This window comes from Lipophrys pholis, assembly GCF_963383615.2.
Source record: "Lipophrys pholis genome assembly, chromosome: 9".
NCBI lineage: Eukaryota > Metazoa > Chordata > Actinopteri > Blenniiformes > Blenniidae > Lipophrys > Lipophrys pholis.
Genome location: NC_137639.1, coordinates 21,782,766 through 21,922,902, shown reverse-complemented (window position 1 = coordinate 21,922,902; position 140,137 = coordinate 21,782,766). Strand labels below are relative to the sequence as shown.

Below are 140,137 nucleotides of genomic sequence, written 5' to 3'. Positions count from 1 at the left end.
ATGCTCAAGCACTTTTGATTTGCGTGTGTTCTGCAGGTGCACAACAAAAATATTACCATGAGCGACATCACATGCAAACAGGTGTATTCAAATAAAGCTTTTGTATGTGTTTGACCATGTTTGCACTGTAGTTGTCTGATGGAAACTGTATCGTTTCCATGTTTGTTTTCTTGAATTTGCTGTGGAGTGACTGGATTACGCACTTACAAGTAATCAATCTCCATACATGCATGTGCGCAATGTCTAGCTTTTCCCCTTTCACGTGGGCAAACCTGTAATAGGTCAGGTCCAAAGTGTTCAACTGACACAGGAAAGTTTTCCCATCCATTGGTTAATCCTCTATATATGCTGGGTCACGTGGTCGGGTTACACACTGGACTGGTCACCAGTTCATCACAGGGCAAACACACACTTACAGTCACAATCAATACAATCTAAAGCCACACCAACTCATGTCAGATCTGTTTTGGACTGTGGGAGAATACCAGAGTAGCTCCACACCAACCCCCGTTGCATTTTCTCAAGACGGGGCAGGAGAGTTAAGCACTACACCACTCGAAAGTATTTTCTCTCACATAAAACTACTGTGGTTTTGGTCCTTGTTTTCTACATTATCATTACCCACCATATGTCAAATACGCCTATTATCAGGGTTGACACTTTATTGCTTTTCCAGTCTAATAATAAAGGTCAAGCTTTGAACAAAAAACAGCTCAATGAAATGATTGACGACACGCAGTATTGACTGTGAACAGGACCTTGCTGAGGGGTGTCGCCAGGCTGGGATGATAAAGCAGCTCAAACACACACAACCACATCAAAATCAATTGTTTGTGAAAGAAATTTATTGAGCGCGTTGGGTCATCAGAGCTCGCTGTGCAATGACAACTCTTTTTATCACAAGGCTAAATTACAAATTTCATTAGCATGTGCGGTGATATGAATGATGTTTCAAAAGAGAAACACTCTTAGTTACAACAAAGTAAAAAAAAGATGTGAAAGGCAGTGTGGAAGTTGCAGGTTTTGTGCAGCCTTGCAGCAAGCAGATCATTGCGCAGCTCCCCAGCTTGAAACTTTAATTTTTGTGCTTCTCTGTCGTCACTCTCAATGTGTCAATTTTGGCAGTGAAAAAATTTCAATTTCTCTGAAACCAAACAGCCAAGAGACACAATTAGAAGGCCTGGATAATGAAAACAGAGCCACATTTAGAAGCTACAAATCCCAATATTTCCCTGAAGGATTGAGGGGAGACGATCCAAACACGATTCCAAATGGATAACAAAGCGGCTCCGCGACGGCCGAATGAGCAACTGTTATCAGGACAAGGTCAGGAAGCCATTCGAAAGGTTCATGAGGATTTAGGGCCGTTGCCACTGGACTCACCTGAATTTGTGATGCCCGAGGTCACAGAAACAAAAAATCATGTTAGCAGAGTTTGAATCCATTGATCTTCCTCCTTCAGTAGAAAAGGTAAACTGTGTCCAACAAACCCCCAGTTGGTCAAAGACAAGACAAATCTGGCTTACAAAATAAGATGACAGTCTCCAAATTGATTCGGCTGTATAAATCCCCCTGATCATGCAACAATACAGCTACTCTCCAGAATATTACAATATTCAAGAAAAAATTTTTTTCCTCATGATATAATTCAGATTAAAGACACATACACTAAAATATTTCCAGTAGTTATTTTATTGTTTTAAAAATAATTTTCACCCACAAGTCATGGAAATAAAAAATGTTTTCAAAATAATATAGTGAAGTGGTAAATGCTCTCACAGGCTGGGCCTCCTAAACATGCATGCGAGGTTCATTGGTGGCCCTAAATGTGAATGTGTGTGGTTATCTGTGTTTCCTCTGTGATGGACTGGCGCCGTGTCCAGGGTTCATCTTGCCCATAGAGCTGAGATTGGCTCCAGACCTTTCATAAAATGAAATTATCAGGAAAAACCTACAAAACACCTCACTTCAATGAATTTTTTCAAATATGTTTTAATGAAATCTGTCATGAAAGGCTACTTTGGAAATGGGAGCTATCAGAGGAGATATGATGACCAAACTCAAAGGCAGGATGTAGAGAAAGTGAAGACGAGAGAGACAAATTGAAAAGGGATTTACAGTCTGACCCGTGTGTGCTCATCTCTCCTGTTGTGGGGTCGCATCTGTGACCGAGCTTATGTTGTGTTTGTGTGTGTTTTTCAAAGAGAGAAAGAGAGAGGGAGGGAGAGAGGGAGAGAGAGAGAGAGAGAGAGAGAGAGCGAGAGAGAGAGAGAGAGAGAGAGAGAGAGAGAGAGAGAGAGAGAGAGAGAGAGAGAGAGAGAGAGAGAGAGATTACGCTGGGAGCCAATAGTGGGAATGGGTGCATGAAAGAGCAAGTGCAAGAGAAAAGAGAGAAATTAGGTCAGCGATCTACAATCTACATAGAAAAGTATTACGTTAACATGAGATTTTTCATTTCATTTTATTGCCATTGTTTTTCTTTAACTGTCTTTTTGTTTCTAAATTGAATGCACTTTGTCATCATCCCTATCTATCTATCTATCTATCTATCTATCTATCTATCTATCTATCTATCTATCTATCTATCTATCTATCTATCTATCTATCTATCTATCTATCTATCTATCTATCTATCTATCTATCTATCTATCTATCTATCTATCTCGGCTAACTTTCAACCTCACAGCAGAGAATTGTGTTTTGTTTTGCTCAATAAGCAGTTTTCTTTCAACGTTCCATCGATCCACTTTAATATGTTTGATTAAATGTGGGTTTTATTCGCTGCATGCTCACTGTGACTCTTGGCATCTGTTTCTCTGCTCAGAGTGGCGGTGGCCTGTCTGTGATATAGCTCAAAGGGAGAACGATGATGGAACGGGAGGGGGTGGGGGTGGTATGGGAGATGGGGGATGTGGATCAAGCAAGAGGGCAGAGGGCTTGCACTTTCATTGGCTGCTGTAATCAGGTGGATGATGTGGATGCGGAGCCGCAGGGGCAGGAGGGGGAGGAGGAGGAGGAGGAGGAGGAGGAGGAAGAGTTGTAGCTGGAGCTTATAGCACTGGTGATGAGAGGCTTTGTAGCAAAGTCATGTTTTGTGTCAGATTCGTACGAGAACACGTCTGGTAATGTGCAACTGGGACATAAAAGATGGAGCAGGCTTTACTCCCCCTCTCTTCATCTGTTAGTGCTCTCCTGCTGTTTTTCTCCCTCCGTTTCCTCCTTTTTTCATCCATCAGCCTCCTCATATAGACATAATCCTACAGTGTTCATCGTACAACCGTCCGCTGCCATTTGTCTTCATGTTCACTTCTTTCCTTTGGCTAGTTGAGTCTCCCTTTGTGGGTTTTTTTTCAACGTCTCCTCACTACTGGGTGCCTCCATTCTCCCTCTTCACACCTGTTTTAAAGTGAAGCCAGCTCTCCGAGACAAGTGAGAACACCAAAAACCTTTTATCTGTTTATTCTTACACTCTTCCTCGTCTTGTATTTCTATATTCTCCTCCCGGGCTCTTCTGCCATCGCCATCCTCTACGCACACGCGTCACACACACCAATACAGTATGGCTAGTTTCAGACATGCAACATGTTTTTGACAAGGTTATATAAATAAGGTCAAAGGGATTTGCCTCCTCTGACCATAAAGAAACACACAGTGCTCCTACAAAGCACTTTAACACATATCAGAGGACTAACCTCCTGGGTCAGGTGTTATCGGCTCAAATACAAGAAGTCCACTCTGTTCCAGAAAATACACACTCTGTATTTGGCTCGCAGGCAAAGAAACACCACTTTGAACGATGTGGTAGCCTGAGTTAACACAGACTCAGGTACGCACACACTACACACTGCACACACTAGTTTTGAAGCCTTCCTGCGACATCGGTTTGATTTTTATCTATAGATTGATTTATATCCTGCACACACAGCTCCTTTTATACTTGGTCCCAACAACCACATCTTAATCCTCATATCCAAGTAAAACATTGTAAGGGTTCTGCATTTTGGTCGCATTTTTGGTGCTGAAAAGAAAACACAAGCATTCAACAAACAACATTGTGTTTCTCAGTAACTGTAGTTTGTGACTCAGACTAAAATCCATGACTTTCCTGAGGTGAAAGCAGCAAACCACAACTGTCTTCGACCCCTCCAAAAAAATGGATTGATTTCCCTGATAGGAACCACGATTCCTGTCCTCACATTGATCAGCATGCAAACAGGTCCAGGGCCCCACCAGTAGAAAATCATGCACACGCACACGCACATGGACACGCACACGCGCACGCACACGCACACAGTGTGAAAATGGCAGCAGATCATCCTGGAGGCAGTTGACTCAATATTCTCGTAATCCTGCTCAGGACGAGCTCTCGCTGAGGTTGCTGGCAGGCAGCAGCATGAAGCGATGTGTCAGTCACCTTGAACCTCGGCGCTCAGCTGTCCTGTTGACATTAACAACTGGCACATTTCATAGACTTTCCACCGTAAAATAAAATGCGTCGGTTCGGGATAACAGCCTACAGGTTCAGATGGTATTTCTGTGGGTTTATGTGTGTTTAGAAGAGTGAAACAAATATGATCCTGCTTTAAACTTAATTAATTTTACATTACTGGCGGATTGCATTACTTGTTTTCCGGATACTCCTGATGAATAATGTATTGCTAAAGTAGCCCCTGTTTTGTCTTCGGCGAATGTTTTAGTTGAGAGTGAATCAAACGAGCAGTGTGCACAGCCAGTTAATTTATTTTCACTTTTAAACTTTTTCAATAAACTATATGACATTAACATAACTGATTATTCTTCACGTTTACATAAAGAGAAGGTGATGTTATCAAAGTAGCTTTTTATGGGTTTAGAAAGTCCTGGAGCATTATTTTGTACTGTTACTTTTGGAAAGTTTCTGATTCTGGCTCGTTTCCATGTTCATTTTATCCAGTTTCCTTTCACAATCTAAAGGGATCCTGGTTGGGTTCATTAGTGAATAGAAATTAACTGTATGATTGGGTGTCTGTTCCTCTGCTATGGTCATTTGAGAACATTTTAACACGTTCCCAGTCCTTCCATAACCAATGAACTAGTTGTTCTACTGTAACTTAGAGTCCGGGACTTTATTGAGATAAAAAAAACACTTGACCTGTCTCAACCTGCTTTTACATCATCAGTCACATTCACTGATTCACACACACACACACACGTGCATACACACATTCAAGCACCAACGGCGACGAATGCCATGCAAGGGGCTCTGGGGTTCGCTGTCCTGGGTGATGACATGAAACTGCAAACATTTCTGTTTGTGTTTTCAAAAGCTCATAAAGTCACTCTGAAAATCATTTTCTTTATTTGCACAGTGAAAAGAAATGCCATAAAGTGTATGAACTGTTTTTAATCTGTGCTGGAATACTGACGCAACCTGAAAGTGGAATTGATGAAGCTAATATGCTCCTCCAATCACTGATGCAGGGTCAGTTTGACCTTTCCTGTGTGGCTGAATGGTGGTTTTGCTGCTTTCTGCTCACGCGGGGCCACTTCCCCTGTAGACACAAGGAAATGATAGAGCGGGGAAAAGCCGACAACAAACAACGGACTGCTGTGTTTCGGATGAACTTTCGAACCAAAGGCCACCACAAGCAGAGCTGCAATTGACACACAAACCTCAGAAACAGCCTCTGCTGAGTGACTTTGTTCTGGGCCAACGCGATAAAAGGACAAAGTATAGTAACAAAAAAAATGCTTTTTTATATTGTTTGTCAGAGTTGAGCCATTCACAAAGACTCTCTCCATATAACAAAGTCTGATGTGGGTTGAACTGCTATAACAAATACCAGATGCTCGTTTGTGCACCGACATTTTACTGTTTCTTTTCAGTCTTTTCATTTGCATTCAGAGCCCGTTATTGATGAATATGTCGCCTGAAACCAAAGTTTATAGTCAATGTTCACACAACAAACTTATCTGACAGTTTCCCGGCTCTTCATCTCTTCTTGGACCTTCAACTGAAATGAATAATGTTGGTTAAACTTGCCGTTATCTTCATCTGTAGTTCAGTGACGAATGAGAAATGATGACAACTCTATGATTCAGTAAGAGGACATATGGCAAATATTGTTTATCAGCTGCTGATCTGTAGACGCACTAATCTAATATTGATACTTCAATATATTGTACTGCTTGTAATAATGGTATTATTAGTATTTCTTTTAGAATCTCTGCATTGAGCCCATTCTATTCATCACCTGGATTAACTAGACTGGTGATCCCTATCAACTGTAGGATTCTAATCTGCAAATCTCCCAACACCAGCTCAGTTCTTTAACCTCCAGGCCAGCACTGTCCCACGTAATCTGCCTGCTGTTTAAAAGTCTCAATTCACAGCTGGGAACTCACACCATTTCTATCATTATTGAAACCTTTAAAAAGGGAAGCAACAACAGTTCAGCTCTGACCCATTGATACTCCAGCACCTGGCCATCACAGTTTCATCCTCCACTACACACAATATAAACACGTACAAAATAAACTTTCATTCAACTCAGGGAGACGGGGTGATGCGACCAGCAGAATGTGTTTGAAGGCAAAGGCAGGCTGTGCACAAGGAGAACATGCAACCTCATGTTGCAAAAAAGGACTGTGACATAGAAAGAATAGTATGAGGCGAGAGTGCTATCCACTGCACATCTGTGCAGCTATGAAATCAATCCATACATAAAACTACAAAAAATTACTATCGCGTACTTTACAGATACTTTCCTTCAGTCTTATAAATGTGCTTAAAATGTAGATATGTTGTGAAAAGAATCAAATGCCTGGTAATGACAATGCAATTAAAAGCAGATAGAAAGCAACATCTTCTTTGTGTAGTTTTTGAGAAGAGTTCAGTTGTGGCTCACGTGTTTGCTGACATCATCGAAATATGTGTAAGAACGTTTCTTTGGCTTTGGTGTAAGCAATCACATTATGATTATGTGTATTCTCCCTTCTTTATTCACTCGCCACATTCAGTAGTCCTTGTTGTCAGACGAGCTCTCAACCCCGCTGCCTCAACTGGAGTAATGATCACTTCATTTTCATGATTGTGCACTGTGAATAAACTCCACCACCCTTGTGTCTCCTCTGCTCTGCAGCTTGTCCGGTGGGCTACTTCAAGTCAGTATCAGGCTCCACTCCCTGCTCAGTGTGTCCACCCAACAGCCGAACCAGCCAGGAGGGGTCGAGTGTGTGTGAATGTCGCAGCGGCTTTTACCGGTCGTCCAACGATGCCAACTCCTCTGCCTGCACAAGTGAGCTTTGTCTGTTTGTTTGTTTACGCCGCGCTCTCTGGGAGGTGTTCAAGGGGCCTCAATGGAGTCATTTGTCATCGAGTCGGACTGTGAGAACCAAGACACGCAGTTGAGGAAAATCCAGTTTCCTTTTATGGAAATTTTATACTTTAAATTGCCACGACAAAGAAAATGTGTTAAGCATTAAGTTTCTGAGCACACTTAGCTTAAATTGCCTCACCCCCTCACTGTGTAATGAAGTTCTTTCCATTACTTATACTTGGACAAATGTCTTTGCCAGCATGCAGCTTCTATCATATCTTAAACTTTTTAGCAGATGCTCCCATCTGAGTGTCGACCACTTACATTATGTATGTCAAACCCCTCCCGCCGTCTCTGTCTGTTTCCTCCTCAGCTCCTCCATCTGCTCCAGTGTCTCTAACCTGGGAGTACGAGAGTGGAGACGGCGGCGTTTCATTAAGGTGGCGTCCTCCGGTGGACATGGGCGGCCGCACTGAAGTGTGGTACGGGGTGGTGTGTCGCATCTGCCCCTCGGCCACCTTCACCAACCCGGCGGCGTGCTCCTGGTGTGGTGAGGGCGTCACCTTCAGCCCCTCGAAGACCAATCTGAAACAAACCAAGGTCACCCTCAACAACCTGCTGACCAGAGTCACTTATCTCATACAGGTGCTGTGAAAACTGCCTAAAAAGACTCTGTTTCATCACCACTACTGTTCTGTCTGCACTCCTTGCTCATCTCACTTCTCAATGGATGTTTCCACTGAACTATTGGAGCCCATTAGGGGTTAAGGTTAGGAAAGGGGTTTCGGTGTCTTTACGAGGAGGCGGCTTCTCTGTGCTGAATATTTTCATGAGTTTCACATCAGCAAATACTCACAAACATTTATTATTTAACTTGATGCAGCTCCACTAAATCATGGCTTATTTCTTATTGATAATGGCAGATTTTTTCCATTTACTGGTGTTTGTTGTTCTGACGTAGCCAATGCTGCCAGTGCCCGTCTTTGTTTCTCAAACATTGAGGCAGGTCACAAACGTAAATGGAAAAAAAGCCTTTGAATGTCACATCTGTGTGCTCTTCACATTGACAGGTGCAGGCCATGAATGAGGTGTTGGCTTTGAGTCCCTTTCCTGCCCGATACACCAGCATCAATTTCACCACGAGCCAGTCAGGTGAGTACGGGACAGAGAGGATGAAAACGATGAGATGAAAGAGAGAAAGACGCTCTGATGATGACGACGACGATGTTTGTGTAGATACTGTGTGTGTCTTTTTTCCCTTCCCCTAACCCCCCTCTCTAACCCCCATTCCCTCTCTTTCAGCCTTTCTGCTCCATCTTTTCTTCTCCTCCTCTCTGGACAGGAGGTTGCTCAAGGTTACAATATCCTGTCAGAGCTCATTGTAGTCACTGTGCAGGAAGAAAGGAACAAATGAGAGATGGGAGGACAAAGAGACAGACAGAAAAGAGAGATGAAACAGTGAGTGGGGGGAGGAGAGGAGAATGGAGCATTGTGCAGACCAATTATGCCATTATACAGTTTTTCTAAGGCTCAAAATCAACATTAAGAAACTTTCAATGAACCTAAATTGTTTTAAGTTCTCTCATGCGTGCTTGCAGCGTCCGCTGATTAAAGTTTCCTTTAACTGTTGTAGTGACTGTAACCAGATCCTGCTCAGTGCTCCATAAAAACTCCCACTCCACTCTCAAGCTCCACAGAGAGGGGCCTCTCTAGGTTTTGTGACACTGCCCCCATGTGGTCGCTGTCACTTTGAGACAGCTGTGTGATTTAATAGCAGCATTCAAGAACGGGGAGGTGAATAGTGTCTTCTTCTTCAATGTATTTTCCCACTGGAAAAGTTTCTTTGAAAGCTTCTAAATGTCTTCTGATGTCTCACATCTCTCAGGATAGCAGCAATTTTGGTGGAAGTTAAATGATCTCCAGATGCACACAAATAAATCCCTTTCATGCTCACACTCACATAAATTGCAGTCTCATGACTGATATGGTAACAGAAACAAAAGTAATGGATTTACAGCAAATGTACATTAAAAAAAAATTGCTCTCTTAGGCTTCATTTCATAAGTGATGACAAGCTTGTTTTTATCTTTTATCTTTTTATCACAGCAATAGTTATAAGCTGATGAATCCTTTCTGGTCCCCCACAGTTCCCAGTACAGTTCCTATGATGCACCAGCTGAGCCGTGCTCCAGACTCTATCACTCTCTCCTGGCCTCAGCCGGACCGGCCCAACGGAGACATCCTGGAGTACCAACTCAGATACTATGACAAAGTGAGAAGTCACGTTTCACATATTTGAGCATGTTGGTCTTGTTTGACCACAACAGGTGTAGAATGAAGTTGACTTTTATTATGTCCTCTGTGTCCCCCAGGGTTCAGACGTTGATAGTGCGCTGAGTGTTTTCAGTGAGACAAACACGGTGACCGTCACCGCCCTGATTCCCGGCTCCATCTACGCCTTCCAGATCAGAGCTCGGAACGAACGAGGCTTCGGCCCCTATAGCAACACCATCTACTTCACAACGCTGCCCCTGGGTAGGACATTGACACCAGAGAAATCTGTTTTCTCTCAGTAATCTGGCCTGTATAAAAACAAAGTATGTAAAAGTGAAGTATTTTTTTGTTGATTACAGTCACTACAAAAGTGGTTGTCAGACTTAAGGAAGAGTCACAGCAATGATCTCAGTGTGACCTACAGCGTTTTATTGAAATATAGCACACGAATTAGAGCAATCAGTAATTCTTAGGCTTGGTGGTCTGTGCTGTGGTCTGATACAGAGAGAGGGCTGCTGCACAAACTGCTAAATATCATGGACGACACCCCACATCTTCTGCCTGACCCGCTGGTCAGTTTTTTACGGCTACTTCAGAGGCTGTAATAAGAGCCACTGCAGGAAGTCATCGCTGCCCACCACTTTAACAATACAATAAAATAAATTCTGTGAGCGGGAGACGGGGAGACTTATTGTCTTAATGGCAATGCATATTCAGTTTTATTGATTCTCTTGTTATAGCTATTTCTTGATTGCAAAGTATTGGTCCAGCAATTTCTAAAACTGTCATTTATTCCATTTAGTCCATCTATCTATGATAAATTGACTCCACATATCAAATCGGTTCAAAGTGTTTTACATACATAGTCTATAGTCAACTAGGAACAGCTCTATTCTTCTAAGTTGGAAAAGGAGAGTAGAAGATGGTTGGAATCAACAGCACATATAATTTGTTTAAGAACACTTTTCAGACATTAAAATGCAGCACAAAGTGCTTGACATTTGAAAATCAGAGGCCCTCACTTCATCCACAGACATATTTATTCGATATAACATATTGTCATATGTTGTCAGAATATTTGCATTTGTTGTGAAACACTTGTATGCTTAGTGATTCTGCAGCTGATGACAGATGACGATTTGCATCTTCTCCCGCTCAGAAGAGCATTCACAGCAAATGCAGAATCGACTTCCTCTGCTGGTGGGCTCGGTGATGGGCGGGGCAGCATTTCTCCTTGTGGTCGCGGCGATTGTAGTTGTGGTGGTCTTTCGCAGGTAAGTGGTCAAAACCTACATGCATTTTTCACTGGATATGAATAATATTTGTTGATGTTGTTTAAGTTCATTAAATGATTTGCTTTCACTTGGCAGTAAGAGGAGGGAGAGTCCGTACAGTGACAGACTCCAGAGGTACATCAGTAACAGAGGTGAGTCTGGATGTGTTTCAGTTTCTACAATTATTGTTTTACATTTATTGCCTATTAAATTAAATTTAAAAACAAACAATACAAATTTGCTTAGGAATCACAAGCACTTATTAAAACATCCAATATTATAAAGGCTAAAAAGAACAAGTTGTTTAATTAAATTGACATTGACACCAAATGTCACAAAGTGGCCTTTCATTGATGACATGATGACTTGATTTTTAATGGAAACTATTAAATCTATTTGATGTTGTTGAAATAAATGCAGCTATGGTTTTATTTCATACAAAGTTTCACATATATACAATCCCCTTTCTCCACTCTGCATGATAACAAATAAACCTTAAAGGTTTCCATAAATCATTTTTATTCCAGGAGGTGTCAAGTATTATGTGGATCCGTCCACGTATGAGGACCCAAGCGAGGCGGTCAAAGAATTTGCCCGTGAAATAGATCCCACTCACCTGAAGATTGAGGAGGTTATTGGTGCAGGTAGGCCTGATCCTCCCTTGTATTTCCATCCTGTCTGGGTTCCTGTGGCGACTCTGATCTCCTCCGTCCTCTCTCTCTGCACTCCAGCCCAGTTCGGGGAGGTTTCCCGGGGTCGTTACCGTCCTCTCGGTCGCAGGGAAGTACTGGTGGCAGTGAAAACTCTGCGCTGGGGCGCATCTGATAGAGAGAAGGGGATGTTCCTCAGTGAAGCCGGAGTCCTGGGGCAGTTTGACCACCCCAACGTGCTGAAGTTGGAGGGTGTTGTCACCCGCACCCCCCCAGAGAGGATCATCACTGAGTTTATGGAGAACGGACCCCTGGACAGCTTCCTCAGGGTGAGAACACTTTTATGTCGGTGACTGCCACTGAAATAAAGATAATAATTGGTAACTACTTTATATTTTCAAACATATATGTCTACTTCTTCATCTACTCAACTCCCACACATGAGCAAAGACTTCTGCGGTTTCCAATAATGTCTTTTAACTTGAAACAATCTGATTATATTAGGAAGTCTATCTTACATCCTCTTTAAACTGGTGACATACATACCGACCTCTCCTATTGGATAATCAGTCACTTCATTTCATTTATTTCCTGACCATATATTTTCTTATTATGTTTTTGCATCAGCAGTTTTCCCTTTGGCATGTCATGAAGCTCGTAAAGAACATCTCACAAGGTGCCTAAAGATCTGTTCTGCTGATTGATTTTAGGAGAATGAAGGCCAGTTCAGCGTCCTCCAGCTCGTCGGGATGCTGAGGGGAGTCGGTGCAGGGATGCGTTACCTTTCCGAGAGAAACTTTGTCCACAGAGATCTGGCAGCCAGAAATGTGTTGGTCAACTCTAACCTGGTTTGTAAGGTGTCTGACTTTGGCCTCTCGCGGCTCATGAGGGGTCTGGACCACAATATACCAACATACACCGCCTCACTGGTACGTTCTGGTTCACTGGGATCTCTTCTCTGCGGTCCACTCGCTGCTTCACCCTCTGTAACTTTATTGATGGCATCCATTGGTCTCAGGGCAGTAAAATTCCTGTGAGGTGGACGGCACCAGAAGCTTTTCAACACCGCAAGTTCAGTTCAGCGAGTGACGTCTGGAGCTTCGGCATCCTGATGTGGGAAGTGATGTCGTATGGAGAGCGTCCGTACTGGGACATGAGCAATCAAGAAGTGAGTGTTTATGAGTTTGTGACATGAGAAGGAGAAGTTACTAAGTGTAAGATGTAGTTTGAAGAAGAAAAAAAAAGGCAAACAATGCTGTTTCTCACACAGCGTTTGCCATCATTCATTGAAAATAAAAATCCTGTAGAGCCTCAGTAGTCATGGACTAAAGGATCTCTATCTCCTCTAATTTCCTTCGTCTCTCTGCCTCCAGCGGCTGAGCAGTGGCTTAAAAAAGCACATATGTTTGACCTGTTAAGCCCTGGAGTAATTCCATCACCATGCTTCCCATAGACTCATATATGATGGGATCATTTCACAAGATTCACTTGAAGCTGTTTGTTCACCAATGAAGCCCTGCGGTAACATTGTCATTGTCTTTGTCAGAACTGGATGAGCAATGATTTCACCTATTCCCCTGAGTATTTCTGCAAATCAGGATGCTTGATTTATCTAAAGTGAAAGCATCATATCAGTGCTTTCATGTTGAATTTACCGCTGAAGGGGGAGATGTTTAGCTGCAGGTCTTAATTTAGTTAATGCAAACAGTTCAAACATTAATTCAGGGTTAAAATGTGGTCATATTGTACTGCAGGAAAGCCTATAATGAAATAATGCAATAGATATATTAACTCACTGTCACTGTACGTCTGCGAGGCTGAATATATTTTATGTTTTCTGATGCATTGCTTGTTTCTTAAAACAGCGGGAAAATCAATAAATTTTCAAAAGTAAATGTGAAATGTTTCTATTTGATCATATCAAGTCTCGACACAGGAGAGCAATCTGTCTTCAACAACTTGAACCAATAAAATGCACTCCATCCCTTCTCCCCCTCTCTCGGTTACATAGCAGACACATTTAGACAGTGACAAAACGCCAGACGGCTTAAATTTGAATAATTTTCACCCTTAGTCACCCTTAAGCCCTCAGTGGTTAGTGACCTTTCATGAAGGCCACTTGCACAAGAGTCTGAGTACCATTCGCCCTACTTATGTCTAAAGCCTGGCTGTCTTTATTTGCAGGTGATGAAGGCAGTAGCAGATCAGTATCGCCTCCCGGCCCCCCACAACTGCCCCCCTGCCCTCCACTCTCTGATGCTTCAGTGCTGGCAGGCTGATCGAGGAGACCGTCCAGGCTTCGACTCGGTGCTGTCCTCTCTGGATCGTCTCATCAGGCATCCGGCCTCCCTCAAGGCCGAGCCCACTCGGTGAGACGGCGCCTTCTGCAAACACTGCAGCGAGGCATGTCGGAGGCGGCAGGTGATGTCCAACCTGCTGCAGTTAGGGGGTCTGATGGTCTCATTTTTGACATTTACAGAAGCTGCTCGCAGCCACTGCTCAGCCCCACCCCCACAGACTTATCATCAGTGGCCACAGTCAGCGACTGGCTGATGGCGCTCAGGATGGATAGATATCAGGACGAGTTTGACCGAGCGAACCTGGACACGTTAGACAGAGTCAGCAGGCTAACCATGGAGTGAGTACAGATGCTTATTGCAGTGATTTCAGGGTTGTGTTTTGTGAAGTTGCCACCTTATTTAAAAAAAAAAAAAAAAAGAAGCCAATCAAGAGTCATGAGACTGACTTTCTTCTTTGAGATTTGACTAGAAATGACCGATGGAACATTTTATCAACAGTACCAATGGGGCAAAATGAGATTAAGCATTTCTACCATAAGTATATATGACAATTGTAACTATTGATCTTATACAAATAACTCATGGGGCAACTTTAAATGTGGTTTCAATAAAAAACATTAATTCATTTATATTTTGTTACCTTAAGAAATAGTTACAGTATATAGAAAGTACAGAATATTTACAAATGATGTCTAGTTCAATGTATTTAGAATAATCACACTAGAATCACCTCCTAATATTTAAACCAATAATTTATACATTTTTGGGGAAATTAACTCAGGGGCCTCAAAGGATGAGGATAGAGGTTGATTTTGCCATTCAAACCAATGCAAAGACCATGCTACCACATTGTATTTCACATTGTATCTAAACATTTTAATGTATGAGTGGAGCTCACCAAAACTGTCAAGTAATGTTTAAGTAAAATGATTTGAGTAGAACATCTCAGAACTCCCAATACTGTGAACCTTTCACTTGCTATATGTTGCTCCACAAGGTCATCTGCTACAGGCCCAGCAGCAACCAGCCAGGTGACGAGGCTGGTGTTAAATTACAAACACACCCTGCTGCATGCAAGTTTATCATCAAGAAGATAGCTGTATAGCCGTGCTGTAAAGGCGGCTGGCCTTAAAGAGACAGGAGCTAAAGCATCTTGCAATTATAGTGTAATAATGAACTGAAATGCTGACATAAGAAATCCAGAAAAAAGTGCGCTATCAGCTTTACTGGTGTTCCAATGATTTAAAAAAAAAAAAAAAAAGAAAAAAATGTAAATAATCCTTTAGGAAGTGCATTACAAAGTCATCTAATCTTTCCTCCAGGGACGTCCAGAATCTCGGTGTGAATCTTCTCGGACATCAGAGGAAGATCGTCAGCGCAGCCCAGCAGCTCAGGGCCTATTTGATCCAGGGGCAGGTGGAGGTCTGACCCCCCCCGCGCTGCACAGCCGGTGTCACAGACTGCTTTTCACAACCTTCACAACCTTCTGCTTTATGCATCCAGTCCCCCACCCTCCCCCTTCTTCTTTTTTCTTTTGTGGATGAAGCACATTTTAAGCCAAACTGTAAAAGAGAGTCAGCTGATCGTGCCACTTTTCTGATAAACCCGACACCACAACCGGAGGGGGGGGGAATAAAAAATTTCCATGCCGTCACAGATAACTGGGTAGATGCACTATGGGAACTACAGTCCAGGTCAAAGTGAGGTTAGGAAAGTTACTGAGGGGAAAGATTTTGAAGACTCCTCTACGTTTTTCACTAGATTTCACTTTACTGTTGTCTGACTTCTCCTCTTCTCACCCATTTGTAGTCCGTCTCTCTCATCCTCTCTTCAACTTGAAATTTCCGCGTTCTACCCTTATTGAGAATATCATTGTAAAAAAAAAAAAAAAAAAAAAGGTATGATATTAAGGGAGGTGTCTCCTCTTAAAGAATTGCGTGGGGACAATCAAAGCCTTTTGTCTAATATGTTTTTGCTTATTTCAAAAGTTCAACTCACTTCCGCTGCACCGAATATACCAAATGCTGAAACAACCGTGTAAAACCGAGCAGCCAACGGCGGCCTTATGAGGTCTCACTGTCAATGTTTCTTTGTCTTTTTTTGTTCAGTGTTACATCTACTTGCAATACACAATCAGCCATAACATTATGACCAGTTAAGTGAAGCACACTGACCCTATCATGGCGCCTGTCAGTAGGTGGGATAATATTATCACATATTAGGAAGCAGGTGGAAGCAGAGAAATGAAAAACTGCAAGGATTTGAGGGACTTTAAAAAAGGACCAGCTTGTGGTGGCTGACTAAATCATGGGATTTCCAAATCTGCAGCCCTTGTGGGGGTGTTCCCAGTCTGTGGTGCTCAGTATCTATCAAAAGTCTCCATGAAAAGGAAAGTTGATTACGTTGTCAAGCTCATTGATGAACAAAGAAAGTGAAGTTTTGGCCCATTGTGGTCCAATCGAACAAACAAGCAACTATTGCTCAAAAGGTGCAGACAATAAGGCTGGTTTGATTGGAACGTGGCACGATATCAGAATTAAGTGCAGAATTGAGTTACAAAAAGGGAACCGACCCAATAATAATCATAATGTTATGGCTGATCCATGTTACTTACCAACAGAGTCAGTGCTGCAAACCCTGAAGTTAGATGGTAAGTCATGCCGGAAAGTATGAATTTTGTTGTTAAAAGTAGTGGGATGTGATTTCCCCCACTTTTAAAGGCATATCCAGGGTCTGAGAGCAGATCCTTTTCGTACGAGTCATTCTCACCGTAGAGCTTCTCGATGACAGCGGAGATCACGTACAGTGAAAATGTAATCCAAGCCGGAAACACCAGCGTCCATCTGTGATGAAAACGGGACGCCATAGCACCCACTTTTATGTGTATATTAAACACTTCACCTTTTTTTTTTTATGTTCGATTGCTTGAGTAAAGACACTGAGTTATTGAAGCGTTGTGAATGTGCAAAACAGGAAGGATGGACAAAATCTGATCTGATTTACACTTGAAGGAAGGAAGCAAAATGCTTTGTAAGTGTGTGTACATTTGTGTGTTTGTGCGTGCATGTGTGGATGCGCGTGTGTGCGTGCGTATGAGTGCGTGGGTTCGAGACAAGTGTGTCAGGCTACACACATAACTAGCTGTTTACTTGTGTGAGTGTTCACCACTATTCCATAATTGTGCAAATTTGTAAAATAAATATGATTTTATTTAAACTTTCCTCTTTTTTGTGTCTTTAAACATCTTTAATCTTTTTTCTTTTACCTGCTTGATATTAAAATGTGAGCTTGGAGAAAGAATATCATGAAAACGTGTAGTTGAGTCAAGCAGAGAAAACGATTGTTGGGATGGTCTTTAATTGGAGTAATTGGAGTATTTTCTGAGGCAGATCTTCATTCTCATCTCACGGTGAGAATATCTTCAGTTCCACTCTGTGTTCAGGAGCCTTTTTGAGTCAAGTTCACATGTTCTCACTGTGCATGCAAGAGTTTCGTCAACAACACAAATTTAAGGTCAGTTGGTGACTGAGTGAGTGTGTGGCTGTCTGTTTCCGTGTGTTTGCCATGTGATGAGACTAGTGACCAGTACTGGGTGTATTCTGCCTTGGGCCCATTATTAGCTGCCACCGGTTCCAGTGTCGGTGATTCTCAATTGGATGAAGTGGTACAGACAACGGATGAATCGATTCACTGCAAAACATGTTTAAACCAGCAGTTTTGTTACAAGAGCACAACCAGCAGTCTATTCACCTTGATACCCTATTATCACCTTCACAGCATTAAGGAGCGAACTACTTGTACAACACGTTGCGCTGATCAGCACGTTTGAGGAGAATCACAGTTTGAGATCTGCTGGGATCAGCGGCTATCTCAGAACAGACACTGGTTTCCCACATGTCCCTCTGCTGCTCGTATCAAAGCAGATCTGGACTGATAGCAAAGCTGCCTACACAACCCCGACCGGGCTCTGTGGTGCGTGTCACTGCACATCAGATTGTGTGGCTACGGGTCGTCACACTGTACCACCGTCACACTGTACCACCGTCACACTGGGCCCAAATGTGTCACATCCTTAAGACCTTGTTTCAACTTATAATTGATACCATGCAGTTTTTGTTCCTTTAGATTCAATTTGTTTCAGTTTTATTTATAGTATGCCCATTATAACGTACCTAAAAGCAGTTTCACAGAGGAACACACAACTATTCCAGATGACCAAATGTGAGGGTGGAAAGGAAACACTTCCTTTAAACAGTAACAAACCTCTGCAGAAACAGGCTCAGAGACGGTGGTTTTCTGATGTTCCAGTTGGGTTCAGGGGATAAAGAGTGAGAAAAGGTTAGGACAGAAAGAGAAAGCAACAAGCAACAAACTAATAGTGCAATAGTGAAATATGACTGTATGGAGATTGATAGCTGACTATATGAAAAGCTCAGTCCAGTAAAGATCTCAGAGTCTAAACCTATAGCATCTTCACTAGAAAAATGGTTCGGAGGAACCTCCACTAAGCAGCAGTATGAGAATGAAATGTTCTGCTGGGCTTCAAATACATGGATTTGAGGTTAATTGGTGTTTTTAAATTGCTCAGAGGTGCAAATATGCCTGTTGATTTGCTTTGTGTTACACTGGTGGCCTGTCCAATGTGCATCCAGACTAACGCTCATTATACTATTTAAATTTATTAAATTACATCAGCTGAACAAAGTGGTATCAAAACTGGATGGTTGTTATATTGGACTAAATTGAGATGAATGTTTATGAAATCAAAAATTGTCAACAAAAGATTTAAAATGCAAATCGTATTTGTGTGCCCACCTTTGGGTATTGATACTTTAATTTGAGTTAAGGATTCAAACAAAGGAAATTAATACATTAAAGCAAATCTTAGAGGGAGAAAAATTCTCAGTCCAAGAGGGTTTTTTTTTATTTTAAATATTGTAGAGCTTTGGGGGTAATACAAGAAGATACCGCTAAATATTTAATGTGATTTTAAAAACATGTAAATATGATTTAGAATCAAACATGTTCAAAAATGAATTAGTGGACATTCAGATATTGTCTTTATCTTCTCCTGCACACTGCAGTGTTAAGTCACTGTGAATAGGATCATTTGTTATCTGCACCAGAAACATCTGTAATAATTGTTTTTGTGGTGTCAAAACTCAAATTGCCAGTGTTATTGCGTATGTCCAGAAACACTGCACACCCAGACCACAAAATCATGTTTTTATGCTGTTATTGTTTCCTTATAAAGACAGTAACAGCGTGAAAACCATTGGTCTTTATGACACTGCTTAAAGATAGTGCTACCATCTGGTAAACATCTATTATCTCCACAATACGAAATGACGGCCACATCTGCTACCATCATTACGGCCTCCTTTAGAGTCTCCCTAAACCCTGTTTATCCAGCGGCTAACCAGTCTGTTAGTCATGACCTATAAATGGTGGCACAAAGTACCTGTGCACTACGGCTGAGCTGAGCTGAAATATTGTGTTAAGGTGGGCAATTCAGCCATTTGCAAAAAAACATTTTTTTTTTATCAGTTTCTATCTTTAAATACATTTTAAAGAATTATGAAAAATATAGCTTTGTTTTCTGCTTTCAGAGGATTGTGGCATGCCCTCATCGGACATGATGCTGCAAGACTCCAAATGCTCATTATGTTCTTTGTAACACGGCAATTACAGTATGATCGTTCCTGTTGACACACAGACGGTGCTCAACATGTTAAATCACCGTGAATGAAAGTCATTGTGTCGTGTTTTTGTGTATGATAGGAAGCATTCTGAAAACCTGATATCATCTCCACACTTACGCTCCCAATTAATCAGAGTTTCACTTGGAGGAATTCATCCGTCTTTAAAGCAAAACTTGATCTGAACCATTGGGCCTCATTGTGTGGTTTGAAATACAAACCTGGGTTTGGATGTGCCACCTTGCGATTTCCAAACAGGTTTTGTTAACACTTCACTTGAAACAATGACCGCTATGTGTTGACTTTCATGATGTGGCAGAATCTTCATGGTGGCCCTGCAGGTTTTGGTGGTACAGTGGAATGTAGACCAACCTGGTGACGACACACACGTCCACTTCAATTAGGGATCGAACCATTGTCAGTCTTAAGGTGACTGAATCGAGTGGAAGATTTTGAATCAGCGTGATAAAGGAGTTCTGGCTCTGCTGTGAGTTGAAGCTTAAAGCTGAACTTTCTCTGTGGGATTTCTGACCAGCAGGTGAAAGTGTACCTGCTCATTACGGCCTCGTGTTCCGGCATTCAACCTCTTTCTCCACCCATTCATTCTCAAGTCGTCCACATGCCTCCTCCCTCAGGCTGGGTCATATATAATAGAGATCACACAAGGATTTCACCTCTCCCAAAAGACATTTTATAAGTGCTGTTTTCAATTTGGTGTGTTATGACTGAGGATCACCAGAAGCTGGGGAGCGACACTTTTGTTTAAGGGTAAGACTCAGAAATGTCCTTTATATCTGCTGTACATTCTATACAATACAATTTTTATGGCGTAAATGTCAAAGTATAACTTGACAGATGGTCTAAACCCAACATTTCTTTCTTTTAAATGTAACTAACCTGCTGTTTGGTTCTTGCAGTCAAGCGTTAGGTGTCAATGTCTCCGTCTCTGGCCAGATCTGCTCCGAGCGAGCTCAACCACTGGTGGAGCCAGCTGAGGTTTCGCCTTCAAAACAAAAAAGGATGGAACGAGATGTTGGATGAGACATTTCTTCTCCACACGAAACAGTAATAAAAACCTATTTGATACTTCTATCCACTGCTTTCAAAAAATCTGTGAGTTTGTGTTTGAATCAAAATTAACAAGCCGTTTGATTGCAGCTCAGTTTTGTATCTTTCTTGGTGACATTTGTTTTCTTCTGGCCTTCCCAGACCAGTTTATGTTATTAATAACATAATATAGTAAAACTATCATCAGTTAGTTACTTAGTTTGGTAGTTATATTAGATTAGTTATTTATTTTGTCTTTCAATTATCTTTTTATTTGTTGGTATTCCAAATTATATATATGTAAGATTTCTATATAAATAAATAAATATACATTATTTGTCACTTGTTCGAATAAAAAAGTTTTAGAAATGTGATGTGTATAGATTTACTTCACTATTGGTTCTTTAAATAATGTATTTTAGATTTTTGTTCAGTGATTTCTACTTCATCACTTTCTTTATGTGTGTGACTTTTTTTTTGCGTGTTTCCTGCACGTCGGTCTATTTTTTCATGTGCAATATAAATAAACGTCTTTCTTTCCCCCAGCATAAATGACATTCCTCTCTTCTATGCGGCTAAAAAGAACAGCACTGGGTGCATTAAGAAACTGCTCAGCTGTGCCTCCACCAACATCTTTGAGAGAGGTAAGATAAAAGAATCGTGTGTGTGTGTGTGTGTGTGTGTGTGTGTGTGTGTGTGTGTGTGTGTGTGTGTGTGTGTGTGTGTGTGTGTGTGTGTGTGTGTGTGTGTGTTAACCGGTCACCCTCTCATGCAGGCGCCCTCGGAGAGACGGCTCTGCACGTTGCAGTGATGAACGATAACCAGGATGCAGCCGTGGCCCTGATGGACGGAGCTCCCGAGCTCATCAACGAACCCATGACCTCTGAGCTTTTCCAAGGTCTGCATGTGAAACTCGCGCACACTCAGGGACACAAACACGCGTCAGTCACGTTAAGTGAGTCTGACCGTGAGCATGAAGGGGGCTGTTGTTTTAAAAACAAATAAGCGAGATGCATTTAAAGACCATTTATAGAGTGGAGGCATCCACAAATGAGAAAAACTGTTTCACAAATTCTTTTAAAACTCCAAAAGTCTTGCACCTTTAATTTTAATTATATATATATATATAAAAAAAAAAAAGAAGCATCTATCAGTTGTATAATTAATTCCTCACTGCTAATCTTGGTGTATACTTGTTTCCAGGGAAATTATGAATTACTGTCAAGTATTTCATTTTGGGTACTTTTTTAATATGTTATTTCATTCAGTCATAAGTAATCTACTTCACTACTTTGAAAACCAGGAGTTTCACAATTTTACTTAATATCCTGACTACTTGATAATTATTTTTGTAGCATGTGAGTTTATTCTTTTGAGGGAAAAAGTATCTTGTTTTACAAACACTTTGTTTAAAAACAAATGACTATGGTGGAATTTACCATGTTTATCTGAAATACATGCTATAAACATAGAGATTGAATCAGGAGTACTCTGAGTTACTTTTGAGACAAGTGCTTTGTATTTTCCTTGAGTATTTTTTTAACAGCAGTACTTTATCTTCTAAATGAGTACAACTTCATCACTGTAACAGTAGTTCAATTTCAATGGTCTTTCCACTTCTGCTCCTTTCAGCTCTGGTTGTTCAGCATGAAAATGAAACCACTGAACAGACAAACTGTCAGTGAGATCAAATATCGATCAAAAAAATCACCAAAGGTCAGAGGGAAGAAGTGAGAAACAGCTCATTTGCTGACTCTCTGTTTCTTCCCCAGGTGTCACTCCTCTCCACATCGCTGTGGTGAATCAGAACATCAACCTGGTCAGTCATCTGATTAGTCGTGGCGGCGATGTGGCCACACCTCGAGTCACCGGTCTGTATTTTCGGAAGAGGATAGGAGGCCTTCTGTACTGCGGTAAGTCAACATGAGTGATCTTTCCCTAAAAATAAGCGTGAAGCCATCAGCCATGAATTGGACGGTTGGTGGCGAGACGATCCAAAACACAAAACACACCTGACGTGCGCGTAAACAAAGACAATGTGAATGTCGTCTGGAGAAAAGCATTTACTAAATGAAACTGTGCTATGACACTGTAAACACAAATCAGTGATTTAAAAACATATTTTTTTTGGAACAGGTGAGCACATCCTGTCCTTTGCTGCCTGCGCTGGAAACGAGGACATTATTTCTATGGTCATTGATGCCGGGGCGAGCACTCGGGTCCAGGATTATCGAGGTATGAGTTGCTGATTTACAAAAGATACGCTTTTATTCCTGCAAGCAGAAACAGCTCAGCAGAGGGCAGCAGCATGAAGCCTCTGACCTCCAAGACCTCCCCGAATAAAAACCTGCTTGCTTCACTTTACTTGGGCCTTCGTCTGTCAGATTCAGAAAAGACATTGTGTCATAGCGGTCAAAAAGCAGAGGGAGCTGCACCATCCAGAAAGGATATTTAGTATCTATTTTCTGTAGTTTGCATTCGCTTAATTATGTCCATCTTTATATATGTGGGCGGCAGTGGCTGAGTTGGTGGAGCAGGTCATTGATCGCCCATCTCTCCCTGTCTGAGTGCCAACGGAGCCTCTGGCAGAACGGAGTCCCATATTACTCCCAAAGGAGGTGGAGCACCTTGCATGGCAGCTGTGTGCATTGATGTGCGTGAGTGTGTGAATGTGACCAACAGGGTCAAGCACTTCTAGGCTGATGAAGTGGGGAAAATGTGTTTTATAAGAGGAAGTCAGTTGATTGTTCAGCGTATAAAATGTCACATATCCACATCATCAAGATGTCTTAATTGTAGAAAACAAATGATGTTCAGTTTCTTATGAAATCCAAATACATAAAAATGGAATCACCAAAACATCTCATTTAAGAAGCTGGTTTTAATGAATCTATTTTGTGCTCAAAAGAACAAAGTGCGTGTAATTTAATATCCCGTCAATCACATAACCAATTTTATCAACTAATTGTTTTATTCATGGGATGTTGACTCATTTTAAGGAGCCCGGAGATAAAAAAAATGTAACTGACACACACTACTGAGCCCCTCAGGGATCTAATTCAGCCATGCATATGTGTTCATCTCCATCAGTTATTAATGATTCATGGCCTTGTTTTCTCCTCCGTCTCATGTCTGCACTTTTTTTTTTCTCTTCTCTTCAGGCAACACATTGCTTCACATTTTGGTTCTGCAGCCCAATAAGACGATTGCGTGCCAGGTCATTGACCTGATTATGACCCGCGATGCAGAGCTGGACCAGTCAGTGCCACTCGACATGGTGCCCAACTACCGAGGACTCACTCCCTTTAAACTGGCTGCCAAGGAGGGGAACATCGTGGTGGGTTTGGAGCTCAGGAGGGCTCATATGGTCACAGCCCAACATGAACAGTCGAGCAGATTATTTCACTAATCTTGTCCTCACTGCTGGGATTCCCTCTGTGTTTTGTTTTCTTCTCAGGCTTTTCAGCACCTGGTTAACAAGCGGCGAGTGGTACAGTGGCGTCTGGGCCCTCTGAGCTCCCACCTGTACGACCTGACAGAGATCGACTCGTGGGCCGACAGCATGTCGGTGCTTGAGCTCATCGTGTCCAGCCACCAGAGAGAGGTACAGGACAAGGACAATAGACTTGTCAATGTTATTTCACTCCAGCGGCTCATTTGATTTGATCTGGAGTAAAAGGAAACTTGATTATCTAATAGTTACAATTTCAAAGCTGTCTCTTCATTCCAGTGCAAAGAAGTATGAATGCACTCAGAAATGCACTCCTCCTTGTCTTTTGCTTCAAAGATGAAATATAAGCAACCCAGTCAGGGTAAACACATTAGGAATAGGGAGTCAGGTTTATTGGAAACTTGCAGCTTTCATTTACAACTTTTACATTTGGCAAGGTCGTCCCTTTGGGCCGGATTGGACTTTCTGGCAGGCTACTTTTGACCGGCATGCTCTATGTTTGTATTGAGCAGCTCCCTATTGCTCTGGTCAAAGCAAATCATTACAACTTGCAGGGCTTGCCCTAGATGCTCTTCCTGACAAAACAAGGTACTTGACCTGATGTGCTGCGGTATTGTGAGAAGAATAACAAAATACTATAAAAGCTCTTGCTTTAAGAAAAGAGGAGTGGATTGTTTTCTATTGTTTTATAAGTGAACATAACCAGACGAAAGATCGACTGGTGACCCCACAAAAGGCATTTTTTCCTCTGTATATTTGTACACAATGTTTGTATGAAGAGGTTTAATTAAATACCCTCTCTACCTCATCATGTTACCCCTGTTAAGATAGACCCTCCTGTAACTCGGTGATGCAGAGTGATAATACAAACTCGCTTTTTCTTCCAGGCAAGAAGGATACTGGAAGTCACTCCTGTGAGACAGCTGGTCAGTTTAAAGTGGAACCTGTACGGGAAACATTACTTCAGGTAAAGGTTCACTCATTTTATTTGTTATTTTTCTGTTCTGAGGTAAGACATCTAAACCTGTCCTGTGTGGTTTCCTCCCTGTCCTGGGTCAGGCTGCTGCTGCTGCTGTATCTCCTCTACATTGGGACCTTCACTCTGTGCTGTGTGTTTCGCCCTCTAAAGGACGCTCCGGAGAACTACACTAAATCAGACATGGACAAAACCATCAGGGTCCAGAAGACTCTCAAAGTGGGTTACAGCCTTGAATACATGTCAAATATTGTTGTGAACATGTAACATTTCTACAGGACTAAAGAAACGGCCAAACAGACTCAGACTGTGACATTTAATGAAATACTAATCTGTGTTGAGCATTTTCACTTGATACTACTTTCCTTTCAAAGGAGAGGAGTGTCCATTTATTTGAATAACATAAGCAACAGGCTGCTTGGTTTAAAAAAGTCTTTAACAATAACAGTCCATAAAAGAAAAAAAAACATTTTATGATCATATTACTACAGCGAAATGTAACACACAAACAGTGATAATAATCACAAGCCTTTTGTATTCATCGTACTCTCAACTTGTAATGGAAAATAAATAGAAACAAGTTAATATAAGAACATCTCAGATGTTATTCATATTATTAAAAATGATTTTTTGTTTCTATAAGAATATTATATATTAAATATTATATTTTTATGTTATGCTTCTAATATTTTAGACTTGTTTGATATAGCTTGCATGTGGATGGAATAAGCATAATGACAAAATCTATAAAATAATCCTGAATAACAGACAAAATTGGATGTTTTTCCTTTATGATAATCTTTTTCTAATCTAGCAGTAAAAATTATGTTTTTGCACCATCTCTTTTTTATATGAAATATCTTAGTGCTTCATCCACATGTAATCTGCCTCTCCTTTTAATCTATGAATAAGGAAAATTTCTTCTTCATTCTCCCCTGCTTGTTCATGCTACAATGCAAAGTTGTGTAAATGTCAACTTCTACACTTTCACAACAGATAGGGTCTGGTACAATAAGCCGGTAATATTTAAAGAAACATGATTTCCTTTTCCCTGCCTCAGGAGAGTTATGTGACATATGAGGACAGCCTGCGGCTGGCGGGAGAGGTCATCAGCATCCTGGGAGCTTTACTCATCCTCTTACTGGAGGTCAGTTTATAAAACATGCTTGTTTTTTTGTTTAGTGTTTTTACACATTTTGAAAGCCACTATATATATTACACTGATAAATCCTCCGCTCTGCTTTTTTCCCCAACAGATCCCTGATATACTGAGAGTAGGGGCAAGGCGTTACTTTGGCCAGACAGCACTGGGAGGTCCCTTCCACATCATCCTGTAAGTAAAACTACTAATGAGCAGCAAATGAAGGTACAACATTCATTTCTCATGCTGAACCTCACTGCTGCTGTTGTTTTGTCCAGGATCGGCTATGCATGCCTGGTGGTGCTGCTGTGTGTGTTCAGAGCCTGCGGGGTGCACGGGGAGGCGGAGGTCATGGCAGTGTGTCTAGTCCTCGGCTGGTGCAACGTCATGTTCTTCGCCCGAGGTTTTGAAATGCTCGGCCCTTATGTCATCATGATACAGAAGGTAAGAGCCAGCCCTGCCCAGACATCATGCTGCATGAGTAACCGAGAAATGTCCCGTTCATCACACCTGTGTGTTTCCAAGCGGATGGATTCATCTGTTCTTCTGGTTTTTGAGGTTTACGTATGTGTGTCTCATTTCCTCCTAGATTATATTTGGAGACTTGACAAAGTTCATGTGGCTGAGTTTCATTGTGCTCATTGGTTTTTCCACCTGTGAGTATATTTTTGGCGACGTACACATCCTTCACAGTGTTTGCAAAATAAAGAAAAGAAGGCCTTCAAAAAAAAACAACTCATGCACATACACACATGTCCCTCATATAAATGTGTAGAAATCTGCACATACCACATATACATGCACACATCTACACAAACAGTCATATAATCACGTTTAGATAATACAAGTCAGTAACAAATTATTACTAAAATGCATACATTTCATGGAAAATTATGAAAGATAACACACAAGTGTTTACATTCAGATAATTCAGTTGTATCACTCCACCTCACAGACTCTTCAAATGTGAGTAAACACAACAATAACAGCAAATTCTGGCTTGTTAGCATAGAAATAATGTCATGGGTGTGCAATAAATGTTCACAATACTTTATAAATACAGTAATGAAAAAAACTTGTGTTGTTAAGTAAAAATCACCAATTGTGTTCATTGTAGTTCAAAAACAAATGATTAAAGAAATAATCCTTGTAGTTTTTACTATTTCTTTTTTTGTTTTGTTTCATTGCAGTAACAATACAAAAGTGTAACTGTTGTATGAAAATCAATATCACTCTCAGGGCTGTGATGGCGCACTCAAGATATGCATGGCTGGAATTATCTTCATACAACAATTACAACTGTGTTCATATTCAGTGCAAAACATGACCTATTGTGTGATATCACCTAAAATATAACTACTACTACTACTACATAAACCGATATTGTGAGATAATGAGTAAATAAAGATAGAAATAGATCAGCAGAGGCTTTAAAATGATTAAATAAAGATAAGACGTTATGTATATTCATAGTCAAACAGCTGCTTTATTCCAGCAGCTTACAAAGAAACCAGAAGATGGTTACAACTAAAAGTGATTCTGTTTAAGTGTTTTTATGCAGCCAGTACTTCGACTTTGAAACAGATGTAAGATTCTTTAGATGTTTCTCCCTGTTCCTTTATGATCGATAAAAACATTTCAATGATTTTAGCTTACCTTCGTGAAAACAATGTGTTGCTGTCTGCATGATGAAAGTTAGCTATTGATTTCATTTCAGCTCAGCTGTTGTATATTCATATAGTTTCTTCAATTAACAGATCTTGCATCCTCTGCGTGAGATTGCTTGAATATAAAAAATTAACTACATGAGCACATAAAAATAATGTCCGCGCCCCACACGTTGTCCCACAAATAACTCATGTTACATTTGCTGAACTTAATGAGGGTTCAGTCATCAGGCCCACACAGCTCAATGTGCATGTTCACTATTTACCGCACTCCTACATACATCCTGAATGAAAGAGTCAATTACAAGTAATTTAAAAGTTAATTTCCACAAGTCACTCATTATATTTTGCAACTGCTGAAGTAGCATTCATTAAAAAAAATTTAAATTAACAAGTAACTGTGTCCAAGTACAACCAGAAAGAAGACTGCAACGAAAGTCTCAGGTGCTGGTGACAAAAGTGTGTATTTATCTCTCTCAGTGGTAGAGAAGTGTACAAAAAATTTACTTTTTTTCCCTAACACTTCACACATAGGCTTATTAGTAGACAATTTCAGCTTTGTTGGCCTCGTACATAATTGAACATTATGTTTCTGTCTTTGCAGCACTGTGGATGGTGTACATGACGCAGGAGCCAGATGCCCTCCCTTCCTACCGCTCCTTCCCCATCACTCTCTTCTCCCAGTTTGAGCTCAGTGTGGGCCTCATCGACCTCCCCGTGGAGCACACCATCATCACCCCGCCCATCGTTCACGTCCTGCACTGCACCTTCTCGGTGGTCTCCTACATCCTCCTCCTCAATCTGCTCATCGCCATGATGAGCGACACACACTGGAGGGTGGCCCAGGAGAGAGACGAGCTCTGGAGGACTCAGGTAACACACACACACACACACACACACACACACACACACACACACACACACACACACACACACACACACACACACACACACACACACACACACACACACACACACACACACACACACACACACACACACACACACACACACCATCAGTTATTGAGGAAGTGTTGAACAGTGCTGTGTCATGGTTACAGCTGTGCTGTGGTTTCACAGGTGGTGGCCACCACTCTGATGCTGGAGAGGAGGCTTCCCCGCTGCCTGTGGCCTCGCCTCGGGGTGTGTGGGCTGAATTACGGGCTGAAGGAGCGCTGGTATCTCAGGTACAAAATTACAGCAAAGCCAAGAAAAAGAAGCTTCGAAAAGGATGAAAAAAAGAAAAGCTGTCAAACAAAATCCCAAAATAATATCCAAACCAGGCTCACTATTTTTACTGCAGTAGTCACACAGGAAGCATCTCGCTGACTGACCACAGCCTGAGTGGTCTTAATGCACTGCAGCCACAGATGATACTGTGCCGTGAGTCAGAGGCACATCTTGTTTTTTGAATGACACAGTGCTAATATTAAAACACTTGTGTCACACGCAGTACACATTAGATGAATACTTTGATATTTTGGGAAAAACCAGCATAGCTTTTCACTGAAAATGTCAGATCCAATTATAAAAAGTACGTTTTGACCAGTTGAAGTATGGATTTCACCAGACCTCTGAAGGTGTGCTGTGGGATGTGGCACCCAAATGCCAGTGGCAGATTCTTTAAATTCATGAATTGGGGCTTTGATTGGACCACATACATGATTGAGTCATGGCCATCCATGAGCCTGTCACCCACTAGTCACTATTCCTTTCTTGGATGACATTTGCTAAATATTGACCACTGCAGACTGGGACTACCTCTCTGGTTGATGCTTTGACTCAGATGTTTGGCTATGTCAGGCTCCCCCAAATCCCTGAGTTTCGGCTCCTAAAATATCAACTTCAAGAGCGAAAGGTTGACCCATATATCACGACACATCCTGTCCACGAACAAGAGACTATCAGTGTTATTCACTTTACCTGGTCATAATGTTCTGGCTGATCAGCGACCACCTGCTTGAAGAGGGAGACACACTGCGCCGAACCATGCATAATGGAAGAAATGTCGTCGCAAGAATTTCTTTGTTGCACAAAGCAAAGACCTACTTCAAGGAGGCAACACTTCAAAAGCCTGTCACATCCTATATTTTGTTCACTCCGCTCTTTTCTTATGTCTCCAGCACTTTTTTCTTTCACACTTCATGCAGACAGCACCAGACAGATATTTGAAAGCTCATACAGACCGACCTGATCTTGGTCGACTTATTTGGTGTGAAACGCTGAACTCTTCATCCAGCAGCTGAAATATTTGTTTGCACTGTGCTCACTAGTACCAAATGCATACCTCTCAAAATGTCGACAAACTCCTTTTAATTTGATGCTTTTCATGTGCGTGGATTTAGAATTATCTATTCAGTATGTCAGTGAATATACTTCTGTTTCCCTCATCCTCTTTGCAGGGTTGAAGACAGACATGACCCCATGATACAAAAGATGCGGCGCTATATAAAAGCTTTCTCTAAGGAGGAGGAAAACGAAAGAGAGGAGCTGGAGAAGTCTGACACAATAAAGGAAACTGTGAAGCTGAGACATAAAAACCGAGGCGGATTCAACCGGAAAACACTGACGGGGTGGGAGATGATTCGTCACAGCACTTTAGGTTCGGAGATGGAGCAGGAGGAGCCAGTAGACGACCAGGACATTAAATATGTCTAGGAGGAGATCCTGTCATATTCGAATCCTGAACATATGAAGCAGATATTAAGAGTTGTTGGATTTCAGTGAACTCGCAAAGAAACCACTCAACTCATCAAGTTCCTCCATGTAACCAAGGGTGCAATTTGTTCCTGCAGTATTATGCCATAGAAAAGAGTGTGTTATTTTTCTAGGAGTATATAAACATATGTAGCATTTAAATGAGGTGAAATGTAGACGTTTAACATAGTTGATTTATTACTTTTATATGAGAATAAAATATTATTGAAACATACATAATGGCCTACGTTTGTGAAGCTGCCGGGCAACAGGAAATGTTATCACACATTGCATAAAAGTGAAATGACCTGATTAACACATAACAGCAAAATATCAAACTACACTAAAACTCTTTAGAAAGGAATATAAGTTACAAAACCCTGAATGCACATCTCTTCCAGTGTTAAGACTGCTGCCTCAAAAGCTCGCAAGACGCTACTGATTGAAAAGCACAGAATCAATTTGAGTTGTTATAGAAGAAATTGATGTTTGTGGACGGAACATTTGTTCATTATTCCGTGAGAAAGCATTCAGAAATTCAGCTGACAGATGTAGTATGTGTAAGACTGGCAGGAAGCTCTGATCCAGTTCTTCTCAGGCGGGTTCCTCCCGCTGAGGACGACACAATCCCCGTCCTTTGGCGACTCGGACCAGTGACTGCAAGCGCAAAGGAAACAACACTGACGCTTACACTGTAAACAGAAGGTACTCAATGACAGTTTTTCAAAATATTATTATTATTTGAGTTATTATTTAGAACCATGTTTGAGTTCTATTTTGATATATGAAAATAATGAAAAGTTTTAGAGCAAAAAAGTATTTATACGAGAGGATGATCGTTGGATTGTTTAGTAAACTCATCAAACATCCCTTTTTGTAACCACACCATCTGTTATTTCTTCGGCTGCATTTCTGCAATTTTTAATGCATGCAAAGTCATGTTGCAGGCCAGATAAAACCACATGCTGAGCTATAATTGGTCAGTGGGCCAAATGTTTCAACACCTTATGCGAAGCTATTCCAATAACTTATTAATTACTAGGCTAGTAGGAAGTAACTACTTCTTCTTCGGCCTGGGATACTAATCTTAACTCCAAGCCACAATAAGTATGTTATACCCTTTCGCTGCTGAGCGTCTTTAAAGCCTGTTTATCTATTCCATTTTATTAAATATACTTTGCTCACTTTGCTATTTAGCATTGTTATTTAATAATTATATTCTGGTCTGTTTTTCAACTTCTCATTCACCTTTATGAAGGTGAAGAATAATAGAAGACTTTTTCAATATACTAGAGTCAAGTGCAGCACAAACACTGGACTACTTGATAAGTACATAACGTGTTATACTGATTGCAAAATCATGAACACACAATAACTGTAGTGCTACAATAAATCATCAGTGGATCAGTGGTTACAGTCATTACTCTACGACTAAGAATATTCTGGTTAATCCTGGTAGAGTCACCTCTCTTTCAGCACAGTCCTGTTGACCCATGTCCACTCAGCACCCGTTTGTCTCAGTCCGATCCAATAATTGAGGATCGATTCTTTAGCCAGAAAACTCTAGAAGAGAAAGCGTGCCATCTACATCAAAACAAACACGCACACCGCTGATATGATCATTCTAATAATGTGCACTATTACACAACCCAGCAAGAAAGCAAGTGGCTTTAAAGTTCCAGGGACATCAAATCCACCTGAAGTTCTGGGCTGGTAACAACAGCCAGAGATCCCCCTCTACTGATGCAGTTCTGCTGGCTCTTGTCCCAACTCAGGCGGGTGGTCGAAAAGTAGAAACAGGACTTGTCGAAAGCCGTCCAGCCAGTCGCACACTTCTGGTACCGGCAATCTGGAAACGGGGGGGGGGGGGAAACATTGAAAACAAGTCATTTTTAAAAATGAATGAAAAAAAATCACTCCGTAAATGTGGAATATATGAGTAAAACAAAAGTTGAAAAAAATAAAAGCCAGTCAGATGATCAATTCGGTGTAATTCAACAAATCAAAAGAGCGTCTTTGTGAATTTTCCCTCTACACCCAAAATGGTCAGATTCTGGGTTCTGCGGCCAGCAGCGCTGGAGCCACATGAAGCTCTTAAGCCTCTCTGTAGGTTCCATGTAGCTTATGCAATATAAATAAACATGAATCCATTTCCGAAAACGCTTTATCCGATTCAGGCTCGAGCCAGACTCGAAGCCAAACTCAGATCGGGGAAGTTCTCACCATGAGGTTTTGTTTACGCCGCTGTTAAACCACTGTTTTCTTTTCATTTTATTTCCAAGGACAGACTATCTTTCTAAGAACTCATATCTTTGAGTTTGAAGAGATAAATGTGACAATTAGAAAGAAAACACATTCCATTATGTCTATGTTGTCAACCAAGATGCTAATTTTCTCTCAAAATCTAATACAGGTAAAACTTTCCCCATTCTTTCTCAGAGAGAGAAACTCTAAACCGTAAACTCACTCTCAGATCAAATACATTCGTCTTTCACCTCGTAGATCTGTAGATTTTGGTTAGACGTCGGACTTTCCCACTGTAATTTCCTTTGTGAAGGCTGTCGCAAACTCATCAATCAGCAAACCACAAACATTTTCATGCTATAGAATCTAATGAGATCAAGAAAATGATTACAGAACTTATTAAAATATTTCTCTGAAATATTAAGTTCTGAAGTATTGTGTTTCGGTAAAATAAATAATGTTGATTTCATCCTCAACCTATTGCCTTTTTCCCTCCGATCTCTTTGGCGTTTCCTGACACTCTGCAACCTTCAATGTCACCTTTCTCTGCAGAGGATCAGCGCTTATTCTTATATTTGTAAAAGGATTTAACAAAAAAGACACTCATTTACTGAGTTATTTAAATTTTTTGAAATACTTTACAGCTCCAGGTACATTCTATTTGGTGCCTAAATTGGTCATATACTTTGCAGAGTGAGAAATGAATCTGAATCTTTCTTTAATTAAAGCAAATTTTCACTGTTTTCAATGTGAAAACTAGAGCAACAAAGTAACTTCCTCCAAGTCTTGTTTAAAAAAGAAACGATTCGGGTCATAGTGAAAGCAGAACTATCACTGAACTATCACATGCTGGCTAAAATTTATTCATCCTCTACAACGCCCATTTTTATCAACTTTGAGTTATGGATATCTGGAGGCAAGCCTATTCGAGGTCACATTAATAGAGTCCTAATTTAGGCTGACAAGAAACCCTCTGGACTGTGGAAGGAAAACAGAAAATACATCCATGGACAGAGACGACACGCAAAGTCCGCACAGAAAAGCACTGAGACAACCAGAGTATTCTCACTGTGAGACAAACGTGATTACCACTAACTTCTCGTGCCTCCCCGTGACTGAAATGATTCATTGGAATTTTTGGTTGTTGTTTTGTTTAGTTTTATTTTTTTAAATCTGAGGTGTGTTTTTGGTTTCCCTCCCGGCCGCACACTCACGTTCAGGTTGAAATTCGTTGAAGAATGCCTGGCACTGGTCAACGCTGCATGCTGGAGCAAAAGAAGCCCCGCTCTTGTCAGCTCCTGTAGCTTTCTCGTGTCCTTGGCAGAATGCGGATTCAGTTTGGACTAGAAATCAGAGCACAGTGAAAAGAATTTTGATTGTAATATCAATACCCCGAGGCTTCATTGTATTCCTGTAAATATTCCTACATAGGAAATGTCAATTATTTCTTTGTTGTAGGAAGTCAGATTGGTTGTAACTTGTATCATTTTCCTGACTTCTTTGGCATTCCAACACTTGTGTGTCGTTGAAGACAATTTCAAGACTTTTTAAAGAATCTTTTTTAGATTTAGATTTATGGTTTCATAACATGTCATTTGCATAAAAATAGAGCACTTTCAATATGACAGGAAGTAGAATCATTAGTGAATGTAAAAAAATTAAAAAATGATGCATGTGAATGAGCCTCTTGCATTAGTTGTAGGTGTTAGTCATCATAATCACAAAGATTCTTAAAATGTTCACAAATAAAACAAAAGTATGACAGATTTAAAATAATATTTACATGAATGTGGTTTTCGATCTGGACCTGGTCCAAAGTAGTGTATGTATATATAAAAAACAATCTAAAAATCTTCGACGTCTCCCCTTAAGCATTTTCACAAATAGAATTAAAGTTATGCAAATACCAGATTGGTTTTTGTGCAAAGTGTATATGCTGCTTAACGTGTCTTAAATGTCTTTGTATCAATACATAGTACAGAAAACGGATAGTCAATAGACCAGTGAATTATTTTTCCATTCACTTTCCTGTTTCCTGCCGAATCGGAAGTTATGATCAGAGAAACCTCCGCCTCGTTTTTGTCATAACGTGTTGTTGTTGTTGTTGTTGTTGTTGTTGTTGTTGTTGTTGTTGTTGGTTTAAGAAGCGTGACAGCAAACACTCACGTTTCACACCGAGGCTGATGACGACCACCAGAAGGATTAGGCAGATTAACCCCAGGAACACACACACTGTGGGATACAGACTTGTCTTTCCTCCACTCTTTTTCCCTGAGAAGAAGAAGAAGAAGAAGAAGCCCGCAGCCGGATGTCAGCCACAACAACATGGATCAGCAAAAACACTGCGTCATCTCACCTTCCAGCTCGACCGATAACTTCGGCAAGTTCTCATTGTCCTCATCTTTTTTGCCCACAAATAAACTGCGACAGAATTTGATGTACATGGAGACAACTGTCCTGATATTTTCAGACACGACTGGATGACTGCGTCCTGCTTCTCTGCCTTCCCGTTGAACGTCTGCGTCAGCGCGCGACACCCCGGTCACCGTGGCAACATGAACTCCATTCCTGCTTAGATTATTATTCAGGGGGCACAGAGGATAGTTTGTCCTCGCCTGTGCAAAACTTTTATCTCTTTTAAGAGCGAGTGTCTGCGAGGGAGATGTCAAACGGGTAAACAGCAGATAGGATTTGTTCCCTGAGGTCATGTCACTCCCGTACCAGACAGCTGCACGTGAAAAACATTCACAGATGGTGGAAAACCAGACTAAAACAAGAACGAAATAGAACTATATTACTGATATTGAGGTAAAACATTACACGCTCTGAAGGCAACAAGGGAAAAAGTGTTTCCTTGACATTTCTACCAGCTGCTTCTCTTACTAAAGAAGACAATCATTTTATAGATATTCATAACGAGGGGCGACAGACCCTGCAGCTTATGTTGCAACACGCAGTGATGGATAAATAAGATAATATAAAATACTACACTTATACTTTCATAAACACACCGTGGTGAACATACAACAGCCTGCACTTTCAGAATAATAAGGCTCACAGAATCACTGAGTTGAAAAACAAATTATTTACTTCCATCCAATGATATTGATGTGGTAAAATGTATTTTATTTATTTATTCATTCCACGCTAAACCTTCTTCCATCCTCTGTTCTCAATTTTTTTTTTAACTGTTTATTCCTGTAATATATATTTTTTTCTATTTGGAGTCACATGTTTGTTAGATTATTGCCTTTTCAAGGTTGTTGTTTTTTTTTAATAATGCAATTAATGCCATTTTAAAGATGCTATGCATTGCTTTGAGGTAGTTCTATTAGTTCTGTGTGTGTGTGTGTGTGTGTGTGTGTGTGTGTGTGTGTGTGTGTGTGTGTGTGTGTGTGTGTGTGTGTGTGTGTGTGTGTGTGTGTGTGTGTGTGTGTGTGTGTGTGTGTTTCAAACAGAACTAATTCAAATCTTAGTGTGCAGAACAATTCAGTAAAAGAATTTCTTCACTACAGATATAAAACTACTACCTTATCGGAAAGCTATAATTATCGAGAAAAGCAAGTCTGACTCATTGCAAAGCTCAGAATAGCTTTAAATATCTGTGTAATAAATGTATCTTAACAGAAGAAGCAAGGATGGAATATAAGTTTAAATGCAACTTGAGGTTTTTTGCAGTAAAATTACATTAGTTAGTTATTGTCCTGCAGATTAAGAATGTCTTCGCGCTGTTTCTTATATGCCGAAAAGGTTAAAAGGTCCAAAACTGTGCATGTGAGGCTAAATGGTGATCCTGAACTGTCCCGAGGTGTGAATGTGAGACGGACGGCTCTGTTTGCCCTGATGGAGTGATGACCTTCCCACGCAAATAGTTAGGAGGCTTTGGCTCCAGTGGTTGAAGGATGTTAAACTTTTACCAAAACATTAATTAGGATAATATTTTCATGAGTTGTCGTCTACAAATTAAATCAGCTTGAATCAGTAGTTCTTTCATTTTGAAGGTCTTTATAAGTGGGTGAAGAGCAATGATAACTCAGGCCAATCATATCAAGAGCTTTCACTGAGGCAGGCAACATGACTGTAAAAAAGCTGAAACTTGATGTGTTTGTGTGATTTTGCATTGAAGTTTACCTGCTTTTTTTTTTTCTGAAGATCTGCCAGTACTTTCTGAGTACACATCCTCTGATGGACTTTGCAGCTGGGCGTAGTGGTCCGTTTCCTCTACAGACAGAAATACACAAGGACACATTTTAACAAAGAAACTATCTAGAAAGTTTCCTTCATTCACTCTGAGAACAAGTACGTTTTTTGTTCATTACATTGTTACATAGCAAATATTTCTTTTGCTGACTTTTCACTTGTTGCTCACCTTCAGTTTGGACCTGCAGCATAGCTTCACCTGCTCCTTCACTCCTCTCCTTCTCCTTAGAGACGTCCTGCATCTCCATGGCTCCTCTCTTCTGTGCCTGTAAGTTTCGATTTCCCTGGTAGACTTTTCAGACTGGGCTTGTCCACTATTGGTTGTATTATGTAACCTTCTTTTGTCAAGCAGACACAAAATGTGAGAAATGTCCAAATGTCACTCATCAGATGGGTAGACAGAACACTTCCCTAAAGATTTCCTCTTTTTGTCTGTCCCCTAAAACCACATACAGCCTACAGATTTTGTTTGCAGAAGGTATCATCACTAATCACTATTGAATGTGATGCCGCGAAAAAGGCATCATTTCAAATTAGATCCTTTATTTTTTGAAACTTTAAAAAGCTTGATAGGTTGATTTCTTTGTCTTTGTAAGGAGGACACTGTGGGGTGTCATCCCAGTTAGACGATTCCCAGTTAGACGACAGTGTGTTTTTTCCCAGATGGACGATTCATGCCCCCCTCCCATACCTCTCATTTACACTGAATTTGCACAACCATCTGTACTGTATATGCACCTTGGATGGGCACGTGTACAGTTCACATCTTATCCATCTACTGCTGACTACCTTGCACATTTATGTACAGACTGTATAATTTTTTATGTCTATCTTAACTTGTATATATATCACTTGAATTTTGCAGTTTTATTGTATAGGTTTAGATTTCAACTGCTCAGTGTTTGCATGCCACTGTTAATTATAGATTTTTTATTTTACAGGCAAACACATTTATTTACTGTGCATATGACAATAAACACTTCTTTCACATTCATCTGCCTTCAATATCTTATCTGCCTGTTCCAGTCTTCTCTGACCTCAGCAACTGCTACATTCTCCTAGGAACTCGGCAACTTCTACTCAGAAAACTTTAAAAACATTTAAGCTGACTTATGCTTTAAGTATTTTTTGAAGAGAAATTAAAGGTCTCGATTTATATCAAGTCAGTTAAAACAAGACGTTAGCAGATGGAAACACAGAAAAAGATGAGAGTTCTGGCATTTTCTTTATTTTCCACAAAAGTTTACAATAATTTACAAAACAAACTATTTGCATTAAATACAGATGACAGAGGTAATGAGAGCGTTCAACAAAATTTCAAAGTCCTTTACCAATACATTATTTTTTTTATTACTCTTCCTCTTTTTTCTTTCACGCAGCAAGAAATTAACTTGAAGTGCTTACAATACTGTCAAAGGTCAAAACCCAAAGAGAAACCCTTTCTGCCGTGTAGAAAAACCTTTCCTTAAACCAAGTACTGGAGTTACTTATCAAAACTAATATAGATAATACAAATGCTGTGAAGCATTGCAAACAGCCTCGACTGTTTCATTCTCAGTCATTCAGTCTCACTTTGTCCACTCTCATGTGCTCTCTGTCTCTTTTTTTCAGTCTTTTCTTCTTCCTCAGGCACCGTACACGCTCTCGTTACTGTAGGTCATGTAGAGAAACAGGTCCTCTTCGTGATGCTCCTGGAACACAGCAAGCACAGAATAATGGGGGGTTTAGCACCGAGCGCCTACACACGTTGAATGAAACATGAAAGTCAAATGTATCTCAATGTTGTATTTCATTAACCCTCCTGTCACAACACTGACTGGCTAATATCCAGGAAATTAAACTATGAAACGTGTTCATATGCCCTTGTGCCCGAGTGCAGCATGTGTACTTGCATGTGCTCGTGTCCTGTTACAAAAGCCTATTTAAAACTGTTCACGACAAGCTTTTAAACTCCAGCAATTTGAATTATATTTGTTCTAACAACATGAAGTTCAGACAAAGCCAAGACTTGGTCTGCAAAACTATTTTTAGAATATGAACCCAAAAATATCTTATATTGAAACTGAAATTGTCATTTGATTTTATGGCATTCTAATGTTCAATGAGCGAGAGCTTCTGGCTGTTTTTCCACAATAACCTCAACTTTCAATATCTCACAGTTATTCAACACGACTGACCATTTTTGTGGAAGAAGTGAAAAGCTCATGTTGCAAATGTTTGACACGGTGGTGAATGCAAAGTAAAAATCCCAGGGGCCACCATAATGACTACTACATGAGTATAAAGCTTTTATTTCTGTGCTTGTCTGCACTTTTTGAAAATTTTTCTAGCAATCTGAAATATCCAGGAGTTATGGTTATGAGACGTTATGCATGACAAATCCTGTGAGCGTCAGCAAGACACCTGACTCTCAACATCAGATTAAGGGTTTTTCATTCACTTTCAGAATAAAAGTTGAGTCCATTTGCCTTCATTTCCAGAAACAGGGCAGGGTGTTAGCGGGCTGACGAAAAGTGATGCAACACCACTGACTTTAGCAACCCCTGCATCAAATAATCTCCATGAAGAAGTTTCCAGTATGCAGTGTTAAAAGAAACCTCTTTCCAGTAGACATGTTGTTTTTATGTTGCTGTAAATGGACAAATGCAGAAGCAGTTCAGCTGCGCTTGTAATAATGATGCTTGTTTGAGAACTTACTGGAAGTGGTGGGTGGTGCAGCATGTGACAACAGCAGCATACTCAAACAGTCCAGTGATGGAGAGTGATACGATAGGTAGAAGCAAACGATTACAGACGGGATACAAAATTATAAATGTTCGTGAAAGCCCAATACTTAAACTAGTACTTAAAGATGTATCATCTTTAATCTCAATTTTTAAATTAGAAATGGCAAAATTAAAATGACTGTCCACACACGTTCCCCAGAGGTGCATGGTGATATTGTGTGAGTGGCGGGGCAGAGTCTTGTGTGAACACGTGCAGGTACAGATGCAGTTACCTCATATACTGCGGAGAGCGGGGAGCTGGACGGGGGGAGGGAGTTGTGGACGAAGAAGAAGAGCGCCTCCTCTGGTCTCAAAGACACACGCTGACGGATCAGGAAGCACAACTGACCCACTAAGAATAGACATGGAGGACAAGAACAGACAGAGGTGGTGAGAAAGGATCGTGAACAGTTGTTTGATTTCATATGAGACAAAGAGGAGTGAAACACACGGCTGAGAAGAAATGGTTCTTTTACCATCAGAGAAAATGCCCTGAGGTAAACATTGGAGGGTTTAATCAGCATAACTAAATAAACTGTAAACTGAATTCACCAATATCTGCAAAGCGACTTCATGTGTGTTTACATTTAGAGAATAAGAAATAAGATTCTTGTCAAAAAAAAACAAAAAACAGACTGATTACTGCAGCAAATTCAAGTTCTGACATGAACTCATCTCATGTGAGCCAAAGCTTCTGTACGCATCCGCTTGAGCCAATAATAAAGAAGAACATTCACATTCACATTCACATTCACATTCACACTAGCACCATGTGTTTGTGTATTTCACCTGTTAAATCTGAGGGCACAAGATATTTCTTCTTGTCCAGTTCGGGGGCTCGTGTCCTCGGGGCCCTCTCCACAATAATCTGCAAGACAAAACATCAGTCGTTTACCGAGAGACCGATTGAGTTCACTGTCCGAGATAAAGAACTTAAAGATAGCATTTCTGTAAGGAATCAAATAAGTCTTTTTTCATCAAGAAAGTAACATAAGCATCAGAATTGATAAATAGGCTCCTATACATTCAAATCATTACTTTGTCATTGCTTACTGTGTCAATAAAATACAAGAAGCATGAAATGATCCTGAAAACGAGCCATTTGTCATACTGACCGGTATTTTGTCCGGGTGTTTGGCCCGAACTCTCTCTCCCTCCGCTCTCCTCACCTCCAGTGGGACTGTGCGCTGGTACTGACTGCTCATCTAAAAACAACACATGGAAACATAAAGTCTCACACAAAAGCTTTATTTACTAGGCTGACAAAGGAGAGAGAGCGGAGGCTGACTTCACCGACCACTACATTCAGTCAACAAGCGATAGTGACAGTGGAGAGAGTCGTTACTGACTGCATGTGACTTTATGGTGATATAAGTATTGGAGTCACATCAAAATATCAGCATTAGTTATAACATTTTTAATGAAATTGCTATAATATGGGATAAAATGTTTGAATTCTTCGACTTCAGGTTCTCAATTGAGAGAATATTTTACTTTGTCTTGAGCTTTATTCTTGGTTTAAAAAAAACTGAACAAGTGTCCATATTGCAAACCTGTGTGAGTGTGAACCAAAATCTCATACCATCTAAATACACTACCCCATTAACATATGGTTTTCAGTTATATTTTTGAAAAAAAGTGCTTTGCAATGCCCAGTTCTATTTATATTATGTCATAAATTGTTAAAATTCTCACAGTGCATATTTTGGGGGGGGTGAGACAAGAAACAAAGCAGCAACAATTCTACAAATGATGGGAATCCTAATAAATCTTTGATTTCCACTCACAAGTCAATTTATTGGCTGCACTGGCACAATACCATCTAGGACAAAAGCAACATAGAATATTAGTAAGGCCTTACAGTATCCTGCATCTATGCTCAACACCACGCCAAACTGGATACCTAATGGATTAACTTTAACCTGCTGAGACTCTTTTAAACTGAAAAGCTCTCTGATGGTGTCAAGCAAAGCTGAAAGCTTATGTAAAGGAAGAATTCAGGGCAAAGCAGTTGTGGGTCAACTCAGACTGTACGAAATCAGAGTTCACCCATAAATTACTTCTCAACTAACTGTTATTACAACTAATTAGCTGAATGTCCATTTCGAAGATTGAAAAACCTGTTTTTTTTGTTTTTTTTTTAATGACAGGAAATTGTGCATCTTGAAGAAGTTTGACAAACAATGAGTACAAAACAATAGGACGTTGAGTTTATCACAGAAAAGTAGGGAACCCCCCCCCCCCCCCCAAAAAAAAATACATTTGACCTGCTGAAAGTGATCAGTAATTAAAGTGTAATAAGTTATCAGCACGTCACACCTGTGTCACGTGAAGCTCCACACGCAAGGCAGTTGTTTACAACTAGCTGTGAGTCGAGTAAACACAGTTATCAATGCAAGAAGAGAGAGGCCCAGGAGTATCGTTTCACTCTCTGTCGCCACTGTAAGCCAAACAAAACTGACATCTCCGTTTCTAGCCGAGAGGCAGCAGATTATTGTGGTCAAAGTGTCGCTGGTTTCTGGACTGGAGTCATCGTCCAAGAAAGGCCACGTCATTCCTCTCAGCAGCCGCAATACGTGCGGCTCTGTTGCAGTCCTTACTAATACAGGCGTTCAAAAAACATCAAACAGCAATGCAACACATCTACAATCTGTATGCTTTCATGATATAAAATGAAAATACTACGTTTTATTCTAAACGGAGGGCGAGGTTAACCCAGTTAGTTGACAGTGTTGGTGAACAACAACAGTGCTAACTGCTGCAGCTGAAGAGGCTCATTAACTAAGACGCGCCCGTGTACGTACCTCGAAAAGGCAATAATTAAAAAAAAAATAAATAAATGCTTGACAGAAAACAGCTCAAATCCAGAAACACGTCAGCGGTCCCTTGCTTTGTTCCCCTTTTTTTTCAGGATCAAAATACATACAGTACGGGAATGCGACCACTTTCAAAGATGTCGACTGCTCTACTTTATTCTGCCCAACGAAAACAACAACAAAAACGACAGCGCCCGCCCACCGCCGCTTCTAACCAATAGCAGAGGAGAACATTGATTGACAACGGCGTGTGTCTAATAGAATACAAACACGGAGGCTTTGAGGGACATTCATTGGCTCATAGGAACTGTCCATCCACTAGTGTCCCCACCCTGTTCTACTTGAGTGACAGCAACAATAACCAATGAGAGCGGTTGAAAACTGAAGCCGGCTGCCGCAGAGTCGCGCCCACGGTCACGCCTTGGCCGTGCTACGTGCGCAGCGTGGAATGTGTACTTTTATTCCTGTTCTGTTCTGTTCACTCTGTCCCGTAACAAGCCCTACAGGCACGTCAGTAACCTGACTAAATTCGCAGTAAGATAGCGCTGGGGAAATGCAAAATACCGCCATTTGCCAGAAGTTTGTTCCTCCGTGGAGTCAAAAATGTTATAATGTTGAAAAAAGGCAACCACAGCTTGTATTCAAGGTATGTTGTTCAAATGTCCTTTTATTTCACCCGTGATTGTATTGAAATGTCTTCTCTTACCTATGAAACTCTGTATATTTTGGAGGATTTTGCATGATTTCCGTCAACTCTGCTGCATACAGAGGCCCAATCATCAAATACTCAACCATTCAACTTTGTTCAATATACACAGACAATACAATTTCCCAAAATAACATTTCTTGGATGGGGAAAAAAGAAAATTTCCCTGGCACAAATCTCTTAAAAGATAATACCGACCACACAATATCTGTGCTCTACTGTACATAGCATTGTAAAAGTCCTCATTGCAGTTCAGGGAGATTCCAGCATTTTTTGCAGCAGTATATTGCCCCATTGAGTAAAACAAGCAAGACCCAATGGTTCATTGAGATGCATTCGCACAGCAATTTCATCTACACTCAGGTACACAATTTGATTGGGAAACATCACTGAATGTACAGTTTCTGAATTTCCAGCAAATCAAAGCAGAAAACCAAGTGTCTTCTTTGCCATGAATCAGGATATCAATCCGTTCAGTCCAGTTCTGAGCGACCAGCTCAAACAGCAGCTGTGGCCGTTGTCAGTTTCAAAGCGTCTGACAGGTTGCGTTGTCTGACTCGAGAGTTGCTTATCGTTTCCAAATGAGACTTGGGCACCCATCCGCGCTGTCGATCAGACAGTCTGGTCCCTTCTACCCAATCTGGAAAGAAAATGAGTCACACACTAATTAAGGAAGTCCCTTTTTCTGAGTAACACAAAAGTGTGATTGCATGATAAAACACTCCAAAGCGAAATGATATTTTCTGCAAGAAAACCACAGTAAATCTTACGGTCACTGCTTTGCTGGTGCACGAGAATAACGTCGGCTTTTTCTAAAGACAGCTCATCCGGCTGCTGAGCGACGACAGCTCGGATACACTGCATCTGTTCAAAATCTGTTTGGAAAAGAAACAAAGTGAAACTTAGAAGATGGAGGTCCAGAGACAAGAGAGCTTTAAACGTAATTCAATGTTTTCAATATCCTCTAGCCATAAACTGGGATTTGTCTATTCCCTGCACCACCCAGGCTTGGGAAATTCAGTCCTTTATAATTGCATATTAGTAACTTGAGCACAGTGATGCGTTATTCAACGCACCAGCCGGCTTCCATATGACTAATAGTTAATTAGCCATGCTAACTGAAAACACTCCATTTTAGCATTAGTCATTCATAATAATAAAAAAAAGTTTTCCACAAGGCAACTTAACCTTCCATTTAATTTGTTGGTCATGTTGAATTGTTGTGGAAAGTTTTGTAAAATGTTTTGAGGCATACAATCAGATATACTTTGAGTAGTGCCTGTTTTATTAATTAGATTTTTTTTTTAATTGAATCAAAAATTTACTTTTATTGCACTGTGTAGATGTGCATATTTCCCCCCAAAATATTATACTTAACTATTACCAACTTATAGAAATTACTAGTGACCAATTATAACTAGTGGATATCGTCACCTTTTCTAGCTACCCTCTGAAATGATTATCTTTTAAACCTCTACTACTAAAACAGTATCTGCTACCAGCCAGAGGTGCTGCACATTTTCATTTTTCTCAATTATTAGAAATCCAATTAATTAAATTTTTGCCACTCCTATCAATTTATTATGGCACTGATGGAGGTTTTTACATGAAAAGAAGCAGAGTTTCAGACGTTTGTTTCCACTGACAGTCCTGCAATAACAATTAGAAACGGCACCAACAACAAAACGGGAAGTCACTTTAAGTTGATGATTACACCTGTTATTTTTCATTTTATTACATGACAGCAACAGGAACCATCAAGTTCACAAACCTCTGAACCTGGCCATCAGTGAAAAGTGCAGATACAACAGTGAACTTGATCGACAGGAGTGAGCGAGACTTTAGATTCTTTCTTCTTTTTTTTTTTAACTTATCAAAGTGCATGAGTGCAGCTATTATTCTTAGTTATTCTAGTGTTATTCATCTAACACACGTTTTGATGGTACTGGATGCAGAATCCTTACAAAGGGGATTTCAAACACTCCAGATTGTGGCATTGCAGCTAAAGTGTGTTTGTTAGAAAGTTCCATCACATGATTACAAATGTTGCTGCCCTGCTTGGGAACCTATATTTATGAAATATAACCTATAACAGAAACATCCTGCACTCTGTGGGTCACTCAATGCGTGTACAAAATGTAGGCGAAGGACAGCACTCAGATTCAGCCGAATGTGCAGCATTTGCAGCATCTAGTGGTGGGATTGCAAATGTGTCAAGTCATCTATTGACCAACGACAAGCAACAAGCACATCATAACATTTAAACTACGTTTACCTTGAGCAGCAGAAAAATCGATTTCGGGATGCGGCCTGGAGATGGCTGATATCCATCGTAGCTTATCACTCCTAGGAAAAGGACAAATACTGTTGCAGTGACAGTTTCATGATGTGGAAACTAAAACAACAAGCAAAGTCTCTTACTGTGTGTCAGTCCTCAGCAGCAGGGCTTTCTGCGTCATGTGCAACCGGAACAGGTTCTTCTGCAGGGAGTGAAGTTTGACTCTGCAGTTCTCTGCACGCAGGTCTGACACCGGAGCGTGGTCAATTACTGTGAATCTCGAACCTCTGGAAACAGCAGAACGTGCAAATGAGAAATGAGGCAGAGGAAGGAAAGACTGTGATAAGACTCTTCAGTCGGGGATGAAGACAAAAGGCGGGCGCTATGAGGAAAACAGGATGTAGAGACGGGTAATGAAAGAGATAGTAGCTAAATGCTGATGGATTATTGTGACATTGCAACACAACAGATGGTTAACTCACTCTTTTTGTAGTGAAATTAGCAGGTAGTCATTAAATAGGTGCATGTAAACTTTTCTCTCGGTGTCCTTTAGGGAGAAATCCATCAGTTCGGTGACGGGACCTTCACGCACTAACCTCCGAGACTGACTGATTAAAGGAAGAGTCTGAAAAAGAAACAACCAAAACAGTTTCTTTTTAAAAATATTAGCATATTTATATCTAGAGAGGGGAGTTCATTTATCACCATAGAAATCTAGATCTTAAAATTCAACAGCTGAAGTGTTGAATCTGAGCTCTGGCGGTCCAAAGTCCAACATGTTTGCTGTTCAACACACACCTAAATTTCAACAATATTTAATCATGACGCTCTGCAGGAAGACTGCTAATGATTCATCCAATACAATCTCGTGTGGCGGAGCAGGAAGATGTTGAAAAATTTATGAAATGTGACCCTCCAGAAGCAGGCGCCTCTCCTCTCTACATTTCAATAATTTCTTGTGTTCTTCACTCATTGGATGGACCAGAATGACTTCTCATGTGCATGGCTCAAATGCCAATGGGGTGTGATTTGATGGTGCTACAGCTGCTAGAATTCATACGCAATAGAAAAAGTGTTATGTAGCGGGGATAAGGGCTGCAATTATACTAATCCTTTACCTTACTGTCATCACATTTAGAAAACAGTTTCAAAACAAATTCTGAAATTTTTAACTGAAGTTACTAATTTTCTTAAACATGTTTCATTATTTAAAAAATCATTGGAAGTAAAAAGACATGTTGGGAAAATAAAAATGTCCCCTCTGTGATTCATTTAGAAACCAGCCTGTTTATTTGGATTTCTATGTAACTAGAAGTTTGATATTTAGGTGGCATTAAGCCAAAGGGCCCAGTACAGGGAGAGCCACGTTAACTGCTTTTTAAAAAGCTGGAGGAAATTTACTAACTGGTGCTGCAAAACACTGTCAAAATTTAGAATACATTTCCTCTAAACATTTAATAAAATCTTCATTTATATGAGAAATAATTATTTACGAATATCAACAAATGACAGGCCTCCTGTCCCATACTTCATTTCCAAAAAATGAATGAATTATTGGTTTCAGAGATGATGTTTTTGAGAGCCTCACTGTGATCTTGGCTGCACATCCCTGAATTATGCATTATGTTACGCTAGTTCATTATTACCTCAGACACAAAAACATTATGATGGTCTCGACTTACCCTGCATGCAAAGTCCACTTTAGCACTGAGAGAAACGAGGGACTCAATACTTTTCATTTGAGTGATGCTGTCATTGCTTTCTTGAATCAGCTTAAAGAGAAACAAAAGACACGAGACATTTGTCACTGACCCATTCAATATATCCAGGGTTATTCTATGTTAATATACAGTGAATAGGGTGTTATTGTACCTTCTCCAAAAGTTTTAAAGCTTTGATAGCGTGCATCGCCTCTGGAGTACCAGGAGTTGTCCTTTTCACAATATTCTGGACAGAAAAAGCATGTTTATGTTGCAAACAGGTGAAAAGGATTCAAGATAGGAGTTGTTAGGGTCATTCAGAGAGTCTTCACGCACACACACACACACACACACACCTGGACCAGCAACTTGATTCTTGTGATCCTCTGAAAGGGAAGCACAAGGAAGGAACGCAGAGGAAGTCTCTGACAAACAGTGCTCCTCTCCAATTTCTCTACAATTCGCTTGAATCCTGGATTCTCGTTCCTGAAAGAAAAAGTAAAAGAGGAATATTAAACACAAAATGCAGACAAAAGTGTTCGTTAATGTGAACTGTGAATTTCCAAAAATGATATTGAAAAGCTGTTAGTCAAGCAGCCTCTGGTTAACAAAAAAAAACAACATAAAGTCTTGTAATATTTTAAGATGCTCAGTTTGTTTAGTTTTTTGGGATTCACGTGCTAAGGAATCTATGGTAATGAATCTAGATTGTATAAATCTTCACGAAACAAAAGGAAAAGAAAGGAAACAAGAATGGGAAAAAAAACATTTAACATTTAAAACAGTTAATAGGTAGTCTTATTAAAAATTTGAAAGATAGAAAACAAATCATAATATTAAAAGCAGTTAAGATGGATTAGATAATAAAATAGCTAAAAAATTATCAAAATTGATAGAATATGTATGTTTCACAATTTAAATGAAACTATGAAAAGGCTTTTCCTTTGTATTCATTTTTTTTTTTAGATGCATGTCTAAATTAGTTTCACTCATTAGAAACCGAAGAAACAATGTCTGTTCTCACTGTGACCAAAATAAAAGATATTGCCGTAGAGAAAGGACTTACATGAGTCTCTGATAGGTGTCATCCTGATAGGACTGGTTGGTGAGGTACGGCACATAAACCATTTTGAAGCGCTGACAGTGTCGAGCAATAATGTCACACACTGCAAAGTGCATCATGTCTGATTCCACTCGCTCCTCCAGCTTTGATAGGAAACTGAAAAAGAAAATATTTCATGCAGAGCCATTTTAAATGAGTCACCCCCACAGGTTTGTGATTTGTACTTTCCAATCATATCGTGGCTTGACAAACATGAATTTTAATGGAAAATATGTGGATGTGAAAGCAGACTCATCTCAGATTTCAGAATTGTTGTAAAAGAAATTGCCTAACCTGTGGCTTATGGCTCGAACATCAGCCAACCGGGAGAACAACCAGTTTCTGTCCTGGGTGGTCAACAGTTTCCCCAACTGTTTGGACTTCACAAAGTGTTCAACAACGATGTCCAAACTGCGGCAGTAGGAAGCTTCTGAGGTTACAACTTCAAACCGGATCTTGAAAGTGAAACCATAAGAATTAATATTGAGCAAGTGACAATTGCACAATAAATATCTTAGAATCCTGGAGCTGTTAGAAGCTGGGAATTTTCCAAGAATCACTGTTTCTCAATACGTCAAGGTGCCTCCCATTCAGCCCTCTTTAGGTCATGGGCAAAAAGCAACATTTCCAGAGACACATGTGTTTATGTGAGTGGAGTCTTCTGGCAAGCAACACGTCTGCCAATAAAAAGTGGATTGATGGGTGGGTTATTCTGGGATGTGGCAAGTCCAAATATTCTGGTTAAGTTCAGTGTTAAGAAGAGTGAGGTAATAACAGTGACAAGACGACTCATAAGAGTCACGCAATTTCTCATAAATCACTATTCGATTGTGAAAGCAATCGGTGTAAAGTAAATATATAACAAAACAACTTGTAATGGAATAAAATAGATAAGTCGTGATTCAAAAAAACTATCTTCTATCAAAACGGTACGCACACATTATATTTTACATAGAAATCTTTGGTTGTCTTTGGTATATTTCCAGAATATGACGCATGCACACGACTGGAGTTTTGATTCTGTTGAAGTCAAACAGGATCAGACAAGCTTGACTTGGTGAGAAACGCTGCTAGGAAAGTCAAGAAATGCATCCTGTGTTGACCCCTGTAGGAAAATTGCTTCTTTGAATTTTAAATCGTTAATCGCAACTACGCATATCAACACGAGGATGTCAGGTACGCATGGCGGTAATCTGTGGGCAGTGGGATTCAGACCAGAGAACTTCGGGTTACAAACTCACTTTTGTAATCTCTAGAGCCCCCACTGCCTTCCTACGCAGAATATAGGAATTATGGCAACTTGAAATGTCCATTTGACAAGAAGCTTTAAAAACTACTTATCAGAAGTGTGGATGCCTGAAGCAGGTTGGTTTAAAGCCCCAACATCCCCAGCAAACCACAACAGGATTACAAGTTACTGGATGGACAAACACTGCCACGAGATTTACTTCTCAGTCAACTTCAGTAATATCCAAGATTGAAATTCTGTTTTGGGAATCAAACGGTGAAAAGACATTATGAATATACCTCCTGCAGCCGCCTCTGGTCCTCTGTGAAATCGTCCAGCTCAGTGCTGGTCCTGACAGCCGGCAGGTCTCGCCACAGGGAGGGCGACTGTGTCAGCGAGATGGACAGACGAGGAGACGCCGGCCTGCCTCCACTCCTGGGGGGCTCTGGGAGAGGCAAGCTTTGGACACTGGTGACGGAGCCTGTGTGGGACAAGGAGTGGGGAGGCAGGGGAGGCAGCGGTCTGCAGGCAGGAGCCGTCGAGGGAGCAGGAGACGCTGTGGTGTCCTCGCACACAGAGAGGACATTGGAGCGAGACTGACGCAGGATCTCGGAGTTCTGCGCCTCCTCGCTGTACTGCTGGTAGAGCTGTGCAACATCTGGGTTGAAGAGAGGCAACGGAGACAGGGGAAGATGGAAAACAAAAATGGAGGTTGAAACATACGGGAAGGAAGGGAAAAGGAACAGATACCGACAGGAACCCTGTTAGTTAAGAGAAATGTTTGCCTTTGACATTCCTTTCACACATACTTGTCAGAACGCTACTTCTCAGAAGCAGCAGCTGTTTTTCCCCTCAAGGTTTTGAGATATGAATGCTTGCAGGAACCTGTCTGCGGCGTGCACAAAGGCGCTTATATTTCCCCTTCATGTGCGAACACACACTCCTGTCCCACTTTTCGCAATATCCATGTGAAGGATTCTTCCAGAGAACTGCTCCCATTTTCGATTGTGTACATTAAGTTTCAGAAGGTGTGAGCCAAACGGAAGCCATGCACAGACCTCCTTTCATTTGCTTATGTTGTTTGACTTCTCAGCCAGCTCAAGTTGAGTAACAGATAAACAGTCAGTGAGCTCGTGTTCACACTGAAATGAATCACAGTCTGGATGGGAAGTGCTCCTCCAAGTCATGATTTTCCCGACTGCAATCAGAGTCGATCTGACCCTTAAAAACACATCACTACATTGCTTATGTCTGGTTTTCTGATAATCATGTTACTGAAAGGACGTTCTTCATAAAAATAAGAATAATAAATTTGTGGAAATGAAAGTCCATTTTCAATAACAGTTTATCACAACAGGCTTGACTTACTCTTCAGATGTTTGAACAGGATTTTAATATCTTTTAAGTGACATGAATGAAAGAAAAATCAAATTTAAGCAGATACTCACTGAAAAACCTGGAGTTTCTCTTCTGTCTGTTGATCGTTTCCAAAACATTTCTACAGTGCCAAGAATTAAAAACAATAGTTATTAGTGAGAAATGCATTCAGAATCTAACTATAGTCTAAAAAATACCATTCAGAGTGAATCATGTGCATTCAAGGTCAAATATCTTCAAACAGGGTAATATAAAAATATATAAATAATAATAATAACAAAGAATTCTTTATTGTCATTGAAATTGTGAATCAAAATATATTTCAGTTTACCATAGTTTTGTTCTTTATACTTTTAGCTTACATGTCATGGTAATAAATAAAAAACTAAGGTTAGACATTTGAAGCTGTTTTAACATTCAACTGGTCTTCTTGACACCATATATCTTCAGAAGGTTGACATCTTTGTTGATTATGTCCAATGTCTCATTACAGTCAATATGAGATAGAATCAAATCAGAAAGCATGATTTCATTGTGAGATGGGGGATAGTTATCAGCCTCCAAATGCCTGTAATGACACTTTCCAAGTGACGATGTACAGATTGTTTTACATTCATCAGCAAATAATGAAATGTGACTCTCTCTATTTTAAGATTATGTCTGCTCCCAAACTTGAATCTTTCTAAAAATGAAAAACTAGGAAGAGAAAAAAAAAGCCAGACACCTTCTCGTATCAAATAAAGAATTAGGAGTAGTTATTGAGGAGACTCACCTTATCTCCACTTCGCCCCAGCTTTTGCTCCCTTCATCTTCATCATCTGGAATATAATAAAATCCATTCGTGGAAACGTTATACAACAACATGTCACCTGTACGGTGTACTCTAATGTACTAGAAACTACAGAAAACACTCTAAATGAATAAATAAATAAATAAAAATAAATAAATAAATATTAAGAAGCTATTAAAATAGTGAAATAATTGAATCAGTAACTGCAAATTACAGTAAGATTAGTGTCTTTTAAATCTCCTGCCTCTGTTGTTGCGTCTCAAAACAAAACCAAGTTGAGCCTTTGAGCTCATGTTTCTGGGTTTTCTTTGCTTTCTCCACCCCCTCATTTCCCCACCCACAGGCAAGTCTGACGCGTTTTCCAGCTTAGGGTAATGAAGTACGTTAATCAGTGTGTTGATAGTGTCGCAGAGGTGATGTTTGGCCTAGATTTATCGCTCTGTGACTGAAGTTCAAATGTAAACACAAAAAAAAAAAAAATTTTAAATCCCCTGAGACGAAGCAAATGACTAGATTGTGATCAAAATGAAACCTAAACCCATTTCCTAGGTTAGCAGGGTAGTCTGAGAAATGTCTGTCATTCTGATTAAATGGTTAAAAATAATTAGTTACTTTGAATGATTTGAGATTAGATTTGGAGAGAAAATGTAAAAGAAGAGAGGTGAGCAGCTTTTTGAGATCATTGGAGTAGATTTGATTGGAGTAGACACCGTTTCCACCCTTTACCCTCTTTTTTCTTTTTACCTGTTACAGAGAATATTCTGGTTCTGCGATCCCTTCCAACACCTTCCTCTTCTTCCCCCTGTACAAGCTCTCCATTTCTTCTTTCAGTGGTTTTACGAAATCCCCTTCTTCGCAGTCGAACTTCAGGACCCAGATCCCGAAAACTGCAGGAGCTTGTCACAGTCCCCGTTTTCAATTCTGCGGCCACCTCCTCCTCCTCCTCCTCCTCCTCCTCCTCCTCCTCACCTCTATCCACCTTCGTTTCTCCTGCCTCCTGTTCAGCATCCCTATTTTCGAATGCTTCTCCCTGCGGTTCTTCCTCACTGTCATCTAGTCCGCCTTCCACCTCCTCTCTGGAGGGGCTGAGGAGGTCAGACTCACTTTGGTAATTAAGAATGGGGCAGCTGTTCGGCTTGTACAGCGTTTTGCTCACACTCAAAAACATCTTCACTTCCTCCTCCCTGCTCTCTTCAGTTGCGGTTAACTTGAGCTCATTGGAGCCATCTTCTCCCATTCTCACCTCAACTTCTTCCTCCTCTAACTGAACTGGACCCGGACGCGCAGTCTGTTCGTCCGTGCCGTGCTCTTCCTTCCTCTCCGCGTCTAACGGTGTGTCAGCATGAGTGTGTGCAGATGTTACAACATGCATGGCTGTGTGCTGGTCAGCATGCATGACATCCTGGCTCTGCCCCATACCTCTCAGTCCCTCCACCTCCAACAGCTCGTCCTCCTCCAGCTCGTTCTCCGAGTGCCCTTCATCCGCGGTCACCTTGAAAACAGGCGGCTCCTCTGTCCCTTGTGCAGCCTCGTGTTGTTGTTGTTTGTTGTTGTTCTCGATCTCAGACTGGTTGATCCCTTGATCCTCTCGTGCCTCCGTGTTTGTTTCGTCCTCTATGTGTTCACCCGAGGGCCCCAGAATCTCACGCACCACATTTTTTGCCCATTTAAGATGGGGGGCTTGCGAATGCCGCTTGGGTTCCTCAGACATGCTCCATGCACCGCTTAATCTGATCCGAATGGCTTCCATCTCATCTGGACTCATTGCTCCATTGTTTATCTGATCCAAGAGAGGTTGGATTTGTTCAAAATTCACCTGGGGAAAAACATCTGGATAGGGATTACTTGGGACTGGTGATGTTCCCACTTCTCCCACTTCTTTAGTTTTCTCCCGCCATTCTTTAAGGAGTCTTTCAGTCTGTGAGTCCCTATTGAAGGACTCAAGTGGGGAATCTACTTTGCTCTTCACATCATCTGTGAGCAATTCTTCTTTTGGTGCATGATGCTTACTTTCCATGTCCTCACTGTTTCTGACTGGATGTTTATCTCTACTCAACGTCCGACACACGTCGTCATCAGACTGCTGTTTGACATCATCAATGTGCTGATGATCGTCTTCTGGTGTTGGGTTATTCTTTTCCACTCCTGAGCGAGGAAGAGTTTGACCGATCACACAGAAGATGTACTTTTGCTGCTTTTCTCGCTCCTCATCACCTTCATCAACATTTTGCTCCTTCCCAGTTGTCCATTCTGTCCTCTGCTCATCTCCCTCACACGCCTTGGAGCCAACAGGTGAGTGATCGTCATCAGGATGTCCATCGTCCCAGGATTCGTGACAGTCCTTAAACTCATCTTCGCTTTCTTTCTCGCAGTCTTCATCTCCACCACTGGACACGGTCACGAAGCCGTCCTCTCCCGACAGCATTCTCCCTCTGTCTTGCTTCCACCCTGTGTCACTTCCTCCTTCACTCTCGGAGCGAGCCCAGTAGTCGCTCCCCCCCTCTTCCTCTCTGTCACTCTCCTCTGTGTTATCTGTCACGTTCTCCCCCTCTGCATCCTTCTGCCAGCTTCCCTTCATCCTTCCATCACTGTCAGACAGATGTTCCTTCGCTCGCTTATCTCTCTCTCTCTGGATTTCACCCTCCTCCTCCTGGTCGACACTTACTTCTTGTGTTTCCCTCACTATGTCACCTCTGTATTTGTCTAGCCCCGTCTGCCTTTCTTTGCAATGACTTTGCTCCAAGTGTACGTCATCTGGTTCCTCTTTTACTCTTTCCATCTCTGTCTGTGACACACTCCTCTCTTTTTCTCTCCCCCTATCTTTTCTTTCTCTGTTCCTTTCTTTGTCTACATCCTCTTCCTTACTATTCTTGCTCCTCTGTGGGTCTAACCACATCCTTCTCTGTTCTTGGTCATTGGATGCCATCTCTACTCTGTCTCTGTGTTGTTTTTCTCTTTTCATTTGCTCTCTCTCACCTCTTTCAGCACCTTTCTCCAGATCCCTCCGTCTTTCACCTTTCATCTTCCTCAAGTCCATCTCATAACGGTCCCTGTCTCTGTGGTACCTCATGTCATTGTCCACATCGCTGCTCCACTCGCCGCTACTTTGGGCTCGTGGTGACACCCTGGAGGAGGACGACTCCTTTGGGGGCCGGCTGCTTTTGCCCATATCAGCCTGTCTGTGGTTGACATCCCTTTCTTTTCTTTCTCTATATATATCATCCTCTCTTCTGTCATTCCGCAATACTCTGTCATCCCTGAAGTCTCTCTCCCTCCACCCATCACCCTGCCTGTCTGCCGGTCTTGCTGCTTTCCTATTGTCCCCTCTGTGTCCGTCTTTCTCTCCCTTCCTCCTGGAAAGATCCTCTTCTCTGTCCCTGTTTCTCTGTCTGTCCTGCTCTCTGCGTATCTGCCTATCCTGATCTACCTCCCTCGCAGCGTTTCCCTTGATGTCCCCCTCACTTTTACTTTGTTCATACATCGACTCCTCCCTCTCCCTGTCCCTCACTCTTTCCCTCCTCAGCTCTCTCTCATCACTGTCTCCCTCACTCCTGGTGTCCCTCTTTCCCTCGCTCCTGTGAGTCTTCTCTCTCTCTCTTCTGTCTTTGTGTATCTCTCCGTCTCTTCTCCTGCGTGGTGAAGGTATTCTGGCCTCCCTATCACTCATGTCAGGCCTGAGTTTTTCTCTTTTTCTATCTGTTTCTCTTTTTTCTGCATTCCATGAATCTACCATTTCTCGTCTCCTTTCATGAAATACATCATACTCCCGATATCTTCCTGTCTGATGTAATTGTTCGTCTCCTACTTGTCTCCTTCCTATGCTTTTTTCTCCTTCTTTAGGCCTACTTCTGATCTCACCTCTTTTCCTCTCTCTCTGCCATGTCCTCTCACGTTCCCATTTATCTGTCTCAGCTCTTTGGGGCCTTTCTCGCTCCCTCCTGTCTCTTCTGTCTGTAGTTGATATGATTCTTCCGTCATGATCTGCATCACTTTTTCTCATTCTTGGAAAAGTGTCACCTTTCCTTTTCCCCCTTTCTGCATGTCGTTCACTCTCTTCTAAACTTGACAGTGCCCCCCCCTTTCTGCTCTGATCATCTTGCCTCCTCTCCCTCTCTCTCCACTCTCTTTCCTCCTCTCTGAGCCTGGGTGCAGGAGCTCTGTCTCTTTCGTAGTATCGTTCCATGAATTCCATTTCTCTGTGTCTTGGTTTGTCTCTCATTTTCACAGGGTTACTCTCCCTCCTCCAGTTTTCTTCTTGTTCTCCATCTCTCTGTCGCTCCAAATGGGTTGTCAGCACTGGCCTGGGACTTGGATCCCGGTAGAGCTTTCCTCCTGGCTGAAGCTTGTGGTCAGGCATGTTTGTGTGATAAACAGTGTCAAAGAGGTTGCAGCTGGGTCATTTGGTCCCCATAGTACCATAGTTTGGAAACCTGGAAGATAGCAACATGTTGTAAGTTAGATAATGATTCCAGCAATTATCGTGAACAAATTATCAGCATGCAGGTTATATAAGCAGGACACTCTAGGAACCTTAAATACTTGATTAGAACTGAAACAAGAAGGCATAATTTGCTTCTCTTACTGTTTTTTTTTCTCTCAAACGTGATGCATTATGCAACAATTTAAGTGTGTTTATATCAAATTTCTTCTTTCAAATGCTCTTAATTTAAGAGCTAAACATTGCAAAACACTAATTTTTACAGGAAAAAGGGAAGAAGCAGGCCAGAGAAAAGGTGGCACCCTCTCAGAATTCTCAAAGAATGCAACACAGACCTGCAAAGCTCAGCATACCAAAAAGGTGCCTTTCAGAAAGCAAGGGCCTGTGACACATAGGCACGGCATGTAGCATGTAAACTCTAAAGTGGACAAGACCTAATCTGTGTTCAAAGCAAAAGTGGCCATCTTAAAATCATGAAGAAGAAAAAAACACCAAACTGACTCACCTGATTGTAGTGTCTCTGGCAGATCTGTTGTCTCCCCTCTCAGATCAAAAACATGGGCTTGCACAACAGAGAAAATCTAATTCCTTGAGTTCACATTGTCTAAGTGACATAACCGTCCTTCCTTTTTTCCCCCAAAAAACCCTCAACTGCTTTTTTTCCAGTGTCTCAAGACTTGTGAAAAGTTAATGTTTATGCACAAGCTCTTGCTTTTCTCTCTTGCTGCCTCTCCCTCCTCAAATTCCCAAACAAGTCTCAACAGATTGACACTTATCTTTCCCCTCCTCTTTCACTCACTGTTGTCCTCTCGGTCGCTGGAGCTGCTGCTGGATAACAGGGAAATCTCTCATAAATCAAGCAAAAGTCTGGCCGTGTATGTCCACTGCTTCAGTCCCTCACACTGCGGACATGAACAACTCCCTGGCTATGAAAAAAAGAAGAAAAAAAAAAAAAGGACACAACACACTCCTCTCTCCTGCCTCATTCCTGTGTCACGAAATCCAGGAAGTGCACCTCCTTGGTGAGCCTTTCTTTGAACAGTGATTGGCTGATATGGAGCAACCGGGTGTGTCTGCACAACACACACACAGCCAGGTAAGAAGTGTGATAATGCAAGGAGAGCCCGGGGGGGAGGGGAGAAACACTCAGAACAGGCACTCTGGAGGAAAGCGCTCACAGGCCTATAAAAACTTCCTTGCATTCCCCTGTGAGAAGCAGGGAGAGAAAGGAAATACTTATGATTACAAAAACACAATGAAGTAATCACAGAAGAGGAAACCAGCGGAGGAGTATTACAAGTGTTATCTGTAAATGATTTGTTTTACAGGAACTTTGATGACTGAGCAATGAGGACAGCTGTGTCATGACTCAATCTCCTTATCGCTCAGTTGAGTACGTCGGGAACTTAAATGCTCACTGTTTACCTGATGAAGACCACTCAGGATTTATTTACTAACCTTTGACACGTCTGATACTTAGATCGCATCGAATTTCTCCGCAACCCACTACAGTTGTTATGTTGGGTTTCTAAATATACTTGGTGGAAGAGAGCCTCCGACTTCACAGGAGGCTGCAAGAGTTTGTCTGCTCTGAGGTTGTCAAAATTTCATTGGCACGTATATAAGAAAATCATATTCAGACAATCTGTAAAATCTAAAGCAGACCTGAGAAACTGCCCCTAGCATTTATTTCGATAGCTCTGGGTCTTTATTTAAATGTTGATCGGAGTACAGCCGCATGGTTTTGTATTGGTTCGTTTTCACACCTCACAGCAACAACGTCCTCTGTATGAGAAGCGGACTTTGGCTCGAGAGTTCACAGGTTCGAATCCCACAGCTAACGTAGTTCCTGAGCAAGACCCTTGACCCCCATCAGCTTCCTGGTGTGCCGTAAAGTGGCCACACCTTCGCATTTAGAAACAGGATTGTTCAATGTGGAGAAAAAAAGGCATTTCCCCAAATAGATCAATAAAATTGGACTTCAGTTTTATTGATATCCTGCCTTCAACCACTGGCAGCTAGAATTTCCTCGAGCCCTTGTGAACCTAAGCTGGATAAAGCTGAATAAATGATGCTTTTGAATAAAAAAATTGTTCTGCCATCTATAGAGACACTCCAAATACAGTAGGTAACCACGGGTAATGTGGTACTTCACTGGGGTGGTTTTCTTCCTTTCTGCATATACTATATGTATCAGTGTGGAAATTACTGAGTTCAATACCTTTTGCTTGTTAAAGAGATTACTTCTTCATATTCGGAAACATTTCAGCTTCACTTTATTCCTAGGTTACATGAAGATATGGATACTTGTTCCCAGGTCTGCATGGTAAGAGTGCAGCTATACAACTGGAGACATGCTTTATTTGTATTTTTGTATTTTCAAGTTTCAGAAACAACTACTTGAACTCTCAATTATTCATCTTTCTCATCTTGAGTGGAGATTCCAATTAAGGCTGTTTAAGACATGAAATAAAATATTTAAATAGAAGTTTAGGACTCAGTGTGAATATAAGTATAACAATGGAACAAATACAACTATTTTCTTCCGGTGGTATTCATCATGAATCCCTGACTGTTTAACATTGAGCAAACAAGATTAAATTAACATCAATAATTGTATTGTTTTGAGTGTAGCAAGTAAACAGATGAGGCCTTGTTTCATTGTTCAGACAAATCACTCTGATCAAAAGCTCTGCAGGTTTGAGTATCTTGCATTCAGGGTCATGCTGATAAGATAGACAAATGATACAGGGAACAGTTTACTAAAGAAGATTTGTGCCTACCTTAAGGTGACTAACTTGAAATACTAATTCAATCAAAGCAGTGCACTGGATACAAAGGTCCTCTATTTATTTAGGGCCTAGTATTATTTCTATCAAAACAGTTAATTATTTTAACAAATAATGTGATAAAAGATTGAATGGCATTTAGATGAAGTTGGAAATTCTTTAAACGTTTCTTTTTTGTCGGTTTTTGCTCGTTTATTAGTGTTGTATCTGTCTTCTATTCTGTTTTCTTGACTTTAGAGGCACAGACACGGGAGTCAATCGCAGCTGACTTTAGGTAAAGGCGAGGTGAACCCTGAATGGCTCCCTAGCCCATCAAAGGGGACACACAGAAGTTCAGAGAATTTATAATTATAATCCCCATCTGTCCACAGCGAGTGGATTTATGTCTGTTTGCTTGTTGCTCTATCATTTTCTCTCATTCCATCCCTAAACTCCAACCCGAACAGCAGAGACCTCTGACCACGGTTCTGCAGGTTTCTTCCTGTTGAAATGCAGTTTTTGCTTTCCGCCATTATTTATACTTGCGCATGTGGAATTACATCTTGAGATGGCCGTGTTGTATTTGTTGCTGAAGAAATAAAATTGATTTGCATTGAAGAGTGGCAACTACTACACCTGCCCATTAATTAGCAATGCTCTATTTATTAATTATAAATGAAGGCTGGGTTGTTTTGTTTTTTTTACTTTATGGAGGATAACTTTTTAGGAGCTTGAAGGCGCAAAAGGATTAAATTCTTCCCGCATTTCATAATGACGTTGTTTGGATGAAAAATGTTGAAGACGTGTATCGATGGACCCGGAGGCTCAGCCTCTCCAGCGCGCGGCTCCGGCGATGCTGTTTAATCTGCGCGTGCGCGCGGCTGCAGTCAGCTGACGCGAGTGCGAAGCAACTCAGCTGCCGCTCATTGGTCGCGCCTCGTTTGGACGGTCACATGCGCACACGTGTCTCTGTGTTTAGTTTCACTTCCGCACTCCGCTCCTGTCCCGGAGCCTGTTAGCTGGAGGACACTCCTCTCCTTTTGAAGGGACTGAAGTGTTTGTCCCGGGCTGAAGCAGCAGAGTGACTCGTGTCAACGTCTCCGGCTCCGTACTGATCCACTCCATCACACCTGTGCGCGCGCACACCCGCCCCGTGGCCCTCCGAGTGAACCAGGAAGAGACTTCCGCTCCAGGAAGACCACTTCAACTGGCTGCATTTTAAACTCACTTTGTCTGCTACTGTTTCAAATATTAGCAAACCTTTGCCGACCAATCACTATATAAGTCACCATGAAGGTAGGTGCACGACTCATTTAGTGTTTGTTTTTTTAAGTGTTTCCACATGAAAACTTTGTGCCTCACGCGCACACCACAGGACGTTTTTACCTGCACGTTTGACAAACAGGGAAGTCTTCTTTTGCATTTTCTATTTGATTTTCACCCCCCTTTCACCATTGTTCGTGTCTTTAACTATTCACTATTGCAGTGTGTGCGGAATATAATCTGTAAATATTAGGCTGATCATTTCCGTTAAGTTGTGTATTAATTGAAGAACTAAGTGAGCCAGCTTGACAAAAATCTATCCTTAAAAATACAATTATTTTCCAAGGTAATACAATAACTACAAGCTTTCGGAATAAGTTGATATATATATTATTTAAAAATACATTGTATGAGATATTCCACATATTTTACTTTTATGACCAATAAACAAACTTTTATAAAGCATAAAAGTAAAACGTTTGTGTTTACTAAATGTAAAATTGGCTAAAGTTTTACTGTTTGGGTTAAATTGTGTGACAAATGCACGATTCCACTGTATAATGATTTTTATTTTGTGATGGACTTTAATAAATACTTGTAGTCACAAGTGTACCTGATGACCTTTCCAAGTGACTATTGTTCATTTTAATCAATTGTAAAAGTAAAAGAAAATTCACATCTGGAGATGATTTTGTCTTTCAAAATATAATTAGGCGTGCTATTAAAAAATATGTATAAAATGCTGATAGTAAATAAAGCAATGAAACTTTTATATATTTGTCCAAACTTCAACACACAACTTGCAGATGTTATCTTTTGAGACGCTGCAACACATGGTAAATGTGGCTTGATTTTCCTTGTCTGGCAAAAGGGTCAGCTACCAAAATGTTGCCTTCATATAAATAGTCTGGATAATAAACGGACTGACACTGCATTTTTTTTCACATTATATGATTTCATATTGCCAAACTACCGCAACTACTATTAAGTATTTATATGGGAACATTGCTTTCTTTGCCTGTAGTTTTTAAAGATAAACATTTTACCTTGATCTGTTCCAGGTCTCGAGCAATCGCGAAGGAGCGTCTTACCTTGTATGGACTTTGGCGGTCCAGCTGGTCCTGTATGGAAGTGGAGCTTACGCCACTGACGGCACTAAAAACTGCAAACTCTTCTCTATGTCCGAGTTAGAACAGAAAGCCCTCAGTCGACTGGAGCCGCTGGCCAACAAAAGGTAATGAATTACCAAGCTGCATACCAACATATTCAGGTTCACCAGTCCCATTTATTATTAGCTAATAAGCATGACTTATTGAGAGTTCATCCAACTTTGGTAGAAGAAATGTCACCTTATTATTACTGTATATACATGTTGCCCTTCCCATGAATCCAAACATCACAATTATTTCATTTAACTCTAAGGTGCAATTTCCCAACTAATAAAGCCAAAGCAGCTACTCATCATCTTCTTACAGTTTTACCAAAGTCTACAAATAATAAAAATCTGAGTTTCTAATGAATAAAGTGTTACATCCTGCCTCTAATCTCTATGAAAATTGATACGTTCCACTAGATTGATCATAAAAGGATGAAGGACCTCCCTCTTCCTGCTGGCCAGTCAGACCTGGAACCTGCAGATGAGCTAGAGTAAACACAAAGAGAGCATTAAATATTACAGTAGCAAATGAATAAACAATGAGAACAAGATTATGTAAGTATCTTCTGACCTTTGGGCCTAGTATGCCAGCATTTCAATTAGTGTAAAAATGATGCCGTTATGTTTTTTGCAACCAAAAGCAAGTAGGCATGCCAGGCTAGCTGGCCGAAAGGCTATGCTCGATCGCTCCAGCTTGTTTGTGCAAAATCATTTTCCACAATGAGGGCAGAACTGGACCTTCAGACACATTCGTTAATATGTTAATGTATGTCGTGGTTTATAGCGGCTGCTCACTTCAAACCAGTGTGCAACGATAAACCGTCATTTATAACAGCGTACAACGCACTCCGAAGTTTGACAGCAATCCTCTTACAACACATTTTTGTCAAAAATGAGTCAAACTAACAGAAATAACAAGGAAACGTAACCAGTGTAACAACACCGTTTTAAATAGAGAAGTGAAAGGTTTGACTCTGTTACAAAAAAGAAAGGGGGGAAAAAAAACACACATGCAGATTTCATGCAGAATTTGTTTTTTTAAATTGCAACTATTTCATAATTTTTTGATGTGCGCTCATCTGCTTCCCTTCTACATGATGTTTAAATTTACTTTTGTGCGTGCTGTGAATATATGTATGTCTACTTTTCACAGGTATAAAAGCTGTTTGACGGGTGACCCGACCTGGTGCAGCAGTATGGGCCTTCTCATCATTGTTTTAACAGACTTGGTTGTCGTCTCTTCCAGCTTTACAGGACAGAGCAAAAATGGAGATGATAGTTATACGTACGTCTTCCAGCTGTGTGGGGATGCAGACGGTGTTCCAGGCGCCGGGGTTATTCAAAAGGGCGGGAAAGAGGCAAAGACTAAAATCATTGGCAAATATAATGCAACGCAGGCAATTGGAGGAAGTAAGACACTGCAGAATATTTGAGTTTTTCTCTTTATTTTATCTAAAATGTGTTTTTAGTGTGACCTTAGGTATAGAGTTTTTTCTTTCTTTTTTTTTTAAGATTAATTCTGAACATTTTAAGTATCTTTCCTAAAAAGAAAAAACAATAAACTGACCTGTGTAATGACTTTGTGTTGGTTGTTGACATTCTCTTGCCTGTGCAGGTGACTGGGTGATGCTGATCTACAGAAATGGCGAAGCATATGACCAACACTGTTCTGGTGAAATGAGGAAAGCCATCATTATGATCTCCTGCGACAGGACTAAAACAGCGGTAAACAAAATGCGGACTAATCTATTGATCATCTGATTTAGGTTTAAAAAAAAATATATATATATATATATATATGCATTCACCATTTCAATTGTAAAACCAAAATTAATGAACTATTCCAAAGATTTTAGACCATATTTTGAAAGATGATTTGTAAGCTCATGTTTTCTTTTGTTTGAGATGTAGTACTGAATATTGTCAAATGTGTTTTCTTTTTGATAAGTGCTCTTACACACCTTCATTTATTCATCATTGTGTGTTATTTCTGTTTCCTCCCAGGATGATCTGCAAGTTGTTCTGGAAGACAGGGACAAGGAGCACGACTGTTTTTACCTGTTCGAGCTGGACTCTAGTTTGGTGTGTCCAGCTATAGAATCTCAGCTCAGTGCCGGCTCCATTATACTCATCATGTATGTAATTCGCGTCTGATAACACAGAAGCCCACATTTCAAAGCATGTGACATAAATGAGTAATAATTCTGACCTCTGTTTTGTTCTTCCAGTGGTATCTGTCTTCTGGCCGTTTACCTCATCGGCGGTTTCCTCTACCAGCGGCTGATTGTTGGAGCCAAAGGGATGGAGCAGTTCCCCAACTATGCCTTCTGGGTGGAGTTTGGCAACCTAACTGCGGTAAGCCCCCCCCCCCCCCCCTTTTTTTTTTTTTTTTTGGTTTGCTTGTTTTTTCAATGTCCAAGTGCTTTAAGGCCCATTTATGCTTCTACGTGTGTTTTTTAAATGTTGACAATCATCCCAGTCTTCTTACTCCCATGCATCACTTGCATCGGTGTGGTTGATCAGCAAAATGTCCAATAGGAGTGGTGCAATTGAATGCAGTTTAAACTAAAAGATTACTCCTCCCATGAGTTTTTATATATATATATATATATATATGACATTAATGGCATTATTCTGATGCGACGCATCTGCAAGCTCCCAGGATACCAAATTACACAGGAGACACATTCAGCATAAATTGGCATTTACTCCCTAGGGTGGACAGCTGCCATACAACGTGCTTCCACAGCATTGCATGGGAGAAACGTATCATTCATTGTCCTGCAGCAGAACCCGGGAACAGGTGTAGCTGGGATTCAAACCACAAATGACGAGATTGGAGGACAATCGGCACTAAAGTCTAAGCCACTGATGCCTTAAATATCAGTACTTGGATTTTTGACCAGCTTTGTCTTTCCCCCTTTCTTACAGGATGGATGTGACTTTGTGTGCCGATCTAGAAATCGAGATGAAGCACCAGCGTACAGGGGAGTGACCGCAGAACCTTTAGAGGAGGAGCAAGACGAGAGAGACGACCACTTACTACCTATGTGACCTCAGTGTCTGGGAAATGGGACAGAAATCTTCACTGTGTGATGAGGTTTACTCTTTCACGGCTTAGATGAAGTTACCGGTAGACACAAGTCTGCTCTGCTTGGCCTGTTTGAGTCTGAACCTTCGACACTTGGCGTGGATTCCAGACTTGTGCCTACAGCGACTTCTGTCTGATTTGCTTGTCATGTAGAAGGATGTTACTCACTGGGCTGACAGACCCCTCTCTTCTTCCTAGCCTATACATTTCATTCAGCTGTTTGATGACAAACAAATGAGGGACTTACATGTGAGAACATAAAGTAACTTGTCCGCTGAAGTCTGTCGGCAAAGGGAGAGATTACGGAGTTGGGTTTTCTACATGATGTTTCTGCTTTGCTCATTATGGATTCCTGTCTGAGGATTGTGTATGCTGCAGCAAGCTGGTCATGGTGTCTTACTTGTTGCAGATTACACGACGTATGTGTGCTTTTGCTTGTGTAATTTGGCTTTAATAATATGTTTTGTGTTGAGAGTTAGAACTGTGGTCTGTGAATACAAAAGGTTTGATCTTAAGTACAGTGGGTGTACTTACAACAGCTTTGCCACGCATGTGGATGTCAATACAAAAACCAAACATTAACCAGATTGGATTTTTCTTTGGGCTTCGTCATCTCTCCCACTTTATTGGGAATAGTGTTCAAAATGATGCTCATGTCCCTTTGAAATACTTTCTGTGTAGCTTTCTGAGTGGAAACTGGCCTTGGCAACAACTGTCCATTTAATTTTCATCGTCCGGGTCGGAACACCTCAAATTAATTCAGAAAACTTTCAGATTAGGAATGAATTGCTAGACATGTTACTTAAACTTCAACATTGCATAGAAATTGTTTCCCTTCCCACATAAATGCAATCATACAGTAAATGAAAATTATATTGAATTTCTATGAAGTTTACAATTCATATTTTATATCAAAACGTAACCTAAAGGTATAATTATATGTATTTTCAAAGAAAAGAAATACCATTTACTGTTAAACTAAATTGTTCAAAATGCCCCCAAAATTGAGAACTTAACATTTTGGTATTAAAACACAGAAATGCTTGCCTACAAGGTCAAAATGACCCAAACATGGAATGCAGTGCTGCAAAACCAACTATGTTGTCTGTTGGATTGAGTTTGATCAGACTTTCAGCCTATTTTTGCAGTAAAATTCATAGAGTGGCAAGATGAATAGTGTCTTCTGTATTGTAATTGTGAAAAGTTACTGTTTTAGGGACATTATTATTGAGATGTGTAATATTTTTACATAAATCTAGATATTAATGCTGCTATTGCTAAACCAGGCTTTTTGATCTTCATGGAAAAGTTATTTGGGAGGACAATTTCACAGAATTAAGTTACATTATAACAGTCAATGTGAGCACTTCTATTTGTTTTGGTTTGTTGTTAATTATTACATTTCTTTGCTTTATTTGAATTATTTCCAAGATTCTGATATGGTGGAAATGGCGACAACTGTGGTTGTAGTGTTTTGAGCAGCATCTCGGATCACATGCTGTATGTCTGGCTTGAAATCTGTTTTAAGTCAGAGACCTTTGTTTTCTGATTGGATTGAAATAAATTCTTAAATATGTGTATGATGTATTTTTGGGGCTGAACTAGCAAACTGACTTTAAAAGAGGGCATCTTTTATTTACTCAATACTTATGTGACACATTCACACTCATCAGTGATGACATCTCCCATGATTGTAAACCACTGTGGGAAGCTTGTGGTTCAATCCCTTACCCAGGGACACTTTGACAAGATGACATGAATGATTGAACTACCAAGCTTACGTGCTGAGCTACAGCCTTTACAATACATGATCAGATTTTGGAATGTGTACTCAGGCATCTATACACATGAGTCACCTTGACCACTACATTGAAAAGCCACCCTAAGGAAAACTGAATATTGCTACCTAAATAAGTTATTTATTTGTTTAAAGTAGCCAAGCTGTACCTGGGCAAAAAGATTGGAGGCTGAATGATAAAGGGCAACAGTCTATGTAAGTGTATTGGGGTCCTACTTTTTTAGTTTTCAAGTACATCATGACTCGAAAAGCAGCATCTTCAACAATGGTAAATGGATTTCACTTGTATTCACACACACACACACACACACACACACACACACACACACACACACACACACACACACACACACACACACACACACACACACACACACTCCAATGGAGGCGGCTGCCATGCAAGGCTCTCGATCCATCCACTGGGAGCAATTTGGGGTTCAGTGTCTTGCTCACTAACCTTCGACAGGGTCAGGTGGGTAATCAAACCTGCAACCTTACATTTAGAAACATGCATTACACCAACCAAGCCATGGCTGCCCAATGGGGATCAAACTGATTCTATGATCTTTCTCCAGTACCAAAATTAGTGCTCTTAAACACTGCACTGCACCTATACATAGGTGCAAAATGCAATTAAAAATGTTACGAATATGATATTTTATTCATTCAATATTTGGATACATGAATATTCACTGTGGGCAGTACTTGGAAAAGGGTTGGTTTTCATGTAAGAATACAAAATTAGCTGGGTTATTTGTGGTCCTTATGTCCTTAAAAAGGCTAAAAATATCCTGCAGGTGGCGCTTTTCTCCTTTAACACCAGTTTGCAGTCTGTTTGTACACACACACACACACACACACACACACACACACACACACACACACACACACACACACACACACACACACACACACACACACACACACACACACACACACACACACACACACACACACACACACAGACGAAGAAGAAAAGGGGGCGGAGCTTGATTGGAGGCAAAAATCCTTCCAAGTCTGTTTTTTTTTTTTCTCCTTTTGGCACACAAAACTTAAGTTGGACTTGGAACTTGTTCGCATTAAACTGTGATCAGGACCGAAAACCCGTGAAGAGGTAAACCAAGCAGTGCATTTAAACGCCGACGAGCTCAGCTGGTTACGAGCTCTCTGCCTGCAGAAAACAGCTAGCATTGCTAATTGGTTAGCCTAACAGTTAACGCTGCATATTTTCTGCTCAGAACTTCACTGTCTGCACCCAAGAAAAAACCCACATTTGTGGTCGTTTTGTCGGCATCGCTGCACGTTGTTTTGTCCCACTGGGTGAAAAGCGTGTATTATATACCTGTGTTGTTGTTGTTTTTTGCTTAACTGTTGCAAAGAGGCTGCTCAGCTGCAAAATCCATTGTAGTTAACCTCCGTCGAAGAACTACCATCTATGTCTCTTCTGAACTTTTCATCCGTGTTGTCGTCTCTCTCGTGCATCACGTTGACAGCTGATCCGTTGGTTCAGGATAACACACCGTTAATGCTTGCCACGATGTGCTCGAGGCTTTGGCAGTAAAAACGGTCTGTTGTTTCCACCTCGTCTGTAGAAAAGTCTTTGTGCAGCTGTGATGAACAAAACCCGCCGCACATCTGTGCCTGTGACCGACATCAGAACTCCACAAGTTATTATTTTGCCAATGCAATGTTGTCTCACGTGTGATCCAGGAATATACCTTACATTGATGACACATTAACAGCAAAAAAAAAAAGTTGTGCACAATGAAATAAAAATATTGTCAGAGACCTCCTGCATCAATTAAAACGGCCAAATATGGAAAGTTACATGTGTATAGTATATATATATATACTGCACAAGATGCCTACCCACTTAATAGATGTGTCGGGGGTAAATGTTTGGGGAAAATATGCATCTGTAGCCAATCCCAACTAACTCTGAGCAAAGGCAGGATACACCCTGGACAGGTCATTAGTCCATCACAGGGCAAACACAGAGACGGCCACACTCACGTTCACAATTAGAGGCAATTTAGTGTCACCAAATTATGATACATGCATGTTTATGGACAGTGCTAGGCAACCAGAGTGCCTGAAGGAAACTCATTAAAAACTTCACACAGAAAGGCCCGGCCAGTATTTGAACCCGTGAACTTTTCACTGTGAGGCGAGAGTGCTAACCACTGTATGGCCAGCAGTGGGAAAATGGGCAAATTAAGAAGAAAGAAATGATATGGCCCAGTCCAGCTATTATGAATTAGTTGGTAAAAGAAAGCAGGTAGTTTGGGTGATAATCTCAAAGCAAGCATGACTTAATCATCATATGCATAGGTGTTTGTATCGCAAATCACATGGTTATTGCGATAAGATTATTGTATGTTCACCTGATATAGTGCCGCCTTTCTGAAAAGCTTTTTTATTTAGATTTTTTTTAAAGGAACAAAAAGTTTAATAATACAGGGAACTCTTTCTATAGTCTTAGTGGTCATTGTAAATAGTCCTGTGAAAGGATATTTGGTAATTTAGCGGGACCCAGATAGGACCCATTACAGCTGTTTTAAAACTCCTTAAAACACCTCTGAAGTTAACTGCCAGACTGATTAAAATGTATGTAACTTACGTTTGATTAATTCAAATACACATGGCAAGTCACTATATGGGTTAAAACGACCGTGTCAAGTTTTCCATAGAAAAACTTTGGCCTCATTCATAAACTCATATCTTTACAACAGTATAGACACATTTGTTAAAGCAAAGATGCTTGTATGAAATCACACTGGGACCAACAATTTTCACATCAACTTTAATCATGTTCAGTTGCAACAAATTCCTTATTATCCAGTTTTTCATTAAATTTGCTCAAATGAGCACAACTTTTGAAAGGATGAATGCAGCTGAGTGCTTACACCACATGTGTTTAAAAGGCTTCGTCACTGTTTGTTTGACCTTTTTTTTTTTTTTTTTCAGGCTGACATCCAGTTCTCTTGTTGTACGTTGTCATGTCAGCATTACTGATAACGGTTTAAAATAAAAAAATTTTACAATGTGCAAATGTTTTAGGCCTGTTGGTGCAAGAGTCCTTTCAGAAGTGGCATGTTATTACTTTATTTTAAAGTTATTCAGAACGAGAGAAGCGATTATTTGTGTAAGTTCCTTAAAACCATAGACATCCTGTCTCTACATGTGAACCCACACACACTCTTCGTTTTGCTTCAGGTTGATGGTAATTCTTGATAAGCACGAGCTGTAATATTTTGGGCTTGTTTTCCACTGCTGCGCAATAAATTTGGAGCCCATTTGATAAATTCCTGCCGGTATTATATGATAGACGACTAACATATTAAGTCTCGTTTCTATTCCTATATAAAATGTTGTTGTGCATCGATTTTTAATGGCTACGTCCAGTCCGAATTTTGAATTTCAGTGTTTATTGATGTTTTGTTTTTGAGCAGCAAACATGGACTCTGGTGAAGATCAAACCACAGGCACCACCAATGGAAACCCTCAGACAAGTGGGAACTCCCGTGCGCCTCAAATAGCTCACATGTCTTTATATGAGAGGCAAGCTGTACAAGTGAGTGTTTGTGTTTGCACACGATGAACGATATGTGAATAAATCCATTTTGAATAAGTTTGAAAGCTTTATATGTGCTTTCTTGTTTAGGCTCTCCAGGCCCTGCAGAGACAGCCGAACGCCGCTCAATACTTCCAGCAGCTTATGCTGCAGCAGCAGATCAACAGTGCCCAACTCCACAACTTGGCTGCTGTGCAACAGGTAATCTTGAGTTATGAAAAGAAAATACAGTCAGCTTGACAATATTATAAAAAAAAAGAAACGTTACACCTTGTCCCGTTTCTCTTTTTGTTCAAGGCCACACTCGCAGCCAGTCGCCAATCTAATACTACAAGCAACAGCATGTCCCAAGTTCCCACCACTGTGAGTTTTTATAGTAAAATACTGCTTTCTGAAAGTTGCAAATGTCCTTTATTTGATTTACTATTTGTTGTTTTTCTTTGCTCTTTCAGGTCAACCTAAGCACTACGTCTGCAGGAGGGACGATGACTAGTTCCCGTCCACATGGGACGGTCACGTCTGCAACAACAACAGCTCTCAACCAGTCGGTGCTGCTGGGGGGAAACTCCACTGGACAGGGACAGATGTTTCTCAGAGTCAGTTATAGCTCATCTTGTATAGACTTGGGCATTAAATGGTTCGGCGGCCGGAGATTTACCCGTTTTTACTAGGTTGTTGGCTGGTAATTGAGTTCAACATTATCAGGGAAAACATACAGTGAAATACTATCAATTAAAACCAAGCAACGTTCTACTTTTTAGAGTTTGTTTTTGAGTGCCGAGTACAACGTCTGGTTTTGGAAAATGAAAAGTTGACTAATGCAGTGTGTAGCGTTTTCACATTGTACGATAGATACAGTCAACATTTTGATAGAATATGTTTCAACTCCAGCTGCTGTCCTAACAATAGTTTTAAATATTAGTACTTTGGAAAATCTTAAAGTCTCATACTGAAATGTTGTTGTCTTGCAACTTTTGTAGGTGAACCGCACTCTCAGCACTCCACTTGCGTCTCAGCTCATCTTTATGCCCGGTGGTACAGCAACAGCAACCGTGGCAACGGTAGCACAGACGCAGCCGCAACAGCAACAACAGCAGCATGATGTTTCTTCTGCCACAGCGAATGCTGCATCTGACAATGATCAGGTTTGAATACCAATACCCAACAACACTGTGAAGTCTGAGCCTTGTAAAGACCTTGATTCAGTTCAGTGTGTCTGAACACATCATGAATTCTTCATCCCTCAGGTACAGAACCTCGCCCTGCACTGTGCTTCCAATCCTAAAGCAGTTGCTATTAAGTCCGAGCTTCCAGACAGGAAAGATCCAGTCAGCTTTCCTCTCGGCCAGCAGCAACAGAGTTTCCCACAGACGGTCCAGAAACAGCAAGTACAACCGCAGCAACACCAGCAGATAGCCAAGCCCAACTTCACGCAGCAGTCTGCCCCCAACACAATGACTGTAAAGACTGGAAACCAGGCTGCCATGACTGTCACTCCTGCAGCATCTGTCGCACCCTCTTCGTCTGCCTCTACAGCCCTCCCCCTCTCCCAACTCCTCCTCTCCTCCACCTCTGCCCCAGTCATCCTAATGCCCACTTCTAGTGTCGCCACCTCCACCCAGGGCTACCCCATCGGCTCGGTGGCGTCAAAAGCCGTGAACACACAGACTCTCGTGGTGCAGCCGCTGCAACAAACCACTTCCAACGTAGATAAAGGTCCAGTTCCGATTCAGCCCAAAACTGTTCAGGGACATCGTCTACCTGTGCAGCTTCCCCCTCGCCACCCACCGCCCATTCTCCCTGCTCCTCCGAGCAACAGCCACGCCCCTCCGCACATCCCGGTCCAGCTTGTTGGCGCCAGGCAGGGCATCCCTGGAAACGCACAAGCCGTGGCCCTGGCTCAAGCTCGGAGCAGCACAGCCCAGGACAGCTCGTCTGGTGGGAGTATGGGCACAGCCTCTAATACTGTGGTAAGATCAACTGCTCCCAGCATGAACTGATTTAATAAGGGACAGATGTAATGTTTGAATTGAAATGTCACACAGATTGTTTGTGTTTTTCACGTGCTGTTAGACAAAGCCTGCCATTGGTTCTCTAAAAAGGAAATCTGACTGTGATGCATCAAATGAGATGACCGAATCCTCAGACTCTGCACCAATGAAAGATTCTGCTCCTCCTCTATCTCCTGCACCTACAAAAGACTCCGGTATGTGAATCCGTCTTCTGAAGATCAGCCATAAATCAGCAGTGTGATAATTCTAACTGGAATGCGACACAGCTGGGGTGGGATGAGTCAATGAATCAATGCAAAAAATACTCATGGGTGAATATTTGCAACAAAAAGTGAGAAGTCATTAATTTCTGTTTGTTTCTCTTCATTAGTGCCCCCTGTTGAAAGTGCATTCTTGTCCCCTCCCACCCTCTCTCTGCCTCTGCCCTTGTCGAGAGTCTTGGATAAAGACAAAGCTCCTGTTCCTCACGCAGTGGTCAAACCTCAAGTCCTCACTCACCTTATTGAAGGTTTTGTCATTCAGGAGGGAGCTGAGCCCTTTCCTGTGAGTGCACCACCGTGCATTTCAGCACCCAAAAACAAAAAAAATCACATCTTTAGTTTGAATGACACAGACTGTGAATGTTTTCTGTGGAAAGCTTTTTACCGTCAGGCTTCTGTTTGATGCAACAGGTTGCTGGACTTCTCAAAGACAGAAACTTTGCCCTGGTTGCCCGCACAGAAAATGGTCCCCAGTGTGAGTGGCGTTTTAATTTGCATCCCAGCATAATATCTCAAGAACCTTTTGCAGAGCTGATATTTTCTAAACATTTTCTCTCCAGTGTTGAAGTGTGAGTACTGCTGCAACCTGGCTCCAGCAAGCCAGTTCAAAGGATCGAAAAGGTTCTGCTCCAACACCTGTGCTAAGAGGTATAGTTCTAACATTACAACAGTCACATTATGTGATGCTTTTTTTATTTATTTATGTTTTTAAAGCATTGGGTGACTCTGCTTTAAAGATCTGTGAAAATACCTTTATTAGTCCCAGAATGTGTAGCGGGGGGGGTTGTAGTGATCCAGAGTTTTTTTAATTTAAGGGTGTCAAGTTCAAGGTCTGGACAAGAGATGACAACTAACCGGTTTTGTACTTTTGCACCATTCAGGTATAACGTAAGCTGCAGCCAACACTTCAAGACCAGCAGAGGGAGGAGTGGCGCAGGGCTGGCGCCGCCTCCAACACCCACAGAGAGCGCAGCACGACGGAGGGGCCCGTCACGCAGGGGCAGCTCTAATAGCAACTGCAATAAATTATCCGGCAAGCACCTACCTGTGAAGGTGAGACCTGGAGTTTTCCTGGAAGTGGATTCTAACAATATTCTCCCCAAAAATAATAGTTCTCACTGCACAGGATGGTTTAATTATTTATTATCGGAGCTGGAGACACTGCAGCACGGAATGTTTCAGGTTTCACTGATGAAAAGAATCCCTGACAAACGCCGTGTCGATAAAAGCTTCAGGTTCCAGCTATTTGTTTGAATCTGTGCCGTTTTGGCTGCAGTGTCACTCCGAGTCCAGCCGCTCGGAGGACGCTTCCAGCGACGGTGAAGAAGACGACGATTCTCCCTCGCTCTCGCCGAGCTCGTCACGCTCGTGCTCGAGAGCCGACCACAGCGCCCCTCAGTCCGACAGCTCGGCACCAGGAAGCCTCCCGCTGGAGGGGAACAACTTTCTCTCGGCGACTCCCGCCCAGTGGAGTGTGGAGGAAGTCTGCAGGTTTATCTCCTCTCTTCAAGGTCGGTTTACAGCGATCAAAAGACAGCGTTTATTTAGATTTTAACTTTGTTGGTTTTGAAACGTTCTCACTATCACCTTTTGTGACTTCATGCCGCGTTCAGGGTGCGAGGAGCTGGCCACCCAGTTTCTGTCCCAGGAGATCGACGGACAGGCTCTGCTGCTTCTGCGAGAGGACCATCTGATCTCCACCATGAACATCAAGCTGGGTCCCGCTCTCAAGATCTGTGCCTCTATCAACAGCCTGCGTGAGTGAAGTCTTTCCGCTGCACGAAGACGCCAGGATGGCTTTCTCACCGCAGACGTCTTGCTGGAACCAACACTTGCAGTCTTAAAGAATAAGACTGAGATCCTTGAGGACGATGAAGATGTTTTTGTTTTGTTTACTTCTATACAAAACAACGGTGCCCCATCATTCATGAGGAACGACGGAGAAGGACAGTTTATGTTCACGACAGTGAATGTGCAAGTCGATGCCATGATTTGAATCATCAGTATGCTGGTAGTGTTTATAAGATTCTGTCGTCTTCCATGTTGTGTGTCGAGACATTTTGTTTGTATCCTCTGGAGGAACTGTGCAAATCAGCCTGCAGTTAGTGTCTGTTAGGTCTTCTTGCGTAGGACACTGAACCTGTTGAACGTAAGGAAAAAACTGTTGCCTTCTTTCTGTATTTGAAATGGTGCTTTAACTTTAGTGATTTAAATTCACTTGGCGTGGACAACAGTCCATTTCATTGATTTTCTTTCTCTCTTTCACTAGTGCGCTCATTTCATTTCTACCATAGAAGTTCAAAACCAGGCTCCAATCACATGAAGAGGAGACACTCAAAAAGCCTGGTTTTGTTTTGAGTCCTTTATAAGTCCATTATACCAGTTCTTAAAAGTTTAGTTTTGTATTTTTTTTTTTTCCATTTTATACTACAATCAGAATTATTTTTTCATGAATACAGTCTAGTTTTAGAAGCTTTATTCAACCTAACTACCTGAAAATAGGTATTTTTCTCGGTGTGCTCCGAAGGGCTCAGCGCTCTCCGTAACATGTATGCAGTACTACCAATAAACAATACCTGTTACAGGAAATCTGTGTCAGCGTTTAATCTCTGACATCCACACTAATGGAAGAATATTTAATGAAAAGAGTGAAAGTGGAGAAAGACTGTGAAGCAAATGAAGTTTATATATAACTGGTTCTCTTGACTCGGTGTCATGTTTCAGGAGGATATAAAAGTGGCCCATTATGTCCTCCGGCCTGAAAGCCGGGTTTTCTTAGGAGATGGCAACAAATCCTAAATCTACGCCTGAACTGTTTCCTCTTTTTAGTTGTACAAATACAGAATGTTATTCGCTGAAGGAAGGATCCCTTGATCACATGATGGCTGTAGGACCGCAGGCACTTTATTTTCCCTTTAAACCTGGAAACTCGTTCTTTTCGCTGGAGTGAACACTCTGCTGCAGCCTCAGAGGAGCGAGTCTGACTGGAGGTGGAAGTGGAGACGAGATGCCATCTTTCTCTGAACATAAATAAGAATCAAAGTAGTTTATTAATAAACAAATTACTAAAAGTCCACCTGATCACCTTGAACTCAAAAAAACCAACTCACGAATGTTTATGGTCTTTTTTAATTTTTTATTATTCTTTATTCACATTAGAATTTATGTAAACATATTTGTAACTGAGAGGACAGTAAACATGGAAGCAATAGAAGTGTTCATGACACCGATACGTCCTTCTTTTCCACAACTTGTCACAATGTGGAATCATATATTAAAATATAAATCTTACATCTTCATAAAATACATTGGCTTATACACAGTTTTGTAAACCATCCTTTCTCCTGACAGAATCACCCACAACCTCCGATTGCAGCTGCTGTACATCGATCCGGTTCACATCTTTTAAAAGTCTGCAAAATCAAAAGTGTCACGTCCCCAAATGAAGGAATAGATGTCCATGAATGAGCTTTTACAGCATGAAAATGAGTTTTCCATGTCTGAAGAAGACAAGCATTTCCCATTGCCCAGATTGCTCATGCACACACAGTTAAGAAACGTTATTGCACCTAAAAAGTTATTGTTTTTAAGATTATCAATTGGTTATTTGATAGTATTGCACTCTGTTGCTTTGCTGGCACTGGTATTGATCAGAACACAGTGTAGCTGTTGTTTTCCCCGTATCCCGCCTCCTGAAGATACTGCTCGATCTTCACGGCCCCGGCTGCCTTCAGCACTTTGTCAGAGGCGCTTTTCTCTGCTGCCGTGAGCTTCCGGCTCACTTCGGCCAGGGATGGTCGATCTTGTTCCTTCCAGTGGCAGCAGCCTTTAATGATGGTGTATCTGAGGGGAGAAGTGGAGGACGAAAACACTTTGGACTTTGAACTACTTTTTGTTAAAGAGCGGACAGGTCTGCTCTCATCGGAGCGATTCAGGTCTGGTGCTTGATTAACTGAAGGTCGAGGTGGACACTCACAGTGAGTTGGAGGAATTTGAAGGTTTTTTCAAACTCTTTCCCCGTTGATGAAACTGCAATAGCTCATTAATTGGAACCTCTGCAAACGGAGCTTCACCTGGACGAGAGCGTTTATAAAAGCAATTTGTTTTTTTAACAAATGCCATTAGGAAGCAGGAGTTGTCTTAAAACTGGAACTGGAACTCTTGACACTTTAGTGTGTAAAGATTAACACTGAACTTACCCAAAGTTGCCATTTCATACAGCAGGATGCCAAATGACCAACTAGAAGGAGATACGGAAGAGAAGTGTTAGATTCTGTGTGGAATGTTTGTGAATACATTTAATCAACATTGTTTTTTTTATGCTGTTTGAATGACAGAACAGCAGCTCCTCTTTGACACTCCTGCAGGTCTGAAGTGAGCTTACACGTCGCTGCTCTGGCCGGCCGGCCTGCGGGCCAACAGCTCCGGTGCTTGCCATTTCTTCATGCTGGGATCGTCTTTCTGAGTGCCGCCCTGGTTCTTCCTCGTGTAAACTCCGTGCAGGCCCCAGAGCTTCGCCGTGTACTCCTTACTGACCAGCACGCTGCGAGCGCGGATATTTCCATGGAGGAGCTCTTTGCTGTGAAGGAATTCCTAAACAAGCAAAGACACAAGACAGGGATTCAAGGATTAACTACAGACAAGCCTGTGCGATTAATACAGAATAAATGAAACAGAGTTTGGATGATGGTTGGGAGGAGGAGGTCAACAGGAGGTGAAGAGGATCAGAAAGTAAACTCTGACCACATGTTAGTGCTTACTGAGTCACTCCACTGATTTGAAAGTCAAACGGTGAAGTTTTACTGTAGTTATTAGCATACTGACCAGCGCAGAGGCCACCTGGTTGGCCATGGTGAATATTCGTCTCTCAGTCATTTCACACGGTGGATCCACGTTTTCCTGGAACAACAAAACACAAATTTAAGGCTATCCATAGATCTTCATAGAGCTTGATTATATGGATCTTCTTTTTTTTTTTATTTTATTGAATTTGGTTGAGTTGGTACGAGACACATTTTAACATCAAATTAATTTCAAGACTGGAAAACAAAAGCAGAATTACACATATATAGGTGGTGGTGGGGGGGTTAAACACAAAAACGCCCCAGAAACATATTGTCATTTAATCCACTGGTCATTTTGAGGCAGTTTTGCGATTTGATTTCTGTACTACAAAATTAAAGATTTGCACAAAGTATCATACACATCCTCCAACCTGTCTGCATCGCCACAAGAGGCTGAGCAGGTCTCTGTTCTCCAGCTCCTCCACAACTGTAACCAGAGGGGCTCGAAGCGACACCACACCAAGAAGCTCAGGGAGGAACGGATGTGGTCCGAGCTGAGACAGGAAGGATGCGAAGCCCAGGAAGTTGTGTCTCTCCGAGGCATCAGCAGAGTCTGTGATCGGTTAGAGGAAGACCGAAATTAGTGAACAAGCATCGAACAAAAATTTAAATGGGAAAAAACCCAAAAAGTAACAAGCTTTCATTGAATTCTCACCATTTAGCACCCTCAGCACCACGTTCCTGTTTTCCATGCGGGCCCTGCACAGTGACACTGCAGAGTCGGTCCGCAGGGAGAAGGAGGTGGGCAGGGGAGACACCAGGTTGAAGGACTCGGGCAGCCTCTGGCGGGGCAACTCTCTGGGCTGAACGATGGGAGTGAAACTGGGCTTGTGGGGATCCGGCGGGGGGCTGTCAGGGCGAGCAAGGGTGCTCACAGATGTGGGGAGGGTCTTGGAGTAGTAGGGGCTTGGGGGGTGGAAGGTGGAGTAGGAGCTGGGCGTGTCCAGGGCGATGCTCTCATGCTCCAGAACATTGATTCCCGGTGGAGCTGCAGAGAAATTAGAATGATTTTTATAATGTCTACTAGTTCTGAATATGCCTGTCAAATCATCATAATTCTCTTTCTTCTCTACAAGTGGATTTGTCTGGTTGATGTTAAGATATCTCCCCTAAATGTAAAATACGAACACCTGAGAACCAAGATTTTAGTGACATATGAAGACTTGTTTGCAATTTCCTGTCAGGATCATTTTTACTTGTGAGTTATTTATTGTTATGATTAAACCGGGTTTGTGAGAAGTGAGAAAGTTCTGCAGTTGAAGAAGTGAAAACTGTCTTGATATCTAAACTTTAACATCTCAAACATCATTCAATATCACTGACATTGTGCTTCTTAGGTGATTGTGTCTGCGTTAAATGTAACAAGATATCTTGGCCAGAAACTTGAAAAACATGCTTTCGCACTAAACAAATACTACATGTCATCAGGCTCTGAGTTTCTACACTTGGTTTTAGGTTTTTGCTTCTGACAAGCACAACTCTGGTAATACAAATCCTTTTTTTTTTTTTGGCACAATTTTGAATTCACTTGTGTTTTTGTTGTCTGGTGACTTTGTCTTATTTGTCATAGATCATGTTACTGTTTGAAATGTGTTGCATACATCATATCCACCAGTCAAATAAGTCTATAAATAACAGGTCTGGAGCCTGAATACACGTCTGATTTATTAGTTTGTGAAGCACTCTGACGCATCAGATCAGATTTCTTCAGTGATTATATCAAAACCAAGCTCGTTAAAGCATCCTTTGCTTTCTAGCTTTTCTCTGTTGTGGATAAAAAGTCTGAAACTTATTCAAATAAGCAGATAAAACACCAACGTTTACTGTAGTTCAGCAAAAGAGATACGCAACTTCCAGTTTGCTTCATCTGCACCTTCTATTACAAAAAAAGTCAGCTGTGTTTTGGCTTTATGACTGCTTTTTTAAGATGCAGTATCTGCAATGTTTTTGTTTTTTTTAAATATTGTTTTGACAGTTCTATATTAGTAGTAGTTGTTGTTGTTTTGACTTTAATACAGTTTTAGGATCGCCTGTAATCATTGTTGTTATTTATTTTTCATCTATTACATTTGCTTTTAAAATTCAGTTTCTGTGATAGAGCTTTATTGTCTGTCGACTATATCCTGTTATTTAATATTTATTTCAATTATTTTGATGTCTGATGAACCTTTGATGCATAATACCACTACTACTACTACTACTACTACTGACAAGAACAACAACAACTTTTCTAAACTAAATTTACATTGTACACTGACAGGAACAATTTAATTATTGTGACACATTACTTCAAATCCCTTATATTGTTTGTATTCAGAAGACGTCAAAAGGTTTCAGTGACACAATATGGTTTCTAATGATTAAGGACATTTTAAGTGTTTATCTGTTTCAAGTATTAATAAACTGGAGTGGTTCAATACTATATAATGACATTGTTCTGAGGGCACCTACAAGAGAAGTTATGTCTATTTATTAAAACATCACATTATCACTATGAACCAATTATTGAATAGTTGAACGTGCTTATGAATGAATATACAGATACTTAAAATGAAGAGTTTCTGAAAACACTTTAAAGTAGGAGGTTAGTTAGAAGCACAGTGGGAAACTAAACCAGTTTTGATGATGAAGACAGGAGTTTAATTGTGGCTTCTTAGTAAAACAAATATACTTTCATGTGACTGCAGCGCGTCTGTTCTGGGCTCTTACCATCAATGCCGTGCAAAACTCTCCTGGAGGTCGACTTGGAGCCAACTGGCCGAATTTTGTCCACCTTCTCTGGACAGTAATGCAGCAGGAGGATGAAGACCAGAGTGATGAGGAAGAAGGACAGAAGGACGACGGGCACGATGATCACCTCCTGTTCATAAATACGGATATCTGCAAACAGACACAAAGAAACAACAAACATGTACCCGGCATTACTAAAATACAATCATCTGGGATGTTTGTACAGTCCACGCTGAGTAAACCCTCCCCGATGAGCCAACGGGTAATATGACTTAACACACTAATCTCAGCTCCGTACTTTTAAAGAGGCTGAACTGATCAACAGGAAAGTTCAAACTAATGAAAGAATCTCAGTTTAAGTACATTTAAAAAAGAAGACGTAAAAATAGTTTGAAATATCAGGTTTAGCAGATTTTAACTTTTGAATGTAAAAAAATAAATAAAGGTGTAACAAGTCAGACTATGTAAATAAGGACAGACCAGACAGCAACTTTTATTGTGAGACAAAGAATCCCATTGTCTGACATTCAGAAGTTGCTCTACTGGCTTGAAATGCTCAGAAGTGAATTGTCCGAAGCTAAAACTCACCGCAGAGAGTATCTCCTGGCGGGCACAGGTCATCTGGTCTCACTTCAGCCATCCTGTATGTCGAGTTATAAAAACAGGGAAGAGATTTGATATGTTGGTTCTGTCCATTCTTCTTGAACCACTCCCACGGACAGTCTCCCAACAAGCTGTAGTACTCCAACCAATAAATATACTGTTAATGTTTAAGTGCTCCAGGACATGTAGATGGTGGCCAACCAGCTGATAGTCATGATTAGAAAGAGTGCATTTCCCCCAAAACCTTTCAGAGTTTCAGGGTCAGAGGTTGTTTCAATTTTATTTTACTTTTTTAGTCTATATACAACAAAATACTGATATGTTTGCAGAATCTATAATCTATAATCTCCAATCAAGGAGGAAGGATTGATAGACGATGGGACGGAGGACATGTGTGTGGAGTTTGACACGTAGGTGAATCTCTTTATTGGGTGTGGGTGTGAGGGAAAGGGTGAGAGGGAACAGTGTGTTGTGAGGCAGAATGGCATGTTATGATAGCATGAGGAAATAGAATCAAGTGTAAAGTTGTATATTATCTATGTATGTCTAAATAAAAAAACACAAAGAAACAAACTGTGGTTGTCCTAAAACTCTGAGTTTCAGGGGCAGAGGTTGTTACAGGTAACAGGACTCTTACAGGTAACCGGTATGAGAAGGTTGTCTGGACAAACAGGTAACTGAGACCAGGAACTAAAGAAGTGTCAGTGACTTTGAGATACGCCAAATGTTGCCAGCCCTTCAGAGCTCACTGTATTGAGTTAAGGAGGTACTATGCCGTATTTTCAGGCTGTTTTTGTTGTTTCGTAGCTATAACGCACGTGTAAATTTCCGGTAAATGACGCTGGAGCCCCACAGGTTAAAGCGTAAACCACATCACCATCCTTTCACATCTCTGAACCTGTTCAACTGCATTTTCTTAACACATTAATGCCACAGTGGCACTACACACCCACAGGGCAAACATGAATGGTAACAGAAAAGCACCAGCTCATACGCCCACAATTAAAAATAAAATCAAAAAAACAAAAAAGCTTAAAATCTGTATCTCACTGCTGCAACAGGCAGATTTTAAGCTTTTTTGTTTAAAAAAAGAAAAATGAGCACAGGAAGCATTAATTTGCAGTGAATTTCCCAGCCTGTCCTGGAGAACCCTCAACGTCTCTAAGACTGAGTCTATGTGTTAGTATAGATGTGTATGTACCTTATCTCACCTCTCCCAGCAGACTTTTATATCCCAAAGATGAGTTCTAGATAAAATCCTGTTATTGTAGACTCATGTTTCTCTCCGTCACACAGCCGGGCACCGTCCACATCTCATCCCCGCCGAAGGTGAACTCCTGGTTCAGCCGCTCTTCAGATCCTCATCGCTGTGTTTTTCTGGAGCGACTTGTCAGGCTCAGGGGATCAGTGTGTTGCTCTGTGTTTGTCTACCTTCCACCTTGTTTCTTAACTCCACCCTCCTCTCCTACATCATCACCGCTTCCTCCTCCTCTTGGTTCAGACTGGTGATGCTGCACTGATATCAGGCATGCGTCTTCTAATAACATTGCTGAACCACATTCTGTAAAGGGCCTTTCCTTTCAAGCTCAGGCATCACGTCTACTTTTAGCCCCACCTCTTTACTCCTCTTTGTTCAAGAAAAACTGGTCCTGCCACTCCTCCTCATTTTTGAAGCCTTTGTTAGGTTTGTTTGGCCCCTTTAAGCCAAAGGAACTCGTATGACAAAGCCTACCGTCTCCAGAGTATTTGTTATTAACCTGCACTTCTTCACCGGTGTCTGTATGAAACCCAGATTAACACGAAGCTTTCTACGTATAGTTTTAAACACGTGCGTCCAGATTCAGTTCGAAAATATTCAAATTCTGAAAACTCATTATGATTAAGTGTTTTTATTTCATATGAAAAAGGACAAAATGGTTGGAAATAAGTGATTGTGAACAGCGTCCTTCTGAGTCTTAATATTTAGCTGAAAGTAGAAGATGGATTCATCTCCAGGGTGGGGGGGGGGTTAAAGTACAGCTGCTTTTCCTTTGTGGTCTGTCAGGAACAACGAGTTGCACCAGTTTTACCATCAGAACGGTCTTTAATCCTGGTGGTATAGATTCAACAAGAGTGAAAACGTTCCTCTGAGGCTGTGGTCCATGTTGATGTGACGGCATCAGACATCTGCTGCTGCAGACATTTTGGATGTGAATCTCCACTAAATCCCAAAAGATGCTCAGTTGGACAGAAACCTTGTGACTGGAGTCCGAGTGAAAACTTGTTTCCAGGTTAAAAAAATAAAATCTAATATATAATCCCCACCAACAGCAGAAACCATTGATGCAAAACCGGATGGATCATAATCTATAAACAGAGCGGCCATTCTCTTCTGACATCAACCGACATCAGCTTGCTGGATATTTCTCCTCTTTTGTGGACGATTCCCAGTAAACTCCAGGGATGGTTGTGTACGAGAATCACAGTAGGCCGGCAGTTCCTCAAATTCTCCAACCAGCCCATCTTTTAAATCCCCCTTCTTCTCCATCCCCCATGCTCAGTTTGAACTTCAGCGGCTCCTCTCCACCATGTTTTCATGCCTCAATTCAATGAGTTCTTACCAAAGGCCTGATTAGATATTTACGTTAAATAGAGATGAAGCGGCTGGGGAGTATAAATGCCTTTTAGGAGGTCTGGTGGTAAAAGTGATATATATATATATACATATACACACACACACACACACACACTACTAGAGTGAACAGCAAGCTAAAGAAGCCCTGAGTTCACCTCAAACCTAAAACATTTCGGTTGAACGTGCCAGTTTGCTCGTCTGCAAAAGGAATCGTGAACACAGACCAGCAAGGCGACATCAGTGATCCAATCTGATGCTTAACAGGGACGTGTTTGGTTGAAGAATGACAGCTTGACTTTGAGCCTCTATAGTGCATCTAAAAAAAAAAAAAAAAAAAAGAATACCACGGAGAGGTTCACTGTTTTTCCAGATATTTCTACACATATATCCCCCAACTGAAAAGTTTTAAATATTTAAAAAAAAATAGGAATTGTTATAGCTAAGGCCACGAGTTAAAAAGAAAAAAAAAAAAAAGAAGAAAGAAATGTGTGTTATGGCAGTATTCATGTATTTTTGATGCAAAACACGTCTAAAAACTTACATTTTGTATAAGTTTAACCCACAAAACACGTACTGCTGCATGATGTTAATGCACCGAACCCGCAAGTAAATCACTTTGACATTAATTTATTTCATTTAGAAAGTGAATTCATTGCTGTGAATTCGTCAATGTTTGCATTAATAGGCCTCACCCATCATTCACAGTCAAATATTGACATTATTTACTACTAATCATTATTGTCTGTCTCTAGAAAACCACATAATAAGTGGAATACAAGAAAGCACAGCGCGGACATTTCAAAATGTTACATGAAACCACTGTCAATGATTAAAAATCCGAGCGTAGATTAACCAAAAAGGCATTTTTCATCTCACAGTTTGGCAGCTGTTTTGTCCGGTTTCGGTCCGAGCCATTTCTCTCCTAAAACACAAGAAAACACGAGCGGATATGAAAATCTGCAAAACCACAGAAAGTTTGTAATGCTTCTGATGAACGCAGTTGTGGCTGATGTTTATAAAATTACGAGTAATTCAAACGCAAAGTTTAAATTCCAACGTCAGGACGTCATTAAGATAACAGTTGATCTGAAGACTTTCAGCTCGTTGGAAACGTTCCCTCACCGATGCAGTGAGCCAGGAGCTCAAATCTGTCCGACCCAAAGAACATCTCTGGCTTCCCGTCGACGCGACACACCAGCATCGGAAAGCCAAATGCCTGCGGCAGTCAAAAAGAGGAGAATCTTACACGTTATATTGAAATATCTTTTTTTTTTTAAATCATTTGTAAGTTTGCAAAAGGAGCTGAAAGACAACGAACCCCGTGATCAAGTGCTTCCTGCGTCGAGAGTTTAAGTTTGTCCTTGATCTCCTTGGACGTGGACAGCTCCAACAATTCTTTAATCCCACTTTCAGGTATTCCTGCTTTTACTGCCGCCTGCAACAACATAAAAAAAGAAATAGAAAAGTAAGGAAGACGGGTTTCACCGAACCTAAATAATATCTTTGAATCTCTTTGGTTGTAAAAAAACAAACAAAAAACAACTAAAGTCAGCACCTCAGCCAGCGAAGCAGGTTCAGTGATGTCTTTGTCTTCGCTCCAGATCCTCCTCCACAGCTCGCGGGACACCTGCTCCACCTGCTCGTCACCGCTTTTCTCCGTCGCTTGCACCGCCGTCACAAAACGCATTGCAGACAAAGAGCCTCAAGGAAAAAGAAAAAGGGATGAGAATCTCAACAGCTTTGCTCAGTCATGCTACAGCGACTCGCTGTGTCTTATGCAAGGCTCAGAGGACGGTCGAACCGTCAGTTGTGCTTTTGTTTGAGGAGAAGAGCAGATAAAACACTGAACATGTCTTTTTTTTTTTATTCTATTTTTTTCTTTATAGGATATGCAAACTAAGGAACCAACCAAATTTTAAAAATATTGGAAGAATCAGTAAAATGTAAAAAAAAAATAAATAAATAAAAATAGGTTAAGTGTCCTGCAAATCCTAAAAATCGATACATTTCTGAGAGAAGCTCCTCATGACCGTCAGTGGTTTCTAGAAAAATCATCATCACTGAGCTGAAACTTAAATCAAATTGTAAGTTTATATATTTTTCAACGAGAGTACGCGATAGATGGTTTCACTGTTGTCAGATTTATTTACCTTCTTTAGCGGACCTCTGGTAGCCTTTCCTCCTTTTTAACGCACACAGATTTAATTAGATCGCCTGTGCAATAACGGAGTAGGTAAATAACCGGCACGGAGACACCATTTATCTAAAGGTTGAGGGTTTGTTTAACTTGATCATAAAAATAAAGCGCAGTTATTTTGCACTTGTTCTTTATGGCAATATCTGGAAAAAGGTGTAGCAGCAACACGTCCATGGTTAATGAATTATATCCGGTTTGTTCAATACCGTCGATTATGATTTGTTTAACTAGAATTAAAGATATTTAAGGAGAGATCTAAAGAGTATATATATATATATATATATATATATATATAAAAAGTGCCACTCAGCACACATTAAAGGCCTTTACTTGTAGGAATATCAACTATTTCGGTGAAGTTATTTTGTTGGCACTGTTGTCTGTACCTTTATTGAACATGGCCTCGAAGGGGTCAGATGGGGGCTGCAGGGGGACCCCAAAGTACTCTGACAAGCGATTCAGGTCCCTGGTCATGTACATAAACTTGTTGGGGATGACGCCGGGAGGCTTGTTGCCTGTCATGAGAAATAAAATATGAAATATGATGGTAAACAAAGTGCACACGAATAGGCAGCGTGGTGTTTGGAACAGTGACCTGATCCATGCATGACGCCCCCCAGAAAAGCAGGTCGCAGTTTGAGGTCGATGTTCCACACGTTTCTGTAGCGACACATAACCTGCAAACACATAAACACACATAACCTGCAAATATACATAACCTGCAAACACATAAACACACATAACCTGCAAACACATAAACACACATAACCTGCAAACATACATAACCTGCAAACACATAAACACACATAACCTGCAAACACACATAACCTGCAAACACATAAACACACATAACCTGCAAAGACAAACACACACACACACACACACACACACACACACACACACACACACACACACACACACACACACACACACACACACACACACACACACACACGACCTGCAAACACAAACACACACACATAACCTGCAAACACAATCACACACATAACCTGCAAACACAAACACACACACATAACCTGCAAACACAAACACAAACACACACACATAACCTGCAAACACAATCACACATGGACATAACCTACAAACACAATCACGCACATAACCTGCAAACCCAAATAACACATAGTACATGTGGATCAGAGTCAAATGCACACACCTCAAATCCCAGCCAAGAGTAGGGAGAGACCACATCGTAGAACAACTCGATCACTTTCTTGGAGGTCATCTTCGGGTCTACAGGCACTGATTCTGCTTCTACAATGAGTGAATAACTTTCCTTGAGAGTAGCCTCGGTGCACTGAAGAGTAGCCTCGGTCCACTGGTTACTGTGTCAAAGTTCACTTGACGTTTTTTAGATCGTTCAATCCGTGCAGAGGAATGAATCGGTTCTTTTAGTTTCAACTTGACAGACGTGTCAACAAACTTTTCGTAAGCGGTGTGTTTTGAGTCAAACACAGAGCGACAGGCAACGAGGATAAATACTGTACGTGTAGTAAATAAACTACAAAACCATCCCCGCCCCCCTCCGGATGACCTGCGCAGGCGAAACAAGCGGGCCTCCGTCCAGTGCAGTCTGCTGAGAAGAAACGCACTTACCGCCCCCTAGCGGACCAGTGGACAAAAAGCAACGTTCAAACAAGATAAAAGAAGATGTTTATTCTCATCTTGAATATAAAGTGAAATTGTCAGGCATATATGTTAGATGTGTTCGGTCTAACATTCTGCGTTATCTACTGAATGTGCCCATAAATAAGAACAATAAATTAAATTATCATCAGTATTAGTGCCGGATTCAACAAACAATAGTTTGGAGGTGTACAAATTTTTCTTATATATTATGTGCCTGTTTTGTCTGGAACCTTAATGTACTGCTGCTTGTCTTGGCCAGGACACACTTGAAAACGAGATTTTCAATCTCAGTGAGGTTCTTCTTGTAAAATAAAGGTAAAATAAAAAATGTAATAAAGTATGATTCATTTATATCAATGTTACATTTGACCATTTGCACAACGTAAAGGAAGAAAGAAAGAGATAGGGTAGAGCAGATTAAAGTATCGTGAATTGTACTTTTTCAAGACTAAATCCTCCCAAATTAGTACTGTTAATTAATTAGGCTCTGATATTCCATCATAGTTTACCAATTAATAATGCTTGGCACACAACCATAATCTTACTTACCCTGTACATCGTCACTATGTTATAGAACTGTCATGTATTTCATGATGGCAGATAATACTTCCATCCATGTATTTTCTATACAGCTTTTTCCTGTTCAGGGCTGCAGGGTGATGGAGTCAATCCTTGCTAACTTTGTGCAAAGTCAGGGTTCACCCAGTCCATCGCAGGGCAAACACAGAGAGACGGACAACCATACACACTTATAAATCACCTTCCTATCCTTGTAGAGTGATATCTGTATCATCCTCACACTCCGCCAGAGGCCTGGGAGTTTGAAGGTCCTGCACAGCATCCTAGCTGGGCTCTTCTGGACTGGGGCTTTGGTTGTTCCCTGGACCTGCTGCAGCCACTCCCCTAGTTTTGGGGTCACCGGCCAGAGTCCAATTTGAAATCCTTACGGAAATGTTGAGTTATAATGTAAATTAAACAGGCCCTCCACATCCAACACAATTCACAAACTCTGATCATGTTTTGATCAATGATCAATGATCAATCCCCATGTATAATATAATTTTATTTACTGTTTCCATAAAGTGTAACCTCTGTCAAAACACATTAAAATATCTGTATACATCAAACTTTTATACTTACAGATTTTTTTTTAACTAAATATCACTTCTATAACAGCAAACTAAATATATTTCCAGAAAAAAATTGTCTATTTATTTTTCTCTTATATTTATATACAACTTATTTTCCTGTATGATTAAGCTGTAATCACAAACAATGTCGCTCCTTATTATAAAGCCTAAAACAAATGAGGTCATTTTTCTATGTCTCCTCTTGAGGACTTGTTTGATCTTTGAGTTCAGCTGTTCCTGACGTGTCGGTGAGAGCAGAAGATTTGTCACTGGAATGAAATGAAAACAATTCCGTTACCTGCTCAGCTCATTGAAAACACATTTTTAAACGCCTTTATATTTCTCACCTCTCTCCATCTCTCTCTGGCTGCAAAATATGAAGTTAGATAAGAACATTAGCTTCTCTAAACGGACATTTATGAAGTCCAAAGATTTCCACTGCACAGTAAGTTTCACCTTAAACTTGTGCGACGTGTTGCTGACAATCTTCCTGGGAACCCCGAGAGTGTCAAAGGAGTGGCTCCGCACCCTGATTGCTCTCTAAGGCCAGAAATCCAGGAAAGAAACTGTGACGTACAAACAATAAACTAAAACATGACATACATTTTCAAAGGATGCCTCACATTCACCTTAAAATTTTCAATAAATCCCCCACTTCCTTCAGACGCTCCCCGCGCACCCTCAGAAGAGGAGTGCAGTGGGGCATCTCCCATCATGCACTGGGAGCGGGTGAAGAGTTCGGTCTGCAGGCTCTCCAAGAGTGACGAACGGGTGCGGAGCTTTGTAAGACAGAACCAAGACAGAATTAGACAACAAGCTCGATTATTGACTAATAAAGCGCATTGATGAGAATCATTCCTGTGTCTACCTCCAGCCTGCTGAACTGCTCTGCTTTATAGCAGGAGATCTCTGCATTGATGAGTTTGGTCAGGAGGAATTCTCTCAGCTGGGAAAGCTGAAAAGCAATGTTGGATAATGGCTAAAGAAAATGGTTTTCTGTCAAGATATATAAATTAATAGTCAGTGAGACTTTCCCTCTACATTTGTATTCTATTCAGTTTGAAAAGCATCATTAGTGTTTGGAAGAAAAAAAAAACAAAAAACTCCACACATGATTAAGTTTGCAATCTGCTTTCATCAACATGCAGTTCGGCCTCTTTACTGTGACACGTAGAAGCAGAAGTGGCCCTGTGTGTGTGTGTGTGTGTGTGTGTGTGTGTGTGTGTGTGTGTGTGTGTGTGTGTGTACTACGGGATTGTGGCGTGTCCATTTTTAATGTAAATACAATCTTCTTCACAAATTGACAACAAAGATTGTGCATAACATTTTATATAAATCTACATTAAAATTGAAATCGCAGGAAATTTAGATTTAGTAGTAAAGCTCCTACATCGGTGAAGACTGGAGGATCTGGCAGGACTGGACCAAAAAGAGGAACATCCTCTCTGGCTGTGACAGACATCTGTAAAGACACGCAATAAAACAACAGTCTGAGATTTTTTTTTTTTAATTGTTAGATGACATACAGATATGTACTGCTTCATATTACAGTTTAGTTCATGTGAAATAAATGTAAAAAAATTCAATTTAAAAAAACTTTTGAATTAAATAATAAGGAAAAATAATATTCTATATTGTATTCTAATTGGTGATAAACTCATGAACTTGCTTGCTAACTTACTACATAGTCTTTGAGATGATGTTTTTTTATTTTGAAAAATGGTCAATTTTGAGGCTGTTTTTCAGTTACCTGGTATGCCGCCCCACCTGCCTCGTCCCTCTGAATCTTCCGGACCACCAGGAAACAGTGCAGGAAGTGAGACTTGATCAGGTCGGAGAGGAAAGGGGTTTGTCCCTCCTGGTAGACTACTGCAACAATATCATTACCAATGTGTCTTTTTCGTTGTAACTGGAGATGAGGAGAAATGAAACCATCGGTCAGTGTGTCATCGTGAAAATTTCGTTTTCCAAATTAGTGACCTCAGTACCGGTGGAAACCCCACCACTGACCTGCTGCGGGTCGCCCTCAGTGAACGGCAGTTTGGTTGCGACATGAAACATGATTTCTCTCCCGTGAAAGGAAGTGAAGACGGTTTCGGTTCCTGTCTGGCCGTGACACACGTCCAGTCCTCCTCTGAAGCTGAAAACAAAGAAGAGAGAAGGAGAAGAAATGACGTGACTGTCCACATTAAGATCATTTCTCAAAGTGGTGGACCAACGCTTCACCCTGTGAATCCTTGCAGCTGGACTGTTTCTCCCAAAACAGACAGGAACGCTTTAAACTCCTCGCTTTCCTCATTGTTGCTCAGTATGTCCTCCTCTGTGAACTGCAGATTGGCGGGCGTTATCCGAGGGGGAGAACTTACGACAGAAGTTGAAGAGTTCGAAAATGCCACAGTTCAGTCGTTTGTTTTAAAATAAAAAATAAAAAAACAGCTTCTCGTACCTGCCCGTCCTTCTGGTACAAAACACCAAACTTGAAACTCTGAGACACTCTGTGCTCGTCGAATGTGGTTATGAGTTCTGGAGCCTGAGTGTTGAAACAGAAAGGGTTAAAAAAAACAGTGGCGATGTTTTTCACTACGAGCAGAAAAAGTGCAGAATCTGATTAAAAACAAAGACTTTCAGTCCGATGAGTATTACTGTGAGATGGACAGTTTTCAATATTGACACCTGCACATGTCCAACTGTTCAGTGTGTCAGCAGCTTTTGAACAACTTGCACTTCTCTTACTAGGAGCCTAACGGCAACATTCACAACGGGATGTGTGCGAGTGTTTATTTCAGAGCATGACCTTGAGGTAGCTGACCACATCAAACTTTGAGACAGTCACTCGGTCGCAGAGCATCTGGAAATAAAACGAGGAACACGTCGTCAATCAGTCGCCAATACTGACTGAAGCAGTAAGATTCAAGTACATGGAACCTGGATACCTTCAGTATTTTCTTTTATCATGCCTGTCAGAGGAGAACATTTTCCTTTTTACTCAAATACACATCCAACGTAACTTATTACTGTATGGTTACGCGTTACTAGGTGTTATCACATGAATAAATTAAAAATATATTCGGGACTTCAACTTTGGATATTTGAGCCGCTTATGTTGCTGTACTTTTTTTTATGTTGAGTACGGCTAACTGTGTTTGATCGTTAATGAATACTTTATGTACTTGCCCAAGTGGTTCAATACCTTTGCTAAATCAACAGCAGATGGGATGTTTGGGAAAAGGGACACAGAGAAAACTCCATGCAGGGAGCACTCCTTCATCCTGCGAGGCGAGAAACATAATCCTGTAATTCAAATTTAAAGGGGTCATATTGTGCTAAATTCACTTTCTAATGGTTCTCCAACTGTAATACCGAATGAATGACGCCTCAGAAGTGAAGAAAATCTGTCCTCTCTCTCCTTGGCTTGTTTCATTTTTTTTTTTAAACTGTGTGCTCCGGTGAGCGAATCATAAATCAAACCCTCTGAAGTGTCATCGGGGGTTTAGCCAATCCCAGTCAAGGCAGGGCCTCCCTTTGACCCTCCCACAATTTGGCAGCTCTGCTCTGGCACATGGCACCGCGAGACAAAGAACTTCATCCGCTTCCCAAGACTAGCATGTGTGGGCGGAGCCAGTCCAGTCACACAGACGCAGCAGATTATGTATGTCATAAGATTAAATTTTCAAATGGCTGAAAATCAAGGAAAAGCTCGATTTGTGGGAAATTAACTTTGAATACATTTTTGGACCAGCGAGACCCATGTGAAGTGTTGAACAGCTGTATGATATGACCCCTTTAAAAGGCTTTGCTAAGGGACTGACTGTGGATTCAAACCAGTGAACATAAGTTAACTTCACTTTCCTCTACTCCACCATGCATCATCCAATCATATGATCGTACAAAGACGTTCATTCCAAAGTAATTATTCATAATTACTACACAGAAAAACTTAACTTTCTTAAATGGCTCAGTCTCGATATGTCTTATGTGACCCAGTGGTTTCAGGTTTTCTCACTGCCAAACTTATAAAGTACAGAGTAAATCCTTTAGTTAGGTTGATAAAAGTGTCCCTCATACTTGAAGTACTTCCATCACAAAGGCTCCTGGTAGCTTTCAAATGTATTGTACAACAGAGGACACCAAATTCAAACATACAACCAGCATCATTAAGAAATGTTTTTAGTGTAAATAAGTCCTTGAAGTGACGGTGGATGTTTGGACCAGCCTCCCTGCAAACACTTTGTTAAAGCATAAAGAGAAGGAAGAAATGCTGCATAGAACATGATTATTGTCCGTATATTTACTTTGCTTTGTATTCTTTGCTATCACAAATGCTGCGTTTGGAGGAAGTATTTCTTTGTAGCATTTTATATTCTCACAACTGCCTGTATACATTTCTGCACCGTGCCTCGGGGGACTTCAAGAAAACATCCTGCTCGTCAGCCCTACACGTAACTTGAGCTCAGAGAAACTTTCCCCCATATCCTGCACTTACAGGTACTACATGCAGGCACAGTCACCAAAACACATTTAACAGCTCAATGCAGAGACAAGGTTGGCTGTAATGACAAGACATCTCTACCTCAGTATCACCCGAAGTTTGTCTTCTTCTTCCTCCAAACACACCGAGAGCACCAGGGGCCCCAATGATGGATCCATCGCTGTGAAAGAGTGATGGTACTGAGGGGAAAGAAGTGAAAAGCACATAAGCCTAGAAGGGAAACAGCCAGTCCGCCAAACCCTATAACATTCACTGACTCGTGAGCGGAAGAAGTCATGGTAGATTTTGGCCTCGCCGTCTCTCGCCATGATGTCGTAGTTCTCCTGATCGAGGCCATGGTGGGAAGAGGTGGGACTCACGTCTACCAGCCTCTCCAGAGGGGGGTCTATCCAGTAACCTCCCAGTTTTGAAGGGAGGATGAGTGGCAGTTTTCCACCTGTGGTCAAAAGCTGCGACTGAAATAGACACAAAGGAACGTTTGATAAGGCTGATGTTTGTTGGGGGAAACACATATTATGGTGATGAAAAGGTCAGTATCAACACACACACACACACACACACACACACACACACACACACACACACACACACACACACACACACACACACACACACACACACACACACACACACACACACACACACACACACACACACACACACACACACACAGGGCCTGTGCATAGAGGCATATCAGTGTTTCCTTATTGTGCAAGAGTCTCACCTTCAGAGGCAGAGGGAATTCACACCGCTGCTCATCGATCCTGCTGCCCTGATGGACAAGAGCATTGATGATAACAAACCTGGGCTGCTCAGGCGTCGCTGGATACACACGCTGCACACGATCAATGGCATAGTAACTCACCTGCAGCTTCTCAATGATTTCAAACAGCTCGGTGTCCTGGCATAAAAAAAGAAACCGGCGGCAGATGCAGGACAACAGCGCAGTCGGAGAAAAAGGGAAGGAGACACACAGGAAGGAAGAGGAACATGAAAAAGGCTTCAGTCTCAATTGGTAACTTCTCAGAAATGAAATCCCACTCACTATAATTAATCAAATGAAATTATGTGCACGCTGAATAATGATATCACCCTCTGGCTGCCGCTGGTAGAAAGGAAAGGCTTGCTCTCACTGGCAGGAGAGTCCAGGATGTCCAGTAGCTTTTTCTCTGCAGATTCGGGTCTGCTGCAACAGGTTGATTTGCACAAAAAGACACCATACATCCCCTTCTTTTCCACCTCGTATTCAGCTTAAATGTTAGATCAGAGCTGCAGCAATAACAATGTAAAAAGAGCCTCACCTCGTCTCATCCCCACATGTGAATCTGTCCACACTGTAAACAAGGAAGTGAGAAAAAGCTTTTCCCCTCAAACAGACAGGAGGAGGTGAATCAGAAAACTAGTGTCATCCATTCAAAATGTTTAATTCGAGACCGGTGCTGCATTCACTTACCCGCCATATGCCCCAAAAGTGAAACTTCTCTTCCTGGAGAAGGACATGTCATTCCTCTTTTCTCTCTCCATGGCTTTGGTGTCACTGTGAATGTTTCTACATGCCAGTTTGGGTAGCGAGTCAATCAGGGCTGGCTCAGGTTGAATTAATTCACTCTATCATTCTGTCACTCCTCCTCCTCCTCTTCTCTGCCCCCTGCCTCTCACTCATTTAAGCTTCCCTTTCCTCCCTCTGTCCTGCTGTCAGCCAAACAGGCAGCGTTAACCCGCTCATGGTCACAGGTGCAGCAGACAACGCAGACCGTGAAGCGGACACGGTCGGGCTGCTCCATGCCGCCTCGTGCCATTGATCTGGGGTAAACGCTTGTGATTGTTTGGGAGACTGACTGAGCGTAACGATAGACCTGTAAATAAATAAAGAAACCAGTGAGACATTTTCTCCTGGACCTGTTACCCTTTGAGTCAGTAAGAATCATCAATTATTGACAGCTCACACAGTGAGGGTGAGGAGATAGACAGCAGGAGAGGGTGAAGTAGAGGGAGAGGGAGGGAGAGAACGACTGAGGGGGGAGTAAGAAAGAAAGAAAGTGAGGGAGAGGGAGAGAGAGAGAGAGAGAGAGAGAGAGAATGGTGGACACAGAAAAGAGGTGTGCGTAGTTCAAATGTATCACATGACCCAAATTAATTTAGTTTATGTTACTTCTTTATCTAAAGTCAAGGCGGTTTGAACTGGAAAAAAAAGTGTAATCCATCATATGTTTACATGTATCATAAGAGCAAATTACTAACACTATAACACAAAGATATTGACTATGGCCTAAGTACTTTATGTTATTCAATGCAAATATCTGTAAGTTTACATGTTGTTTGACAGACTGAAACAGCCGTGCTTTCCACTGTGTCTGGATGCATTCAACCAAACGAGCAACCTGGTGTGAGACAAACTATGTGTGTGTGCAGAAATTACGACAAAAATATTACTACAGTAGAAAAGAGTGGGGAAAAGATCTGATCAAACAGATATACATTATAAAAAAACTTGTAAGACTGGAACAATTGCTTAATAGTTAATTAAAAAAATTGTTAGATTAAAAAATGCATTCCTTTTGATTGTGTGTGTTATTTAGTATTTCTTAATATTGTGCATCAAGGCTGCATGTTATATATCAAATATAGCTATACTATTACAAAAATCTGATGTATATAACAAATAAAAATGACAAGTGTTTTCACCAGAGATCACAGGCTGAAGCACAACATGCCAAGTGACCATATATATATATATAGCTTCAAGTCAGCCAATGAGCAAACAGTACAGAACAGATAAGCGTAAGTGTGTATAAAAATACTCTCACATAGATACTGTGGGAATTGTATAAACTCACACTTTTCTGCTGTCAGATTTTCAACAAAATAGTTAGTCCGCAATGCTGGGATTAATGTAGAATGCGTATCTGTAGAAATATTAGATTTCAAATATCACTGTGGGGGAACTTTAGTCATGACAAACATAAATACACATTAAAATCAAAATACTCATAGTGACATCTTCTGGTCCGTGGTGAAAAGGTGGCACTGTACCCATATGGAGGTGAGGTTTTGATGTCTTCAATCCAGCCTGAGTTAGAGAAGCTGATGAGCTTTTGCCTTCAGTTGCCAGGACATTTTCATCATAAGTAAATTCTCTCTCAGGGGCTGTGTAGAGATGATCTTTACAACCAAACATTTGTTCAGATTTTTTTTTTTTTCTGGCCTGCAGGTGGAAATATTTGGGAGGGATCTGTGTGAGATGCAGCGTCTGATCATTACATAGAAGTAGGACTGATTTCTAAACAAAGTAAGAAAAAAAGAAAAACCAGGACTTATAGGAGCCAGTTCCAAAATACTGGTGGAGTTTCCACACCAGGATGCAAGCTAAATATCTTCCAATCCTTCAAGTTTAACTTCACTTTAGATGATGATATGAAAGCAAGAGCAAAGTTGTTTTATTAAAGAATTGGTCTTGATGAACAATATCTATAGTGTTTTATATATGCTATAGATGTGGTTGGCAGAAGAGTTGATATCCTTCTCACATATGTTAACACCACGTTTGGAATATTAGAAACAAATTTCAATGTGATGAAGTTCAGTTGAACGCTCCGCCCAACTACAATCTTAAAAATTATGTTTGGAGCTCCTCTGTAACTTGCATAAACTCAATTAACCCCTTAGTGTGATTCAGAGCTAAGCTCATGCCTGGCTGTATGAATGAATTGTTTACTTCTCAATTGGCCCATCCTCCTTCCAATGCATAGCTCCCTTTTTGAAAGACGTGTCTTCAAAGCTCTCTCTGCTTATCAATTGGCTACTTATTTACAGTGGACAGATTCAAATCCACAATACTGGGTATTCATTACTGTCCAGCGGCCGACGGATGACTTACACATAGCTCGATGATTGGCTTTTCAACACGTCACTCATATTATGCTGCTCTCTCATTGGCTAGAATCCAAACCCGCGCTCTGGCTCCGCCCTCCCTTATCGCTGTGCGTGGTGCCCCGCGGAAGTTGGTTTGCAGACTGCAGGACGGGATGTTGTCGGTTTGCCTCGAAGTGTGAAGCACGAAAACGTTTTGCAGGATTTTTCTCGCACCACTTTTGATTCTGTTGCAGAAACAGAAGAACGGTAAGCAGTAGACTGGAGGGAATCACATTACATCCACTCGCGTGGAATAAAAAGTCGAAGTTAGCCCGCGGGCTAGCTAGCATCGGAATTAGCCACGGACATCTCAGTTAGCGCTAAATGTCAACATCTATTTGTGTTTGTTAGAGTGTATTTAACAGTTTGCAGCGGGTTTAATTTGATAAGTACCCTTTGTATGTTTAACGAGCGGTGTTTGCTGGTGTAACTTACACGTGTGTTCTGCTAGCATTGTTGTTGGTTTCATTTTCTTGTGCCTCAGACTGGCGGTTTATCATAAACTTTCCCATGTTATCTAAAATTGTCGTAAACTTTGATCCGGCGCGTCTTCCGAAGACATCCGTGTAGAGAGCACCGCCATCCCAGCAGGTCCAGCCTCTTCTCTAGCAGCAGTCTGTAGTAGGAGCCTGGGGTTGGTGACTGTCACTCCTCCTTTACACACTTCAGTGTTTTCCTGCTCTCCCCCTGTAGTGTGTCCGGCCGGGGCAAGGATGCTGAAGTGCGGCATGCTGGAGCGGGACCGCCAGGCTATCCGGAGGTGCTCTGCTGTCTTCTGCAAGCAGCTGGTGGTGGACGCACTGCTCATCCAGTCACTGCAGGCAGACGACATCCTGACAGAGAGCATGGCAGAGAGCATCATGGTGTGTAAACAACATAGAATTCATCTAATAAACAAGAGCGGCATTCTGTTGACTGCCAGCAATGAAGCTGCAACTGTTTTTTCAGCGATTTCAATGGCAACGCCTACTACTTTTATACTATGTACATTTAAATGCTGGCCAGTCATTAATTAACCTCACATGCATGTTTGTGGGTTCTGGGAGGAAACCAGAATACCCTGAGGAAACCCATGCATACGCGGGGTGAACATGCAAACTCAACAAAAAAATCCCCAGCCAGTATCTGAACCTCGGCCTGCTTGCTATGAGGCGAGAGCACGTGGCTACATTTTATATATGACATGTATTTTCATGTAGTGATCTTTGTGTATTGTCATTTTGGTGTTGTCCTCGTGTGTTAGTTAACAAATTCAAACACTTTGTGGCGTATGACCGTCACCTTCTCTGTTGATTTAAATCACTTAAAACCCTGTCAACAAAAGTCAGTAAGCAGTATCATTTTTAAATGCTTTGGTTAAGTTTAAAGCATTGGGTATTTGTTCATCAAGCCTCGGTGTCAAAACTCAAAAGTGATCTGATGTTAAGTAATGGACTGAATGATAAGTAGAATGTCTTTTGTTGATTATTGTTGTTATTTAATACAGCAATAGCCAAACAAATCTGTAAATATGAAATGAAAACCTAGCATAACACTTTATTACAGTGTGGCTCTAATGCAGCAACAAAATTGAAAGTTAAGATTACTGTGCCGGTTTTAAAAACATTAGTTTGCAGAAATAAAGCCAAGTTATGTTTAAATCAAGTCACTGTAAAGTAAACATGAGACGCCTAGGTAAGAAGAATAGAAGATTGGGCTCATAGATGCAGTTCATGAGGAACATTTGTCATTCCTGGAAGCCTGTGAAGACAAAGACACTGAGGAGAACTGAGAAGTTCTCACTTATCAACTGCAAGACAATTGCTATTATTTTGTTTAATATTTATTTTAAAAAAAGAACGACTATAATAGCTCTCTTCGAAAGAGAAAGTGAGGTCTTGCTTGAGGATTCACTCTGAAGAATATCATGATTACAGTGGGGTTCAAACCTGTAACCTACTGGCCACCCCACTACTAAGCCCACCCATACAATTGTAATAGCAGATCTTTACGTTGGTCTCTTAAGTCAAATGCATATTATTCTATCCTGTAAACCTTTTGATGTGGCACTCGACTCTCAATTAAAAATCACAATATTGATTTTCAGTCTTCCCGCCTGATTTCTTTTCCTCCAGGCAGAGCAAACCTCTCAAAAGCGGAGCTGGCGTTTGCTTCTCCTCCTGCCAAAGCGTGGACCAAAAGCTTTTAGTAGCTTCTGCTCAGCCCTCCAAGAAACGGAGCAGCAGCACCTGTGCAACCTGCTCATGCAGCCACCGGAGACAGACGGCAGAGAGACACATGTAGATGTGAGTGAGCACTATGCTAAACATCAGCACTCGTGGCCACACACTCACAAAGCTACAGGATGTTACAGCAGATTGTTCCCACATCCGCGACAGTCCTTAAAGTGTGTTCTGCACACAGATTATGCAGCCTGAGGAAGAGCCGGAGGGAAAGTCAGAGCAACAGGTCATGAAGAGAAAAAAAACAAAGACAGAGGTGAGCACAGTGCACTATTGTCATTATCACTGCTGACATTTTTCACCATATCAAACGCGTGTAAGTGCTGATGTCAGGCAAAGTAGATGTCTTTGAAGGTACTTTTATATTTGTCAGCAATATAACGCATTCCCACTGTGAAAGACTGATAGTTTTAATAACAGTAACCTTCAGTTACCCAGTCTTCTGCTGACATCATCAGTAGTCAGAGAGAAACGAGCGAGGTGAGCAGCACCTCATCAGGCCAGGATAGCGGCTGGGTCTATGAGTCACTGCCCTCCGTCAGACAGCAGCCCACAGTCAGGAACAAAGAGAGTCAGGGGACGAGTGGACAAGATGAGCAGGCAGATCTGAGAAAAGACCAACATGTCTATCTCATCATGTTTAGCTCTAATAACATAATTCCTTATCGTTTAATTGGTGTGGATCACTATTTTCTTTCTTCTAATTCCAGAGATTTGTGGACTCTTTGCTCCCACTGTCAAGTCAGGAGGAAATTGCAGCGAAGAGAGCGCGGACCTACGGTGAGTCGTGTGTGTGTGTGTGTGTGTCTATCCAGGTTAACATGTTCTGCCCGGTGTGCCATGTTGTCGTCAGTGTTTGTTTCCCTGGAAACATTTTGGACAAAGGAGTTTGTCATCTGCTTGTAAGACTAGTAATTGAATATTTGCTTTTAACAACAAAAATATTTAGTAGGCAACATATACTTCATTGGTTTAGTCTCTTTAGCATTTTAACACTTTTATAACCACATGAGAGTTTTGCCTGGTTTGTTATTGCTTCAGACCAGCTACTGTCTGCACATGCAGGCACCACACCTCAAGTATGAGTCATTCAAAGCATTGTGGTGCAAAGTTTGTATACACACCGTTGCTACTAAGAGTATTTTCTGTCATATGAAACTTTGAATGAGCGGTTCAGTTTGTACTAAGCAGATGTTATCAGCGCGACCGTGTGTTTGTCTTTGTGCTTCAGAGTCCATGGAGTTTAGTCTTGACGCTGACAGTCCCATCACCACTCCTGTTCTCCCGTGCACTTCTGACTTCTACCTCTCTCATTGCCAGCAGGTAAATCACCTCCTTTCAACAGGACAGCTCAGTAAATTTGCAGCAGCAGAACTGGCTTCTGGAGAAATGCACGTCTTCAGAGTTAAAAAAAAACCACATGAGTTATAGCTGTCGAGAGAACGACCGAGTTTGCGACTTGTAACAATTTAAACAAGAATTAAATATTTCAACTCATTAGTAGTTGTTTAATATTTACTTCCTGGTTTCTTAGTTCTGCTCTCTTCTCTTCTCTCAAGTCATACAGAATGAAATCAACCCCTCGTGGCTTTGCCTTGGTGATCAGCAATGTGACCTTTGACCCTTGTGCTGCCCCTGAGCTTGACACAAGAAAGGGAGGTGAGGTGGATGACGAGGTCCTCAGGAAGGTCTTCACAGAGATGGACTACTGTGTGACTGTTCACAGAGACCTCACTGCTCAGGTAAGACGTGTGAAAACACAGCGGGAGGTTGAAGCACGCTGTTCTCTCTGACCTTTTGACTTGTAATTGTTTTGAGGAAATCGCTTAGTGTTGTTTTGTTAGGTATGACAACTTCAAAAAGATTGGTTGCTGAATGTTGAAAAGGTGTATGTTGTAGCGTAAGATGTGTTTGTTTAGCCCAGTTTCACTGCTGTCGAACAAGGGAAGTTTGTATTGTACTGATTGTATTTCCTCCCTCAAATAGAAAGAACCTCTGAAACGTGGTCGTGTGTTCTGATGACTCTTGTCTGTATGTTTTGCATAGGGCATGAGGACATGCATTGAGAATTTCTGCAGGCGGTCAGACCACCGGACAGTGGACAGCTGTGCAGTGTGTCTCCTCTCTCACGGCACCGAGGGAGCAGTGTATGGCACAGATGGCCAACTCCTGCAGGTGAGGCGGTTTTCTGTGTTTATGTGAAATGGCAAGCTGTTCCTTTTTACACTAAAAATGTCTGTTCCTTGGTCTATTTCAGCTGGACTGGGTGTTCGAAGCCTTTGACAATGTGCACTGTCCGCTTTTACAAAACAAACCGAAGATGTTCTTCATCCAGGCCTGCAGAGGAGGTACGTCTGTGACCTGCAGGGATTTGTTTAGAAGACCAATTCGACGGTGTTTGGCTTGAGGAATGGGGTGGTCTCTGCTCTTTGGTCTGGTTTTAAAGAGTGAAAAGAGTTTTCTTTTCTAGTGAACTTGATTGATCCAATGCACTAATGCAGCAGTAATGGCAGGTTTATTTTAACCGGCCCAAATGTGACGAGTGTCACCGACTAATGGGTCCAATTCGCTGAACGTTTGAGCAAATAGGAAATGCCAACATGACATTGTGCCAAACAAATGTTTAAAGCTGATTTACCAACTTGGTGTTCTGAGTATTGTGTCTACCGCAGGGAAAGTAATACAGTCCTCCTGGATACACATCGATCATGCTGTTCTTTGTTGATTGTACTCAAACCGAAAGCGCAATCTGTCTGTGTGAGCACCCAATTTAACGCTCTCTATTTGTGATCTTACTAAATTAAGCCCACAGTAAGCATGCATTAGACACCACACAAATCCTAGTTTGAAACTCACATCCATGAAATGATCTCATGTGTGTGCTACTTTAAGAAACCACTGCAGTGACAGAACAGACAGGTGTCAGCCTGTCCTTTCACATGACCAGACGTTGTCTGCTGTCCATCTTCTGACCACTGGGAGCGTCTCCACAGGTGACGGGTCCGCAGTCATCCATCTGCCGCACACGTCCAGATGTCGTGAACATCAAATGCACACTTAGATAACGTGGTGCAAATGTATCACAGATGCAGTATGCCAGATAAATCTGTGACTTAACAAGCTCCCAGGAAATGATTCTGTTGCTGTGATGGAGGTTGTGACCTTAACGCTGCACCTCATGATGCTGCTGACAAATCATCAGACCCCTCAGGAGCAAACTTAATTACTTCACACAGTCACTAGCTCCACCAGAGCCCACCACAGGTGTGCTGTTCAAAGACTATTAGATGTGCTCATCTACTGCCTCAGCAAATAGCTTCGGTGGAAACCAATCATTATTTATTACCAGTGTGGAGAGTTACATTGGTGGTAAAAGAGAAACCAAAAAAAAAGGAATTAAACTGGGGGACTGAAGTAATAAAGATGTGGTTTAAAACGGTGCCAGATAAAATGATGAGGATTTTTAGATTTTTTTCTTTAAATAGATCGATTGTTTTTAATTAAGGGTTATGTAATATAATATATAATTCAATTTGAAGAAATAAGTTTATTTTCTCCTCAAAATTGTTGAGTCAAATGTCATACAGAGAGCAGCAGCAGCCTCCGCATGGAGACGTAGGCGATTGCATAAACTCTGTACTACTGGATGTATCAAAAAGAAATGACTGAAATATATTTCAGTGAGTCAAACTTGAGCCATTTTACCTACCCCCCATCTTTAAACACTTGTTAAAGTAGGGCCTGTTCTGTGATTAAATTCTGCATCATACAAGACTCACACAAGCTGAAGACGAGTCTGTAACGTCAGAAGCATCGCAAACAAGACCGAGCCAGTTAAAGTGCATCAACATCAAACAACTTTGCCATCTTTCAGATGAGATGGACTGTGGCGTGGAGCAGATCGACGGTCCAGCCAGGACCTGCTCGCCGGGCTGTGAACAGCGGGATGCTGGGAGAGAGGGACAGGGCGACGCAGACTTACGAAACAGAGAAGACTTAGGAAAGCCCAGGATTAAACTGCCCCAGCGCTCCGACATGATCTGCGGCTTCGCGTCTCTCAAAGGTCAGAAACTTTGTAAGTTTGTCCAATTTGTTTCACTTGGATGTTTTCATTCATGGAGTCTGCAGCTGAATCTGTTCACACATTGTACAGTAACGCCTCATTGAGTTTAATTTAGTTTTTTTGGTGCAGTGCACTGACAATGCCTCACTTTGAAGGTACACTTTGTGCAACACGAGCTGTCAGATTAAAGACCGGTCCAGCCCTGGCAGACGCCTCAGCTCTGTCCTGCGTCTCATCTTGATGTATTAAGCCTTTATTGTTTGATCTTTTTCCTCCTTAAGGCACAGCAGCCATGCGAAACACCAAGAGAGGATCCTGGTTCATCCAGGAACTCAACGCAGCACTCCGCCTCAATGCCAGAAGCACACATCTAGCAGACATCCTGGTGCAGGTGAGCACACGTGTCCAACACGTCCAGAGACTTTATTGAGATCTTAATGCATCTTTTTAGGCTCCTGGGATATAAAAGCAATTCTGTCAGGGTTAGATACGTCTATCAGGTACGTTTCTATATATAATCTGTAACTGTTGTAGCTGCTACAATCTGTCTCAAACAAATGATAAGCAAATGTGAGGAGGACTTTGATATTTGAAAGAAGAAGAAGATGACATGAGGATTTAAAGTGACTTCAGTACGAAATGCCAAAATGATAGTTGGTAGATTCCTAAAGAAGTGAAATGCAGGACAAAGTCCATATTCCCTTTATACTTTCATACTGAGCTATTTGACCGTGATAGTAAAACACTTGCTCTATTCTCTGTGAGCTTTGTTTATTTCTCACCTGCAGGCTCCTGCAGCATGTTACTCCTGCCTACTGGAGTCGCCGTAGTGGTCGTCACCTGCGATTCACTAGAGAGCGACATCGTTCAAAGTTTATAAAAAAAAAAGTACTTGTCGGACTTTATGAGCAGCTCATTGCACGTTTGAACAAAGTCAACGTTTCAGACATTGAAAGACTTCTCTCATGTGTGTACTGTAACGCTTGCTCTTGTATGATGGAGCCAAACGGCATTATAACTGACAAAGCAAAACAATAATAAATATAGGTGGCATTTAAACTAAACCATATTGATGGTAGCTACGGATTTGTATTTCTTGGGAGTTTGCATATTTGTTTTTGAACCTTTCAGAAACAATTTGTTTAAAAAGTTAATTATTTGTTGAGTACATGGACATACAAAAGATCAGATCAAATTTGCCTCCAATCCAAGATGGTCACTCCTGTTTCTGCTAATTTGACCTTAAACAACCTTTATAACCCCATAAAGAAGAATCTCTGATCGTTCCACCCTCTTTTCTTCTGTCTGTAGGTCAACGGTCGTATCAAAGAGAGGGAGGGTTACGCTCCGGGCACCGCTCACCACCGCTGCAAAGAGATGTCAGAGTTCACCAGCTCATTGTGCAAAGATCTCTACCTTTTTCCCAAATACCAGCCTCAGTATTGACAAACATGCACATTTAGTCGTTCCTCGTATTGAAGCCTCTAGATAATGGCAAACGCAGATGCCTTTCCCAAGACAATTACTGCCACACACACTCGCATTCCTCGGTTACGGTTGGATCTGTTTGTTCCAATTTGCAGACATAGACGCATGTAAACTCACACACAGGAAGAAAGAGCACGCTTCCATGGAGTTTTATGTATTTGAACACGGGCGATGTATTAACATACACCACACCCGCCATACTGCATCTCTGTATTTGTGCCAGTTAGAGGGTGTAAATTTTAATTCTTTGTAGTCAAACTGCGACTCCAAGGTTTCACAAGTCTCTCTTTTTAATATGTATTTTGTATACAAATCTATTTTTGTGGCTTTCTTTTGTAAGAAACTGTTTTTATAAGGATTTTTAAGCCCCTTTGTTTATGTGAAATGCGATGTTTGTTGTATATAATGATCATTCCTTGTTTTTATCGCAGTAACAGGCAGGGGGCAGCGCAGCAGAGACCAATGCATTTAACCAACTCTTTCACCAAACACCTGCACTTCCAAATCATTCTTATTGTCCTGATTACACACAGCTATGGCATTAGTCGCAGAAAGCTTTATATTTATGATGAAACGGAGTTTGACTTTGTAACAGTTCGGCTTACGTGAGGAAATTATGTACCAGGCAGCTTCAAGATGAAATTTGAAGATGTTACTGCATCACTTTATCCCTGAACGTTTGTACAGTGGTGCTATCCTTGTGGGGTAACTCGCCCACAATATAAACTCTGACCTTCACTCTAACTCCGGGTGTTTGCTTCCTGCGTAGTTATAGTAAGGATGAAAGTTGTCTTCCATTAACGGTATGCAGCCTGTGCCATGTGAAGAGGATCTCTTAGATAAACTAATGACCGTGGTGACGCTTTGCCTCTATTGTATTGCTTCAGCCCATGAATGAGATTGTTTGTCCCTGAAAAGCTCAAACTGAGAGAAGTTACAGTGTTGTAGTGAAGAAAAGGGAATATATTGTGGAAACAGTGTTTGTCAGCAGAGTTTAAAGACGGAGGGCCTGAGATGGAAGGTACTCATTCACATGGTGGGGTTGAGACATGAAACACAAACAGTGTAGTAGCTTCCCTGCAGTGCGAGAACATATTATTGGTATTTGCTGCCAGGCTCTGCTAAGGTGCTGCGTCGAGAGATAGATGCTGGGAGAAACTTCATTTCTGTCTTTGACTGCCAAATGTGCTGTACAATAAACAGGCTTTGGGTTGAAAAACACTTTCTAGGTTTGTTTGTTTTTTTTGATTGTGTGGGTGTGCATTTCTTTGTGAAGGTGTCTTTTTTAGTGTCTGTAAACATTGAAACTACTTCCAAATGCTGTTAGTGAATACTGCCTCACGTCTGTGAAAGGCAAAGCGAGTAACTATCAATAGTAACTATTGACATTTAAATTACAATCACTGATAATGAATCAGTAGCAATATGTTTCGTGTGTGTGTGTGTGTGTGTGTGTGTGTGTGTGTGTGTGTGTGTGTGTGTGTGTGTGTGTGTGTGTGTGTGTGTGTGTGTGTGTGTGTGTGTGTGTGTGTGTGTGTGTGTGTGTGTGTGTGTGTGTGTTTAAGGTTTTCGGTTGTTGGCGCCAAGAGCAAAACCAGCAATCGTTACTTCAGAGTTTTATATACTTTCCATACATGTCAGAGCTCGTCCGCTTTACATTCCAAATTAAGAATTTTTTTTTTTAACTTGAATAAAAGCAGGATGCAATGATTTGATGATTACAGTCCATAAACAACATATCAGATGCTGACAGGGAGACATTTTACTATTTCAGTATTACTATTTCAAGAATTTACCGGCAGTATCAATTCTCACAAAAGCTGAGACACGGACAACAAACAGTAAACAAATTCAAGTCAACTATTAACTGACAACAGGTCATGAAATTTCGGTTGATAATCACACTGTCTATTGTCTTGAGACAATCTGGAGAAATCTCTACACACAGAAGACAAGGTCAAAGGTTAATAGTAAACGTTTGTGATCTCTGGGCCCTGTTTCAGTACTGTATTAAGAGTAGATGACTTTAAACCACCGCATGGGCTCAGGAACACTTCCAGAAGTGTTTTTTTTTTTCTTTTTCCGACCACTGCTTTCTGCAATGGCAGGATCCATCCTGGACAGAGTGACAGATATTCATACCTACTGTACAGGCAGGGCTAAACACACTGACGTGTTGGGAGAACATGCAAACTTAATACAACAAGATCTTTTCTTTTTTAAATGTCCCAACAATTTTAGGATCTGTTCTGCACTTCTCAGCCATTTGCTGGCGGTTTCACTACTTTTTCCACCCGTGTTCAGTCGGAGTTGAAGGCCTCTGCCTGAATGTACACTGCGGCCGCCCCTGAGCAGACCGCACTCTACTTGATCCTTCTTGTTGCTGTGTTTGTGTGTGTTGTTGTCGGCATACAGCCTGTCCTCTCCGTTCTCAGGTATAGTGTAACTGGCTCGCCCTTATTCCGCTGCGCTCAGGTCCCTCCGTGCTGCGAGCAGGACGTATGTATCTCTCACTCTGCCCGCCACCCACTGATAATGTTCTCTGTGTATCAGATAGAGGCCCAGCCAGCTGTCCACAGCCATTCCCCCTGTGACACACACACGCACACACACACACACACACACACACACATAACGTACAGAGTAACACATTTTGCGCTGGCCTCCGGTGTAGCGGCGAGATTAGGCTGTTATGCGCTAGCGTGTGGACCACAAAGCGGGGCGGAGTTAAGGGGGATCTGTGTGTCTTATAATGGCTGCCTGTCTCATCAGGCCGAGAGGAGGAACTTGAGGAGAAACCCACCGGTGGAAGAGAGGCGGTCCGGATTAACTTGTCAGGGTGGGATGTTGTCTCTCTCTGAGAGGTCCAGACACACACACACACACACACACACACACACACACACACACACTGAAGACCTGTAGGCTTTTGAGCTCTCAGCCAAAGATGTACAGCACAGGTTCACTGCATTTCCGCCGGAGTGGTGAAGTACGATGGATATCACTTTACTGGAGGAGCGTTTTAGGGTGTATCTGTGTGTATGTGTGTGTGTGTTTTACTTGGAGTGGGCACATTCGGGCTGGAGCATGTGAGTGTTATGGGGATTGCCTTGCTGCATTGGCTGATTAGGTGTGAGCTGTCATAGGGGTGTCGTGTGCACCTTCCTGCTCACGTTGCAGGGGCAGCCCTATGGGGGGTGCCCGTCCAACTCCCACCCCCACAACCACCCCTGTCCAAACAAGCACAGGCCGTACACACACACACACACACACACACACACACACACACCCACACACACACACACACACACACACACACATGCACCTAATGGTCGCCTGGCAGGGAGGGTGCTGCTCAGGGCAACAAGTTGTGTATCTGTGTGTGTGTGTGTGTGTGTGTGTGTTATTAGGTGTCTGCAGTTCTAATAAAGGAAAGCACTGCGTCCTTCCATGCCTCATCAGATGGCTTTGCTCTGCTTTGTCTGCCTGTCTGATTTCTGTCCGTGTGTCCGCCCGGTTGCACAGTGGAGCTGGATGGCTCGCAGCCTCTGGATCATCTGGAGAAGAACGTGTTCAGGACGAACCTCGTCTGTGTTTGATCCCTGCTTATATACGTAACCAGTGTGTTTGAAGCTGAATTTCCATCAGACTTGGGAACCTCAGAAGATGCCTGCATAGTTATTGGACCTGCCGGAAAGATCGTGCTGTATTAAACAGACGGGGAGAGCGTGTGTGTGTGTGTAAGTGTGTATGGTTGTTGCCCAAGCCATTGGAAATGCTGGGGTGTCCAGCGGGGTTATTTTTGGATCAGTGACAGCGTGTCAATGGCTGCAGATGCGTCGCAAAGGAAGGCTCTGAGATACCAACAGACCCTGGTAGGTCTTTCACAATCTTCTTTCACCTGCCTGCATGTTTGATGGTAGAATGTTGCTCTTGATTTAAAAAAAAAAAAAAAGTCTCTTGATTCGTCCACTTTTCTCTGCACCTGCTGCTCCTTCAGCTTTCCATCTACTCACATGTCCCTTCATCATTTTGCTCCTCCTCCCTCTTTCTCTAACTAATTCTCCCAGTCGGGCTTTGATCACTTTTCTTCTCACCCGGGGTTATTTGTTTTCACCCCCTGTATCTCTTCTCTTGTTGTCCATGCTTCTTTTGCCACATCACACAAAGTCCTCCTCTTTGCCCTCCTGTCCAATCAATACTCCTCAGCTCAGCGCTCTTCTCACACTTCCTCTCTTGTCCTGTCCTTTCCTGCAAGATTTCTTCGACTTAATGTCGAGTTTTTTTGGTGCAGCCCTCAAACACATTAACAGTCTCAACCGTTTCACACTGCCCACGTCACACCACGCTGAGTGAAGGCGATAAATGAAAAGTCATCTCTGCAAAAGAAACTGGAATTTTATTATTTCTTCAGGGCTCAAATGCCAAAGCGTTGCCTGATCTTTTTGCATTTGATTGATTTATTTATTTATTTTCTTTTCTCTGTCGCATTTTATCTGTGGGTGCGTGTCTTCTCGGTGCCACCTGTACCACTTCTCAAGCAGCAGCCTTGTAAAGTCATTGCTGTTTTCATGTGTTGGTGGATATAAATACCTATATAGAGGAAACCTGAGCAGACAGGTTAGATGTACGTGGTGAGATGAAGTCATGTCACTATATCCTCCGGTTCATCTGTTTAAATGCTCATGCAGAATGATAGTCATTCCTCCCAGGAGCATCTCCACATCTCTGGCAGAGTTCAACCACCTTACCTCTGTGCTGTGGACTAATGTATTTCACTGCCTCACGCTCTTCTTTCCTGCAGAGGTGATTGTGAATTAAAAGACGAAACAATGACAGATAGACATGTGATCCTGCAACTTGGCTGAGCTTGTGTGTGTAACTGATAAAGTGAGGAGCAGCAGCAGCAGCAGCAGCAGCAGCAACATTGACGGTGGTTTCTCTTTTTCTTCTTCTTTGAGAAGATGGATGATTGCCTACGACGAATCACTAAACCCTGGCCCTCCTTCGGCCGCTCGGGGTCCCACAGGTCAGATATAAATAAGAAATCCGTGTTAATCACACTGGTTACGAGCTGAATGTCTCTGGAAAGTTGCACTGCTCCCAGGTGTGAATGCTGCGACGGCATTTGCATATAGGAGAGAGGAAACTGGAGCCTTGGAGGATTTGAGAAGTTTACATGAAGAGCTGTTAATAGACGGTACTTATACGATTTCACGTATTGATGAAGAGCAGCCGGCAGCGGCGAGTCTTTTAGGCTCAATGAGTCAGACGGGAGTTGACACATGACATGATGGTGTTGCTCCAAGTACAAGGTTAAAACTCGGCAAAAAAAAAAAAGTCTTGCATATTTCATACATTTCATCTTGTAGACCGAAACCTGCTTTACGCTGATTTGTTGGAGCCTTTAGTTGTGATTTAAAGAGCTTTAATGAGTCAGTCTTTACATTACAGGATTTCACATGTTCAGGCATAAAATTAGTTAATTAATATAAGAACTGAATTACAGAATGGGGAATATTTACATACTAATTATTCCTATAGTTCATTTTCCAAGAAGAACTGTGTAATTCATGCTAATTTGTAGAGAAATTATTGAACTGAACGCTCAGTTTAAAGTTTGAGTTCATTTTTATTCACTTGTCATTAAAATGACAAACACTCTGTATTACTGTAAAGTATCATTAGGCACCTATACTTTTATGAAGTTTTTCATACCGTGTGGGATTTCACTCATACTTTTACAGTTTACATCACAGGACCTACTTTGCTACTTTTGGAATATAAATCATTATCCAGACCTTTTCATCTGATTTCTATGTTTGTTGCCAATAGGTTTGCTCTTACGCCCAGGGAAAACCCTGCTTTACATGTACATTTGTTCATCAAAGTGTTTTTATTTATTTTCATACAGATAAACTGAATCAAATATTAAGTGTGATGAGAAAACCACTTTGTATTTTTAGTCTTTACCAACACCAGTACGTTTACTTATTATTGAGCTTAACTTAAGCAATATAACTATAGGTGTACTTGATAAAGAAATATATCTTTACTCCTTCCTGCTGTGGTTTCTATGTGCACAGGTGTAACACCTTTAGCTGTCTGGCCAGCCGTACCTGAAACTTTTGGAGTTACTGCTCAAACGAGGGAGTCGCTAGCAGAGTCATGTGTCAATGAAATGTTAGTAAATTTGAAGTCGGTCTCTGTTTTAGTAGATGTTTTCGTAGACGTGGAATTTTTTTGTCAACCGACTTGTTTGACAAAGTAGAACTGACATGTTGCCTCAGAAGGTTATCACGAATTGGCCCAGCACATTACTTCAATGTAATTAGTTCCTAATCGTACAGATTTCCATAAATGATCATGAAAATGATAATAATGTTGTTTTTTTAAGCTCAAACTCTAAAAAGCTTTCAATCAGCTGTAGTTGACGTGTCACCCTGGAGTCTGGAAGCCTTTTGCCCTCCAGATTAACTCTGTGCAAAGTTTTGTTAATCGCCTCCAAGTACCACAACTGCCGTCGACCTCTGACCTTAACAAGGAGGAAGCTCCCTCTGTGGACTCGTGTTGCGCTGATAGACACGCTCCAGCAGGGTGGCGAGAACAGATAAACGTTTGTGTATGCACACACACCCACACACAAACACTGGCTGTCTGTTTGATACAGCCGGGTGTGTGTTACAATTTATATGATGGATGTGCTCAAAAACCAGGTTGTGTGAGGAGACCGGTCTCGATCTGCGAGAACGTCAACAGCGATGAAATAGATCTCATAAGTCTCAAATGTTACAGGCTACTAAAAGGGATAATGTTCACCTGCCAAATGTCTTGCAGACTGGAATGGCTGCGACGTAGACGATTAAGCCATTAAACTTCATACGATACGCAGTCACCTGACAGGTCTGTTCAAACGCAGGGGGAGCTATATTGTCGTAATTAAATGATCGGCCATTACATCAACGGCTTCGAGATCAAACATCACTGTGGTGAATAGTGTCAATAACTCGTCATTGTTTTGCATAAAGGCTAAAGCTCTCCATCTGTCTGGACAACAAGTCCCCTGGGAGAGGTCGGCCGAACAGGGGGACAAACAGCATGAGAGAGAGAGAGAGAGAGAGAGAGAGAGAGAGGGGCAGAGAGAGAGAGAGAGAGGGGCAGAGAGAGGTGCGGAGAAGTGTGTCAGTGAACATTGGGTCACACCACTGCTAAATTTATCCACGAGTAAGGTTTCACCTCAGAGGTTTGGCGGGGGGGGGGGGGGGTGAGAGGGAAAGTTTGAGGGGAAAGCGTGAGGGAGACAGGTGAAAGTCTGTCGTCGGAGTTCAAGCACAGGTGAGACGACGTGGAAGTCAGTGACAAAAAAATCCACTGAAGTGAAATTTAATAAAAAGGTTTTCAATGAATATTGATTCTTTTACTCAGATTCATATGTGAAAACATAAAAACACTTTGACTATCACGACGCAGAAATTACCTTTACTGTGGGTTGTTTTTGGACAATAGAGAGGCGTCTGCAAATTCCACCACCAGATGAGGCTTCTCTTGCCCTTTACCACAAAACCGGATTTGGGTGGTGACGCAATATTCAATATTTAAATGAATTAACTGATGATGAATTTATGGAAATCAGTGTTTTGTTCGACTGCTCTTTGCCTTCAAAGCGGCGTCACTTCTTCTCAGCACGCCCACACAGTTTTTGTGCACTAACGTTGTTTCAAAATGTCTTGGTGAACAGGTCTGTGTATGTAGTCTGGTTTAGATCCTTCTGCCGACTCATGTAAACTTAGAGGGACTGGATCGGGGCTCCGGGGGGGCCACAGCCCGTGTTACTCTTTACACTGTAAGTCCTGCTTATGAAACATAGACATATGTACTGCTTCTTGTGTTGTCTTTAGTGAGTCACATGTTCAGGGAAAAGAAAGAATATATATTTATATATATATATATATATAAATAAATAATACATAACCTTACAAACCCCACAGAGAGCTGCTACAGAGAGACTGAATAGACGTGCAGCTTGACAGCCTTCGGTCGTAGACACCTGAGCAAGGATCACAAGTAACTAAAGAATTTCTGTTCGAGGCTGAATCTGAAAAGGAACTCCCACTTAAAGCAATTCCTTCTCAATGAATAAATATGGTTGTTTTCTCATAAAATGACCCAAATTACAGTTTGAAATAAAAATGCAGGAGTGAACAAAACAATCAAGTATTGTCCCCACTGGAGACTTAAATAATTACATGATTAATAAAGTACATAATGTCTGGCACTGGTTCAAGGATTGACCTCACTGCACTGAGGGCCTTTGTTGCATGGTTCTCCACGTCTGTCCTCTCTAAATTTGACCTTGAATAAAGTTATGAAATACTCAGAATACTGAACACTCGACATATGCACAGTGAGAAGCTGACAGATGCTCCTAAAGCGAATAAAGGCAGGTTAGGAGCAGGGAAATGTTTAGAATCTTCTCCAGAGAGGTTTTCGATTGAAAGCTGCTTCCATTCATCGTTTTTTTTGCATCTACTCATTCGCAGAAAGAGGTTTGGAACTTTTCCCAGCATGCACCATGCGAAAGGCACTGAAAAACTCCTTTACAAATACAGACGGCACGTCTCCAAATTCAAGGCCAGCGATAGACACTGATAATGAACCATCCGATACCAGCACAGGTAAATATAAAAAGACCGCAGCCCACCGAACAGACGGGCGCTGGCGCTGTTTCCCAGGTCTGCAGAAGATTCTGAACCGCTTCCTGGAGGGAGAAAATCCAGCAGCTTTCTGGTCCTCAGTGGAGCCACAAATCACTGGAGAACTACTGGGTCACATCAGAACAACAGATAGCGACCCATTTCTGGTCTCACGCTTGGAGAGTGGCTTGACTAAATAAGGACTTAAACTGTGTTAACTGCTTGCCCCAAAAGAAATCCACAGATATGCATTTGATGGCTTGAATTACCCACTTCAGTGGTAAATACTTGCAGTTTAAACTGGACGATGTACTTGTGTCTTTAGTCATCACATTTTAGGATTATGTCCCAAAAAGATACTTTAGCACAAAACAAATGTCAGCCAATTGACAAAAATAGAAACCCTGATAGATTATACTGAAACAGAGCCCAGGCAGGCTTTAGGGGAGCATGTCAAATATGCTCATGGCATTTAAAGTACAGTATAGCATTATCCAGGCTGTTCCACACAATGTTAATGTGGTTATAGTGCCCTCTCAGTCAGCACGTATTATTTTCATGCTTTAAGCTGGTGCCCTGCTGCTCTGCTATCATTTCTGATCCTGCTGCTGGAATCTGCTGGATCGGCCTCCGAATGGGAAACTGGCCCTCTGAATTAAGAGCTGCTGACACTTTATTGTCAGGCCTCAAGTGTCTGTATTAACCTTTGCTGCTTTACCGTCTGCGTGTGTGTGTGTGTGTGTGTGTGTGTGTGTGTGTGTGTGTGTGTGTGTGTGTGTGTGTGTGTGTCTCTCTGACCATACCTGGAAATGAGGTGTGCATAGAAGCAGGTACCAGGTACAGTCTCGTGTCCATCACACAGGCAAGGACAGGAAAGGGCAGATGTAAGACACAGACATCCAGTGAGAGACTTCATAGAGAGACTTACTGTACAGTGGAGACAGGAGGAACGTGAACAGTGAGTTTGAGGAGGAACGGCTGAAAAGATGGAGGAGCGGATCAACACATTTGAGACCGTTTTGAATATAGATCAGTTTCTGGTAAGAATTACTTTGCTATATATTCAAATGTTTTCATACAAGTTTTTTTTTTTTTTTTTTTTAAGCGAAGTAATTAATTTAGAGTAATAAGTACAAAAAGTACAGTCATCTTATCCCGGCCACAGGCCATTTATCTGCTATCGTACAAGTTGAATTTCATCTGCCAAATTGAATAGTTTCCATGTAAACTAGGTATTTGAATTTCCTAAACGACACAATGTCAAGTTGAACCGCAAACTATTACGTGAGACGTGGTTTGTTTTTCTTCTCCCGGCTCTCGTCGATTTGCTTTAATTAGAACGTGACAGCTTGTACAGTGTTTGGATGAGGCAAGGAATTGTTATTGTGCTGGTTAATTAGTGTATGCATATGGAGGCCCGCATTCGAGGAATGTGTGTGCGTCGCGTTGTCTTGGCTGTGTGTCTGGCCTGTGTGTGTGTCCCTGTGTGTGTGCCTGTGTGTGTGTCCCTGTGTGTGTGCCTGTGTGTGTGTGTGTGTGTGTGTCTGTCTAGGGGGCGTAATCTCCTGATCTGTCCATCAGTGAGTGGGTCAGATTTTATCATTAACCTTGTGCCACAGGACAGAGCTGTATTGTTGTTAGGCCTCACGGACGCACACGCATACACATGAGACACACTTTTTTTAAAAAAAATTTATTAGGCACACTTGTAAACATACAAACACAAAGTTCACCTGCTGAAAGACACACACACTGATATTTATGAATATGCAGTGCTGAGTCTCCCTCATGAGGAGTGCAGGAATATGCTATTATTTTTTTAATTAACTCTCAATGTCACACTGCCCTTCAACCTCTGCATCTATTACCAGCTCTCGCTGTGACTGAGGCTCTCTCCCTTCCCTTTTCCCCCCACTGCACATCAGATCCTGTTGTTATTTACACTTGAAGTTCTTCCTCACCTCTTGAGTTTCTTGTGTTTTACTCTTTGTATCACCTTGGCGAAGCCGGCTCAGGGAGGAGAGAATTAGAACGAATTCAAAGCCGTGAACATGTCACAGGCATAATATAAACACAGGCTTTTGTTCCTGACAAAGCCAAAGGACGAATGGTTTACATTTTTTTACATTTCCTTTGTCCCGTGAGACTTGCAATAAGCACAACCACAGAAGCTCGAGTTCCTACAAGAGCTCTCTCTCTCAAGGAGCTAATAATGAGAGGTGCGAGTGTCAGAGCTGTACAGTAACGCCTGGCTACTTTTATGTGTCCGTGGAGAGATTAAAGAGAGAAAAGTGCATGGAAATAATAAGAGCCATGAGGGAAGGCCGGGGATCTTGCTGAGAGTAAATTAGTGCGTGCAGAGGAGGAAGAGGAGCGGGGAAAGGGGGGGGGGGGTCCTTGCACTCTTGACTAGGAGTGGGAAGGTCATTCCACAATTGGAGAGTCAGACTAAGGCGGTCCCCGTTCAAAAGCGTGTGAAATTTGTGAAAATGGGCCTTGTTGTGTTTCACTGTGTAATGGATGAACGAGGTCACACAGTGACACAATGCAAACACAAAGTCTGAGAGATGAAATCAGCAAAGTCACCCGGAATGAATAAATCACTGTTTTCAGCGATTTTCTCACACTATCACATAAACGCTTTTTCAGAAGTCTGTGTTTTGTTTCTCTTACTGCTTTCAACAGCCAGAGCTTTTTAATTTCCATTCTGAATATACGAGTTCAAAGGTCACTCTTTTTGACTTGCTAAAGCACTGACCTGTTTTTTACATGAATTTTTCAAAACACAGCAGCTCGGTCATGTTCAAGTAAATTATATACTAGCGATTGTTTTTTGTTTTAACAATTTACAAGTTATTGCCCATTACTTATGATATGCATTGTTTGAATTAGAATATAACATGGCTGTATGTGTATATAAAGGAAAACCTTGACAGGACAATAGAGGTTGAAATTCAAGTAAAGCAAGTTTCAAAGGTTTTATTTTTAAGTACCACATTTAGCATACATGGAATAAAAAGGAGGATATTATCTTTTGCGTGCATACAGTACATTAAGATCGTCATGTGTGGACGTAATTTGAAATTCTTAAAGTTGTTGGAGGCGTTGAGGTGAAAATGGTTGATCTAATAAGACTTTCGGATGCTGGTTCATTTACTAAGACAACAGTTCAAAGCTACATCTACATGAGCTGCTACCTTATTGCTGCTTTCCAGCTGCCTAAGATCACAGTAATATGAGCTTATATTAGTGTTGACTAGTTGAAGTAATAAAAATCCAGCCTTGAAGGAAATCACAGGGAAGGTTAACTTTGAGTTCAGTTTTCAACATGGCAGAGCGCAGTATGACATGATAGTATGAAACATTTTTTTTAATGTTGTTTTGTCGCATTTAGAAGTTTCTTATTTCAACTACTTGTTTGAATCGCTCTACCGCTTTGTGTCCTTTGCATATGAAGTTAATGCTGCTCATGTAAATCCATGATGGAGATACCAGGTTCAAACTAAAAGCACTTATTGTCAATAACTGACAAGAACCAGAACCTATTTTTTGTTTTCCCAATTTAGATTCTTTGAAAATCCTCACCTTGAATAATGCTGGTTACCACCTCATGTCAATTGAATAAATATGGGATAAATTGGCAAACTAATGACTTGTTTATGCATCAAGATGGCCTAAACATGTTATTTTACAAGCATACCCAACTACAAAAGCCTCTTTTGTTCACTGGTCTCTTATTATTTTATTCACCTTTCCAAATATTTTCTCTGACTTTCTGTCCTACGTTGCTTCTGCCATGATCACAATGACCACTAGAGGTCACTGTATTAAAAGTCAACTAGTCACCCTGATAGGGAACAGTAGGTATCACATTGTAAAGTTTATTAAGAATGTATATTTATAAATGCTGGATTTAAAAAATATATAAAATCAATATCTCTTAAACTGGCAAAGTCATTCAGAACAAATTCTTATAATTTATTGACACAACAGAGAACACTTGACTGCCGTCTGTTATTTCCTCCTTTTGTTGCCGTGGAGCTTGTGAGCTAAAGTGTTTAAGTCACATTTCTTTCCCTCCACCTGTGAACAGTGCACAGGTTTCTGTAGTTGCTGTCCCTGGTTTTGATGGTGCCTGCGGTGCCAGCAGCTGTTTGATGATGTTGATGGATGAGTGCTTTGGTGTTAATGTGTAGTGCAGTGGTGATGTTGCTGGTAGTAGTCTGCACCGTGGGACAGGAGACAGGAGACAGAACAGAGACGGAGCTGCTGCAGCATCATGCTACTGACTTCTGATGGGGAACAGGTAAAGACACAAGGACCAAAGACTCCGTCCACTTTATTCTTTCTAATTATTCTCCTGTCAAGACTTTATTACACAATACTCTTCCGGTTAAGATCATTTTCACGCTTCGTTTTGTTTCTTATTTTTGTCAATGCATCTTTGCACATTCGCAGTTTAAGCCATTTACAGCTTATCCGAATTGTTCTATAATAAAACCAAATAGTACATAGATGATTTTCCTTCACACTTTACTTAATAAGCTGCATATCATGTGATTTTTTTTTTTTTTTTTACTGTCGTTGTATTGTAGTCAAAGGACAGTACATACAAGCTGATAACATGACAGGAAAGATACAGACTTATGATAGCACACTTAAACATCTGGTTTAAACCTGAAAAAAGCTCTACAATAGATGTAGAATTAATAATGAACCCTATTGTTTCTGTTCATTATCAGGTAATGCAGGAAAAATAAGAATAAATTCAACAACGTTCTTCCTCAGTAAGACTGATGGACACTGAGGAAAAGAAGCAATGAACTTAATCAATTATGTCATTGATGGAAACTATTCAAATTTTATTAAAGCACATATATTCTAAAAATAAAATCTTTCCAGTGATTTCCAGCCTGTGGTGTTTGTCAAACGTGTCATTTCTTTTCCATAACCGGAAATAAAATGATGCGCAATTTTATATTTCGCGTTGCAGAGTTACAATAAAAACGTCTCAGTCTAAACTCAGATTTTGAATATTTGAACTAAGATTTTGGCAGAACTGAACTTTGATGGGACCTGTATTAAAAGAACAATAATTATTGAAAATATTGAAATGTTTGTTTCTTAAACGATAGGCCACACAGTGGTGAGCACTTGATCAAGTTACATGATTGTGAGCTTGTTCCAGGTTTGGCTCTGAGGCCTTCAGGCTCCTGGAACGGGCGAATTTGGGTGATATGGATGATCCAAACACATGCATTCTCCAATCTCTGTTTAAGAAATAACCAAATGATGACGGCAAAAACTTTGACAAGTCAAAGTTTCTCAGTTAGAGAAGAGATTATTGACTTCCTCGAAGTGCTTCCTGTGATTTAAACTCAACATAAAACACTGTTATTGTGCCTGTAAGCCAAAGTATTTTCAACCAGAGGGCCTGGAGGATATCACATAAATAAAACAGATTTTCATTACTTTCTGTGACACCTCACCGCTCTGCTGTGAGCTGGAGAATCACACAGACAGGACCGGGATTAGAAGCTGCTAGTGGTGCAGCGTTGTCCTGAATAACGGTTTGTGGTTGGTAGTGTTCAGCGAGATTTAAAATAAACCTGCGAGACGATTTAGAGGCATCAAAGGTTTGGAAAAGCCTCTTGCAGTAACTGCGTGGCCACCTGCTATGTGGTGTATTCATGTATTAATTATAAACTTCTATATCAGTCACTTGGTCATGTGGTTGTAGTGAGTCATGTATTTCAATGGAGTGGTTGTATAAAACTGCTGTTTTGCTTTGTTTTTTTTTTCCCTTTTATGCTTTGGCACCGTGCAAATCGCCACATGATAGATGACGCTCATTTGTTCCCGTCATAAAGTAAATATTGGAATGTTGTTTTTTTTTTGTTTTTGTTTTTTGGAAGCGGATGACATTGTAGGTTGCCGTTTCACCTTCATTTTACCACTTCAGACCATTATTACGTGCACTTTACTGAGCTTCGGTCCTGGTGGGGCCTCACGGTTGGATGTGTCAGCTCTCCTTTCCGGTGTGAACATGAGACAGAAATGTGCGGCGGCCAGCGCTCCCTCCTGCTTGGGTGTGTGGTGGGATGCATGTGATCCGTAGGTTTCGGTTGCACATCGTCGCTGCACCTGCATCTGCAGTATTTTACAGCTTCCAGGGTTTTAACGAGTGCAAGCTGACCGTGAGGTGTCATGTTTTCTGACCAGCGCGTACGTGTGTGTGTGTGTGTGTGTGTTTGACGGACTGTGTGTGTGTGTGTGTTTGGCTGCGGGTCAGGTGTAAAGCGGGCTGCTCGCCGGAAGGGGAAGATGTGGAATGTCCTCTCTTCCAGGATCTCCTCCTCTGGCTCCTCTACAGCTCCTGCTTCCACGCAGGGAGGGGTTTTTTCCGATCCCTATGCCCGTTTTGTCTATTTCTGTCCACCGGGGTACTCGGGTTGGTGTGTATCCCTTACACACACGCCGCACATTCCCCATCTCTTTCTCGTTATCTCAAGACTCCTTGCACAGGATCTAGTTTTATCCTTCTCCCAGGTCTCAGTTGTCAGAGGTATTTTCCCCTTCTCTTTCCTCTCTGTCTCTACTTCTTTCTATTCCAACATCTTGTTTCACCTCTTTGCCGGCCTGAGAAACATCACATTATCAAACGTGTGGTCGGGGTGGTCCTCAGTGAGTTCCTCCTCCCTCTTGCTCTCTCTCTCACAGCTGTACGGTGAATACAGGGAGCAGCTGGGAAACTTTGCCCGTCGGGAAGCCGCCCGCTTGCTGACAGAGAGACAATGGAGACGACAGGCAGGGGATGGCGCCGCAGCCACAGGCCGCAGAGGCCCCGGCCGACGGCATGCTCATCATCAACATCAACATCAAGCCGTGACCCTGGAGTCACACCACAGCCACGGTTCTTCCACCAAGAAGCCTCGGCCCTACTCCAAATGCCAAGGTGACCCAAGCATCCGAGCAATTTTTGTTTTATTAGTCTACTTTGCAGAACAGAAAATATTTACGTGACGAGTTTCAGTTTCTCTTTACTTTGCAAGTTTTAATTTTACACGCAACGTGATGAGCTTATTAAATATGAGAGAGTGCTATAGTTCAATTAGGCTCCGTGAGGAACTTGAATTTAATGCCAACGAGGCTTAAAGCCGCAGCCATGCTGAGGTCATGAGGACCTTAAATTGCCCCGTCTGCAGCCGGAGACAAAATCTACAATTAATACTACGATTAATCTCAATATCTAGTACCCAGTTTATTTACATGTTGTCTTTTATTCCCCATTATAAAGGTGGGACTTTTTATATATTTTTTTTAATGTTCATGAAAACTTTATTCAATCAAGAAAGTTCCGCTGAAATCAAACATCTCTCAAATTCTTGAATTATTTTTGTTGCCCAAAGCCTGAAAGCTTATTTCCAAGATCTGTTCTCACTTTGCAGGATTTCAAAGGACGAATGTCCCCTTCGTTCTTCAGACTCAATGTCTGGATGAAGCAATGTAATCCTACTCCAGGAAAAAGACTCCAACCAGAAAATGAGTCATTTCAAGTTCAAATTCAGCTTTTGAAGCCTCTAAACACATGTGCTCATATAGGTGTGAAACGTAATAGGTTCTTAATCTGTATCTCTGCATTTCAACTTTTTTACCCCAGAAATAGCAAAGACAGTCTGTACTGATGTTTTTTCTTATAAAAACAAACACAAATTTTACTAAGAGAGTGAAGAACTTTGATTTCCACAGTTTGCATTAAGAGTTCATCAAATACATAAATGTATTAATATATTATTAATAATAGAAGCAATATTATTCAGTACAATCCGTTACACAGACTCACAGGTTCTCCTGTTCAGGCAGTTTAGTCACCAATGAACCTCAAACATACACAGTAAAGACCCCATTCCCTTCTGGAAGATATTAGTTTGGGCTTTTCTTAGTTGGTGTTTTGTATTTGTATTCATGTGAGTTAGAAGAGTCAGGAGTTTGTAAACATCTGTGAAATCCAACTTGTCCCTGAAATGGTTAAACTGTGAATAAACTGATACTGAAGCTGCGTCACAGCTGCTGATTCAACTGTCTGACCTTCTCGATGTTTGTCTGCTTTGTCCTGAACACTTCTTTTTTTATTTTTTTTATTGTGTAAGTGGCACTTTTTGATTTACATTTTATCACACGCAGGCATTACTCAGAGGGCACATTTACATCTCAGACTCTGCAGGGGTCATCGGGGGCCTTTACGCAGCCTCTACAAGGGAAAATAGAGACATCATTTTTTTCTGTGGATGAAAAGCTTTGTCAATTCAGCTAATATGATTTAAGTAGATTTTCTCTTTGAAGACGAGAGTATTCTTATCTTCTTATGTGGGTGAAGACCTCACAACTTCGACAAAATAGGCACTCCAAAACTGAGGCACAATGTTCAAAGTCCTCCTTTTCTGAGACTTCAACAAAAAAGGAAAGCTGTTCAGTTGCATTCTAAGTAACGAAGGATCCTTTTCTTTTTAAACTTTAGCTGGACAATTTAATGGCGTCCCAACTTTATAGCAGTACATTTTTAGCAAAGGTTATATTGACCTTTTCATTGGATGAGTTGAAATTATATTTCCTCACAGTTCTTTAAAACTGACAAAGACAATGGCAGCACTGATCTTCAATTAGAGATTACATTTGTTATTTTTAAGTATTTCGTTGAGAGACCTGTGAAGAATGAAGTTTGGCTTTGAGGTTTAAGTCTATCAATTCAGCATTTTCATTAAGGTGGAAAAGTTGAATAATTTCTAGATCTTATTTATTATTATTTATTTGTAGACATTATTTCCTCTATTTGCTGTTTTGTCTTGACAGAAATTAATTCTGTTGACCTTCAAAAACCCTCTAACTTCTCTCATCATACTGAGTTTTACTGCCATTTGCTGGATCTTTGCACTTTTGATCACACTGAATGATTCCCTCTCGGGCGGCGTAACAATAACTATCTGCCGGTAATTAAATGAAGTGATGAATAGATCTGAGGTAAACAATCTGTTTTTATCTCTCTGTCCCAGATTGTTTTGCCCGTGTGCGGCGGTACATAGTGACAAAGATGGGGGAGGACTGGATTTTCCTGGTCCTTCTGGGGCTGACCATGGCTCTGGTCAGCTGGAGTATGGACTACGCCAGCGCCAAGAGTCTACAAGGTACCACAGGCCAAGGTCACAGGCTGTGCAGCCTGTCAGAACTGCAGTTTGTTAACAAAGGATTTTGGTCTCTGCTGCAGCTAATTACTGCTCGTATTCCTGAGTGTAATGTACATTCTTGGCTCTCTTTTTTTCTTACCATTTCTGCTTTTATTTATTTATTTTTTTTGCTTCTTTGCCTTTCAGCCTACAAATGGATGCATGGAGAGCTTAAGGGCAACGTACCTCTCCAGTATCTTGCCTGGGTTACATATCCTATGATCCTTGTCATGTTTGCTTCCCTTTTCTGTCACCTGGTTTCCCCTCAGGCCATAGGTAAGCCCTCCATCACCTGTCAGCCTTTCTTATCCTTTCTCATTATCATTCCTACAGTTGTTGTTTTTTTTTGTTGTTGCCTCTTTTGTCTTTTTTCCCCGTCATAAGACAGCTGCCTCATCACTTCTGTTTTAATTCTTTTTAATCCACCATACTTTCAGTCAGATATTTCTCCTTCCCCTCTGTTGTTTCTTTCTATTTCATGTGTAGGGTCAGGCATCCCCGAGCTGAAAACCATCCTGAGGGGTGTCGTCTTAAAAGAGTATCTGACCCTCAAAGCTTTCGTAGCTAAAGTCATCGGCTTGACTGCCGGTCTGGGCAGCGGGATGCCAGTAGGCAAAGAGGTAAACACTCATACATTTTCATCTCTTTTTTTCTCTGCCTTTCTTCGTATTGATCAACATCCATTCATCCAGAGTCGTCATCACCGTCCTCTATCCCTTCTTCACTCTTTCCTCTATCACTCTATCTGCTCTTTTACCAAGCTTGGGGGATAATAAATCATCCTCTGTCATGTTTTCTCCTCTCTCCCTCATCTCACGGGACCGGGGCAAATTATTCAAGTCCGCTGCAAAGGAGTACATTCATTTTCCCCATTACAGTAGCAGGGCAACTGTCTCATCCAGCAATTATACAGTGATTTATCTGTTCTGATACAACATGTCCCAGTTTAGATGCTCGGTTTTGCAGACAATAGTTTGTGTCTGTGCAGATAACACTACGTGTCTCTCATCTGTGTCAATTACATCCTCCCGTCACCTGCAGGGTCCATTTGTCCACATTGCAAGTATCTGTGCTGCAGTGCTGAGTCGATTCATGTCCATCTTCTCGGGCGTCTATGAGGTAAGCCGAGGCCCTGACCAAAAGAGGCCACATTACCCACAACTCCAGTCTCTTCACTAACCACAGTCAACTGACCACTAAAAGTGATGCATTTGGTTTTGATGTTTTAACTTGCTCTGTTGTCATTTTTGTTGAAATTACAGGGTTCCCACAGCTAACCCTCCTAATGTTTTATAAAAGCAGCTGTTGGTGTCATCTCAGTGGTGTGAGGTGTGAGCTTTCACCTTGAAATTTTTTAAATTTTTTTTATCATTATTGATTTAATTTATTAACTCCTACATCCCCCCAAAAAAGCTCAAAGTTTTGATTTTGATCATTCGTGTCTAATTTTGACTCTCTAAAGTTTACTTTTTGAAGTGAGTTCGAAGCTAAAGAAAAACAGTGGGAATCCTTTGACTGATCCCCGATCTGTCTCTGTCCCAGCCAGCTCGCGCCCTCCCCTCCCACTTTCTCCTGCCTTTGTTTTGTTTCGCCCCCTCGCACCTCATCTGTGTTTGTGTCTCACTGTATTAATAGTGTGACGGTTATGTCTGGCATGTGTATTAACAGTGACCTCCCACATCCCTGTCTCCCTGTTATCCCCGCCCTCTCAATCTCTCTATCTCCACCCACCTCCCCTTGGCTTCCTCATTCATGTGTCTTCGACCTTTAACCCCAGAATGGCACCCATAACCAGGACCTGTTGGTGTGTGCGTGTGCTGTGGGAGTGGCCACCTGTTTCGCTGCTCCTGTGGGAGGCAAGTTGTACCCTGCTTGCTCAGACGCAGGCCTGCGGTCAGATTTATCCTCCTGAAATGGAGGTTAAATCTGCCCTCAGACCAGTGCGTCGCATCACAGCTGACATTAACACAAGGTAAAACTTGCAGAATATTGCCAATTGTCAGAAAATCAGAAAGGGGATTGTTCTGACCGGGGGAGGATATACACATCTTTCAACATATTTCCTTTAATCCTGCAACATATTTTATCGTAACAACACAAAGTGAAAATCCCTTTCTGGTTTTACTGTTTGCTTTATGCTCTGTATCAAAACTAAAAAACTCTTACTGATGTCATTTGGTCATTAGATCAAAGTTTTTCTTTACAAAACGTCTTCAAAAATAGACAACGTTCACAAAGGGTGATCAGGTAGAAGGAAAAATGGAGCAAAGGAATAAACAAACTAGGATCAAATTAGACGAGTCTTGGAATAACTTGAAATATTGACTAAACTTTGCATTGCCAATATAATGGAGAAAACACAAACAAACAAGATCCAAGGATGTGACATGACATGCAGACATAAGATAAAGCTGTGATTTGACAAGCTGGTAACAAACAATAGTGAGAATATGAACTTAGATACACACGAGAACACAAGAGTTTTAGTAAGACAAGTCCTGAAACGACAGAGGAATCATAAACATGAACAGAAACACCAGACATGACAGGACAGACACAACACAGCGAACACGACTACAAGCACATTAGGATTTTTTATCTGATTAAAGTGGACTCAGAATACATATACATATACATATACATATACATATACATATACATATACATATACATATACATATACATATACATATACATATACATATACATATACATATACATATACATATACATATACATATACATATACATGAAATGGGTGTTAATATACTGAATGACTGTACTCAGGCTACAACAAACAACACAAGACACGACATAACAAATCACTGTTAAGCCCCAGAAGTGGGACAACAGAGAGAGAGAGAGAGAGAGAGAGAGAGAGAGAGAGAGAGAGAGAGAGAGAGAGAGAGAGACTACATATAAGCACATATAACTGGGTAACAGTGGAACCAGATGAGACCTCATTGGACAACTCATCAACCTGTTGAAACCCCAGAGAAGTGTTAAAAAGCTGACAGGAGCTGTATCGGCGCGACATTGTTAGAACTACTTCATTTACTTTTACTTACATTTCAAAATACATTTATTGTGCATGTTCTTATGGGCTGCCTTTGAAGCAGCATTAGTGACAATGTTGTGGAGTTATTTGTCCCCACGGATCATAGAAGATAATAATAACTCAGCAGCAGTAGAGGCACCTTGACCAAAGAGGAGGAATTCATCCATCCCTCTGACATATTGACCCTAATAAAACGGTTTAATAATAGTAATAATAAGAAGAAGAAGAAGAAGAAGAAGAAGAAGAAGAACAGTAATAATAATACTGTACCTTTCCTTTTGAATATAAACTTCTATTTATGTTAAAGAGAGAAATGAGGTAATTTATGCACAATTCATATGTCTGCAGAAATCCTGTGAACTCTGCTCCTCCGCAAACACAGAGGAGCTGCTCTATTTAAGATTTGATTTGTTGCAGAATAAATCAAAACATGAAAACACAATAATCCAGGGAGCTGCTGAACATACCTAGAACACATAATCACACATGAAGGACAGCAGCATGCCCCAGCGTTTATCTTCATGCACAGCCATGCGTCCACATGTTTTAGCTGTGTGAACATCTGTGGACATTGGAACATATGAAATCGGCTTAACACAGGAAAAAATAACAAATTTAGTTGAATATTTGGTGTTGCAAGATTTACAGTGGCAGGGGAGCTGTTTGTCCATCTTCATGATCAGCTCAGTGAAGCCATCTTAGCTTCTGTTATTACCCAGTAGTAACATGAATAAAGCTTCTTTCAAAATAAAAAAATAATAAAATGTTGGTTTATTCCTTCAGGACTGTCCTCAGACTGGGGATGAATTCAAAGTAGAAGCATATTTACACATGCAGATTACCTTCTTATCATCACTATACCTGAGTCTTCAAATATGATGCTCTTGATGCCAGCGTTTCCTAATCTTGATCCTGGGAGACCTGCTGCCCCAGCGTCCCGTGGCTGCACCACACTTGATTTGAATGAATGGCTTGTTATTAGTTTCCTTTGATGGCTCATTAATTTGAATCAGGTGCGTCGAAGCAGGGTCACATCTTTAATGTGCAGAGCGCGGTGTCTCCAGGACCAGGAATGAGATACGCCGGCTGTATTTCTCCTGGTTGTCCAGATCAGATAACAGTGTTCAGGTTTCTGATGGCACGCGTACTACTAGCTTTAGCAGCAGGACTTCAGGAAGCCTGGTTTGGGTGTTTACATGGAGTTTGCATATTGGAGTAGCTGCTCCAGCTCAGAATCCTTCACTTCTAAAGATGTTTTTTTGTTTTTTTTCTTTAAATAAAAGGTATCTAAGCAGCTTGAAATGTCTGCATGAATGAGTCAAGATGTGTGCCGTTGGAGCCAGAACATCTTGGCTGAGAGCATCTACAATATGACGTTTTTTTGTAAACATGATGTCTGAGTGGATTTGGTATCTTCCTTTAGTCTCATGCAAATATCCATTCTTGAGTGACTCATAAATAAAAAAACAAACAAAAAAAAAAACATTAGACATGGTTTGATTTTCAATAGTCTGACTTACTTTACATGTGTGTCGCACATTTCTTTTTTAACACAGTGGCTTTAACATCAATCTCCCCCTGACAGTGACTGAAGCTACTTAGACCAGAAAAAGAAAGTATTTTTTAAAATACGCCGCAAACAAGCAGGCATCCAAAATCTGCACTTTGTAAAAATGGGCAACTTTTGGGTAAATCTGGACATTCAAAGGAAATGAACTTTTTAAGGACCATTTGGATACATGGGCAAAGAAAGGACATTGTCAAAGGCGAGAAAGAGGGTGCTGGGTGGACAGGTCTTTATTTATAACCCTGCAACTGTCAACGGCTGAAACATCCCTTCTCTGGTTTCTTTACAAATTCCACCGATGGTTGAATTACATTCAGCACGTTGACTTTGTTTACACTTGCAACCTGGAAGGATGTCAGATCACATTTAATGATCACTTCATGCAGAAAAACGGTCTCACACACCTTTTTTTTTTCTCATAGTAAGAATAATATAGTAGATATTGTGTCCTAGCCCCCTCATGAATTTAAAACAGGTACACTTATAATCACTGTCAAACTCGTTTCCGATTTCTAAATGAAGCGACAGATTTTTAGGCGGCACAGAGTTTTGTTATTCAAGGTCATGATTTCTGGAGGTGTTTGATGTCTGCAGCTTTCAGTTTCCAGCCTGCGATCAGCGGCTGCGGTCTGACGATGTGACCACTTGATTTGTCCTCTGATTGCTTAATTGCTTCCTCCAAGCCTGATTGCTCTCACTTGCATGTGTGTCCTCTTGTGTGTATCTATCGGGTTTTTTTTTCTTTCTTTCCACTTTCAAGGGAACACAATTTATTCACTTTATTCCATTTTGCTTCCTCCTCTGTCTATACTTTCCTCCCGTTCTGTCCTCCCCACTTTGATCTTCAATTCTGTCCTCCACCTCACACACCCCCGTCTCTCTGTCAATGCTCACACTCCTTGTCACCTTCACTTCCCCCCCCTCCACTGCACCACCTCTCATCTTTCATCCCTCCTTCTCCTTCTCATTCCTTCTCCTCTCCGTCTGTTTTTCCTCTCCCTCTCTGTTTTCTGTGTCAGTAGAACCCTTATGGTTACACAGATATACTGACTGTTGGCTGTGCCGTGGGGGTGGGCTGCTGTTTCGGCACTCCATTAGGAGGTACTGTACAACTTGCACGCTACCTCTCGACCAAAAACGCTCGCACCAAACACCCTCCACTAAGTCTATATCCTATAATAACAGCACTTTATGTATCAGTAGAAACAGGATGAGAGTAGAATTCATTGTTATTGGTTGGTAAACGAGGAGAAAACATTCAGCAGCTGTATTGTGCAGTCGAAATGAATGAATTAAAAATATATAAGGAATAAATAGTGCAAAAAGAATTTCACATAAAGTAAGGTGTAGAGAGTGGCATGCCTGTGTGCGTACTTGTTTATTTACTTTTTGTGCAGCATTATCAGCCTAACAATAGCCTTGTAACGATTGGCAATAGTGTGTATTTATCACCAAATCTTTATTTCCAGTGACAAATAATTCAAGAGTAAATAAAGAAAATATGATGCTAAATCATCTATGATATAAACAGTGCTCCGGATTCTACTCAACGAATGTTTGAAGTAAATATAATTCAAAATAGGTACTTTAGTACACATTTTCTGGTGTGATTTACAAGTTGTTGTTTGAAAAAGTAGTTCAAGCAGTAGTAAAAGTACAAAGTACCCAGAGTATTAGTTTTTTTAATATTCAAATGTTATATTTCCTTTTTATTCACTTCAATTTGACTTGAAATATCAGAGCACATCTCACATGAACAATAAAGTCTATAAAAATTACACCTTTGCAGTTGCAAGCGCGCATCTATATAAAACAGGAATTCAGTATGAAGAACGTATTGGCCACAAAAACCGAGATTGAAAGCTTTTCATATTAATTCAAATAGTATTGACTCATGAGTAGTTTCTGTTGCCTTTTATTAGCTATTTCTTTAATTAAATAGATGTTATTTCTGTAACACAAGAACATATTAATTCAAGCATTGTTTGATACTTTTGCACAGTTTTTAAAATAATTTTGCAGGTTGTTTAAAAAACAAAGGTGAAATCGCTCAAAAATAAATCAATGTGAGGATCTATGTTTAATTTCGGAGCTGCAGAATGAATTTGAAATTGAGACACTTTAAATCTGACTTTGTTGGGGCTCTAAAATGTTTGCACACCACTGTACAGTAGATGATTCACAAATTATTTAAAGCACATGAAACATTGAAATACACTCCTGTCATATTGTTGGGCCTGTAATATATTCTCCATCGCGGTTTCCTGTTTTCAGCAGCTTTTATCTCATTCAGGATGTTTCGAGTGGCTCTGATGATTATTTTATTGCTTCACAAGCTGATTGCTCCCTGTGTGTGTGTGTGTGTGTGTGTGTGTGTGTGTGTGTGTGTGTGTGTGTGTGTGTGTGTGTGTGTGTGTGTGTGTGTGTGTGTGCTTGCTCTCACCAATGTTGTGAATAATTACGCCCTCAGCTTCAAGTGTTTTTGGACTCACTCTGCTTATTTAACTAATTTCTGTCTTCCCCCGCTCTTTCTGTGTCATCTTCCTCTCCTTCCTCATTTTCTCTCACCATCCCTCCTTGTTTTCCCCTCTGCTCTGTAATCCCTCCTCTCCCTCTGTCCTTCCTCCCACATCCCCCCCACCCACCATCACCAGGGGTCTTGTTCAGTATTGAGGTCACGTCTACCTACTTTGCGGTGAGGAATTACTGGCGGGGATACTTCGCTGCCACATTCAGCGCCTTCATATTCAGGGTGCTCTCTGTTTGGAACAAGGATGCTGGTGAGAAGCAGAGGCAACACACACACACACACACACACACACACACACACACACACACACACACACACACACACACACACTCGTGCAGACCTCAGAAAAACGAGAGCTGACTTTGCATTTTTATAAGAAGCAGCTGACAGCTGAGTAATATTTGCTTCCTTCGATAAACCAGAAATGTTTCAAGTCATCACCCACAGTATAAAAGCAATCCGGCAGTAGCATGGCGTAAAATCCTCACGACTTGCATATAAATCATCTCTCTCTCCTTTGAGATACTGTGTATTTACGAGAAATAATTCACAAAGGAAAGATTATTTTCTGCTGCATTCACACTTACCCAACCGCAGACTCAAGAGCTCCTAATTTTCCTGTTAAACTACAGTTTCACATTATTTCAGATATGTACTCTCATGTAAAAACATCCCACCGCCTTATAACAACACAAGCAGATATCAATTACCAAGCTCCTTACGAGGGTTGTGAAACTTAGTCATTCGTGTGCCATAAACTTGTGCCACATCTATTCAGTTCATTTGTTTTAGCCTGTCTTAATAATGTGAAAATCTGTATTATTTTGTGGTGTTGGTGGAGTTTAGTGAAACAGCGACATAGCTCCTCTTCACTAGTAAAAGACAACCTCTGCCTCATTGCTCGTTTCTCCCCGATTCTTCAGTCATGGCATCAATATAAATCCAGTCGATGTGGTCAGAGAGAAGAAGTGGGAATAATTATTCTGCTACATCAGTGACATTTTTTATTGGAAGGCTCAAATGGATCTGAAGCCATTGCAGTTCACTTTAATGTTGTAGTGTTAAATGTCCTCATCTGTACCTGATATGCTATTGTAACTCTGGATATATTGGAAAATGTTTTTACTTTGAAATTACCTATGTTTAATTTAATTTAATTAATTCAATGAAGGGTACAAGATTTAACACCACAGTTTTCTATGTTAAAGTTTTACCAGAATCCTTTATTATCTAACTTTGGTTGTATGATATAAAGATCATTTTCTATACTCCATGATAAAGGATGTCTATGTTCCTTATTTTTATCTGTTAATTATCATATACCAAAATATATGTTTTTAAGTTCAGATTCACAAGAGTATACATTCATTTTATGCAGATAACTTTTGACATGTATTCTTAAATTGTTTTCACTCTCAGTCACAATCACAGCTCTCTTCAAAACTAACTTCCGGATGGATTTCCCCTTCGACCTACAGGAGCTGCCAGCTTTTGCAATAATTGGGTGAGCACATGCACACTTCAGTGTGTTGGTTTGTGTTGCAGCCTAAAATAAACCACAACCTCGATCAGCATTTATCCTCATTTAGTCTGCTGCAGCACAACGGCATACTGAAGATCCACCCCGTGACTGAACAGCACGCAGGTCTCGTATTCCCACGTACAAAGTCAGAAAGGCTGATGATTTTCTCCTTCCAGGATCTCCTGTGGCTTCCTGGGAGCTTTCTTTGTCTACCTGAACAGACAGGTGGTCCTCTTCATGAGGAGGCCAACGGCTCTCACACGCTTCCTCACCAAACAGTGAGACCACACACACACACACACACACACACACACACACACACACACACACACACACACACACACACACACACACACACACACACACACACACACACACACACACACAGCATTTGTGCATTCAGATCCAATTCCTCTTAATGTTTCTCGGCTCCACTCCCATCAGTCTCACAACACTGGCCCGGACAGCAGCGAGGCCTTAACAACCTTTCAGCCAGTTATTCACTCAATGGGGGGATTCACTTATGCAGTGAGACTCAACAGTCAGGGAACATTAGTCCCTGCCATTAGAGAGAGGGAGACGAACAGCAGCATCGAGAGAGAGCCCGGCAATCAGCGCCACTACATGCTCAGACACTTATCCACATGGCAAGAGGAGTTTCTGAGAATACATCAGTCCTAGTGACTGTGTGTTTATCTGTTTGTGCTTCCAGTCGTTTGATTTATCCAGGTGCAGTGACGCTGATCATCTCCACCCTCACATTTCCTCCTGGATTTGGACAATTTATGGCTGGAGAGGTTAGACTGACTCAATCTGTTTTTGCATGTTCTCATTATGGTATTTGTTTTGAAATGAGACCCAGTTTTATATGAAAGGGGGGGGGGACCCTGTAGAAATATGAATTTTCCAAGTAAATCAAAGTTTAAAAATAACCCACCAATATGACACAGTAAATTATGTTTACTAGAATTGAAAAAGTCAGATTGTTTTATTAAAAAGCTGTTTCTGGATACAGACGGGGCTGCGTGAAATCAGACAAACTGCCTGAAGTGACACATTAGTTGCATCGGAAGAGTTCAAGTCTGAAAAATATATTTTTTTAAAACAACATTTGAGAGTTGAAATAGATCCACCGGAGTGCTTCAGTCAATTCCTCCTACAGAGCTTCACTAAATCTAACTAAACGAACATCTGACTCTGTAGCGTGTCCCTGGAAATCTTTCGCACCATACCGGTGGTGTTCAGATTTGATAGTCCAAACATGCAATTACAACATCCAGATATGTTTTGGTGCCTCGTGTAAAACTGAGAATGATATTGTGTGATAAGACATGCTTTTCTTCAGATTTAAGTGTTCAAAAAAATACACAGCCTCTCTATACTTCTATTTTGCAAAATTTGACATACACACAGACAACTTACTGTGAAAGAGTAATGGTCAAAAACAATAACTCTATCCAATTAAAAAAAGATTCAACTGTTGGGGTGCTTCTTTGATACCAGCAAATTTAGGTGCAAATAAAAATATAAACTTAGTTTAGTTGTATATTACATATTTTAAAATGCTTCAACTTTGATTTTGTTATCTACAAATTATTACAGAAACTTCCGTTATTTTAAAAGCAAACAATACATTTTACAATCCAACATCTCAAAGTTAAAACCCTTCCCGAAACAATACACACAGTTTTCCAATAGGATTTAGTAGCTTTATATGTTTTGAATTCTTTATCAGCAGGAGGCAAGGAGAAATTATTAATCAAATAACAGTTAGTGTACATGATGCATTCAATACAACTGCTTTGCTTGAATATTTCATTTTTCCCCCTTTTTTGTGTACATAGTTGATAGTGTTGCCTCGTGTGTTTGCTCAGTGTTGAAATATTACAAAATGTATTCTGAGACAAAATACAAGAGCTGGACTGATGCAGGGCAAGAACTCTAACTTATCAGAGCCATAAGTCCCATGCAGCTTTTCAATGAGAGATACTGTATATTCACATTGAGATGGAATGAGTCTACAATTCACCTATTTTTGTTCATGTGACATTCATATCCAAAATCAGACCTACAGAAAAAACAAACACTTTTTCTTTTTTAGCTTAATCCAGAGAGAACATACTGCCTATTTTTACCCAATTGAAGGATGTAATGTGCACATGTGGAAAGTCATTCTTCTTATGTGTGTCTGTTCTCAACAGCTGATGCCCAGAGAGTGCATCAACTCCCTCTTTGATAACTTCACCTGGACCAAAATCTCAGGAACACCTACGCCTCTCGGCCTGGGCCGCTCCTCTGCATGGTTACATCCTCAAGTCAGTGTTTTCATCATCCTCCTCCTCTTCTTCGTCATGAAGGTAACCCCACCCCCGTCACGTCTTCACGCGGTGCACGATTGACATTGCCTTGAAATGTTTGTGATAGCATGACAAACCACTGGGACTTGGACTCAATCCCACCTTGATCCCGTTTTTGTGCTGCAGTTCTGGATGTCAGCAGTTTCCACCACGATGCCCATCCCCTCGGGGGCCTTTATGCCAGTGTTCATATTAGGTAAGAGGATTTTGTAATGCGAGTGCAGGATCTGCTGCTGAGCTTCAGTTCAATTTGTCCTCACCAGCGTGCCTTATCTCTGTCCCCAAGGAGCCGCCTTCGGTCGCCTGGTAGGCGAGATCATGGCCACTCTTTTCCCAAATGGGATCCTGTTTGATGGGATAGTCTACCGCATTCTGCCAGGAGGCTACGCTGTCATTGGTCAGTCTTCTGAACCTAATGTGGGTTCCTTTTGACATTGAGGCTGTCAGGGTGCAGGGTCAGAGGAGCCAAACACACACCAGACATTGAAACATGAAGTGCTCTTCAGAAAGATGACTTCCAATAAAAAACAGTAACAAAAAACAAGTGTCAAAACTGTGGAAAACCGGGGAAAACTGTTAAGGAAAACAGATGAGGGATGATAGCCGACACACACCAGGATTTTCACATAGGTTTATGACAGGAGTAAAACATGATCTGACAAGAATACAAGGACTGACTGAGACTCATCTACACAGAAGGAATGTGGACTTGATGAGACGCAGCAATCAAGTGAGACACATGGATGGCAGAGCAACAACGCACTGGAAGTGCAAGGAGAGGATGTGAATAGAAATGGAACACAGGTCATGGACATACAAAATGAAACCAGGCATGACCTTGAACAGAGACATCAGCCACAACGTGGAACAGAATATAAAACATGAAACGTGAGCGATTAAGACATCATATGACAGAAATATATCTGACCATATCCATTCAACCATCCATCCATCTATCCATTCATCCATCTTCCCTGGTTTATTCACGGAGTGCTGCAGTGGAAATGTGACCAACATTTCTATCACCCACAACCTCCTTCAGCTCTTCTTTTCGGGGTCTCAGGATTAATCAATACCAACCAAAAGATTTCTCCTCTGTGGGGATAAATCCCAGTTGTGCATGGCCAGTCGGAGGCAATAAGGAAACATTCCAATCCTCCTCAGCTGGCTGCTTTCAATGTGGAGCAGCGCTAATTCCAGCGTCTCCTTAATGGTTGATCACCTCACTCTGTCATGAAGTATGAGAAGGTGCATTCACTCTGTTTCAGCCACTTGTGTCCACATCGTTCTTTAGGTCATGACCATAGTTGAGGTGGGGATGTGGACCAATTGGTAAACTGAGCTGTAGATTAAATAACACATTATAATTAGGCTCAGCAACAAACCTATTTTATAATTTTTAAGCTTCTACTCTTTTTAAAAAATTTTTTTTATTACTATACATGTTTTTCTGTGAATATTTGTATATTTGTTTATATGGGCAATTTCATCATACATTGCATAATGACAATAAAGCTGTTCTAATTCTGATTCTGATTCTAATTCTAAACCGACCACATAAAACATAAAAAGACACATAGAAATCAAGTTCATAATAGATTTATAGTTGTATTTTTGCTACATCAGTGTAGGAACCTGGTTAAAAACACTTTTTAATACCAGAAAATAACCTAAATGCATATAGTACAATGCACGAAGTCCTCATTTGATCCACAAGAACAAATTAATGACCATTAATTGGTAAATCAGATATCATTTTCTATCACCAAATGCTCAAGAGGTGTCCAATTCTGGTTCTGGAGGGCCGCTTTCTTGCATGATTGAGATACCACCATGCTTCAACCCTCGTTATGAGGCTTTGTGCATAATTTCATGATCATGCAGTCATCAAATCCAGTCATGTTGGAGCATGAAAACTTCAAACATGTCAGACTGAAGACTTTATATCCTCTCCTTCGTTCTCTATCAGGTGCGGCTGCAATGACGGGAGCCGTCACACATACTGTTTCCACCGCCGTGATATGCTTCGAACTGACCGGTCAGATCTCCCACATCTTACCCATGATGGTGGCAGTGATCCTAGCCAACATGGTGGCCCAGGGCCTGCAGCCATCCCTCTATGACTCCATCATTCAGGTGAAGAAGCTGCCCTACCTGCCTGAGCTGGCCCTTGGGCACATCAGGTAACATTCAAGCTTTCAGTTTGTTTTAAACACATTTTACTGCAAGATTAAAAAAAAAAAAAAAAAGGTGTTTATTGTGCTATCATTGCACCCACAGCAAGTATAACATCTTTGTAGAAGACATCATGGTGCGTAAAGTGAAATTCTTGTCCTCTCAATCCACCTTTCGGGAATTAAACCATCTGCTGGAGACCACAAGCCTAAAAACCATCCCCCTTGTTGACTCCAAAGGTAGGATGACCTGCAGTATCAGATGTTTCTGTCTTGCCTTTTAAATTGATGAATCAGGCTACTATGAGCCTTGATGTGTGTTTTAGGATATTGCAGGGCCTCTTTCACCTTTAGACATTTTACAGGCTTTGTACATCAATCTAACTATCAGCAGGCTTATCATTGTATTTAGCACACAGGCAGGAGGTTAACAATTTCCCTAAATGCCAAATCGTTCCTTTGATGCTTTCCTCATTGCAGAATCCATGATTCTTCTGGGCTCGATTGAGAGAACAGAGCTTCAAGCTGTCCTCGACTGGTGGCTTTCACCAGAGAGGCGAGTCTTTGAAAGAGGTCAGGGGTCTCCGACCTCCAAAGTCAGCTGGGAGTCCTTCACCTTTGTAGATGAGGAGGGAGGAGAGGAGAGCACGGACAAGGTAGAAAAACCAAACCAATGCAAATAGATCTTTAACAATTTGACTATCTACCCATCTGTCCACCTGCAGAGGGAGGAAGCTAAAGCACCATGCATGCACAGGGATATCATGTAAACTCTACATAGAAAGGCGTCGCCGGCCAGCAGGATCAAACTGATGCTATTCCCTGCCCAACCGTCTTTCTCAACCATCACATATGATGCTGCTTCTGAAATGGTCTATGCCTTTCTTGTACCCCCAGACTGCTCCCCCTTTGCAGGAAGAGTGTAATGGACCCATCCCATCCCCCAAACCACAGGAGCCCTCCACCAACCACACAGACTCAGGTAACATTGCATTTCCGCTGCCTATAACGACAGCCTCACTCATCAAACGTCACTTTCCCTCCCCTCTGACATGTGCTGCCATTTCGTGTTCTCAGACAAGCGCAAGCTGCCGTCTGTCAGGATGGCCCTTCAGAGGCTCTTCTCCTCCACGTCTTTGTCAGGCCAGACCGAAACTCAGGTGCAAAGATCAACCTCGCATACTTATTGCTTTCAAGCCAACAAGCTCAACAGGGCTGTGCGTCAGTGGGCTGCTGTCGAGTTGGCAATGACAGCTCAGACAAGGGCATCGGTCCAACATGGCAGCCTAAGCCAATATTGCTCATGTGAGGGGAGGAGCTTAACGCAAGGCATGCAAAGTGGACTGAAGTTTTTCATTGAGTGATACTTTAAAATTAGAGCATGTGATGCATTATTTTGAAATGTTTACTGTCTGACAACAACCAGTGTATTCAACACAATGTCAAAACTGAATAACATAGCTACAGAGGCTAAAGCAGGGGTAACTTGTATGCGTAGCTGTGACTCAGGCAGAGGGGGTAAATTCTACTGAAGTACATCTACTGTCACATCACTTTAATGTTACTCAGTTCCAAGTTATACCGTTGTCAGAAATGTTAATCAAGTACAAAATACTCTCAAAATCTGTTCGAAGTACAAGTAAACGTTAATCGTTGGATCTCTGATTACATAGTCAATATATAGGAAGCATTCAATTCTATTTACCAGGATAAAGCAATCAAGCATATATAAATATAAAGCAGTATATCTCGCAGGTGATATATAACCTCTATTTCTTTGCACAGTAGCAACCTGTGACAATTAAAGTGCATGTACTCTGAAATTTCTGTTAATTGCAGTAATGTGAGTATTTATAATCTGATATTTCTGCCTCCAATCCCAAGTTCCTTTTACACAACACTGAACCCAAAGTGTGTAAGAGCATGTGTGAATGGGTGAATGTTGTAGTTCAAAGCACTTGAGAGCTAAAGTTGTGGAAGTGTGTTCGATAAGTGAAGCCTGTTTACACACGTATCAGACCTTTACTCTGTCCTGTGTAGTCAAAGACTATAATTAGGCCGTCTGAAAAACTTGAGAAAACTCACAAGCACAAGATCGTTGAATGAAGCAAGAAAGTTAAGTCAGGAAATAATGGGTTTTTCAAGGGCAACGGCAACCAAATGTGAATATTTAATTCTGTCCTCTTTCACAGTAAACAGACACATCAAATAACATCCATAGCTGTTTTCACAAAATATAGCAAATGAAGGTTTTGGGTATTAAGATCAATCGTCCTAAAAGTATCATCATCCACCACTGGAAAATAGACCCAGAATTAACATAGTTTGGATCATGTGAGTTGTGTTTGGACCTGCTAATATGTACTTGTCTGATAAACATAAACCCCAAAATTTTATAAATGTGTTTTATCTTTCATTTGGCAGCTTCAAAATGTCTCATTCTTCTTTTATTGGTTAAATTAGCCTTTGCAAAGTCCTCACCACTGATGTAATCTTTTGAAATATGAACTTTGCTTTGATTTGAAGCTGTAGTCAGGCAGTGCTCATATACTCTGTATGGAGGTCTGATGTCTCGCTTGACCTTGTGGTTTTCTCCATGATGTGGTAGCCAGCATCTTGTCAATATTTAAACTACAAGCTGACGGTCAATTATTCAGCCCAACATGTCTTCCTTCTCTTCTTTTTCTTACTTAGGAGACCACGTCTCCACCACTGACTGACACCATGTCCCCAGAGGAGGTACAATGCACTATCAATTCTGCATCCGCACAGTTTCATCAATAATTGTAAACTCTATCTACTCTGATCTGGTCTGCTGCGTCTTTCTCTATCTTTGATTGGCTGATTCAGATCAAAGCTTGGGACGAGGCAGAGCTTGACAAGCCAATCGATATGGAGCAGATACGCATAGATCCCTCCCCGTTTCAGCTGGTGGAAAGAACATCACTGCACAAGGTGAGCACTGCCTCACCTGGACGATGCATCACAGAATATCATCGATTACAGCTTATATTTTCAAATAGCAAACATCAAAACGAAGACATCAGAAAAATGCAATAAGTCGAGAAGGGAAGACTGTGGGAAATACATAAAAATGTATGTTATTCGTGAGTGATGAGAGTGAAAGAATAGATCAAGTGATGAGGCATAATAGAAGAGTGGTGGATGAAGAGGGAAAAGACAATGTGAGGAATAAGCAGTTGATTAATGGGGATGGAAAAAAAGAGATGTAGGGTAATGATGAATGATCTGCATAATAGTAGCAGTGGCAGTTTTGTCATTATTAAAGCAGAAGCTGAACAAAACTGAAGGTCGAGGACATATTGTCAAGACAATACAGGAAATATAACAAATATATTTATTACTATTCTGTAATGGGTTGCTAAATCGAGCAAAACAGTGGAGGGCAATTCTTTGGCAAGGTGTTTTGAAACTGAGAAAATGATGGCATTTACAAAACAAAGCCAGTGTGAAGACAGCCAGAGCAGTGGAACGGTGCACTCATGCAAACAGAATCCTGTCACAGCGCAACACATTTATCACTGACTGGATCGTGTTGTCCTCTCTGTCGTTACTCAGACCCACACTCTGTTCTCCCTGCTGGGTCTCAGTCACGCCTATGTCACCAGCATCGGGAAGCTGGTGGGTGTCGTTGCACTGAAGGAGGTAAAGTCACTTTTTTGTTCCTCGGCGTCCTTTTTTTCTTCTTCTTCTTCTTTTCTTTATCTGCATGTTTTCTGTCACTTCTCTGGGTTTGATCTGGTAATGTGGCGTGACAGCGAACTGTGATGAGCTCATCTTGTGGGCAGTTGTTTCTGTCACTGCGTGCCTCATGCTTCACGCTCTGATTCATGCCGTTATTCCATCAGCTGCCCTCACAGAGCTTCCTGGATGCTCATTTTACTGACTCCACATTGTAGTTGACATTTATTCACTCAAATCCCTTCTCCCTCCAAACAGTTGCAGAAAGCCATAGAGGGCTCCACCCGCAGTGGGGTGAGGCTTCGTCCCCCGTTGGCCAGCTTCAGAGACGCCAGCAGGAAAGCCAAGAAGCACCAGCCGTCGTCCACCCCTTCTTCACCCACTCGGGACAGAGACATGTGGGGGGAGGGGAGCCGGCGGGAGGGGGAACTGGTGAGGAAGGAGTCCAACGAGGATTTCCGAGGGAAGACGTCTTCCTCCAGAGGAGCACCCGGGGGGGATACGCCTCCCTCCTCCCCCGGCTGCCCGGGGAACTTCAGTGACAGCTCAGCTCCCACAAGAGGAACTGTTGAAGCTGCTGAGGAGGCGGCGTCCCCCTCCACCTCCTCCCCTACCTCAGCTTCACCCGGTTCCTCCCCCGTGTCCCCCACCAGTCCTGTCTTCACACTATCCTCGCTGCAGGAGGAGAGGGAGAGTGAGGAGTCGGATGAGCCCATATAGGCTACAGCTTCAAGACTTTTACCTCGGTTTTGGTTTCCGTCCGCCATGGAGACACAGCTGCAGTCTGGGTGGAGTTCAGGCCGACGTACCGCCGTCTCAGACATTCGGCCCCCCCAAGCAGGGCGAGCCGGTGCACTCAAAACTCATGAAACTTATAGAACAGGAAGTTTTTTTCTACTCTTACCACAGTCTCTTTTTTTTCACTTTTTGAAATCTCAGGTGTCTTCCTGTGTCTTCTGAGTGTCAAACGATCACATTCGACCCCCAACGTCCAACTTCCATCTACATACTGAAAAAGTTGAATGTGGCTCATCATTGTTTCCCTCAATAATTGCTCATTTCAAGTTTCTTTGAGCAACTGACAGCAATGAACTGTATGATAAAAAAATATATTGATTTAAAAAAATGAATATTTTGACTTAAAGGTCAAACAGATCATTCATTTAAAGTTTACTGATTAAGGTTAATTTTCAATTATAACTTACATGTATTGTGTATTACCTGTATGGTAAATCATTACTAATCATCATTATTATTACTTTGTAATTTTTAAAAATAATAAACTCTAAAAAAATATCCAATAAAGTATTTTAATTATTTACAGACATAAA

At 41.3% G+C, this 140,137-nt stretch overlaps 12 protein-coding genes across 19 annotated transcripts in view; 6 read left to right on the top strand and 6 right to left on the bottom strand.

The window, feature by feature from the left end:
- Positions 1-15,672, top strand: part of ephb6 (eph receptor B6) — a 42,645-nt gene extending 26,973 nt beyond the window's left edge. The window contains exons 6-19 of one of the 2 annotated variants that reach the window (XM_080471378.1): positions 7,122-7,277; positions 7,672-7,943; positions 8,369-8,450; positions 9,446-9,570; positions 9,671-9,833; positions 10,735-10,846; positions 10,943-10,998; positions 11,374-11,490; positions 11,578-11,825; positions 12,207-12,425; positions 12,515-12,664; positions 13,681-13,865; positions 13,976-14,134; positions 15,119-15,672. In XM_080471378.1, the coding sequence (XP_080327504.1) occupies positions 7,122-7,277; positions 7,672-7,943; positions 8,369-8,450; positions 9,446-9,570; positions 9,671-9,833; positions 10,735-10,846; positions 10,943-10,998; positions 11,374-11,490; positions 11,578-11,825; positions 12,207-12,425; positions 12,515-12,664; positions 13,681-13,865; positions 13,976-14,134; positions 15,119-15,224 (2,150 nt within the window). In that variant the 3' untranslated portion in view covers positions 15,225-15,672. Of the gene's footprint in view, positions 1-7,121; positions 7,278-7,671; positions 7,944-8,368; positions 8,451-9,445; positions 9,571-9,670; positions 9,834-10,731; positions 10,847-10,942; positions 10,999-11,373; positions 11,491-11,577; positions 11,826-12,206; positions 12,426-12,514; positions 12,665-13,680; positions 13,866-13,975; positions 14,135-15,118 lie in introns of both variants that reach the window. The other variant, XM_080471377.1, reaches the window with a different exon arrangement.
- Positions 15,673-20,170: 4,498 nt separating this feature from the next.
- On the top strand, positions 20,171-30,702 carry trpv6 (transient receptor potential cation channel, subfamily V, member 6). Its single transcript, XM_080471387.1, has 17 exons — positions 20,171-20,263; positions 20,413-20,560; positions 21,089-21,186; positions 21,318-21,440; positions 22,315-22,455; positions 22,679-22,777; positions 23,704-23,879; positions 24,000-24,146; positions 24,881-24,960; positions 25,053-25,188; positions 26,030-26,116; positions 26,226-26,302; positions 26,389-26,554; positions 26,700-26,766; positions 28,382-28,650; positions 28,858-28,964; positions 30,180-30,702. The coding sequence occupies exons 2-17, from the start codon at positions 20,430-20,432 to the stop codon at positions 30,433-30,435; spliced, it is 2,160 nt and encodes a 719-aa protein (XP_080327513.1). The 5' UTR covers positions 20,171-20,263; positions 20,413-20,429; the 3' UTR covers positions 30,436-30,702.
- Positions 30,651-37,299, bottom strand: LOC308114494 (C-type lectin domain family 4 member E). 2 transcript variants are annotated; one of them, XM_080471417.1, is made up of 7 exons: positions 37,088-37,299; positions 36,850-36,939; positions 34,885-34,989; positions 33,933-34,061; positions 32,172-32,323; positions 31,940-32,037; positions 30,651-31,131 (listed from the first exon to the last, which is right to left on the bottom strand). In XM_080471417.1, exons 1-7 carry the CDS (start codon positions 37,164-37,166, stop codon positions 31,005-31,007), a joined length of 780 nt encoding a protein of 259 aa, XP_080327543.1. In that variant the 5' UTR covers positions 37,167-37,299; the 3' UTR covers positions 30,651-31,004. The 2 variants fall into 2 exon arrangements, with proteins under 2 accessions (XP_080327543.1, XP_080327542.1); XM_080471416.1 differs by lacking the exons at positions 36,850-36,939; positions 37,088-37,299 and adding an exon at positions 35,075-35,436.
- Positions 37,300-38,126: 827 nt separating this feature from the next.
- Positions 38,127-42,691, bottom strand: LOC308114499 (gamma-aminobutyric acid receptor-associated protein-like 1). Its single transcript, XM_080471423.1, has 5 exons — positions 42,488-42,691; positions 40,799-40,888; positions 40,473-40,551; positions 39,917-40,035; positions 38,127-38,609 (listed from the first exon to the last, which is right to left on the bottom strand). Exons 2-5 carry the CDS (start codon positions 40,886-40,888, stop codon positions 38,544-38,546), a joined length of 354 nt encoding a protein of 117 aa, XP_080327549.1. The 5' UTR covers positions 42,488-42,691; the 3' UTR covers positions 38,127-38,543.
- Positions 42,692-43,136: 445 nt separating this feature from the next.
- arhgef5 (Rho guanine nucleotide exchange factor (GEF) 5) lies at positions 43,137-57,148 on the bottom strand. Of its 2 annotated transcripts, none has more exons than XM_080471375.1 (15): positions 56,624-57,148; positions 52,425-56,110; positions 51,663-51,708; positions 50,962-51,011; positions 49,813-50,171; positions 48,580-48,740; positions 48,250-48,402; positions 47,540-47,669; positions 47,356-47,430; positions 47,166-47,255; positions 45,966-46,108; positions 45,627-45,770; positions 45,481-45,551; positions 43,976-44,080; positions 43,137-43,845 (listed from the first exon to the last, which is right to left on the bottom strand). In XM_080471375.1, the coding sequence occupies exons 2-15, from the start codon at positions 56,035-56,037 to the stop codon at positions 43,703-43,705; spliced, it is 5,283 nt and encodes a 1,760-aa protein (XP_080327501.1). In that variant the 5' UTR covers positions 56,038-56,110; positions 56,624-57,148; the 3' UTR covers positions 43,137-43,702. The 2 variants fall into 2 exon arrangements, with proteins under 2 accessions (XP_080327501.1, XP_080327502.1); XM_080471376.1 differs by having other exon boundaries at positions 53,100-56,110.
- Positions 57,149-59,775: 2,627 nt separating this feature from the next.
- On the top strand, positions 59,776-65,972 carry m6pr (mannose-6-phosphate receptor (cation dependent)). The gene is made up of 7 exons (XM_080471418.1): positions 59,776-60,182; positions 61,211-61,383; positions 62,552-62,715; positions 62,921-63,030; positions 63,310-63,440; positions 63,534-63,660; positions 64,237-65,972. The coding sequence occupies exons 1-7, from the start codon at positions 60,177-60,179 to the stop codon at positions 64,357-64,359; spliced, it is 834 nt and encodes a 277-aa protein (XP_080327544.1). The 5' UTR covers positions 59,776-60,176; the 3' UTR covers positions 64,360-65,972.
- Positions 65,973-67,155: 1,183 nt separating this feature from the next.
- phc1 (polyhomeotic homolog 1) lies at positions 67,156-74,626 on the top strand. The gene is made up of 14 exons (XM_080471384.1): positions 67,156-67,308; positions 69,647-69,768; positions 69,859-69,969; positions 70,066-70,131; positions 70,221-70,364; positions 70,749-70,913; positions 71,016-71,738; positions 71,842-71,974; positions 72,151-72,323; positions 72,452-72,515; positions 72,601-72,688; positions 72,922-73,093; positions 73,317-73,551; positions 73,654-74,626. Exons 2-14 carry the CDS (start codon positions 69,652-69,654, stop codon positions 73,803-73,805), a joined length of 2,343 nt encoding a protein of 780 aa, XP_080327510.1. The 5' UTR covers positions 67,156-67,308; positions 69,647-69,651; the 3' UTR covers positions 73,806-74,626.
- Positions 74,627-75,191: 565 nt separating this feature from the next.
- Positions 75,192-81,782, bottom strand: styk1b (serine/threonine/tyrosine kinase 1b). 2 transcript variants are annotated; one of them, XM_080471415.1, is made up of 10 exons: positions 81,419-81,782; positions 80,203-80,255; positions 79,594-79,764; positions 77,540-77,872; positions 77,256-77,437; positions 76,865-76,939; positions 76,425-76,633; positions 76,240-76,280; positions 76,017-76,113; positions 75,192-75,883 (listed from the first exon to the last, which is right to left on the bottom strand). In XM_080471415.1, exons 2-10 carry the CDS (start codon positions 80,252-80,254, stop codon positions 75,691-75,693), a joined length of 1,353 nt encoding a protein of 450 aa, XP_080327541.1. In that variant the 5' UTR covers position 80,255; positions 81,419-81,782; the 3' UTR covers positions 75,192-75,690. The 2 variants fall into 2 exon arrangements, with proteins under 2 accessions (XP_080327541.1, XP_080327540.1); XM_080471414.1 differs by having other exon boundaries at positions 81,429-81,657.
- Positions 81,783-83,442: 1,660 nt separating this feature from the next.
- LOC308114498 (glutathione S-transferase kappa 1-like) lies at positions 83,443-86,589 on the bottom strand. The gene is made up of 7 exons (XM_080471422.1): positions 86,206-86,589; positions 85,624-85,705; positions 85,415-85,543; positions 84,387-84,532; positions 84,150-84,266; positions 83,954-84,047; positions 83,443-83,753 (listed from the first exon to the last, which is right to left on the bottom strand). The coding sequence occupies exons 1-7, from the start codon at positions 86,272-86,274 to the stop codon at positions 83,704-83,706; spliced, it is 687 nt and encodes a 228-aa protein (XP_080327548.1). The 5' UTR covers positions 86,275-86,589; the 3' UTR covers positions 83,443-83,703.
- A 1,121-nt stretch (positions 86,590-87,710) lies between these two features.
- Positions 87,711-93,833, bottom strand: rap1gapl (RAP1 GTPase activating protein-like). Its single transcript, XM_080471424.1, has 19 exons — positions 93,751-93,833; positions 93,599-93,631; positions 93,390-93,480; positions 93,163-93,198; positions 93,022-93,069; positions 92,555-92,752; positions 92,379-92,476; positions 90,999-91,077; positions 90,603-90,656; positions 90,255-90,338; positions 90,035-90,135; positions 89,819-89,948; positions 89,559-89,717; positions 89,199-89,270; positions 88,677-88,763; positions 88,438-88,587; positions 88,265-88,348; positions 88,156-88,175; positions 87,711-88,077 (listed from the first exon to the last, which is right to left on the bottom strand). Exons 1-19 carry the CDS (start codon positions 93,819-93,821, stop codon positions 87,999-88,001), a joined length of 1,674 nt encoding a protein of 557 aa, XP_080327550.1. The 5' UTR covers positions 93,822-93,833; the 3' UTR covers positions 87,711-87,998.
- A 2,404-nt stretch (positions 93,834-96,237) lies between these two features.
- casp2 (caspase 2, apoptosis-related cysteine peptidase) lies at positions 96,238-105,206 on the top strand. Of its 4 annotated transcripts, none has more exons than XM_080471405.1 (12): positions 96,287-96,416; positions 96,903-97,072; positions 98,324-98,494; positions 98,613-98,687; positions 99,142-99,211; positions 99,663-99,754; positions 99,991-100,173; positions 100,478-100,606; positions 100,689-100,779; positions 102,306-102,494; positions 102,776-102,885; positions 103,806-105,196. In XM_080471405.1, exons 2-12 carry the CDS (start codon positions 96,923-96,925, stop codon positions 103,938-103,940), a joined length of 1,395 nt encoding a protein of 464 aa, XP_080327531.1. In that variant the 5' UTR covers positions 96,287-96,416; positions 96,903-96,922; the 3' UTR covers positions 103,941-105,196. The 4 variants fall into 4 exon arrangements, with proteins under 4 accessions (XP_080327533.1, XP_080327531.1, XP_080327530.1 ...); XM_080471404.1 differs by having other exon boundaries at positions 102,306-102,506; XM_080471407.1 differs by lacking the exon at positions 98,613-98,687 and having other exon boundaries at positions 96,238-96,416; positions 103,806-105,206.
- A 2,522-nt stretch (positions 105,207-107,728) lies between these two features.
- On the top strand, positions 107,729-139,526 carry LOC308114481 (chloride channel protein 1-like; the record flags this gene model as incomplete). The annotated part of the gene is made up of 23 exons (XM_080471379.1): positions 107,729-107,857; positions 119,396-119,630; positions 121,726-121,857; positions 122,044-122,172; positions 122,383-122,516; positions 122,938-123,015; positions 127,544-127,622; positions 129,176-129,301; positions 130,471-130,555; positions 130,750-130,851; positions 131,286-131,370; positions 132,775-132,930; positions 133,057-133,126; positions 133,217-133,327; positions 134,900-135,113; positions 135,211-135,344; positions 135,585-135,760; positions 136,002-136,086; positions 136,182-136,264; positions 137,799-137,843; positions 137,955-138,059; positions 138,684-138,770; positions 139,065-139,526. Exons 1-23 carry the CDS (start codon positions 107,807-107,809, stop codon positions 139,524-139,526), a joined length of 2,964 nt encoding a protein of 987 aa, XP_080327505.1. The 5' UTR covers positions 107,729-107,806.
- Between the last annotated feature and the right edge of the window lie 611 nt (positions 139,527-140,137).

Excerpts from the sequence above, each read along its gene's own strand:
- rap1gapl (XM_080471424.1), bottom strand. The coding sequence starts at position 93,821 with ATGGAGAGAGAAAAGAGGAATGACATGTCCTTCTCCAGGAAGAGAAGT. Across the intron at positions 91,078-92,378 it reads AAACTTCGGGTGATACTGAG|GATGAAGGAGTGCTCCCTGC; the intron begins GTAGAGATGTCT and ends CTCGCCTCGCAG. Across the intron at positions 90,339-90,602 it reads ATGTGGTCAGCTACCTCAAG|GCTCCAGAACTCATAACCAC; the intron begins GTCATGCTCTGA and ends TTCAACACTCAG.
- arhgef5 (XM_080471375.1), bottom strand. The coding sequence starts at position 56,037 with ATGCCTGACCACAAGCTTCAGCCAGGAGGAAAGCTCTACCGGGATCCA. Across the intron at positions 51,709-52,424 it reads CAGAATATTCTCTGTAACAG|ATGATGAAGATGAAGGGAGC; the intron begins GTAAAAAGAAAA and ends ATTATATTCCAG. Across the intron at positions 47,670-48,249 it reads GACACCTATCAGAGACTCAT|GAACGAGAATCCAGGATTCA; the intron begins GTAAGTCCTTTC and ends TTTTTCTTTCAG.
- casp2 (XM_080471404.1), top strand. The coding sequence starts at position 96,923 with ATGCTGAAGTGCGGCATGCTGGAGCGGGACCGCCAGGCTATCCGGAGG. Across the intron at positions 99,212-99,662 it reads GAAGAGAGCGCGGACCTACG|AGTCCATGGAGTTTAGTCTT; the intron begins GTGAGTCGTGTG and ends TTTGTGCTTCAG. Across the intron at positions 102,886-103,805 it reads TAGCAGACATCCTGGTGCAG|GTCAACGGTCGTATCAAAGA; the intron begins GTGAGCACACGT and ends TTCTGTCTGTAG.
- LOC308114499 (XM_080471423.1), bottom strand. The coding sequence starts at position 40,888 with ATGAGCAGTCAGTACCAGCGCACAGTCCCACTGGAGGTGAGGAGAGCG. Across the intron at positions 40,552-40,798 it reads AACACCCGGACAAAATACCG|ATTATTGTGGAGAGGGCCCC; the intron begins GTCAGTATGACA and ends TTTGTCTTGCAG. Across the intron at positions 40,036-40,472 it reads TGTGCCCTCAGATTTAACAG|TGGGTCAGTTGTGCTTCCTG; the intron begins GTGAAATACACA and ends GTCTATTCTTAG.
- phc1 (XM_080471384.1), top strand. The coding sequence starts at position 69,652 with ATGGACTCTGGTGAAGATCAAACCACAGGCACCACCAATGGAAACCCT. Across the intron at positions 72,689-72,921 it reads TCCAACACCTGTGCTAAGAG|GTATAACGTAAGCTGCAGCC; the intron begins GTATAGTTCTAA and ends TGCACCATTCAG. Across the intron at positions 73,094-73,316 it reads GCAAGCACCTACCTGTGAAG|TGTCACTCCGAGTCCAGCCG; the intron begins GTGAGACCTGGA and ends TTTTGGCTGCAG.
- LOC308114494 (XM_080471416.1), bottom strand. The coding sequence starts at position 35,426 with ATGACCTCAGGGAACAAATCCTATCTGCTGTTTACCCGTTTGACATCT. Across the intron at positions 34,990-35,074 it reads GTTATCGGTCGAGCTGGAAG|GGAAAAAGAGTGGAGGAAAG; the intron begins GTGAGATGACGC and ends TCTTCTTCTCAG. Across the intron at positions 32,038-32,171 it reads TTACCAGCCCAGAACTTCAG|AGTTTTCTGGCTAAAGAATC; the intron begins GTGGATTTGATG and ends TTTCTCTTCTAG.
- trpv6 (XM_080471387.1), top strand. The coding sequence starts at position 20,430 with ATGTCTCCGTCTCTGGCCAGATCTGCTCCGAGCGAGCTCAACCACTGG. Across the intron at positions 26,303-26,388 it reads GGTCCCTTCCACATCATCCT|GATCGGCTATGCATGCCTGG; the intron begins GTAAGTAAAACT and ends TGTTTTGTCCAG. Across the intron at positions 26,555-26,699 it reads ATGTCATCATGATACAGAAG|ATTATATTTGGAGACTTGAC; the intron begins GTAAGAGCCAGC and ends ATTTCCTCCTAG.
- LOC308114498 (XM_080471422.1), bottom strand. The coding sequence starts at position 86,274 with ATGACCTCCAAGAAAGTGATCGAGTTGTTCTACGATGTGGTCTCTCCC. Across the intron at positions 85,706-86,205 it reads ACTCTTGGCTGGGATTTGAG|GTTATGTGTCGCTACAGAAA; the intron begins GTGTGTGCATTT and ends ATGTGTTTGCAG. Across the intron at positions 84,533-85,414 it reads CGAGGCCATGTTCAATAAAG|GCTCTTTGTCTGCAATGCGT; the intron begins GTACAGACAACA and ends TTTTTCCTTGAG.
- styk1b (XM_080471415.1), bottom strand. The coding sequence starts at position 80,254 with ATGGCTGAAGTGAGACCAGATGACCTGTGCCCGCCAGGAGATACTCTC. Across the intron at positions 79,765-80,202 it reads GCCAGGAGATACTCTCTGCG|ATATCCGTATTTATGAACAG; the intron begins GTGAGTTTTAGC and ends GTCTGTTTGCAG. Across the intron at positions 76,114-76,239 it reads GTATGAAATGGCAACTTTGG|GTGAAGCTCCGTTTGCAGAG; the intron begins GTAAGTTCAGTG and ends GCTCTCGTCCAG.
- m6pr (XM_080471418.1), top strand. Across the intron at positions 61,384-62,551 it reads GAGCCGCTGGCCAACAAAAG|CTTTACAGGACAGAGCAAAA; the intron begins GTAATGAATTAC and ends CGTCTCTTCCAG. Across the intron at positions 63,031-63,309 it reads GCGACAGGACTAAAACAGCG|GATGATCTGCAAGTTGTTCT; the intron begins GTAAACAAAATG and ends GTTTCCTCCCAG.